The 120,418-nt window shown below is 50.3% G+C and overlaps 4 protein-coding genes across 16 annotated transcripts; 2 read left to right on the top strand and 2 right to left on the bottom strand.

The window, feature by feature from the left end:
* Positions 1–8,039: 8,039 nt before the first annotated feature.
* Positions 8,040–29,157, bottom strand: LOC144732542 (interleukin-5 receptor subunit alpha-like). Its single transcript, XM_078613966.1, has 11 exons — positions 28,890–29,157; positions 20,509–20,594; positions 19,358–19,521; positions 18,449–18,638; positions 17,736–17,859; positions 16,891–17,087; positions 16,486–16,631; positions 15,587–15,734; positions 13,248–13,362; positions 11,278–11,362; positions 8,040–10,523 (listed from the first exon to the last, which is right to left on the bottom strand). Exons 2-11 carry the CDS (start codon positions 20,582–20,584, stop codon positions 10,419–10,421), a joined length of 1,350 nt encoding a protein of 449 aa, XP_078470092.1. The 5' UTR covers positions 20,585–20,594; positions 28,890–29,157; the 3' UTR covers positions 8,040–10,418.
* A 21,182-nt stretch (positions 29,158–50,339) lies between these two features.
* Positions 50,340–77,138, bottom strand: KPNA3 (karyopherin subunit alpha 3). Of its 7 annotated transcripts, none has more exons than XM_078613960.1 (18): positions 76,769–77,117; positions 71,683–71,727; positions 69,026–69,115; positions 67,998–68,027; positions 66,802–66,854; positions 66,247–66,264; positions 65,387–65,482; positions 63,726–63,823; positions 63,211–63,297; positions 60,861–61,030; positions 59,217–59,261; positions 58,263–58,394; positions 57,013–57,141; positions 56,018–56,122; positions 55,605–55,676; positions 53,630–53,792; positions 52,105–52,199; positions 50,340–51,994 (listed from the first exon to the last, which is right to left on the bottom strand). In XM_078613960.1, the coding sequence occupies exons 1-18, from the start codon at positions 76,838–76,840 to the stop codon at positions 51,896–51,898; spliced, it is 1,599 nt and encodes a 532-aa protein (XP_078470086.1). In that variant the 5' UTR covers positions 76,841–77,117; the 3' UTR covers positions 50,340–51,895. The 7 variants fall into 7 exon arrangements, with proteins under 7 accessions (XP_078470086.1, XP_078470088.1, XP_078470091.1 ...); XM_078613962.1 differs by having other exon boundaries at positions 63,726–63,811; XM_078613959.1 differs by having other exon boundaries at positions 51,459–51,994; positions 53,630–53,796; positions 55,606–55,676.
* Positions 77,139–85,837: 8,699 nt separating this feature from the next.
* On the top strand, positions 85,838–112,080 carry ZC3H13 (zinc finger CCCH-type containing 13). 7 transcript variants are annotated; one of them, XM_078613955.1, is made up of 25 exons: positions 85,838–85,923; positions 87,638–87,904; positions 88,344–88,444; positions 89,171–89,282; positions 89,599–89,716; positions 90,651–90,793; positions 92,020–92,186; positions 92,844–93,089; positions 93,748–94,912; positions 95,402–95,663; positions 96,285–96,438; positions 96,910–97,161; positions 97,793–97,965; positions 98,903–99,304; positions 99,633–99,821; positions 100,239–100,863; positions 101,202–101,311; positions 102,370–103,444; positions 104,893–105,084; positions 105,605–106,086; positions 106,623–106,997; positions 107,430–107,555; positions 107,816–108,025; positions 109,120–109,280; positions 110,567–112,080. In XM_078613955.1, the coding sequence occupies exons 1-25, from the start codon at positions 85,921–85,923 to the stop codon at positions 110,768–110,770; spliced, it is 7,314 nt and encodes a 2,437-aa protein (XP_078470081.1). In that variant the 5' UTR covers positions 85,838–85,920; the 3' UTR covers positions 110,771–112,080. The 7 variants fall into 7 exon arrangements, with proteins under 7 accessions (XP_078470081.1, XP_078470079.1, XP_078470080.1 ...); XM_078613953.1 differs by having other exon boundaries at positions 89,599–89,740; positions 98,903–99,301; XM_078613954.1 differs by having other exon boundaries at positions 89,599–89,740; positions 99,633–99,803.
* A 1,656-nt stretch (positions 112,081–113,736) lies between these two features.
* On the top strand, positions 113,737–119,475 carry TPT1 (tumor protein, translationally-controlled 1). The gene is made up of 6 exons (XM_078613950.1): positions 113,737–113,986; positions 114,209–114,282; positions 116,840–117,030; positions 118,167–118,272; positions 118,628–118,744; positions 119,188–119,475. The coding sequence occupies exons 1-6, from the start codon at positions 113,959–113,961 to the stop codon at positions 119,188–119,190; spliced, it is 519 nt and encodes a 172-aa protein (XP_078470076.1). The 5' UTR covers positions 113,737–113,958; the 3' UTR covers positions 119,191–119,475.
* Positions 119,476–120,418: the final 943 nt, after the last annotated feature.

The raw sequence follows: 120,418 nt of genomic DNA, 5'->3' as shown, positions 1-120,418 counted from the left end.
CAGGATGGATGTCTCGTTTGTTTGTTTTCAGAGGAAACTTCGCTTGTATCTTTGAGCTTCTGTTTGTTCATCACATCAGGGAGAAAGTAATGCAGTTTTTGTAAAAATAAAATGATTTTTTGTGCCTGGAAATCGAGACCGTTTTGGGACAAACTGGTTTATTGTTTTGTTACTTTGCGCCTTTTAGATTTTCTTTCCCCCGAATGTCTTGCCAATGGTGCCATGTGCGTCACGTTACGAGTCGAATAATCCATTCAGATCACTCGAAGAGCAGATGTATCAATAACCTCGTGTTCAAGAACGTCCCGCGGAAGTGTATATCACAGAGCTCTATCGGTACTTCTGAAATCCCTGAAAGCCACCCCCTTGTCCACACTGGGGGGCGGTGGGAGCAGCACCCTCCCACACACCCAGCTGTCGACTGACAATCAACCGCAAGGGTTGTGTTCGTGCACCACCTACTTTAATCTTGTGTAGTTGATAGTAATGGGACTGAGACCACCTGCGCTCGGGAACCCGGTTTAGCCGCGAGCAGCTCCACAGCTGCAATGGCAGGAGCTGAGTTGGTGGCAGCGCAGCGCGACCTGCCCACTCCTAGGACGATTACGATGGTCGTGGATCTCACGTCTACTCCCATTTATACATCGTGCAACGGTTATACACGTCGCAGTGTCGTGGCATCACGGCAACTTCAGTAGGCCGTGAGCAAAGGTGGTGTCTCGAAATCTCACCGATGCCCTCACGCGCATCGAGGCTCTCTCCACCCCCTGGAGGCGGCGGGTGTGCGAGCCCTCGTCGTGAGGTGAAGGACGCGGCGTCAAAGCTTCGTGCAGCGATGCATGGACACGTGCCGGGCGCACGTGCTGCGGCGTGGATACCGTGCAGGATGAACGTGTTGAATGCGCTGGGGGGGGGGCGTCAGAGCCGCGATGTGGCGACAAAACCTCCGAACGCGCAGCATTTAGACATTTAAACACTTACACATTTACACATTTAGACATTTAGTCATTTAAACACTTAGACATTTACACATTTAGACATTTACACATTTAAACATTTAGACATTTAGACATTTAAACACTTAGACATTTAGACATTTAAACACTTAGACATTTATACACTTAGACATTTAGACATATACACATTTAAACATTTAGACATTTAGACATTTAAACACTTAGACATTTAGACATTTAAACACTTAGACATTTATACACTTAGACATTTAGACATATACACATTTAGACATTTAAACACTTAGACATTTAGACACACATGCTTTACTTGCACGGCGTTAGACGCCTTCCTGTCTCTCTGTGGATTGTAGCCTCAGTAGCCTGGGGGTGGGCAGGAGGGCAGGGAACAGTGGCTCATAGATAACCACTCGCTTCGTGCCAAGGGGTGTGAAGAGGTCGCTTGTAGTACCACGTGTACCCACCAGAGTGAGACACTGACCATGGGTGACGAGAGTCATCGTCACGCAGGCGTTCGACACATTCACATTTTGCCCTTCTGCACTTTATCGCATCGAACACCAAGTCACACGTTGCAAACATTCATCATTGTGGACGTCTGAGATGATATCACGGTGCGAACACCACTTCGCCACCGTTCTCCACACAGTGCACAACCATCTGTATTCATCCGTAGTAGAGGGTTTAGATATATCAATGTTGTGTAGTTAAACCCGCCACCACCCGACACAGCCAACTAGTAAGGGTTGTCACGTAAACAGAACGTGGCCAATTCGTGAATAGTACAGCACTAGTGTGTAGTGTAGTGTATAGTGTAATGTATAGTGTAGTGTATAGTGTAGTGTATAGTGTAGTGTATAGTACAGCACACCGGTTGTGTGTTGGAGAGAAAACCCACAACATTTACAATCTGAGTACGACGTTTCGCCAGTAATTACCACAAGCTTCATCAGGCGACATCCAGACTTGTGGAGAGCTCCGATTAAATTGCAAGCCGGAGGTGACTAATCTGACCCCTATTTTTCGAAGGCATTCCTCTGCTACGCATGCGCAGTGGCTCCATCGCCGGAGTGGCTGTTTGCGAGAGGCATGAGGGAGCCGTCCCAGGACATCTGCGTTCCCATCGTCACTTTCCCCACTCGAGTCGGTTTGTTCGGAAACCTTCACACCGACCCCCCCCCCCCCCCCCCCCAACGAAAGTAAGAACGCGCCGCTTTTAAAGACGTGCGTCAGGATATTTTGCAGCTACACTTCTGTAAATTCCCGCTGGTTTGGCATTTCCCTTCACCAGCAACAACAAAAATAAAAAATCCCTTCGCGCGCGATCAATCCAACGCAAGCAAAATTCCGCCACATCGAACAAAAATTTTGTTTAATGGAATTTTTTTGGAGGTGTCAAAGGAACCCACCTTGAAACGTTTTCAACATTTTTCACAGAATGTCAGTGGACAATATGCGGCGGTTATATTTAATTTGACACCACCTACCACGATGTTTTTTTATTATAATTTTATAATTTCACCTCCCAACAATCCCTCAAGATGGAATATCTCGTTTGCAAGGGTGCCCAGGCCGTTGATTAACACGTGCTTAGCAAAAGACAAAGATCCCCATAGAGCCTTTAATAAACTCTTATTAGCGAGCACCTATGAAGACCGGCACAGCACACAATGCGGTGGGTGCCCAGCCCGGCTGCCTGTGTCTCCCCAGCGCTGATATTTTACACACCGCACCGGTTACTCACATAAGGCTGAGTCGACCTTGGGGAGGCCCATGACCGGTTTAGACATTCTTTACAAATGAACCGTGAGCGGGACTCGAGGCCGGGTGGCTGGCTTCGTAGCGCAGGGCGCTCACCACTACGCTACCGATCCCCACGATAAGAAACGCGTGATGGCACGCACACCGTTTACATGATATCTTTGCACAGGGTGTAATACGCAGTGATGGACTTCACCTCGTTATCCAACTGCTGCACACTCAACGTGAGCCTGCTGACAGGTTGCTGACCGCTGTAGCGTTACAGTCTGTCACGCTCATAACCCAAACGCTGTCAATCTCAGGTGATTCATTGTATGATTACGACGATGGCACAAGCCCACGGTGAAAATTAAATTTCAGTAACTCGGGAAGACATTTCAGTAAGCGACAATTTATTGGGCGACACCTTTTTTGTAAAAAAAATAACATCAAATGATTGTAATGAATTTCAATCAGTGCTATTTTGTACAACTTTTCTCACGAAATTAAATATGTAACAAATAAATAAACAACGATTCTCGTGGATCCTGGATCTTAAAACCATCGTAGCATCGCCACATAGAATGGCCACGACTACCATAGGCACGCACAGTTTCCCCTCCAAAGGCTTTTCGCACAGAAATCTGCAGTAGATATTGTCATTATTCCACCACGTAATATTTCAGTTAATGCCCTTTATACAGTATTGCCGTTGGTTATCGAAGTGTAGAGGTGCAGCCCTGCAATTTCCTGCTCATGCCACTGCTGGCAGAAGAGGGAGCCCGGCCACCACGCCCCAGAACGCAGTGGTGGGAACGAACATTGTAACCCCACTGCGATATGGAAGAAATCAATGAATCATCTAATTATAATTTGACTCGCAGATAGACCCCTAGGCTAACAGAGAGACCCACAGACACGCATAGAGACCCACAGACACGCATAGAGACCCACAGACACGCATAGAGACCCACAGACACGAATAGAGACCTCACAGACACGCATAGAGACCCACAGACACACATAGAGACCCACAGACACGAATAGAGACCCCACAGACACGCATAGAGACCCACAGACACACATAGAGACCCACAGACACACATAGAGACCCACAGACACGAATAGAGACCCACAGACACGCATAGAGACCCACAGACACGAATAGAGACCTCACAGACACGCATAGAGACCCACAGACACACATAGAGACCCACAGACACGAATAGAGACCCCACAGACACGCATAGAGACCCACAGACACACATAGAGACCCACAGACACGCATAGAGACCCACAGACACGCATAGAGACCCCACACGATGAAGCAACGCTCCTCCTCCCGCTCCTCCCCGGGTCTTATGGGGCAAGAGAGGAAATCATTTATGAGCCCCCCCCGCCCCCAGTAATTTATTCTCATTTTCAGCCCTGAGGTGAGCTCTAAACACAAATGGTCGTTGTGAATAGAGATGGCGTGACGGTCTATAACCCGCTCCTTCATCGCGTTCTCCCGCCTCTACGCGCGCTCCCCTCGCTCAGCGAGATAGCGACCACATCGCGGTTGGGGCCGTGCGCTGGTTACAAAGTGAGATGAGGACCACTCTTGGGTCTAATACACACACAACGCCATCGTTGTGTCTAATAAACACACAACGCCATTGTTGTGTCTAATACACACACAACGCCATTGTTGTGTCTAATACACACACAACGCCATTGTTGTGTCTAATACACACACAACGCCATTGTTGTGTCTAATACACACACAACGCCATCGTTGTGTCTAGTAAACACACAACGCCATTGTTGTGTCTAATACACACACAACGCCATTGTTGTGTCTAGTAAACACACACCGCCATTGTTGTGTCTAATACACACACAACGCCATCGTTGTGTCTAGTAAACACACACCGCCATTGTTGTGTCTAATACACACACAACGCCATTGTTGTGTCTAGTAAACACACACCGCCATTGTTGTGTCTAATACACACACAACGCCATTGTTGTGTCTAATACACACACAACTCCATTGTTGTGTCTAATACACACACAACGCCATTGTTGTGTCTAATACACACACAACGCCATTGTTGTGTCTAATACACACACAACTCCATTGTTGTGTCTAATACACACACAACTCCATTGTTGTGTCTAATACACACACAACTCCATTGTTGTGTCTAATACACACACAACTCCATTGTTGTGTCTAATACACACACAACGCCATCGTTGTGTCTAATAAACACACAACGCCATTGTTGTGTCTAATACACACACAACGCCATTGTTGTGTCTAATACACACACAACGCCATTGTTGTGTCTAATACACACACAACGCCATTGTTGTGTCTAATACACACACAACGCCATCGTTGTGTCTAGTAAACACACAACGCCATTGTTGTGTCTAATACACACACAACGCCATTGTTGTGTCTAGTAAACACACACCGCCATTGTTGTGTCTAATACACACACAACGCCATCGTTGTGTCTAGTAAACACACACCGCCATTGTTGTGTCTAATACACACACAACGCCATTGTTGTGTCTAGTAAACACACAACGCCATTGTTGTGTCTAATACACACACAACGCCATTGTTGTGTCTAATACACACACAACTCCATTGTTGTGTCTAATACACACACAACGCCATTGTTGTGTCTAATACACACACAACGCCATTGTTGTGTCTAATACACACACAACTCCATTGTTGTGTCTAATACACACACAACTCCATTGTTGTGTCTAATACACACACAACTCCATTGTTGTGTCTAATACACACACAACTCCATTGTTGTGTCTAATACACACACAACTCCATTGTTGTGTCTAATACACACACAACGCCATCGTTGTGTCTAATACACACACAACGCCATCGTTGTGTCTAATACACACACAACTCCATTGTTGTGTCTAATACACACACAACGCCATTGTTGTGTCTAATACAAACACAACTCCATTGTTGTGTCTAATACACACACAACTCCATTGTTGTGTCTAATACACACACACCGCCATTGTTGTGTCTAATACACACACAACGCCATTGTTGTGTCTAATACACACACAACTCCATTGTTGTGTCTAATACACACACAACGCCATTGTTGTGTCTAATACACACACAACTCCATTGTTGTGTCTAATACACACACAACTCCATTGTTGTGTCTAATACACACACACCGCCATTGTTGTGTCTAATACACACACAACGCCATCGTTGTGTCTAATACACACACAACTCCATTGTTGTGTCTAATACACACACAACGCCATTGTTGTGTCTAATACACACACAACTCCATTGTTGTGTCTAATACACACACAACTCCATTGTTGTGTCTAATACACACACACCGCCATTGTTGTGTCTAATACACACACAACTCCATTGTTGTGTCTAATACACACACAACTCCATTGTTGTGTCTAATACACACACAACGCCATTGTTGTGTCTAATACACACACAACTCCATTGTTGTGTCTAATACACACACACCGCCATTGTTGTGTCTAATACACACACAATTCCATTGTTGTGTCTAATACACACACAACGCCATTGTTGTGTCTAATACACACACAACGCCATCGTTGTGTCTAATACACACACAACTCCATTGTTGTGTCTAATACACACACAACGCCATTGTTGTGTCTAATACACACACAACGCCATCGTTGTGTCTAATACACACACAACTCCATTGTTGTGTCTAATACACACACAACGCCATTGTTGTGTCTAGTAAACACACAACGCCATTGTTGTGTCTAGTAAACACACAACGCCATTGTTGTGTCTAATACACACACAACGCCATTGTTGTGTCTAATACACACACAACGCCATCGTTGTGTCTAATACACACACAACGCCATTGTTGTGTCTAATACACACACAACTCCATTGTTGTGTCTAATACACACACAACGCCATTGTTGTGTCTAGTAAACACACAACGCCATTGTTGTGTCTAGTAAACACACAACGCCATTGTTGTGTCTAATACACACACAACGCCATTGTTGTGTATAATACACACACAACGCCATTGTTGTGTCTAATACACACACAACGCCATTGTTGTGTCTAATACACACACAACGCCATTGTTGTGTCTAATACGCACACAACGCCATTGTTGTGTCTAATACACACACAACGCCATTGTTGTGTCTAATACACACACAACGCCATTGTTGTGTCTAATACACACACAACGCCATTGCTAGAAGCCTTCTTGCAAGCGCTGCTCAAAAGCTACTAATAAATAAATAAACATCTGAGTGAAATGTAATCGGTTTCCAAACAATTACTTGGCACTTCGGAAGTACAGTAATGTACTAAAGGACGTACTGTGTTTCATATTATCAGTGTAAACAATCGGATTCCTTGGTTACCCCTATGATTACTTTCCTCGAACTAACATTAATTCGGTCGTTTAAACCTCCGACATGGCGGTGCAAGTGGTCCACGCGCCGCACAATGCACCCAGCGGCCGCAGTTCGAGTCCTAGCAACGGCCAACATCAGTGGCGAGTCAAGTCTGACTCAGTGCCGCATCCCACCTCACGGCGACCCCGCACATACGAGTGCGGTGATGTATGGTCAAGCAACTCCCATGATTGACAGGTTTATGGGCAAGGCCTTCATCAAGCAGTAGACTGATTGACAAGATGCTGTAAAGTGACACAAATATAACGACAATTGAAGCAGCACCACAACTCAGCGCGTACATCAATAGCACCGCCCTTACAAGTGCATCATGCTACAATGGAGCAAGCGTGAGTTAGTCTTCGCTTCATACAGTTGTATGATTCATCATCATCATCATTATTACTCCGCCCGGATTTTTTTCAAGCCCATTTTTTTTAGCGCAGAACATTCGTGAAATATTAATTTTCAATTAAGCACAGTATATTTAAAATGTGAGTATAAAACAATTTTATTTAACCTTTGGAAAACATTACATCCTATTTACGACAGCCCGATTTGCGACGCGCATTAACGCCGATATCAGGGCATCGCGACTGGATTTAGTCGTCTATGCAATGCCGCCGTGACGCCATTCACGAGATCTGTGCAAGGCCACCGCGGCTCGATTCACGACGTTTGTTGAAGACCGAGCACGGCTCGATTTACGACGCAGAATTTTCATTTGCGACCCAATTCCCAACGCGACTGAACACATTTGAACAGTCGACGTTTGAACCGTGCAACGTCGTCGTAGAAAGTTCCTGAGTTTCACTTAAGCAGAGGAAGGACGAAGAAAAGGTAAGAAGATAATTGTAAACATTTATATTTATTAACAAAAAACACTTTGCGTCAATTTTGGTAAAATTGTCATCTCCAGTACTGTGCACGTTACACGCTTGGTCTATCAATTTAATAGTACACGGGGACTGTTTTGCCGCATATTCTAACATTAAGAATGTTATAATTGTTTTTTTACCCTTCTATCTGGCAACAAAACTGACACCTTTTTTACAAGGAGTCATGTTTACATAGACCACAATACCTGCAGTCATAATGCAAACAAAAAACATAACTCTGATAATGTGCACTGTCCTTGAAGTTGATTGGTCCACACACGAGACAGCTTTCCTTAGAGCCTAGTCTCACATGGGTTGGACCAGATGACGCCAGACAGAAGGGTAAAAAAACAATTATCATATTTTTACTGGCAAATGAGGTTCCAATGGTGTATTAAGAATGTTTTAACGTTGTTTTTGAGAGAGAGAAAAAATGTATTCCTTAATGTTTATTAATTTGATGCTTAGCTTTGACGAATTCTAACCTATGAAGCCTCCTCACCTTACGTTCGGCTTCGCTGGTTACAATTGTAGCCCGCAGGCCCACAAAGCCCTCAGCAGAAACTAGGAGATGAACCCTTCCGGTTGATTTATAATAGGCGACGTTTCAGGCAACGACCCTTCAGCACACAGCACGTGAAGGGCCGTTGTCCGCCACGTCACCTATCGTTGAAGCGGTGCTGGTGACGGATTGTTGTTGTTGTGATTGTGTACATCACTGCGAGCCCCAGCAGCATCCAAAACTCATCATCATCTAATCATGGTTACTGTTGAAGTAACAGCCCCTGTGCGTCCCCATGATCGGTGTGCTTCCCTTACTTGAACCCACGTTGCTGAAACCATGTCCCCATTTTAAGAATACATATTTAAAGTTATATATTATTTTCAAAATGTAAGTGCTGTGATGATAACAAACATTCTCTTATGAGGATACACGGAGCAGGCATATAAACAGTGACTATTCAGGCTGTACAATAGATGGTATTAACGCGTCTTCGCTTTTGACATCTCGTTTGCATTGTTTAAGCCTTTCAAGTCTAAGTTGTAGTCTGCGTGCATGCAGCAGTTCGCGTTGTGCAGTTCTTGGTATCTCTTGACGTAAATTCCAGGAAAAAAGTGGAGGAACCTGACTACAGGAATAGATCCCAAAAATGGGGATACGTTATTTTTCAAGTGAAAACAGGAAAGTCATTGTTGCACATTGCTTCATGTTACTACGCTCTATAACCTGCTGCATGGTATGCAAATGATTTCCGAGCATGCCTGGCTGGCCTGATAGCCAGGGGAGGTGCATTTGTAATCTGTGATCGCCATGACGCCAGCTATTGTGGCACATTTCCGACACGTGGTCAGCAAAAATTGTAAAAAATAAAACGTCAAGAGCCCTTCTGAGTCTTCGCTGCGGAACTTTTTGTGTTTTTTTTAAACTGGTGGCGGGGTGGCACAGTGGTTAACACTCACGGCAAGATGCCCCTCGGTTCTATTCCCGACTCGGGCACCTTCCTGCGTGTAGTTTGTCTGCTCACCACCTGTTCGTTTGTCGTGGGCGTTCCTCCAGGTTCACAGTGTCCACACCACCCATCGCAGTGCTTCACGTGACCCGTGTAGGGGTCACGACTGCCACAACTTGGCAGGACCCTCCCAAAAAGAAGATCCTTGTGACTCGGCGAGGCTGTTCCTGGGTAAAACAGGCGTCGTCTAAATATTGACAGGACACTGAACCCAGTCAGCTTGGACTAACCCCTCTATGGCCACCGTGTGCGTGTCGCTGTCGGTGACGATGTGTGGGGCCTGTCGTTGTGTTTCGCTGCCCGCCTTACAAGGCCTTTCTTCGATGCACGACACGTACGCTGTACCGCGCGTTGAACTTTTTTCGCACCGTACGTAGCCAAACGTTGCTAGATGCGGGGGACGGACAGCTGACCCCACACAGACACACGAGCTTCTGCGGTGCGGCGCATACCCCGTCGCCAAACTACGAAGACAACATCAAATACACGCAGGGCTCACGGCAAACATCAGTGGCAAGTGGCATCTGAACCGTCTCCTTGCCCCGCCCACATTCACCAAACCGCACTGAACCAGCGTGGAGAAGTATGGTCTCAAAGTCCCCACGACCGGCGCAGCACGGGGAGGCCTTCATCCAGCGGTGGATTAACGAATGCTGTGCACGTGTATCAGTTATATCACTACGGGACGCGTTTTCAAGGTGGTATTGTGTGAAAGTCATTGCTGCCAACAACTCAATGTCACGTGCCTCGGCACACCTGTGCGTGGGAAGCAAATGCAATCTCACTTTACGTTTCGTATATACACTTCGAAATAATATTTGTATGTTGCGCTCATTGGTCTATTGAGGGTGGGGGGCTCGTGGCTGCGGCAGTTGGGGCGAGTCGAGCTCCTCCACCAGGCTGTAGGGGTCCTGCGCCTCCAGGCGGGGCGCGCAGGCGGCTGCCTGCAGCACCAGCGGCGGCACACGGGGGGAGAGCCGCGTCAGCACGGACATCGCCTCTTTCACGACTGGGACATCAGAGACGCGAGCCACGGTGTTGGCATTGTGGCCACGCAACCCAAACTTGGACCATAGAGTCAACCATGAAGTCAACCATATAGTCCACCATATAGTCCACCATAGAGTCAACCATATAGTCAACCATATAGTGCACCATATAGTCCACCATATAGTCAACCATATAGTCCACCATATAGTCCACCATATAGTCAATCATATAGTCAACCATAAAGTCAACCATATAGTCCACCGTCTAGTCCACCATATAGTCAACCGTGAAGTCAACCTTATAGTCAACCATATAGTCAACCATATAGTCAACCCCACTGCCGTCTGCGCTCCTTCAAAGGAAGAGGAGGAGCAGGCAAACGACACAAACTCTCTCCTGAAGCCCTCTCGTCGTGGCCGGCAACGCCAAACCTCGACATTGGCATTCAGCTGCGGAACAAAGTGCCCTTAAGCAAGAATCAAAATGATTGGCCAATAACAGCTTAATGTATATAGGACCGCAGAAGTTGGGCAATTGTTGGTACTGGCTCCACCGCGTGGTTGCCTTCCCGCTCGTCTGTGATGCCTCTGAGTCGTCCTTTCTATGCGAGCGAGCGAGTGAGCGGGCGATCTCGGTGCAGCGGTGGCGACGCGTTGCAAGTTTATATTATGATTATAAAGGGCACGTGAAGGGAATTGCATCGCGCACCTTAACGGGATCAATGTTTCTCTTGAGAAAAGCATCCAATGGCCCAGCAGGATCGGGAATATCCGGCCACACTCGAACCTTCATGCTGCAAGACACGCACACACGCGTACACATGCAACATGCAGCACAACGGCCAGTCGTGACTGACTGTGCCAGGCCAATTGATAGCAGATGTATTCATCTGTCGTCAATTACAAACACACACACACATACACGTGTGTGTGTGTGTGGACAATTGGGCATGTGACGACGCATCAATTCACATGGACGATCCCCATCGTTGTGCCGGCGTCACGGTCCAAACTTCCCTCGTTTAAAATAACAAAAAATCCACACCACAAATTACGAGATGGGAAACTTATCAACCCCCCCCCACCACTGTCAAAACTTGACAGGACCTTCCTGAAAGATAACCTTGAGACTCAGGCTTTCCTTAGTGAACAAGTGTAATCATCATCACCATAACAATATAATAATCACCATAACTAAATAATAATAATAATAAAACACCACTGCTACAGAGTTCAATCTGGAGGCCCGATGGGATAGGCAAAAGTGGGCGGTGGGAGGTGACGTCACAGGGAGGTGACGTCACAGGGAGGAGACGTCACAGGGAGGTGACGTCACAGGGAGGTGACGTCACCGGGAGGTGACGTCACAGGGTTGTACCGAGACTCGCGCTGCGTCGCTTGTGGCGTCCGCTTCCTTTGCGCTTGGCGCGATGTAAATTTACTTTAACACAAACACAAGAAATGGCTTTTATAATAAAAGGAAGTTCATTTCCTGCCACAGAGCTACAAGTTTGTTTCCTTTTACAGATATGCGGCTTTTTATAAAATGCGGTTAAATGTGAACTATCGAATTTTTAAAATCGAGATTATTCCGTCGTAATTTCCTCTCCCACTGCTCTCTCCCGTCTGCGCTGCTGCTGCTGCTGCTGGTGCTGCTGGTCACGTGAGGAGTGTCCATTCGGCTCTCTGTCGCGGTGCCACCGCTCATGCTGCTCGAGGATGGGCCGCAGGGACGGGCATGGCAGAACTAGTTCTGAGACCCCTTCAAGTGAGCGCTGCCCGACAGAGTAAGAATCAGAATTCCCCCACTCGCCATGCCACCAACAAGCATGTCGGTCGCATGAGGCAAACTCATTGATCTTTTAAATTCTCAGATCTAAAATGATGCCAAACTAAGCACATTGCCATTTTTACCGTGATTATTTTTGTCTGTGCTGAGAACATCAACTCACTGCACACAAGTAGCCAGTTTACTCAGAGGCGGGTGCCCGGATTCAAACCCAGGTCTTCAGAGATCTTAGATCACACCTTTGAAGGTCAATCTTACAATGTAACATTTTCACACCGTGATGCACGCATCTTTTTTACTCAAACATAAGCAAAGATGAGCCAAGGGTAAAGAAGATGGTGACGCTGAAGGGAATGGTGGTGGCCTGTGACCCATCGCTTTTAAAGTGGGATTAATGGATCATGCAGGATCACTGTGTGCTGTGGAACACCTACATCCACGAGATTGCAAGGTGGATCAGAGACAGCAGTACAGCAAGTGGGTTCCTGACCGATCTGTGCCGACCTTTTGAGTTTTACCCCCATGTGTGCGTGGCGGATTTTCTCCAGCTACTTCCAGTTTCCTCCCACAATTGAAAAACAAACTCGAGACCAAAACAATTGGACAAACATCCCAATGCAGAACCCGCATGGGAAACCATCTGGAGACTCGGCGAGGCTTTGCTGGATAAAGGACATTATTCTTATTATAAATTGATCATCCTCGATCTCTGTGTGCACTGGCGCTTTCTGGAATGCCTCAGCAACTGACAGCGGCTTCTTGCATCCCATCTCATCCATTCCATTGCCGTGCGGCAGTCCATCCACGGGGACCCCCAGCGGCAGCGGTAATCATGCTGATGGCAGAGAAGGTGTCGGTGACGGTGACAATTATGCCGGTGGTTTTGTTACCGGGGCCAGCGCCACACGAGGAAGGAGATGGCGGTGATGACGGCGAGAACCGCGCCGAACGCGATGACGAGCGGAGCCACGGGTGGGGGTCCTGAGTACGGGGACTTCTCCTTGGCTACACACAATAAAGACAAAGACACAGGTCACCCATACAGCCTCAACAGACCGTTGGGACAAGTGCTGCCAGTGAGCACAAATGACGGCCCAACACGTGACACGAGGGGATCGCGTGGCCAGCACCACTCGCCTATGGAAATAAAGACAAAGAACCCCACCCCCGCATATCCTTCAGCAGACTCTTGGGGCAATTGCTGTTAGCGAGCACCTATTAAGGCCAGAACGACAACACAACGTCAGGCCACCTTTGTACAGGTGTGCGAGTGTACAGGTGTGCGAGTGTACAGGTGTGTGAGTGTACAGGTGTGTGGACACACACATACATAGACAGGTGTGTGAGTGTACAGGTGTGTGGACGCACACACAGACAGGTGTGTAAATGTATAGGTGTGTGAGTGTACAGGTGTGTGGACACACACACACACAGGTGTGTGAGTGTACAGGTGTGTGGACACACACACAGACAGGTGTGTGAGTGTACAGGTGTGTGGACACACATAGTAACAATCTCCAAGAAGGGGTCTTGCTGTGGAGACGACAGGGGGATCTCCCTCTGGTCCATAGCAGGAACGATGCTGGCCCGCATCCGGCTCAATTGTCTGAGCCCTGTCGCTGAGCAGGTCCTGTCGGAGACGCAGTGCGGGTTCCCACCATCCCGGGGCACTGCAAATGTGGCCTTGGCTACCCGACAGATTCAAGAAAAGTGTCGAGAGCGGCATCAAGAACTGTTCTTGACATTCTTCGACCTACTAACCAAGGCATTTGACTCCCTCAACCGGGGAGCCCTTTGGAGTGTCCTCCAACGTCTTGGATGTCCAGAGGAGTGTGTCGCCGTCCTGCGGCTCCTGCACGGCGACGCGACTGCCACTGTGCTGAGTGGGGGATCTGAAACCGATGCCTTTCAGGTCCGAATGGGTGTCCGACAGGGTTGCATGATCGCCCCTCTCCCCCACCACCTGATTCACCATCTATAGGGTCGTGGTCACCCTCCTCGTCCACGGTCGCCTTCCATCTGGCATCAGCATCCAGTTCCGCCTGGACGGGAAGCTCCTCAACCTCGGACGTTTTCGGGCAAAGAAGACGAAGAAGGAGCTGACCGCAAAGGGCATCCACGACCTGCAGATTGCGCGGTGGTCGCTCTGCGCATGACGTCCAGGTGACCCTCGGCGTGTTGCACTCTGCGTACTAGAGACTTGGCTTAGCCTTGAACACCAACAAAACCAAGGTCCTCCACCAGCCCAACGTCCCCTGACTATCTACGTCGATGGAGAGGCCCTTGATCACGTGGTGTATTTCACCTGATCACGTGGTGTATTTCGCTTGAACACGTGGAGTGTTTCTCTTTCCTCGGGAGTCATCTCTCCCAAACGGCCACTGTCGATGAGGAGATTCAACACCGAGTCCAGAGCGCCAGCGCCGCCTTCCACAGACTGCGCCAGCGCCGTCTTCGACAACAAAGATCTCCGCTTGACGACAAAGCTCCCACTTTACCGGGCAGTTGTCATCGCGATGCTCCTCTTGTGCAGCGGAGCGTGGACTGCCGACCGGCGCCACGTCACTGCGCTCGAGCGCTTCCATCGGCGCCGCCTCCGTCAAATCCCGGGGACCGAGTGGGAAGGCGCTGCACCGCTGCGAGTGTCCTCCTGCAGGCTGACACCACCAGCACTGCAGCGATACTTTGAAGAAAAACAACTCCGACGGACCGGCCACTGCATCCGCATGCCTGAGAACCGCCTTCGCCGCCAGATCATTTTCTCCGAGCTGCCCAGTGGAGGGACGAAGGAAGCGGTTCAAGAATACCCTCGAGTCCTCCCTGATGCGCGCAAAAATCATCCTCCAACACCGGGAGGAGGAGGAGCAGCAGCAGCAGGCTGCCGACCGCCTGGCGGTGGCGGCGCCGCATCCCGCGGGCCACGGCCCGCTTGGAGACGCGGCGTCTCGATGCCGAAGCGGATCACCGCCACCAATCAGAGAGGGAAAGGAAAGCAACCCGGCACTGCGGATTCCACTTCCATCTGGGGCCGCGTGGCACCCCCAGTGCCCAAGATCTGCGGATCCACAGTTGGACTCCTCAGCCGCCTCGAGAGCCATCGCTAAATCTGGTGGACGTCATCCTCGGACCCCGAAGGACTGCCGACGCCGACAATGGACACGCAGGTAAACAGGTGTGCGACTCTGCAGGTGTACGGACACACAGGTGCCCGCGTGTACGAGTGCCTCACGCGAGTAATCCAAGTGCGACCAGGGACTGCTCAAGTTCTCGGAGTAGATGGGGATGGCTCGGACGGACACGCGGTAGGGAAGCCCTGGGTCCACGACCAGGTCCAGCGCGGTCCTCTTCTCTATCAAGGTGTCAGCCAGCACCTGGGGCTGTGAGCGGCACACGTGAACAGCAGCAGCAGCGGCGGCAGCAGCGGCGGTGTTATCATCCAGCGACGGTGGGGCGGTGACGAACACGCAGGGATAGCGCCGCACCCGTTTGATCGGTCCTACGCCGGCTGAGAAACATGTCCCGGTTTGTTCTGTGGACAATGTGGCGACCGTAACCGATGGATGACAAACATTGTTACTGTTTCTGTTGCTTACAAATAAAAATGTCACAGTCTCAAGGCTCTTTCAAGAAGGGTCCTGCCGAGTGTTTGCAGTGTGGGGGTGGCAATGTTGCTGCTACGTGTAATGCAAATTGGGTTATGCGCAGTGATTACTTTTTCAGCACTGGAATGTTCTGGCTCATTCCAGTTACATTTAATGTTTTGCTTGCTATGAGAGCAAACTGGAGAACCGCGGAGAAACCCTATGCAGATCAGGGGGAGGACATTTCCACCCCACTCACTCACATTCTCACATGCTCACCTGGGAGAACATTTACACTCCACTCACATGCTCACATGCTCGCGGGGAACACCGAGAGAACATTGTCACTCTGCACTCGCTCACACACTCACACGATAGAACAGGGGACACACACACACCACCTGCACTCACTCACTCGCTCACTCACTCACACACTGCACAGCGGGGCAGAGGACATGCACAGGAAGGGCGCCCAAGTCGGGCATCGGAACCAGCCCCTGCTGTGCCACGAGACGCGATCGTCTGGACTCGTGACGGCACCTCGCACCTCTCGTCCCGCGCGGGGGGTGACGAGGCGCGCACGGTACTTGACGAAGCTGAGCAGCCGCGTGCTGCTGGGAGGGTCCCAGACGAACACGAGGCTCGACGGGCTGAGCACGGAGGCGCGGAGACCCCGCGGAGCACTCGGCGAGACTACGGGGGAGGGGGCGGGGGGAGGGGACGGGACGGGAGGGAGGGGACGGGGGAGGGGGCGGGGGGACGGGGGGGACGGGGGGAGGGGGGGGGGACGGAGGGAGGGGACGGGGGGGAGGGGACGGGGGGGGCACAGATGGTCGCTCGGGGTCACGTGGCTCTGTTGGAGGTCGCACGCAGCGCGGGGTCATCCAGCAGTGGACTGATCATGGCTGACTGGTGATGCTGGTGATGATGAAGCGTGGCGCTGCGATCGTACTTTTCTCCAAGGGGGTGATGAGGAGCAGGCTGGGCCGAGCCGCCTCTCCGCCGGGCAGGGTGCCGTTGACGAGGATCGCGAAGCTGTTGGCGTCTCTGTCCCACTCCACGATGCTGCTGCTGACGCAACGCGGCGTGCCCGGGGGCATCCCCTCGTCGTCCCCACACCTCGTCCAGAGGAGGGGCTCGTCCAAGTACCTGCAATGACATCGCAGTCGTTACGTCTTGGGAGCTATTGCGTCATCGTCATCGTCGCGTCTTCACCACCATCCAAGGGCACGGAGACCCCACGGCACGAGCTGCAGCCGTGCAGATTGCTAACGCCACTCCCGGCGGAATGACCTCCACCAGAGGGCACTCGCCCACCTCCTCCACGCCGGCCCGGGCGTCTTGGAGGAGGTGGGCGATACCCCCAACGCACGCAGCCCCTGGGTCGGCCGCGCTGCGCCCATTCGCGCTGCTGGGTGGGTAGAGGCAGCGGAGGGTGGACCTCTCTGGCCACCGGCGCCGGGATCTGGGATCGACCCGCGCCCTCTGGATTGCGAGTCCGACGCGCTCGGCATTCAGTGGCGGAGGCAAGAGGGTGGATGGTGGCAGCATTAACTGCCCCCATCACCACCACCAGCACCACCCTTCCCCTCGAAGGCCCATAAATGTGTGTCTCTATTCAGATTCACCGCGGGGGAAATACGTTGATTCTGTTTTTCAAGAAACGTCAGGGGCTATTGATGAAAAACTGGCATTTTGTGACTGCCTCTCCCACCCCACCTCCCACTTGGGAAGTTCCTAAATCCGCTTCTGGTAACCATGAGGCCACGAGCCGTCGTCAGCGTGCGGGAAACTCACACGGCGTAGTAGAGGGAGTAGCTGGTGCCCGGGGGAGCTTTCTCCCCGGTTCTCCAGCGGCACTCCAACGCCTCCATGTCTCGGTAGACGCACGAGACGTCACGGGCCGCCGTGCCGGGCTCGCCTGCACGCACACACGCAGATACCCCGTGTCGCTTCAAACAGACTGTTGCGGAAAGTTTAACACGTGGTAGGCTTTTGCAACCAATATTCATAAGACAAGTTTTTTTGGGTTATATCGCGTAAATATAAATGTGCCGTGAACCCACCGCCAACTTATTTTTGTGTTTAGTTTCTTGTCCTCCCCCCGCACCCCCGACGAGCAGGTCGGCTACGTCCAGTGCGAAAGATGTCCAACATACACACTTAGGCACATCGTGAATTTACAACAACACACACATCGAGCGGCTATCCGTACCACTTGGCACAGGTCACGGCAACAGACTCACGGCACGAGACGCAGGAAGCCTTCGCCGAGCTGCAGATTTGGCGGGGGATTGGAGTACTACACGGGCCTGCATCACGACCTCGTTAAGCGTCCATTTGATTCGCGCTCACTTCCCCAGGAACGTATCTTGAGCGCTAAGCGAGATCTGTCTGTTTGAGGTTTAATGTGTTACCACCGGCGGACCGCACCTTCACGGACACACCGGTGTGACTTCAAGCCGAGCCAATTCCCGAGTGAGATTTGCGTTTGCGCCGGTGGGTCCTACCGACTGGAGGCTTGGTGATGGGCTCTGTCCACGCGCTGGCGTTGCCCGCGGTGTCCAGCGAGGGGCAAGGGCACGCGCCGTCGTCGGCGTCGTCGGCGTAGGCCACGGAACGCACGGACACGGTCACCTCCCGATCCGGCCAGCCCAACACTTTGCTCCCCTTCTGCTTCTGCTGGCAGACGCAAGATCCCTGCGGAGCGTCGCGCGCGCACAGACGACGGTCAGACGCGCAAGATCCTCGTCGGCATCTATCCGCTGCTAGCTTGAGGCTTCCCCAAGCGGTCGGTGTCTCTCACGCTCTCGCAAACACAGGAACAGTCCATCTCGCTCCTGCACACGAGTTGAAGTCATAATAATAAAATACAAATATATATCGGCGACAATCGTGCAAATTGTAACGCACGCAGTTTTTTTAACAGAGACGCGGGAAACCACAGACAAGCGGGGAAGGCAGCCAGAATCGGCACCAACAAGCTCTGTGGCCCTATATTGAGATGTTTCGCGAGCTCCATGACTGAACGTTGACACGCGTAGTTTGTTTAGAGGTATCACTTGATCTCAGAAATAGTTACGTGATATCAGCTTCGTTCGAACTCTATTTAGAAAAAAGAGACGACGTACGAATGTGCTTCGACTTGGAAGATCGGCACAAGAAGAAGCTGGCAAAGAGCGCTGTAAGTTACACCAGGAGCAATTCGAACACTTGGATGCAACTGGGAAGATAATCTAAAGCAAAGTTCTTGAGTAAGTCTCATGCACAGCGCTAAATTGAAGAAAGGCCCCGATCGCTGATATCGTTGACAAAGTAACACGGCCCGTAGAGACGGAGAGAGGGAGAGATTGGGCCCATGGGAATGACAGGGCCCCCAACCCATGCTGTCGATTTCCCCGGTTCTCAGGCCGACCAACCTCACACTGAGGCCTCGCGTCCTTCTCGACATGCGAGCACAGGCGGAGCTGGTAGAGCAGACTGCGGGCGGGGTTCTCCTGCCGAGGCGCGGGGTTCCATCGCACGGGCAGCCGGATGCCCTCCACGTAGGCCTTGAGACGAACCTGGGACGGTGGCTTCAGGTCTGAGCGATAACAACGAGAGGATCAGCCAGTCACTAGAACTAGTCATCTCAGTCACTCTCACCCAGCCAGTCACTAGAACTAGTCATCTCAGTCACTCTCACCCAGCCAGTCACTAGAACTAGTCATCTCAGTCACTCTCACCCAGCCAGTCACTAGAACTAGTCATCTCAGTCACTCTCACCCAGCCAGTCACTAGAACTAGTCATCTCAATGATGCTAACCCTCACCAGGCCAGCTACCTTCCCACGTTGTACTGCCTCTCCTACGTGTTTGTTTCCCCCCTTGCTCTCTGTAACCGCACACTGCGTTCTCAAATTGGACGTCAAGATATTGACGTCTCTAAAACAATGAGTAAGATTAGCGCTGACAGCGCTGATCGTCGTGGTGGTGGCGGCGGTGGCGATGAAACGAGGGCGCCGTGATGCGGCTGGCGTCGCTAATGTGGTCGCTGCTAGACGGAGGTCGACAACGATAGATGATGGTGGGGGATGTAAGACGATGGCGACGGTGATGGTGACGATGATGATGGTGGAGGATGTAAGACGACGACCACAGTGATGGTGACGATGATGATGATGATGGTGGGGGATGTAAGACGATGACCACAGTGATGGTGACGATGATGATGGTGGAGGATGTAAGACGATGGCGACGGTGATTGTGACGATGATGATTGTGTAGCCAGACGTGTGGGAGCAATGATGAGGTTGATGAGTATGGGACAAGTAGCTAAGGCAGGAGGCGGTCAGCAACCTGCGGCTCCCAAGCCACAAGCAGATAATTAAAACCCTGTCTCGTGACGTCACGTATTAATGACCACCGTTTCGAATTCAAACGCATTGCGGCTTATCAATTTGTTTTGTCCAGAATTTGAAGAAAAATGCTCTTCTTGGTGTTCTCGTTTTCTGACCCGCGAGCTCAGAGGACGCGCGTGGTGTTGACGACGACGATGGCGATGGTGACGATGACAGTGAAGCTCCTCTTACCGGGCTCGGGTCGGCAAGGGCTCACGGCGCCCAGGAGCAGGAGGGCCACGCACAGGCGGCAGGAAGGCGGCTTCATCCCGGCAGCGCTGAGACGACACAGACGTCCAGGGGACGACGCCGGTCACAAATGAAGTCCATGTCCAGGCGAACACGCGCTCCCAGTACGGTTGGCTTTTTAGTTTTTATTTACCAAATTTTCTTTATCTGAACATTGTTTTTATTCTGCGTCTGGCTCGCACGTGGTACTAACTTCGTGGGTGGGCTGCACCCCCACAGCGTGACTCATTCCACAGTGACATTCTACCTGCGTTGCCACACTGCTTCCGCTCTTAGTCACACACGCACACACGCAACTACCTGCCTCCCACTCACACGAATTACACTCTCCCCTATTACCCACAACACTCTGCCCTATTATCCACAACACTTTCCCCTATTACCCACAACTCTCTCCCATATTACCCACAATTCTCTCCCCTATTACCCACAACTCTCTCCCCTATTATCCACAACACTTTCCCCTATTATCCCTAAATCTCCCCTATTATCCACAACACTCTCCCCTATTACCCACAACACTCCCCTATTACCCACAACACTCTCCCCTATTACCCACAACACTCTCCCCTATTATCCACAAATCTCCCCTATTATCCACAACTCTCTCCCCTATTATCCACAACTCTCTCCCCTATTATCCACAATACTCTCCCCTATTATCCACAATACTCTCCCCTATTACCCACAACACTCTCCCCTATTACCCACAACACTCTCCCCTATTACCCACAATACTCTCCCCTATTATCCACAACTCTCTCCCCTATTATCCACAACACTCTCCCCTATTATCCACAACACTCTCCCCTATTATCCACCCCTCCACCGCGCCCAACTCCACCTTGCTCGTCGGTGACACGAGTTTGCAAAGTGGCAGAAGGGATTGGTTTTTTTTATTCTCTCACATCCTCTTACACAGCAGATATCATCATCATCGGCATCATCAGCCATGAATAATTGACTGCTGGGAGGCTTTCCCGTGCCATTGCCATCTGTCAAGGTCCCGCGGTCGATAAAGACTGCCCGTCAAACATCTGCGCCCCGAAGCTGATCTCATCGTCGTCCTTAGAGCTGTATTTTATTCACGATACAATCACTCGGTGTTCTCTTTCCGCCGATGGCTCTAGAGACTTCAGGATGTCTGTCACTTTCTTTGCCATTATTTATCCACCCAGGCCACATAGACGTCACCAAAGCAGCCGGAGCCGCTGGAGAAACAGAATTAGTGCAGCTATTCACTGTTTGCGCATAAATAAAATAACCGAATCGTAAAAAACGGAGCAAAAATGTTATTTAAGAATCACAGATCCATAGCTGTCAACCCCTTGTCAGCGCCCTGCCTCATCACAGACCAAGTCAGACCTTGTTGGTCACCCCGTGCCCCTTGCAAATCCCAACGTTCATCCTACAAAGTCCCATCGCGAGCGAGAAACACAAACAGACGGAAGCGTGTTTTTGTTTTGTTGCCCGAATTGAAACGGCTGTGCGCCTTATGGGCCTGCAAACTAAATTTCCCTGCACACGCATATGGCTCAACCGTATGGGTTGACAGGCATTCATATCCGTGAAAAAGGAATAGATCACAGATATCTCGGCAAAAATATATATAATCAGTGCACTAAATGAAAATGTCTGTCCAAAATGTCAACCTGAAATATTTCCCGTGTCCACGAAGAAGTTGGCGATTGTGCGAGCCGGGCAGGAGGGGGGGGGGAGGCACGAGGGGGGGGGGGCACGAGGGGGGTGCCACGAGGGGGGTGCCGGGCTATTTGCATCTCACGCGGCTCGCTCCTCCAGGGGTCACGTCCGCGCTATTTTGAATATTTCTCGGATTTTGTTGTTCCACGAAACCGCGGGCCACGCGCCCGTGATATCACCCCCGCCCCCCCACCAGAGCACAGATCATCGGAATGAAATCACAGACTGTGACGAATGAACAATGTGAAAGTGGTGGTGCAGTGATTATCTGGCGACCCGAGCTCGATTCCCGGCCACGGCGAGCGATTCCTAAATCGGCGCTGAGTTCCAAGCACGTGTCAGGCTTGGGATATGAATCCCCTTGTACGAATACTCGTCTCTTTCTCGTGTAACATTTAAAACAATGACAGATGCTTTACAATCGACTCGTGGGTGTAGGCCTCTCCATGCCACGTTGATCGCAAAGGTTGTTTGACCATACTTCACCACAATGGCCATTGTGGATTGGTGCATGTGTGTGTGCAACTTTGATTGTTACACTCTCATAAGTGTGGGTTTTCTCTGGGCACTTCGGTTTCCTCGCGTTTGCAACATCCCCAATGCATGAACCCTTCCGGATCTGTGTCTTTTAGACTCTGCGAGTCTCTTTCCGGGTAAATACAATTCTCGCATTATCGCATTTGCCAATACACTCTGACCCACGTGGAGTCGAGAACAACTCGTTCAGCTTGAAGTGTTGAATTTCCACGACGTATCCACTACTGGCGTGCTGTTCACCCGCCTGTATGAGCGCGGCGAGCTTTGTGTTGAAATCGCAGTGGACATTGCCAGCGCAGCTCCATGCACCTGCATCTCACGACGCCGCACAGACACGACGGCCACATTCATGTAATCGCGACAAAGAGGCAGTCGCCCTCAGCCATGGACAGAGGAGAAGGGCCAGGCCCTTCAGCCTCGACAGCACGGGTGGCTGTGGGGGCAGCGGAGGAGAATGAGCGACCTCCCACTGGACGCGGTTCACTTGGGGCTTCAGCACAACGGATCGCTGGAGGGTGAGTTGAGATGCAGGCACACGGGCAAGTCCACGGAGAAGGAATGTATAGTTTGTTGAACTTCTTTCGCACCGTACGTAGTCAACCGTGGCAATTGGAGGTGCGGGGAAAGGACAACAAACTAAACACAAGAAACAATATTGAAGACGGCGAGTGCGATCTTGAAATGGATATGGGATTGGATTAGGGAGGCAGTGGGGAGATTGAAAAATGTGTGTGATGAGCGCAGGTTGAAATTCATTCAATGAATGGTTTGGGCTTTGGCACGGTAATGATCTTGTCAAAGTAGATGTCGTGATGACCCTCCACCACCCGACATCGCCAAACATATTAAATGGGCGCTTGGTGTGCAAGCATCGCAGTGCGCCAGTTGTCATTGTTTGAACTCGGCGGTAATGTTGAGGACAAATGTCACAACCAGAATTAGCAGCAAATTAAAATTACGAAACTGTGCCAAGGATCTTCAGGTCCTGCTCCAGGAAGTCAGAATGAGCAGGTTTCACCAGACAAAGCGCGCAGGTCATCACGTGGCCTAAGAATAAACTCAATTCTGAATCATAACATAGGCTGTGAAGACCCACGTGTTAAGAAGTTTTAATTGTTTAAATTGCACGATCTTGCGGATGCCATTTGAATGCATCACATTATGATGTTGTTATTGCTCCGCTTGCTTACCCGCGGGAAGCCTCAGCCGAGTCTCAAGACTGCTTTCCAGGGGGGTCCTGCCACGCTCTTCGCAGTAGGGGGGCGGTGATGCTGCTGCTGCTGCTTCTGATGCTGCTGCTACTGCTGCTGCTGCTGTGTAATCCTAATTGAGTAATTTGCAGGTAGTTCTTCAACGTTAAGATCTTTCACCAGTACCAGTTACATTGTACGTGTGATTTTTTGTTACACCTAGGGAAGGAAACTTGAAAACCCGGAGAAATCAACCCACGCAAAACAGGGGGAGAACATACACACCCCCATCTAGAACGGTGCCTGAGTTGTGAATCGGACCCAGGTCTCCTTCTTGGTGCGCGGCGCGAGTGCTACCACCACCACCAGCACGCTGCCACCCCGTGCCGCTTGCAACAACGCGGGCATAGAAAGCCTCCCGTCGGGTCGCTGCGCCCCGTTCCGCAGTTCTCGATCCAGTGAAAGCGACTCGCACCCGATCTCGTCACAGGTCACCGGGCAGCGAGGCGTGGCACGCGGTGCTACAGCCCCTCAAACTCTGAGAAGGAGCAACAGCAGCAGCACCGGCACATCCGTGGCGGCGACCTGCAGCACCTTCAGCTGCCCGATTGTGTTTGTTGCTTCCAGCATCAGGCGACAGCGTGCGCGGTGCGGCAGATCTTGGACCTGTCCGGCCAGAGAGCGCGTGGGTTGATGATATCCCAAGGCTGGTTGGATGCAGCACGCGCGCCCACGCAGCCCACAGCCACAAGTTTAGCGACAGCGACGCAGAACAAGCCGAGTCACGTCAGTTTCACTGGGAAGTGATTCCTGCACGCGCTTAGATCATCATCATCATTGACGTTCGTCAGGCGCATTTCACCCGCAAGGGACCAGCTGCCCCTGCGGGTCTCCCTGCCCCTGCGGGTCTCCCTGCCCCTGCGGGTCTCCCTGCCCCTGCGGGTCTCCCTGCAACGCCGCGAGACTCGAGGTCGCACGCGACGGGCGCGGCCTCGACGCAACCCCCCGGGTATTGAGAGTGCAACAGAGACGTGAAGGAGAGGGGGGGGGGGGCTTGCTTAGTCCACAGAGGTCAAGTTGATGGATACATCGTTAGCAGGCTAACATCTTCATGGCATCATTGGCCACGATCTATCCGCCGCTGGATGAAGGCCTCTCCCCAAGCTGCCGCCATCCCCACGGTGGCCCAACTCCCCGGCGACTCCCGCCGCCTTTGGCTCCCACTCCGGCGTCAGCCTCGGCCATCGCTCCCTTCCCACGGCGGCACAACGCCGCTCCAGGCCACGCTCACTTCTCTTCCCAGGCCACGCTGACAACTCCGGGCCTCAACAGGCCAACAGCCCCAACCCTCCAATCCAGCCACGGGCGCCAGCACTGCGGGAGGGACCGAGACTCGCGCGTCGGCCTTCACGGCCAGAAGTGGCTCGCCAAGACGGCGCCACCATCAACAGCGGCGCCGTCTCCAACCACAAAGGACAATGGCAGCAGCAGCAACAACAATAACAACAACAATAACAACAATATCAATAACAACAACAATAGCGCCGTCTCACAGGTCCTCCTCCCTCTTGCTCGGAGTCGTTACAAAGTGTGGCCACCAACTCGCTCGCTTTGCTCCCCGCGTCTGCCAGGACCACCATGCTGCCGTTACCAGCACGTGGCAGACGCCAGAGACCGATAATGCCATGGCAAGGTCAGGTGTGGAGACCCCCCCTCCCCACCGCCTTTGTCTCCCCGCCACTGATGTCACAGCCCCCCCTCCCCATTGCCTTTGTCTCCCCGCCTCTGATCAGCGCTGTCGGCTGTTGGCTACGTACGGCGCGAAAGAAGTTCCACAAACACACGAACATTGCGGCTTGACGTCAAGTGTCGCCAGGTTGGCTTCCCAGATGCGCCGCTTGCCAGAGGCGCTCTCGTGTCGGGATGCCGGGAATTGCCGTGGCTGGGTGTTTTAGCTTGTGGGAGGAAATCGAAGAACCCCAAAGTAAAAACCCACACACGTGCAAGTGGGTATTACAAATAACAATGATGATGATGATGATAAAAACACTCAACAGGTGGATTCAACCATAATAGAGGGTTGTTTGGGGGGTTGGATCGCGTAAATATATAAATGTGTCGTTAAACCCGCCACCACCCGACACAGCCAACTAGTAAGGGTTGTCACGTAAACAGAACGTACCAATTCGTCACTCATACAGCACTAGTGTGTAGTGTAGTGTATAGTGTAGTGTATAGTAGTGTATAGTGTAGTGTACTAGTACAGCACTAGTGTGTAGTGTAGTGTATAGTAGTGTATAGTGTAGTGTACTAGTACAGCACTAGTGTGTAGTGTAGTGTATAGTGTAGTGTAGTGTACTAGTACAGCACTAGTGTGTAGTGTATAGTGTAGTGTATAGTATAGTGTAGTGTATAGTGTAGTGTATAGTATAGTGTATAGTGTAGTGTATAGTGTAGTGTACTAGTACAGCACTAGTGTGTAGTGTAGTGTATAGTGTAGTGTAGTGTACTAGTACAGCACTAGTGTGTAGTGTATAGTAGTGTAGAGTGTAGTGTATAGTGTAGTGTACTAGTACAGCACTAGTGTGTAGTGTAGTGTATAGTGTAGTGTACTAGTACAGCACTAGTGTGTAGTGTAGTGTATAGTGTAGTGTACTAGTACAGCACTAGTGTGTAGTGTAGTGTATAGTGTAGTGTAGTGTACTAGTACAGCACTAGTGTGTAGTGTAGTGTATAGTGTAGTGTAGTGTACTAGTACAGCACTAGTGTGTAGTGTACTAGTACAGCACACCGTTGTGTGTTGGAGAGCCAAGCCACAACATTTACAATCTGAGCACGACGTTTCGCCAGTAATTACAAATCGCTTCATCAGGCGACAGCCAGATTTGTGGAGAAATCCTCTCGTTTCGTTCCTTATAAATATATATTTTTATTTTATTAAAATGCGCGCTCAAATATAACGGTGTACGTGGGCTGCGATGCGGGCACGTCATAGTTTATCGGAGCTGTGACTCAATGTTAACGTACACTATTTGACAGTCCATTCGGGCTATCGGCGCGAAGAATCGAGCCGTTGAGCGTGTTCCTGTGCGGATAGAAACCGCAAACCCCACGAGGTTGCACTGTACATGTCAGCATGGTACAGCGATACACTCCGTGTTAGTGCAGATAACGCGCTTAGCGATATTTAGGCTATTGGCGAGCACCTATTATGGCTCAAAGGGTTTACACCAATGCCCTGGTTTCTCATTTTGATAACCTAAGAGAAAACTTCATAACCTCCGGCCAAACGTTCGAGACTCAAACATTGCGCACCGCCTGGCTTTGACATCCAACCTCACAGACACCGGTGGGAAGATCAGCGGGGAGACGGCGCTGCACCGCATCTCCTTCGCGAATGGACAATTCAAGATCCAAGTCACAGGAGCGCGAGTGTGGCCATGCGACCCAAACTATGCAGCGTGCAGTCAACCCGTAGGGACACGGAGACGCATCGAGAGCCACGGAGAGACATCGAGAAACATTCGACGAGCCACGCCGGTGCAACTATGGACCACATAGTAACTCGATATAAACACACAAACACAGAGAGACTCACAGAGAGACTCACGAAGTGACCCACGGAGATGCGTTAAAGCGAGCCACTATGCGATCGCTACCGTGCCACCAGAGCTATGGACCATTCAGTAAAGCACAGCGGTCTGCTCTCATTCCGCCGACGAGGAAGAGCGACACGACGCGAACTCTCTCCCTCTCCTGAGGCCCTCTCCTCGTGGCCAGCAGCAGACATCGAGCCCCTGAACGCTCGCGGTGACCGAGGCGGCGAGGTCCACAACGCCGCCAATCAGTGGACGTCCTCCTGGAACGCGTTCCGAGGGGAGATGGAGCGATGACATCGGCTGGCACGCAGGGAGAAAGCTCGCGGTGAATGGCTACATCGCAGAGGCTTGGGGGAAGACCTTCAGCAGTGGATGGCGAGGCGCAGTTCGTCATGGGTCAGGAATTGAACTCGGTTCTCGGGGGGCAATAACGCCTTGCGGCGATCAGTCACTTCCAGCACGGCTACCCACAAGACTGCGCACGTAGCACACAGGGGCAGGTTACAGCGTATCTTCGTATTAGCGGTAACCGTATTGGAAGAAAATAACGGTTACCGGTTTGATGCACATACAGAAATATCTAGCGAAAAACACAACATGTGAATCTGAGCAACTGGCGGAGCTGCGACAGTGGTGTCATGGTCGGCACGGTGGACCTGCAACCCAGAGTGCGCAGGTTCGATTCCATCTCCAGACCAGGCACTTTAAACAACGCGGTGCGTTAAAAACTCGCACTCTGGCTTTGTGCAAAACATAAACCTCCAGCAGCTCCTGAAGAGAGGCATTGTCCATTACACACCAACTCAGACCGTATTTGTCACCCAGCGCCCCTATGCATCTCGACGTTCATCCTGCATAGTCCCATCACACGGGAGACACGCAAATAGACGCACAAATATGCGGCCGTATTGCAACGGCTGCACGCCGTATGGACTTGAAAACTCAAATTTCATCTTCGTGGTTCTTTCGGTAAAGTTACGTAGATGGGAAATAATAAAATAATAAAAATAAAACATAATAAAATACAATTCTCACGACGTTTCGGTCACAACGCAAGCAGTCGTCCTCAGGTGAAGAACAGGGCTGTCGGAAAGACAGCGTCCGTCAAATTTCACTCTACAAGAACACCGAGTGGACCGTGTGGGTTGTGCGCAGAGACACGACTGAGACCTCCACCTTACGGGCTTGGACCATGAACACGGCCCTCGTACAATTATAACAAAACACCGGCACGTGCGTGCATGCGAATACGCGTCATGGAACGCAGAGGCAACGCACGCGCTTGAGATCCACCTACCTCGCGAGACGCGCTTGCGGACAGGGCGCACGTCGTCCACGCACAGGCGGCGTGTGGGATTCCAACTCAGGTGCTCGGCAGACTCGTCCCGATCAGCACGGAGGGATTTGAGGCGACGGCGGTCGGGTTACTGAACTGACAAGCGCCAGTCCACGCGTTTCCTACATTACACTCATGCCGCTGAGCAGCAGTGAATCATCATCATCATCATCTCTCGTGCAATCTTGATGGACACAGCCATCGCTACAGGTGCTGCTGTTCGCCGATAACGCCGCCTACTCTATATATACACGGGGAGGAAAACCCAACAATAAATAATTATATGTATACTTATTTAATTATATATGTGTTTTGTCGGTTTGATGAAAATACTGTGAACCCCCCCCCCCCCTGACGTGCAACGTGTTAACAACTACGGCCGTTCTCCGGACAATAAGACGCTGCGGACAGACAATTGAATCATCATCATCATCATCTCTTGACAATAAGACACTCCAGACAATTGAATCATCATCATCATCATCTCTTGACAATAGGACGCTGCGGACAGACAATTGAATCATCATCATCATCTCTTGACAATAAGACACTCCAGACAATTGAATCATCATCATCATCATCTCTTGACAATAAGACACTCCAGACAATTGAATCATCATCATCATCATCTCTTGACAATAAGGCACTCCAGACAATTGAATCATAATCATCATCATCTCTTGACAATAGGACGCTGCGGACAGACAATTGAATCATCATCATCATCATCTCTTGACAATAAGACACTCCAGACAATTGAATCATCATCATCATCATCTCTTGACAATAAGGCGCCGCGAACTTCGTTAAAATTTGCTCACACGACAAAGATGCCCCGGGATAGCCGGACAACGGTTTTGGAGCAAGTGCTGTGAGCGAGCACACACGCACACACGTGCACACACACGCACACACACGCACACACGTGCACACACGTGCACACACGTGCACACACGTGCACACACACGCACACACACGCACACACACGCACACACGTGCACACACGTGCACACACACACTTGCACACACACGCACACACACGCACACACACGCACACACACGTGCACACATACGCGCGCACACTCGCGCACATACACCTATGCGTACACACACGCCCACACAGGTACACACACGTGCACACACGTACATACACACGTGCACACACGTACACACGTGCACACACGTACACACACACACGTACACACACCACACACACACGTGCACACACGTACACACACACGTACACACACACGCACACACGCGCGCACGCACTCGCGCACTTACCGGCATCGTGATGAATGTGCGGGGACGTGACGGCCCCCTGCCGCCTCGGGGACTTCTTCTCAGAACAATTTCCCCGCACGACGTTTCCGCAGAGAGAAAGTGCAGCGTGTGCGATAGTGTGTGCGTGTGAGGTGTGTGTGTGTGTGAGGTGTGTGTGTGAAGGTGCGTGTGAGGTGTGTGTGTGAGAGAGGGTTCGTGTGTGTGTGAGGTTGCACGTGTGTGTGTGTGTGTGTGAGGTGTGTGTGTGAGGTTGCACGTGTGTGTGAGAGAGGGTGTGTGAGAGAGGGTGTGCGTGGGAGGGTGTGTGTGGGTGTGCGTACGATTGTGTGTGGGGGTGAGTGTCAAAGCGTGTGAGTGTGAGGGTGGACAGGAAAGAGTTTGAGTGTTAAGGGCACATGTGCCGGCTAGCTAGAATTTTAAACGGAACAAAAATACATTTACAGTAGATAATCGATTAAATACAGTACAGTAGATAGTCGATTGTATCCAATATAGTGTGTCATATATGATGTACAATGCAATATAATCAATTCCATACAGTACAGTTTTGATTATATATACTACAGTATGTCATCGATTATATACAATACAGTAGATAATAGATTATATACAGTACATCGGAGACTCGATTATATGCAATGCAGTGGAGAATCGATTACATACAGTATATTAGATAATCGATTATATGCTGTACAGTAGATAATCGATTATCCGGCGGCTTCGGATGGGAAGGGTGCGCCGGATTTTCACAAACGCCGGATAATCGCCACATCGTCACCATTTAAAACAACATACTCTTGCAAGACATGGTATACATTTAAAAAATATATGTTACTTCATGAAATTGGTGTAAATAAACATACAAATAAGACAAAATAAATAACCTGCGGTTACAAGTTACCGTATTTGCTTTACCGTCCGTACCACTCCCAATCTCGAAGACATCACGTGATAGTGTAGGAACCTTGGCACGAACTGCTCTGCTCTTTGTGTCAACACGACCACGAGTGTGTCACGATGGCCGGACTGGTGACATCCTTTGTAGCGGTTTTGCTGGATCGACCCGGGACCGTCAGGTCATTTTGGAAGCAGCCCGGATGGAGAATTTCATCTATGATCTGCTGTGTGTAGATCCTTTAAAATATATTAAATAGAGGCGGACATATAGCATCGGAGTGCTGTTGTACAATCGTCCCTTGCGATGACCTCCGCACAGCCCCCACAGCAACCCGCTGTGCAGGATGATCGCGCGCTCATGCAGTCTCCAAAGTCAATCTCGCTTTAGTGTCCCAGGATCTGGAGCCATCGGGCGGATTCTGGGTGATTCACATGAATTTCTTGTTGTTACTTTAATAGTAGTATCATCATCATTCATCATCAATAGTTATTCACTTCTCAAAAGTGATTGCCGAACGTAGAGACTGCCCCTCCCCCACCCCCACCATGGGAATGTGGAATTTCCGCCCGTGACGCAGGGCCACCAATAAAGATCAGCGACTGTCTCATTACATATTTGATATTTGAGCAGTGAGAGATTTGATTTCTTGGGCAGTCTAATCGACTTTATCCTGGGCGCTCAACGCGACGATACAACGGGACATTGAGTTAACGTATCATTCACGCTACGAGAGACACGTCCTGTAGTCAATTCGTTGAGCTCACATTGGTAACGCTTGCAGAATGTAACAATTATTTATTGTTTAATTTGCAGACTGTCAATTTCATTCGGGGGGGTGGAGCCGTGGCCCAGTGATTGCCACCCGCGTTCGATTCCCGGCCACGGTCCGTTGGTGGATTGAGGAATGTGCGGGATTAATGTCCTCCGAGTGAACACATTTACACTCAGTTTTACGCGTTATGGGGGAAGTACATATTCTCTTGGCGTGTAAATTTATAAAAAATAAATGTCGGGTTTTTTGTTTCTGTTGATTACGTCGCTCCTAAAGTCCCCAACGGCGACGCATCGCTCGACATGAACCCACATTTTTTGTGGTGGTTTTTTTGGCTTGTGATTTACATGTTTCTTCTTGCTGACGCACGGCGATGATTGCAGCGCGCGTGGGAACCCGGCTGGGGTGCAACGGTGGCTTCTCATCAGCATGCCACGTACCTGTCCATTGTGTGATTTTGAAGCGGAGCTCCACGACATTACACCTCGCTTTTGTAAATCGTAGACCGGATGAGCAGCACCGTCACTACGCAAATATTTTACTGTCGCTTCGTGAGAAGGGTCGTATTGCGGCAAGCCTCATTGAAAACCTATATGCAGCACGTAGTTTAAAGTCTACTTATCTAAATAACTCATGTGAATAGTTCGTAAGGTCATGGCCAAAATAGAACACATTGGGTCACTCCCTGAGTGTGATCGGAGACCGACTGAATGCGCCCTGGGCTGCTGCTCTCCTCGTGGCAGCGAAGCCACCAACCCAACTGCGGACACAACCCGGACGCATCGCTCCGTCAGCGCGGGCTCGAGCTTCGACTCGGTGCAGTTTGCCGGAACGAAGTTCAACACAGCAACGCGGGCACCAGACCTCGGTACAAATCAATGCCCGCTGCCAGCGGAACACAGACGCCACATCCACGTCCGTGCCGGGTCAAACCCAGACGGCAGTGGTGCTCGTATTGATGGTGGTTATGGTAGCGGCAGCTTCAATGATGATGTTGGTTACAATGGTGATGATAGTGTTGATGATGATGATTTTGTTAATGACATCGATGAAGACATTGATAGACTAATTCACCCCATCCCATGGTAAGAATTAATCACCACGATCGTCACATTCAACGGAGCACAGACCGTTTTTATTGCACGCCACTGGCAGCCACAGGTGAGACAGATTTGCGACACAGGAGGCCACTCACACATCGACACGGAACCGACTGGGCAGCTGGGGCAGAGATACAGCACAGCAAGTAGGTTACCGACATTTATTTATATTTCAGGAGGTGCGGAGTCTCAAATGCAGGCGTTAGCTCTCGACACTCTCCAGTTTAATATTCGTAATGACGACGTTGATAATATTACAGAGAGCAAAGTCATAAATTAGTCTCATCAGCAAGCCGCTGCCTCTTAACCCGATGCCATTGGGTGCCCTGATTTTATGGGCAGAAGGCTGCAAGCGTTTAGGACTTACGAGGGCTAAAGGAAGAGTCCGTGGTCCGATACGGAGAGCAGTGAGTGACCTGGACGAAGCTGCGTTATTCCTCTACGGGGGTCCCTTCATGTGCAGTGCACTTGGTTCATCGATCGACCAGTACTATATCATCGCTCGATTGATAAGTACTGTACCATTATCGATCGATCAGTGTTGTACCATCAGCGCAGTCCAGGGCTTTAACCCCCACACCGCCACTCGCTGGCGCGCTCTGCTCCAGTTGCTTCACCACCACGACGCCTGACCCCGTGACGACTCTCCGGCTGGGGGGAGAAGCGCAGACGCCACGGGGTCTGATCTGGGCGTCGCACCGACGCACCTGTGAGGTGTCTCCAGATTTCTCTTGGATTTGATTCACCGCCCAGCGAGACTTCTCTCCGACGTTTCCCCACCTGTTCCTCAATCTAGTGAATGACCACAAAAACTATTTTTATTTCACTACGGTGCTAATCTGTTGCCGTACAATTGTGTGACCCCATCCTCTTACTTATTCCTGCGGTTCACCCCCACAATTCCACGCGCCGCCTGCTTCACAGCGGACGTTAAACATCCCGTGACGTCATTCGAAAATTTGAAAGTTCCACCGCTCGAGTGGGATCGCGTGCGCGGACACAGCGGCGATCGAGAGCCCCGACTGGCAAGACGAACACCCCGAGTCACCCTTGCGAACGCGACTCCCTCCTGGCCTCCTGACTTCTCAGCTCCTGGTCGCACAGCATCAACTCGAACTTGCTTCTAAGCGCACTGCTCGCCGTTTGCGAGTAGCTCCAACGTTTCCAGGCAGGCCCCACGGTAAATGTCCCTTCGCCCCTCGTACCGAGGTTGAAAACGGCCTCCTGGTGCACAGCTCTGCGATCCGCATCGAGTCGATGACCTCGAGTCTCGGCCACCGAGTTCAACGGCGAGCCACGTCCGTTTGATTCACGGCTGCCAAAGAAGACTGAGTGGTGAATCGCAGACCGATGCCGTCGCTGTTGTCTTTCTCTCCCAGAATTGACACACATCTCCAACTACAATACACCTAATGAGGGTGGATATACTGGTCCCCGTCGCAAGAATGTGGAATTTACAACGGTGACTCGGGACCACCGGGAGAAATGAATACCGCCCAATGTTAAGGATCAAGCTGCTCCGACTTCCCTTTGAATGATGAGAGCAATTTTACTTTGACAAGACATGCATTCATCTATACTCACAGACTGTTGTATATCATGGTAGTATATCACACACACGGAGAGAATAAATAAGAAAATATGCAATGCAAGGCTTCAAAATAAGCCCAAAGTTGGGTCACGTCACCTTTTGTTGAGCAAATCGTTTCCCAACCATTTCGACCACGTGTCTGTGTGTCGTGGTTCACACGGCGCCATGAGGCCGGCAGGGGGGGGGGGCATCAGTCCTAGTGATGACGCACAGTGCCAGTCGGAATGCGGACCAAGGCTTGCGAATCCACTAGGTTAACTCAGCCTTAAACGAGTGCCCGGTTCGCTGGTAACGTGGCAAGTGAACGGCGGCCACTGGGAGTAGGGGCACGTAAGGAATGCGTCACTCCGTTGATTAATCTCGACGAATTGAGCTTTGCGATGACACGTGCATTGATGACACGTGCACCGCACCGGCAAGGGAACGTTTTGCAAAAACCCGGCACGAAGTCGCATTGGATTACACGCATGGAAGCCATCGTACGTGCGTACGTGTGTATCAGATCAGTAGCCGAATATAAGGATGGGGACTGAATCACCGTTGGTGAGGCCCGACCTCGTGCTCGCGTGGATGACCACGAAGGCTTGCCAGGTGTTGTGGGCGAGGGGCTGTGTGTGGGCCAGGTGCTGGCTTGTCTCCAGTTGCTCCACTCTCCTCCCCTACGCGAGGAAGCCAAGCATGCTCATCATTCATGGCGTTGGCCAAGCATCCCACAGTAAGACCCTCCTGGATAAAGAGTCTTGAGACTCAATTGAGGCTTTTCTGGATAATTGGCAGTATTATTACTGTGGTAATACTGCACTGCGCCTCGACCGCTGATACCCAGGTCTGATTCCTTTTTCTGACCATCAACTACTGCAAATGTAGCCTGTGCCCCCCCCACGCCTAGGTTGACTCAGACATAAATTAAAACTAGTAGCTACAATATCTAACCCCAATCGTTGTGTAGTTTTAACAATGTAATGCGTGTCTTGTATGAATGGCAACTTGAACGCTTGAGAACTCGCTGGGAATAATGATGGTCACGATGATGGTGGTGGTGGTGGCGTCGTTTTGATCTCAACTCTACCCTCCCCCACCTATCCCGCGTGACAATCGGGTAGCCAGACGCCTCCTGCTCAAAATGTACAAATCCATTCACTGCGTGGGAGGTCAACTCTCCTCTGCCGCCGGCCCTGGGGTGGTGTGACGCGCGCCCTCCCGGGCACCGCCTCACTGCCGGAGACGCTTCTCCAGGTCCCTCGCCCGTCCCCTCTCGCCGTGGCTCACCGACTGCCGCTTGCAATCCGAGGCCCCAATTAGCAGCGACGCTGCTAATTGGGGCCTCATCGCGAGATGCGGGCGCGCGTTCAGAGTCTTCATGAGTGATGCGGATCGTGCCGTGTGACGGCGGTGACGTTTCGCTTCAGTGTCGCTTAGAGCGCCAGGAGTGCTGCCCACAATGGCGATACGCCCCCTCTCCGGGTCGCGGTTACATTGGAGTGAGTAGTAGCCACAGCCACAGCGACGAGAGGTATACTGGATGTGGTGTGCCGGGTGCAGAAATATTTTGCGGGTGGTCGACCCGGTTCGACCCGGCTGACAATTCGGCCACCCATAATAGAGGTTTGTTTGGGTTAGATCGCGTGAATATATAAATGTTGTGTCGTTAAACCCGCCACCACCCGACACAGTCAACCAGTAAGGGTTGTCACGTGAAGAGAACGTGCCAGTTCGTCACTAGTACAGCACACCGGTGTGTTGGAGAGCCAAGCCACAACATTTACAATCCGAGTATGACGTTTCGGCAGTAATAACAACCAGCTTCATCAGGCGACAGCCACCCCTACGCTGGAGGTGTCGATGGTGCCGCGTGGCGCTACGAACCCTGTACACCCGGCCGGGCATGCACGCCGAACGGCTAAACGGCGACGCGACCGTCTGGCATCGGCGATAGCACCAATCACGCGCCACTATGGAGCACCAATCACGCGCCACTATGGAGCAGACAGCAATTCGGAATGTGCCAGCGGCAGAAATCCAAATCCCCACTTCTAATAAGAAGCAATCAGCCTGCATCGACAAGCGATAGCGGTAACGTGTTTGCGGAATGACAAACGACACTTCAATCGATTACCAATTCCCCTTTTAACGAGCGTAATAACACGAGTAATGACGACTACAGGTAAGGCGGCGACGATGGCGATGATGATGATGACGACGATGGCGATGATGACGACGACGATGGCGATGATGATGACGACGATGATTCGCGCACGCAAACACACTCGACGCGACGCCCGCGCCAACGTTGCACGAGGGGCACGTGGCCGCATTTGCCCAATCATCGACACGTGACGTCACAGCGGCGGCACGCGTTCGCGGCCCCGATCGAGGAATGGGCGAGCAAGCGAGCGAAGCTCGCGGCGACTCTTTAAGGCCAGAGAACTCATATCAACAACAATTTGTCTTTGTTGTTGTTGTCTAAAGCTAAAGTTAAGCCCAGACCTTGTCCAATACACAATCAAGCTTCGTGTGCCATCCACCTATATAAGTGCTGTGTGTAAGTGCTATCGATAAACGGTTCCATTTGGCAAATGGGCACCGGATTTTTACAGGCGGTTGCGTTTCTGCAACGCGCTCCTCCATCGCTGTGCGATGGCCACGACCGAACAAACCACTTTATATCGCCCGACGTTTAAACAACGTTCGTGGCATTTGTACGAGTGGCCTGCGCACACGCAGAAGAGTCCCAGTGAAGGTGGAGGCGGCCCACAGGCACTCTCACTGCGCCCACATTTCTCGTGAAGGCCGATCTGGCTCGTTGACCTTTGAGAAAATTTATGGCAAAAGAGGCCCAGCAGCCCTGCAATTGCCTGCTCACGGAAGGTATGTTTGCCTACTCTGTCACGCTGACCAGACGTCTTGGACGGGGTGGGACTACCCACAATTCACCCCACCACACGTAGCCTGCCGATCGGCTATGGTGAATTCATCGTGCTGCCGGGTGGACACAGGCTGCGGGAGTTGGGGGGGGGAGGGGGGTTAAGGAACGTGCATCCACTGTTACTATTGCCGCTCCCGGAGGTCGAATCGAACCAGCAACGTCTGGATTGCAAGGCCAGAACATCGCTCACCGTGACCCCGCTGCGGCAGCGTTCCTCGAAAATTAGCCGCGTCTAAATTGACGGACTCGTCTATTTGCGACGCCCAGATCATTTCGGACGGAGGCATCTTCATCATGTGTGGACAGCCGCCCACCTCCGTGGCGGCATCGAGATGCCTACGTGAGGCAGTGCAGCAAGTAGGTTCACATTTCGTACAAATGAGCATTCCCCTGGCACTTATTTGAAGAAGAAAATAAAATAAAACTCCCGTGGCACGCACGGGTTCTAGAACGCCCGCCAACTAAAAGGCTCGAGAGCGTTTCAGTTGGCGGGACCGACGTCACTTCCGGGCCGCCAGAACGAGGCCCAGCCAGGGCCCAGCCAGGGGCGTGCCCTGTGACGTCATTGCCTAGGCCGGAGGGCTTATTCTATCTTGATTTGAAGCTTATTTTACGTTTAGTGCTGGCCTTTAGTGTTTTTATTGCCACGATTCGGGGAAACCCTACAATAAAGTTGCCCAGAAGGTAAATCCCTCGTAGCAACGCGACTCTACGCGAAAGTTTCGCTTCTATTGGATCTTCTTTATGGGAGTTATCGACCCCCCCCCCCCCCACTACAGATGAACAGACGGAGCTGTGCATTAAGGTTTTCAACCATTCGCTGGAAAGCGTTAATATAAGAAGAGCTTGGTTATACATCCCAAGCAGGACCCTCATGAACACGAGTCTTGAGACTCAGAGAAGGAGACATTCATGGGCAAAGCAAGCAATCATTACCGTATTACGATTCTATCAAATGACAACTGTGTATGCACTTTACTGCGTCCCTGCAGCGCTACCCTGCCTTCTTGGGCTCTGCCTGGTTAATGTCTCCCTTCTCATCCCCTACACCCAAGAAATCCGCTCCGTTCAACTTCGTCAAAACCACTGCAGCCTCATCGCAAACGCCGGTGACTCCAGGCCCTGCCGTGACCCCGACGAACCCACCGGCCTTGCCCTCCAGAATGCCGCCTGCCCCAGCACCGATCATGCTCCCCATCAAGCAACCACCTCCACCGCCAGCCAAGCCCCCTGGTCCACTCACCGCCGTACCGGTGGTGACGGGACATTGCACAGACCCCGACATGCCCCCCACTCCGCTCCCAGACATGCCCCCCACTCTGCTCCCAGACATGCCCCCCACTCCGCTCCCAGACATGCCCCCCACTCCGCTCCCAGACATGCCCCCCACTCCGCTCCCAGACATGCCCCCCACTCCGCTCCCAGACATGCCCCCCACTCCGCCTGATGCGGCACCGCCGGTTAGGGGACCTTGCCCGGGCCCTCCAACTGCCACGCCCCCTACTCCACTCACACCTCGACCGCCCGCCGCACTGCCTTGCCCAGACCCCGCTCCAGCCGCGTTGGCCGCTCCACCCACCGCCGCCCCCCCTGGCAAATCACCGGGTCCAGACCCTGGCCCCGCCACGCCGGTCGTCGCCCCGGTGTCCGTCTCCCGCGTGGGCGCCTCCCCATCGTTCCGCTTCTGCCGCCGCTCGCTCGTCCCGGCCCCCCGCGCCCCCCTCGCCGCCGCCTCCTCCTCGGCCGCCCTCTCCCCAAAGGTGACGCTCTTGGCGGCGCCGGCCCCTCCTCGTGCCACCGGCCGTCCGCACGGAATCTCGATCGCTCGGCGCGGGGCCGCCACCGCCGCCGCCTCACCCGGACCCGGACCCGGCCCGCTCCCCGATCCGGAGCCCAACCCGGACTCGAACCCGGGGCCCGCCGCGCGGGGCGGGCGGCGGACGGGTCGGGGGCTCTCGCTGCCGGCCCTCGTCGTGGCCGTCCCCCCGGCCGCCGGCCCCGCGGCGTCGTTCTCCTGGGATCCACTCTGCTCAGGGTGGGGGGGGGGGGGAGTGCAGAGGGAGGAAAACGCGGTGCTCACCATCGCCAGTCAACTCGCGAGCCACGTGACCGACCTCTCCAAGCCGGACGCGGGGAGAGAGCGCAGCCCCCCCCCCCCCCCCTGCTCACGCACCATCCGAGCCGGGCGACGTTGCCCGAGGTCGTTTCGATCGATGCCAAAGCTGCCTCGCGTGACCTCGACCCTCAAGCGACACCCAACCTCGACCGCCCGCTCGGCCAAAGCCGGCACCGCCCGTCATCCCAGGGCGGCGATCGTCTTGCGGCGAGGTGCGGCAGCGTCAACGCTGTTGTCTGCGGTGACCCCTCGCCTTGACCTCGCGACCACAAAGGCGAAACTTCTCCACAATTAAATGAGCGTGGTTGCTCTGAGGCAGCTATCGACGTTTCAAATTGCTATGACAGCCAGCACTATGGCTTAACCGCTGTGTCTCTGACACGGCCAAAATGAGCTCCTGAGAGAAAGCGACTCCCGCGTGGCATCTCATCAGCCCTGGCACGGCGCCTCCCACACGGCCATTGTGAGCCACCCACGTGTTGAGGAGATCTCAATCAACGCCACCGTTATGTCTACCGATTATCTCTCCCATTGCCTGCAGTTAACTCACGGAGCTTCCTTTCTACATTCGTCTCTCCACGTGAATATAAACATCTTTTATTACTTCATTTAAAGCTTTCGTGACTGCAGGATTTCATACTCTTTGGGTCTTCCGGTAAAGTCACGTAGATAGAAAAATAACAGATCACGACGTTTCGATCGCAACACAAGCAATCGTGTTGCGATCGAAACGTCGTGATCTATTCTTTTTCTATCTCCGTTACTTTACCAAAAGACCCAAAGAGTATCTTTTATTACATTCCATCGGTCACGCAGCCTCACGTTTGCCGTTGTAGCTTCCAGACCCGCCCGTACCGGCCATCGGTGAGCTTCATAGCTCATCGGATTCCTCCGGCCTAAGTAATAATTCCGATTGTGACGCGACCGCCCGTAGCCGTCACGACGCTCACCTTCCGGCCGCGCCTCGACGATCCCCTCCGTCCGCGCCCCCCTCCGGGTGCTCCCGCGCCGTCGCCCCCCCCCTTCTCCACCACGGCGGCGGCGGCGGCGGCGGGGGGCGGCCCCGGTGAGCGGCTGTGCCTGGCGGGCGGGGGGCCCGCACGGGAGGAGAGGTCACGACGCGGGGCCGTCGCCGTGGCCGTGGGGGTTCGCGGGCGGCGTGACTCCGGGGAGGAGGAGGACGCTGGGGCCACGCGCTTCCTGCGAGGCGACGTCTCCTGCCGCCGGGCGTCCGGCCTGCGCGCAACCACGCGGGTTAGCGGCATCCCCTCTCGGCCCTTCCAACGGCCGGCCTTCTTTCACGCACGTATATAAGTACGTATGTTGGACTTCTTTCGCACCCTACGTAGTCAACCGTGATAATCGGAGGTGCGGGGGAAGAACGACAAACTAAACGCGAAAAGCAGCTCTAAAAATATTATTTTTCAATCTAGTTCATTTAGAGGTGCATTACTCCGGTGGTGAGCTAGTATCGGAAGGAAGAGCGTTCCAGACGGGTGCATAAGCGTATCTGAAAGTGCGTGATGCGGTGACCGTCTTTGTTTAATTGCCGGCCAAAAGCCGCTGCTGTGGAGATGACCGGAGTTCACGTGATGATGGTTTATACTCCTCGACGAGATCAGCGAGTTATTGTGGTTCATTTGTGGCAAGCACTTTGTGTGCAATGAGCGCGACCTTATCACGTGTTCGTTTCAGATCAGCGCAGGCAACCCCCCGGGTGGGAGCTGTCCCCTGTGCGGCACAAAGGTGGCCGCAGGGCGCTTTGAGCGCCTCGGCAACTCAAAGCGTGTCACGTCACGGACAATGCTCCCCGTGGCCGGGTGGGGAGGGGAAGTGCTGCCCCCTGTTTGCGTGGATCAGAGGTTCGCTTGATGGGATCTCAGTGGTAGCTCTGCGGTAGCCGCTTACGTGGGTCAGTCTCTTGATACGGAGGGTTACAAGTCCTCTTCTTCTCATCATGAAATGATACCAATTGCCCAATCGGGATGAATTTGGGAGGAAAAGATTAATAGAGACGTGACGTAAAAAAACGAGCTGACAAGCCAATCCATTAGGTGAGCCTCCGTTCCTTCGCGTCTCGCTTGCTGGGGCATTCGACCAGCTCAGCCAGGGGTCGGCAACCGAACTATCAAGAAGAGCCACATTTTTTTAGTTTGTTTTCGAATTCAGTAACAAATTCAATATTTCAAGAGCCGCAATGCAATGCATGTGAACAGGAGGCGGTGGTGGGACCTTGATCAATAACTGTCACGGAGCGAGGTCCTTAAAGAGCCGCACGCGGCTCAGGAGCCGCCCGGTTGCCGAGGGCCAGAGCCAAGCGAGCACCACGCACTCGAACGCAGGGCCTCTCCCCAGCCCTCGTGAGCCTCACAGCACACTGCACGCACCTGCTGATTGGTAATCACGGACTGTTCGGCACTGGAACAGAGGGAGGTTTGCTCTGGCCCGCTTCTGGTCGTTTGACGATAACCGGTAAAAAAAAAACCGCTAACCGTTTTCAGAAGCAGTTACCAGGTCTGGGAAAAAAAAGTCCGGAACAGGGACGGGGGGGGGGAGAAGGGGGAATCAATCGATTCGAGTGGAATTTGTGTCACGAATTCACGGCGAAATCGTCCACGTGGCGTGGCTCATCACCACGCGTTCTCAGTTCGAGTGTAAAGGCGCGGCCTGCAACAGCTCGCTCGCGTCACTGCCGGGCAGCAGGGCTCCTCTAAAGGAAGCTCTGGAGGGGTAATTGGTCTACTCTTCCACGCCGGAGTGCAAGGTTTTTCAGTTCAAAAGGTGAATCTATGATGTGTATTGCTCGAGACACACTACGATTTGTGCAGGGCACTGGTGAACCGGTTTTAACCGTTTTTGTAATGCAGTTGCTGGGAATGCAAAAAAAACAGGTTTAACAGCCCTGATCCGGAGGAGAGCAGCAGCACGGCTCTAACGCACCTGCGCTAATTGCCGTAGCGTGCAGCATGAACACAAATCATGAACACCGTCGTAATTAAAATATACACACAGTATTTAATTGCCAATTCCACCCAAGAAGCACACCGGATCTAAGTGGTGCGATTGGTAACCCCATGCGGTAAGTAACACGGCGATCGGTTTAGGGGTTGTCCGGCTTTCATGACAACATCTGAAACGCCCTTGAAGGGACAGACGGACGGGAAAAGATTGATGGATGGATCGTAGAGACGGAAGGGATGGATGGGACATGCGGCTGGGTCTCCTATTCGGACAAAAAGGACAGATTATGTCTCGGGTGCACAGAAAGATGGGATAGACAGATTAATTAATGGATGGGTTCAATGGATGGATCATAAATAAGCACATAGGCCAGAGGCAGAGGGATGGATGGGCCAGAGACAGAGGGGTGGATGGATCAGAGGGACAGAGGGACGAGGAGGAGAGGCTGAGTGACCAGGGCGTTCGTTTTCGGTCAAAGCAAAGCGCAGCCTCGCGGCGCCCGTGCAATGAACGGGGCCAAATCAAAGATTTGCACCGACGACACAGCGGGTGCCGCTCTGTGAGCATCGGGGCGACTGCCGCCATCTCCGCCACCCGACGCGTTCATCCGACGCGTTCACGCGGCCACTCCGACACAGCGGGTGCCGCTCTGTGAGCATCGGGGCGACTACCGCCGTCTCCGCCACCCGACGCGTTCATCCGACGCGTTCACGCGGCCACTCCGACACCCGCCGGGTTCACGCGACGTTCACGCGGCCACTCCGACACCCGCCGCGTTCATCCGACGCGTTCACGCGGCCACTCCGACACCCGCCGGGTTCACGCGATGTTCACGCGGCCACTCCGACACCCGCCGGGACACCCACGCGGCCGGCCGCACTTCACGGGCACAGAGCGCCGCCTGCTGTTCTAAGCTCTGCACGTTTCACGGATATTTTTTTAAAATGCTAATTAGGCATTAAGCTATCGGTATTTGGTGCGTATATTGTCCGGTGAAAATAATGTACGTAACTGAACATGTGAATATACACGTTTGCGAATGTGTTCCATTGTGAATGGATAAATATGTGAATATATAAATTTGTGAACGGTTGAATGTGTGTGTTAGACACATTGTTATTCGTGGTCAGACACATGATGACATTATTTATATCTGGTGATGCCGCTGCGACGTTGGCACGACTCGCAACGCGTACGTCCACGCGAAAAACATAAAATTTAAACTTTCATTCATATATATTGTACAGTGACGTTTTAGGAGTATGCTTTGAAGAAGGCCCATTGCCTGAAACGTTATCGATTACTGTATAAAAATATATATTTAATGTTACAGTGTTGTTGAAGAGCGTGCTGGTTTTTGGACGATATTAAAATGATCGTGCGATGTTTTTATCAGCCAACACAGCAGCATTTAGTCTAAGCTGGCAAAACTCTGGAGAGGTCTCCACTTCTTTACGCATCAGTGGGCATGTTTACACACCGCGCCAGGTACTCATTTAGGGCTGAGTCGACCTAGGGAAGGTCCAGGACTGGTTCAGATACGCGTTACTGGTGTTGGCCGTGAGTGTGAATCGAGAGACACACACAGAGACAAAGATCCCCCGTATAGCCTGCACAGACTGTAGGGGCAAGTGCTGTCAGCGAGCACCTACGAAGGCCGGCACGGCACACGACGAGGGGGTGGGTGGCCAGCACCACGCCTGGCCGCCAGAGAGACGCGGAGAGAGACGCGGAGAGAGAGACAGAGAGACGCACCTGGTGGTGCCCTGCACGGGCATGATGCAGACCTCGCGAGCCATGGCCAGCAGGGCTGTCGACTCCGCGCCGTGCTTCTTGACAAGGGGCTCCCCCTCCCCGTCGCCAGCCGGCCCCATCATCCCTCCACCGTCTCGCCCCGTGCCGTCTTCACCCAGCAGCCTCGTGTACACAGAGTCCTGCTGCTGCTGCTGCTGACCGTGGTGCTGTTGGTGGGGTAGCAGCTGCTGCTGCTGCTGAAGTTGGTCGTGGTGGTGATGACCCCACTGCGGCTTCTCGCGTCTGTGTAGAGGCCATACCCTGAAGTCCGCCTTGTACTGAGTGTCGTTCGAGAAGGGGTCTTCCGGCGGCAGGTACTCCCGGCGCGGCTTGCAGCTCGGCTCGCGCGGCACCCTCCTCCACGCCTTGTAGTCGCTGCGGGTCACCGAGCGAGACGCCCCGCGGCTCGACGGCTTCTCAGGCGTCTCGCGGGCAGCTGCAGCAGCAGCAGCATCCCCACCACCGCCACCAGCGCTCACCCCCAGCCCTTGCTGCTGATGATGATGCTGATGAGGATGTGGATGCCCGGGTCCCGGATGGCCACCGCCGGAATTGGCGGCGGCGGCGGCGGCGGCAGCTTCGTTTGCTGGTGGCAGTAAAGATTCCTCGGCGAATGTGGCGTGAGTGAGAGGGATGGAGATGTCGTCCACGTCCAGCTGGTTCCAGCAGCGAGCCAGACAGCAAGCCCGGTTGACGCACGGCCACGCCATTGTGGCGACGGTGTGTGTGGTGTGTAGGTGGGTGTGTAGGTGGGTGTGTTGTGTAGGTGTGTGTGTGGTGTGTAGGTGTGTGTGTGGTGTAGGTGTGTGTGTGGTGTAGGTGTGTGTGTGGTGTAGGTGTGTGTGTGGTGTGTGTGTGGTGTGTGGTCTAGGTGTGTGGTGTAGGTGTGGTGTGTGGTGTAGGTGTGTGTGTGGTGTGTGTGTGTGGTGTGGTGTGTGGTGTAGGTGTGGTGTGTGGTGTAGGTGTGGTGTGTGGTGTAGGTGTGTGTGTGGTGTGTATGTGTGGTGTAGGTGTGTGGTGTAGGTGTGTGGTGTAGGTGTGTGGTGTAGGTGTGTGTGTGTGGTGTAGGTGTGGTGTGTAGGTGTGTGTGTGAGGGGGGGTGTGTGGTGTGTGTGTGCGGTGTGTGTGTGAGGGGGGGGGGGGTGTGTGCGGTGTGTGTGTGGTGTAGGTGTGGTGTGTAGGTGTGTGGTGTGTGTGGGGTGTGTGGTGGTGTGTGTGGGGTGTGTGTGTGCGGTGTGTGTGTGAGGGGGGTGTGTGTGTGTGTGTGTGGGGTAGAGAATGCAATATCCTCTGTTCTTCACGGTGGATTAATTATCTGCTAGACACACGGAGAGACATCCACTTATATATACTTATACTGAATAATATAATTGTAGTGTATCTGTGCATGAATGTCTGTCTCCCTGCCCGCTGTAGATCCCCTGTGAATGCGTTGCAGGTCCGTGCAAGCCTGGCGACGGTGTGCAAGAGGCTTCAGCCAGCAGTGGATAGACAATGGCCGCTGCTGATGCTGCGAATGCCTAGAATGTGGTTGATGATCCTACAACTGCCATTAAGTCTGCCACTTATGATGATGATGATGATACGGCTGCTGCTTCGAGTGCTGATGCTGCTGCTACTGCCGCCGAATACATTGCGTCTGCTGGTGATTGATGCGGCTGCTGCCGATAGCGATAACGACGTCGATCTGCGACGTCGCCTTCTCGAGCAGAGTGCGGTGGATGTTGCGGTGGGGAAACGTCGCGTGCGCAAACCGAGCTGCCGGCACAAAGACGCATCGGCCGAGAGAGGCAGGCACAATGGGTCTCTGCGCGTACAGAGGCGAGATATTTACCCGTGAGAGGCGAGCTAAAGGTTGACTACGCCCAGCGGCGATGCATGATGCTGCAGAAACGATGTTGTCGCGCCCGTGATGTCCGCTGATGATCCACACGCGTGCAGCGTGCCGACGCCTGCACCGTCTTTTGTCTTTGCGTCCTGGTGGGTCGAGGGGCTCGCTGACAGCACTTGCCCCCAACAGCCCGATGTAGGAGGCTATGCGGGGGATCTTTGCCTGTGTCCCGGTGTCTCCGTCCTCTCTCTCTCTGTCCTTGCACGCAATTCGGAAGAACATTCGCAATTGGCGGAGCTTTGCGCTGCTGCTGCTGCTGCCGCCGCCTGCCCAGCACTGCAATGCGAACGTCACGAGTAGGCGTTCGGGCTCATGTTCCAAGCCAGCATTCTGTTGCGACAGTATATGGATACTGTATTAAGGTTGGAGCGGTGGTGCAGTGGTTAGCGCGCTGCGCTACGAACCCAGCGACGCGAATGCGATTCCCGCTCACGGCCAATACCTGTGACGATTAATGAACCGGTCCTGGGCTTCCCTGCAGTCGACTCCGCCATAACATGAGTGTCTGGTGCGGTGTGTGAGCATCACCACTCGGGAGACAAAGGCGGCCGGGCGTGGTGCTGTCCACCCCCCCCCCCTCGTGTGTCGTTCTGGCCTACATGGGTGCTCGCTAACAGCACTTACCCCAAGTCTGTTAAGGCTAGACGGGAGATCTTTGTCTTTGTACAAACCACGAGTCCTGAAGCAATGTAGACCTTCCGGCCGATCCTTCTCTTTGTAAGCGAAACCAACCTAAAGGTGAGTTTAACACGTCGTCGGCTTTCGCGACAAATATTATTTATAAAAGGTTTTTGGGTTAGATCGCGTAAACATAAATGTGTCGTAATCCTCCACCACCCGACAGTCAATTAGTAAGGGATTTGCCACCGGTTTGTTGAAGAGTAAATCCACAACTTTTACAATTTTAGTTCTGGCAAATCGCCCGATGATGCTGGATGCAATTACCAGCGAAACGTCGTACTACTCAAATTGTAAATGTTGAGGATTTACTCTCCAACACACTGGTGGCCTGAAGTAGTACCGTGACAAATCCCTTACTAATTGGCTGTGTGGGGTGGGAGGGTTACGACACATTTATACATACCACGCTCGAACCCAAAAACCTTTATTACGAACCTTAAGCCCGTCAGTTTTGGGGCCAACATAGAACAAAAATTAGATTGTTGTTGTTGTTGTTGTCGGTGGGTGGGGGTGATTTTGATAATTATACGCCGAGACTCGACTAGAAGTGTAAACATTCAGCTTCCTAGCACTGCCAGATCATCATCCTTATCAAAGTGGCCCGTTAAACGCCCTTCGACATGACAATTTATTTGGCTGCCGGGTGCTTGAGGGTCTTTCGGCAGATTTGGCCAGATCACTTCGTGGCCTAACCACCAAAAAAGTATGGATCACATTAGCTGGCAAAACCTCCTGCAGCCGTCTGGAACGCTCTTCCTTCTATTAGGAAGCCAATGGAACGATGCCTTTTAAATTTTGACTGGAAACGCATTTCTTTAGAAGTGCTGTGTTTAGCCTGTTGCCCCCCCCCCCACACCTCTGATTAACAAGGTTGGCTACGTACGGTGCGAAAGAAGCTCAACATAAACATATCTCGAGTTATCGTCGGCTGATTGTACAAGTCAAATCGGAGCGATCGACAGCTTCACCCACTCTTCGGAATCTCCATGAACGCGAACCCGAGTCCTTGAGTTTCCCGGCCACATAGACCTGGTGGTAGTCAGCTGTCACTCTTGCACAGGACTCCTGCTGGGCATGAGGTCCCACCGGGTTCAACAAAACCAACTCGAAATTGGTCGACTCGTGGCACCAGCAGACAATTCCGTGTCGCAGGCTCTACAACTTTTTCAACACTGCCGCACCATAATGAGAGCTTCTCCACATGCCTTGCGTTTTTGAAAATGTATCAAATACTACTATTGATGACAGCCCTTTTTATCAATCCACTGCTAGACGAAGGCTTCCTGTTAGCAGTCAGTCGTGGGAGTTGTTCGACTTAACGTCACACTGGTCAGTGCAGGCTGGTAAAGGAGGGCCCCCCCATCACCGGCTCAAATATAACGAGCCACGGATGTTCAACTCGGCCGAGAAATGAACTCGGGTCCATCAGGTTCAGAGCAGTGCTACATCGGCCTTGCCAGGCATTGACATAGCTGCTGCATTGATATTGCTGCTGCATTGACATCGCTGCTGCATTGATATTGCTGCTGCATTGACATCGCTGCTGCATTGACATTGCTGCTGCATTGACATTGCTGCTGCATTGACATTGCTGCTGCATTGACATCGCTGCTGCATTGACATTGCTGTTACATTGACATCGCTGCTGCATTGATATTGCTGCTGCATTGATATTGCTGCTGCATTGACATCTCTGCTGCATTGATATTGCTGCTGTATTGATATCGCTGCCCCGCCCATGCTGCTGCCGATACACTTGGGCAACGCTCATCTCCAAACCTTTATAATCAATTTGCCTTGACAGGCTAACCCCTTTTCCTGATGACGACCGCTTGTGTTGCCATCGAAACGTCGTGACATTTGTATTCACTTTATTTTTTTAATTGTGCCTATCTACTTGACTTTACCTAAAGAACCAGAGTAAGACCCTTATTTTAAACCGGTCTTGAGACTCGGCAAGACATTCACGTGTATATTGACATGTGCATGATAGTATTTATTGTAATATGTGAAGTATTTATTTATATACCACACGACCCTCAAAAATTACTTATGGCTGTTTTTATTAACAGACAATTACTGTATGTTACATGAACATTAACAAAAAAAAAGCTACACATTCCTTCCAAAATATTATCATGGTTGATTTTTCAAAGCAATGTAACAGTATATTCTGCTCTATAATCGGCCATATTAAAAACAAAAAAATAAACTCATTACGGTCAAAAAGGCACAAAATAAATCAAATTGCCTGCTCCAATACTAACACATGAGCCACCTTAAGGGCATTATACCATTAACTACTCCACCATACGCTTAGCCAAAATGTCCACTTTAAAAATTTCCTGTTAAATAATAACAATAAAGTGTAAATTCGCATAATTCGGCGCAAGTAAAATCTTGCAAAGTTTTTAAAAAATCTTGTATCGCAAGCGATACAAGGACGAGAAGTCCCTTAAAGTGGCTCAAAGAAGGGCGGGTTTGCGGGGAGGAAACAGAAATACAACAAAACTGAAAGATGTTGACATAAAACGTGTTAAGTTGTCGTTTTGTTTTTTATATAAACGTGTTATCGGCTCGTTCAAGAGCGAAGCTTGCCCTCTGGTGTGGGAACGTCAGCGAGGGCGCGGCAGCCGGCGTGTTGTGTGATGCCAAAGTCATCGACGACGGCCATTCACAGCAGCGAAAGAAACAAAGCGCGAAGACAAACTTGCCCCGTGACCCGCAGCGCTCACGAGGTGCTGAGAGGTAACCCCACCTAAAATTCCGATGCGCTAAACAAAAACCCCAAAATGCTCCAATCGACAAAAATTACTGTTCTTTTTCTGTTTTTTAAATTTCTCGATAGACAAAAGTAGAGAAAACATGTTCACGATTCTAAGCTAAACAACCAATGCCAAGTCCTCTTTGCTTCTAAAACTGCATAGTAACGGTTGGTTCTAACTTCAATTGTAATCATGATCACACGTTATTGGTTTCTTTGATAATTTCATTTTAAAATATTCGTCAAAATGTGCATGTTGATGTTCAGATGTACGTGTTTTTTTATTGTCCGTGCACCATGATACACACAAGCAGAAAACTATTTTCCATAAGTGAAAATGTTTACTTGGTGGGCAAAAACTGCTGCACGCGCCCATGCGCATGAGGGAGGTCAGTCTACAACCCAAGTAAATCTGTAAAAAATTTAAATGCATCAACGAAAACAAACAAGCAAGAAGAAATGTTTGCACACTGTAATATATATATTTTTCGCGTTCCTATAAATGTTTGGGCATGCCGCCATTTCATCTGCCCGGTTCTACATCAACACGACAGCCTGATAAGACTGGAAAACAAAAATAAAGAATTTTAAATTAATTTAGTCAATTTACAACCGAAACGACAGCAAGTCTTATTTACTTTCGTTCTTTTTTTAATATTTTACGTTTTGTACAAATGCGGCATTTGCCAATGTTCCTTTGTGTGCACAATGTTCATTTACACTGGAGAGGAATCCCAGGGCAGAGCCCAAAGAGAACGTGCAATGGAACAGCAGTCAGCCTTTAACAAACCCACCCCCCCCCTCTCCGTAAAAACAATAAAGCGGAAACAAATTAGAACTGCTGCAGAAATGTAAATGCTAGGTTTGTTGCAGTTTAAATTTTTAACAAAAATATTGTAAGCAGAATTTAAAGCCTACAATTACTCCATAACACAAATGTGTAACATGGTGATGCCAGAACAGCAATGCCCATATCCCTGGTTACAAATTACAAGTTGGCAATTATGAAGCAAATACCACGCGTCTGACTTAAGTGCCGAGCAGTGATTAAACGGATGCGTAAAAAAAACCCCAACTGATTACAATTTTGCACAAGAACCCGCAGAGAAAGATGACATTGACGTCAAACAGTGACCGATGGTTGTAGCAAAATTTAGAAATGGAGAGCAAATCAAGAAAAGGATGCGATTTTTTATAATTTTGTAGGTTTTCGTGTCTGTTTATTTAATATATACTACAATAACATCCGTGAAACAAAATTTGCAAAGCAATGTTGAAAACGATATCAGCTCTGCTCAACAAGGGGGTTTTGCTAACGTCATTCAATACTGTTCTCCCAACGAATCGTAGGGTAGCTTTAATTTAGAAAAAAGTAACAGCCCATCTTTCTCCCCCCTATCACACAGTTTATGCCCTCAGTACAGCAATTACCTATTTGCAAAATGAAAGTTCATTAAAAAAACAAGTGTATAATTTAACGCTCTAATTTTATTCACTTTCGAGCCCACCCTTATCCTTACGAAGCAAAATTCACCCCAAGGTGGTGGGCAAAGTGAAACATTTTTACAATGTGGCTCAGAGGGCTGCGGCGACTGCTACGACATCTAAATGCTCACCCACGCGCGTTTACCAATGACACCGGCACGGCAAATGCTGAATGAAGCGCACGCTAACAACCCCATCGCTACGGAATTTAACCCCAACTTGTTTTGACGCCCCTCCACAGCACTCATCTGTAAATTTCATTGTTGCTGTTGTTGTTTCATAAGTTTCCAAACAAATTCACAAATGCGTAGAGTTTTTTTTTTGCTTTTCATTAGTAAATCCACCACCCTAAAAATTGACTGAACAGTTTTGTTTGTGTTACGGTATTTTGTCTCTTTTACGGCCATCGTCGTTTCGCGTTGCCTTCAAACCCGACGGCGGCGTGGGGCGGACCGAGCCGCCGGGTGGGTGGTACGCGCAGCTGGGGCTAGTTGGGGAACGGCGGCGGACAGAGTGGGCGTGGCGGAATAAAGGAGCGTGAAAGGAGGCGTGGGCAGGGAGAAGAAAAATAAAAGAACAAAACTAAGAAGCCGCCCCTGCAGGACACCACGGTGTGACCCCCTTGGCCAAACCATCAACCCACAGCGCCCCGCCCCCCGACAACACCGCAACGGCCGCCACGCGCAGCCCCGTGAAACGGCAGCTTAAAACTTGAACCCCTCGGTGGGGATGTTGGAAGAGGGGTCGAAGGAGAAGGTTCCAGCTTGGTTGGTCTCCGGCAGGAGGCCTGGCTCCTCGTCAATCTGGGGTGGAGAAACGAGAGAGAGGAGGCGGACCCCCCATCATTTAGCCTTAAACAACGCCACCTGGGAAAGTTTGTGTCAGCGAGCGCCGAGTGAGGGCTTGAGCTTACGTCATCAGCTGAAAAGTATTGGTCGATGATCTCGTAGGCCAGCTTGTAGATGTCCTCATTCTCGTGCTGCTGAAGAGCTTCAATCTTCTCCAGGCCTGTGCGGGGGGACAAGTGGAATGTTACTTAAAGACGACGTTGCTTCCCAAAAGAAAGAGCTCTTATCTTTTTGATATGTATTAGAATATGCGGATCGCTGGCTTCTTATAGGAAGTCCGAAGTTGAATTTATTAAAAAAAACATGAAACGCAATGCACAAAAGAAGTCCCATTGGCCAATAAACGTCATTTTGTTTTTAAACGATTAAATAAATCCACTTGTTATTTAATGTTAGGATTGATTGGCTGATTTATTAACAAAGGTTTCAGCTCATGTTGAACACCCAACACGGACAAAGCTTTGGTATGCATCTGTGAGCAAAAGTCTCTTGGGGTGGGGTGTTATTTTAAAGGAACACGGTGTCCAATTGTGGCCCTGAGCCAGGCGGTTATTCGACATTCCCATGGCAGGGTGGCATTCTCCCGACATCACACACACACAGTCACTCACACACACACACGCCGTCACACACACCACCATCAACACACACTACACACCATCACACCTTCCCACAGAGTGGGACTCGTTTTATATACACAAGCCAGGACTTTTGGGTTGTGACTTTGTGGCAGATAATTGAAACTCAACCACTTTCACTGTAACAATATGGTTTTTCCCCTTTTTTCTGGCAACAAAACTGAAATTTTTTTACGCGAAATCACGTCAGCATTAACCACAATACTTGTGGTCAGATTGCAAACAAAAACACTGATAATATATGCATTGTCTTTGAAACTGATTGGTCCACACCAGAGGCGGCTTTCTTTTGAGCCTCGTCTCAATTGGTGCGAGACCAGAGGGCGCCAAAAGGTCATCACTGCCCACACCGTCAATGCCGCAAGCCTAGCCATAGCTTCCTTCTATCAGATTCTACAACGAGCAGCAGCAAAATCAGATTAATAACAAAGGTTTTGGGGTTAGATTGCGTTATTTAGAAATGTGTGGCAACCCTCCACCACCCAACACAGCCAATCAGTAAAAAAAGTGTCACGTTGACAAAAGACAAAATGGTTCACTACTTTAGCCCACGGTGTGTTGAAGAGTGAATCCACAGATTACTACAATTATGAGAACAACTTTTATTTATTTTACCAGGTCAGGCCCACTGACCTATCTAGCTCTTTTTCAGAAGCAACCTGGCCACAAATGATAGCTCAATGAAGTGGCTTATCAACTGGAAAATTATAGCAGCCAAATACTGAAAAAGCACGGTTCTAAATGTGGAGGGAAAAACCGGAGGACCCAGAGAGAAAAGTCCATGCGGACCACGGGGAGAACACGCAAGCTCCAAATATACAAGCGTCAGGGGATCAGGATCTCCTGTATACCAGGCAGTTAACATCGCTTATTTAGCGTCAACAAGGGTGTGCTTAAACCGTGGCATCTCCTGGCCACAGGATAAAAAGCCAAGAGTTGGGTTCCGGCCCACCTCCGCACTCCTCGATCACGCTGGCAATCGTCTCCACCTCCTCGCCCGCCATCTTCAGGATGTTGTTGAGGCCATCGAGCACCACCTGCACCACCTGCGGGTCCTTGACGGCGAGCAGTGCGCAGAACGGCGGGATCACGTTCTCCCGCACCAGGTACTCCACCTGCCACGCGCACACACGCGCACACGCGCAGCCCGCGGGTGGAAAAGTGTAGCCGGGTGGCGACGGCGTAGGGATGGGGTCGGGGGGCAAGGGCGGTTGAGCAACGACGGCGTGGACCCAATCACGGAATGCTCTCGAAAAACACAAAGCAGGGACACTTTTTGGGCCAAATTTCCTTCACAGCTGCACACTGTCGTGTCAGAATTTTGGCACGATTGCAAAATAATGAACAAAAATTACATGCAGCCAATCGGTAATCCCTCACTCCTACTCGTAACCTCAATCCACCCACACATGGTTGTTATGCGCATTAAGATTTACATACTCGTGAGCCCAAGAAAATCTTTTGACGGCAGCAATATTTTTTTTACGGAAGCCACGAGCTCCAAGGTAACACGACCACTACTCGAGAAAAAGGTAAAAAAAAACCCTAAATGATCCGGAAGATATTGCAAGGGGGCCAGGAGATGGCAGTACAACTATGAATTATTGAGCTTGTACGGAGCTTTGACATGTCTCCCTTGATGAGCAAGAGTTGTGTGTACTCAGAGATTCCTCTCACATGCCAGACACTCACAGATTGAATTAGCCAAATTTCTCAATACAAGGCCTTTCTTAAGAATCGACAAGGACATTTGAACGAAATAACAAAATTAGAAATTTTTCAAAATTTTTACTACACCGGCAAGTAACGTCATGAGGTTAATTATAACCAGATGTCGTTTTAAGGATGTTAATCCTGCCAGCGATACAGATGGCACGAGCGTAAAGCAACAATGATGGCCACAGGAGTCTTGGAACGAGCCGGCTTCTGCTGGCCCATGTCTGTCCATTCGTTTTACCTTCCCTGCAGACGGCAGGACATTCTGCAAGGAATACGCTTTTGGTTGCAAATATCACAGCCACTGACGATGACCAATAATAACAACAAAGTCGCTTACATAGGAAAGCCTCAACCAAGTCCCAAAACCCATTTTTAACAAGGTACTGCATGTAGAAGTGTATAGACAATTCCATGTTAAGGAGCGCTTTACACGTGGGGGTAAGAATAGCACAGGAGAAACCCCGTACAAAGAACCAGGCGAGTTCACAAACCTACCTGCTTGTCTTCCATGTACTGGCCAGTGCACACATCTGGGAGGTTTGGAAGTCTCACAAATCTACGTGACCTATCAAAAGCCGAGCCGCCAAGATGCTTAAACAGAGGCATGCGTAAACCTTGCCACCTCTTGGTGGCATTGGTGGTCGAGGCTACAGCGTACCACGCACCTGCAACCCAGTCGGGAGGCCGAACCGATGGTGATTTTATGCAAGGCGACGAGGCGCTTCCCACTAGTGGGCAGCACAGCAAGTAGGTTGGGGACCTCTGTGCAGATTGCCAAGTGCTATTCATTCACATTCATGGGCTCTCTCAGGGCACTTTGGTTATTCAACGTGTAAAACAATACTCAGAAAAGCAACCAATCAAAACATTGCAAAAGCAGGGCGCTCCTAAAACTGTGCCTCGAGACGCATGCACACATGGAGGCGGCCATCGTGTTGCCAAATACCCTTAAACTTACGGCACTTTTTGGAAAGAGCAATAAGAAAACAAAGATTATTTAGTTTGATTAGGGAGCAAGGAGTGCAGGGGGGCTAAGGAATGCTCGTTGAGGAAAGTTCACTGACACAATTGTCAAATTTCAGACAAGATCTAGGAGACATTGCATTAGAGCAAATTTTTGTAACCAAAATTAAGGAACTCAATATCAAGAGCCTCAAACTCTGTGCCAGATCAGCGAGGGGGGAAGGAGAAGGAGGTGTGTGTGATACCTGGTCCTTTCTGCCACTGATGGTGAGGTTGCTGATGGCCCACGCTGCCTCTTTCTGCGTGCCAAAATCTCCCTGCCATGCGAATAAGACAGACATCACGATGTCAATGACAGCCCTTCTTTCCACTGTCCGAAAAATCATGGTAAAACGCATGGACGTGTATCTGCAAGCATGCTTCATGTGTGTGCATGTGAAACGTGGATCCTCTTTACAGAAACACCGGCTTGAAATATTTGGGATGGTCTGCAAACAATCCATCCTGGGCTTGCCCACATTGCAACGTGCGAGGCGTTGTGTTTATGTGCGCCTGTTTTTTTAATGTACATACATGTTATCTGGAAATATCCACTTGTCATTACGTGCGTTTATATGTGGGTATAGGTCTGTGTGTGCCCATGCTGGATGCTAGGCACCTTGGCCAGGTGGTGGATGATCATGGGAATGAGGCCGGCATCAATGACAGCCTGCACCTGCTGCTGGTTCCCAGCCGTGATGTTTGACAGGAACCACACGGCCTCCTGCAACAGGCCACAGCACGAGCAGCACGAACATACAATCGACATCGTCAGCATATATCAATCGACAACACACATAAATTAACTGCCCAAGGTATACGTCATCACAATCACATTCAGTTCAATGCAAACCTTCTGTTGGAAACCTACATCACGTCTGTATTATATATCTACAGCGCTTGTCAATCCACTGGTCAAGGGGTTAATTTGACCACCCAGCTTGTGAGTTTGTTTTGAGGTGGGAGCTTAAGTGAAGCACAGCGATGGATTTCACTGCACTGCCATCATCTATGACACCAGTTTGATGCGTGGCCATCACCCATCCAAGCACTATCCAGGCTCAACCTTGCTTCGTTTCCGAGACCTGACGAAACCAGATGAATTCCTGACGTTGTAACAGACTGAGGCTCAAAAGAAAGCCGTCTCTGGTGTGGGCCAATCAGTTTCAAAGGCAATGCATATATTATCAGAGTATATATTTTTTTGCATTCTGACCACAAGTTTTGTGGTTAATGCAGACATGATTCCTTGTAAGGTTTAAGTTTGGTGTTTTAACATCTTAACACCTGTTATGTTGCCAGAAAAAGGGGGAAAACCTATTATTGTACTGAGCCTCTTTAGTAATAACTTGTAGCAAGAACTGGAGTAATATGTTTATTTATGGAAACACTTTTAGTTGCACTTCTAGGCTCAACTGAAAGGAATCCTCGACAGTATGTGTCCGGACACCCTGGGGGGGACACCGCTGCTTTGGCACGCCAACTCATCTGCAACGAGAGAGTCGTTTTCTGGGCCGAGTCTCCCTTTCAGTGGGTGGCAATCGACAGCGGACGTTCGATTGCTAAGGAAGGCGGCACCTCAGCAGCGGCAATCCACGCGGTGCGTGAGCGCACCTTGTTGATCTTCTCCTTGGCGTGCGTGAGCAGCGCGGGGAAGTGGGAGAGAGCGTCGCAGTTGAGCACCACCTGCGTCTGCTCGTCCGTGCCCGTCACGATGTTGCCCACGGCACGCAGGGCCGCGGTCTAAACCGGCACCACGACACCGGAGTGCACGCGCACACACACACAAAATACTCGATTCAAGAAACGTATCGACTCTCATCTATTATGTGCTCAATATATATATGCATGTAGTACTTCTTTCGCACCGTGTGGTCAACCATGCTCATCGAAAGTGCTGTTTATTGCGGGTGACTTGGCTTGTTGGGCTTTTGAGCATGTGACTCAGGAACCATGATACAAAAAATATGCAGGCAGATGCCTTATTCTTGACGAGCAGATTGATGAAATATATAAATGTGTGGAGACATGTTTCAATCCACTGCTGGGTCAAAGGTTTCCCATGCCCTGAAACAGTAAACATTTTATTAAATGTATTTAATAAGAACACCTGCATTGCCTTTACAATGGAAATCTAACAAGTGTGATTCATTAGTTTTTCATTGTGACTTGCTACATTAAAGCAGCAGTAACAAGCCACACACAATTGCCATTGTGGCTAGATGTTAACTACCTCGCCTGGTATACAGGAGGTCGTGGGTTCAATCCCGACCCTTACGCCTGTTAATTTGGAGTTTGCATGTTCTCCCTGTGCTCGCGTGGATTTTTCTCGAGGTTCTCCAGTTTTTCCCACATTTATGAACGAGCATTTAAAGTATTTCTCTGCTATAAATTTCAACATAATCCACTTCGTTGAGCTATCATTTGTGGCCAAGTTGCTTCTGAAAAAGCGCTATATAGTTCAGTGTGCCTTACCTAGTAAAACAAAAATAGTTTAATAATTTGAGTTTTTAAACAGACGTAAAATACTGATCGCACAATAACTTCTATTTTACCTATTATTTTACATCTAAGTTCACTGCAGCGACAACTCGAAGCCATTTCAATATAGCGCAAACCAAACATCACACAGGCATTTCCACCACTGTATACACGTAAACTACCAACACTTCTGTAATATTAAACATCACGCACCTAACATACAGAGTATAGTACACTCACACGAGCAAAAAGTGCACTCAAAACCACAAACAAAACTTACAAGAACACAAGTATCACGCATATGTAACCCAAACAAAACACGCAACATAAACCACACGACACTCGCACACATCACAAGGACTGACACTGCAAATTATACAGACCTGAACTTTGACCTCCTGGTGGCTGAGCAGCGGCACCAGGTAAGGAACGACCCCGGAATCGATGACCATCTGAATCTGCTCATTACCGCCGTCCGTTAAGTAGGAAAGGGCCCACACAGTGTCCACCAGGATCTATCCACCAGCGCACACACACACACATCGGGGGGGCTTTGTTAACGCCACACTCCTGAGACGATGCGTTTAATATTCAGCAGTGGTGATAGCTCCCATCTCACGATGAAAACGCATTCGCTATTTCACATCACCGTATGGGATTAAATTTGCCCCTCATCCCCGACTTGGGTCTAGAAAATAAGCACCGCTTTGTGGAAAAGTAATTTCTGAAGCGCAGATCGGCCAGTGCCATATGAACAAGGAATTTCCTCCACTGACTAGCAACACTAACACACTAAGCCTGATTATAACATGGTGGCGAAGATTCGTTTCATCCCATTTTTGACAAAAACAGCCAATTTCTTCCATCAGCAGTAAAGGGGCAACTTCACTGTGATGTTTTGGTTGTTCTGTCATAATGTGAATGTGGTTTCTGACTTTCATATCCCAATTTGTTAAATTAAGTCAAGAAACAGTGAAGACGCTTCCATTTATGTGGCTCTTTATAATCAAGTAACCATACCGCAATAACCTCTAAATGAGCACACATTCTGGCACTATAGACCCTTTAAATGGCTGCACACAATGCTTTCATTTTCCCCTCACTACAATACACAAAACTTGCAAAGTTGGAGTCAAATAAACACTTGCACGTGATATTTAGGCGGCATATTTTTTTCTCCTAAACTTTGGTTCTGCCGCAATTATTTTTTGTTTTGATCGGCTGGCAGTAAATTGAGAATGTATTTGTTTCTGTGAAAATTACTAATGTCGTCATCTTTGGACAGAAATTGTGGTGTGGGGGTTCTCGGCAGCAAATGCATCCCAACAAAAACTCACGTTAATGTCTGTGTGATGGATAAGAACGCAGAGCGCTGGAAGAATCTGAAAAAGAAAACGAAAAATTAATGTCACGATAAAACTCGTTGTCATTAGCACTGACAAAAAGGGGCAAAGAGTAACCACTTGTAGTTGAGATACCACTTTAGACATATATTCCTTACAAACTTTGAAGTTGACATGTTAAGGTAAAAAGTAATATCAAAGGAAATTTGGTCAAAGCACACTCTCCGCTTCCATATTAGTGTGCTTGCCAACAGGTTATTACGATACATTATTCACACGACATTTATAAATATCCTGGAAGTGTGGTATTTTAAACTTATTGTGGACTGAGCCACCCTAACATTGAAGTGGAGCCTTAGCCACTTGGCAAAGTTTGGTCAAAGCACACACAATATGCCACTTGGCAAGACTAATTGCAACATGGACCGAGACATTTCTCAAGGTCACATACTTCAGGAGACTGCAGTGATTTTTTTTTACATTTAAACATTTTTATCAAAGGTCCCTACGGGATAAGAAAGTGTTCTTTTCTAAGAATTGCTAATCACAAAAGGCAGCTTAGCCGAAATATTCATTGGAGACTTAGATAACTAAATTGACTATCCACAGCCACTTTTGGTGGCATGATTAAAACATGTTTTCATAGTGAAATTGAGTGAGATACCCATGCAACTTTCATTCTTGTTGGATTGTGCATAATAATCAGTAAAAGATGCATCAAATTATTCAAAACTGGTACAGGGTTTGTCTGCTTACATGAAGGTTAATGTTTGTTAATATGGCGATTACCAAAGATCCTAACGTTGACCAGTTAGGTGAGGCATATGATGGATCTCATTGACCTTGGTCTGAGAGTTAAATAAACCTCTATCCAAAAATAATAGCATTTCTCATATATACAGCTTAATATGAGTTGCATGAGTTACTGATGCAAATTATAATGATGTTCTAGAAGGACTAAGCTTGGCACAAATATAAGTGTGTCAATGCTTACAACGATATCCAACAGGCAAGTCGAAATGACATCAGATTTTAAAAAGGAGATAAAACTCAATCGTCGATTTTGGGCCCCTCCATAATTTGGGAGCATCATTTTTGTTTAAGAACATAGCAAAATTAAAGTGTCTCAGGAGGTGTTAAAGGGTATCAAACACAAACATGACATCCTAAGTATTCTGTAAAACATGTGATATTAAGACATGATAGAAACCTGGCAAAGATACTATTAGTTGCAAAATCCACACCGCGTTTTTCTAGGCTGTCCTAGGAGTTTGAAGCGTCGTTAATGAGAACATATTTAAAGGCATGGTCAAGAGCACGAGTGATAAATACAACTGCAGCCTAACTATCCAATTGTTTCCTATAAGGCTGCTTAAGTAGCACAGTTTACATATACAGAAATCACACCAGTAAGCACAATCGTTTCAGTAACAGACTTTAAATGATTATTTTCTCAGTATGAACACTTTAAACTCGTATTGGACAGCCAGGGGGACAAGTATCTCCAAGCTAAGAGTTATGTATTTCTTGAGTTGCGTCTTTCTCTAAGTGGCCAACAAACACTCCATGATAGTTAAGTGGTCGACAACATAATCCAAGTTTTAGGTGGTCAACTTGGCATCTAAGGTGGGCACGCACCTCCTGAATGGTTTCCATTGGTGGGGGCGGGTCCTTGTTGCGGCAGAGATTGACGATGACCCAGGTGACATTGCGCAGGAAGGTGATGGGGATGGCAGGGTTGATGAAGGCCAGAAGCGGCTTCACCACGCCCAGACTTATTACATAGTCCCTGCACTGCGGCCCATCCCCTGCAGCAGCGACAAAGAATTCCATTCAGCGCCAACATATTGATCACACGGTGGATATTGTACCCATTTATTGCTTCCGTGGGAGTCTGGCAATGTTGAGTTTAGCCAGGTCTGTTAAGATAACAATATCTTGGTTATGTATATTTGCCCAGCTTTGCAATTCAAAGGTATGGAACACGCTTCTAATGTTGATCTGAACATGTTTTTGTCAAGTCCAGTGAGTGACACTCAAGTCCTTTAGGGTTTCTCCAAATATTGCTTGCAGCAGTCTTTTTTTATTATAAGCAGAGGGAGCAAGGGTTTAATTGCAATGTTACCAGATAGCAAAAGGTAAAAAACTATTAAACAGTGGGACAACTGGTATTTTGCGTGTTGTTTTTTAATTATTTGTTGTTCTGGAATATGTATGAATATTAAATAATTGCAACCAACCTTCGATACAGAGCAAAATTATTATTTAATAAAGCAAAGAGAATATTGCTCCAATGGTCCTCGGTTGGAGTAATAATTAGGTGGTGTACAACAGACTCGTAGTTGAATCAAATGTTTGTGATAATATCACATCTGGCTTTGCAGTCCAAGAGGGATCCATAACAGATTAGGCTTCACTTAGTCCACAGCAGTGCAGCCTTATATTACTTATCGGTCATCAAAGTTTAAAAAGTTACACTTAAATGACATCCTCAGCCAACCGCAGATGAATGAGAAGTTTCTCCCCTTCTCCTCTGCTGCCGGAACGGTCTCCCTCTGTGGTCATCCACACAGCTGCCAACTCCATGCTCAAGACTGCACTCGTTCGTGCCTCCAGTTGGTGGCGGCTCCTTTCATAACGTCCCCTCAGCTACGATCACTGGATAATGTGCATATCCCTAACTGCGCTGACCATTTGAGATGTGCGCAACACACAGAAGCTCTAGAAACCACTACTATATTGGTTTGCTTTTAATAATTTTTCTATTCAAGGACAGACAAAATTCCACCACTTTTTAAACCCCAGCACCGAGTTCCAGAGTGAAGGACGCACTCAACAGATGCGCACACGTATCCGGCAAAAGTCATTCAAATTAGCACAGGCACGCGCAACCTGTCAACAAGCAACATCAAACAGATAAGTGGAGTTGTGGCGAATACACCAAGGCAAGCTTCAGTGGGAGCTCCGAGGAGATTATTTTTGAAGGCCTACACACGAATGTCTGAAATGTTACACTGCTGTTTATTTCTGGGTGAGGCGGAGGGGGAGGGTGGCTACTGAGAACAGAAAAAGAGACGGCGATGTTAAGAATAGCACGGGCAAACTCCTAAGCGTTTGCGAGGGGTTATTAATAATGCGACGGATTTAGTTGCCGCGTGATTCCACACTCGCAGTTAGGATATGCAGGGGGCAACATTTATGCCAAAACACTGCTTCGGGAATGCCTTGATTTTCATATCGACTTACAGAGAAACTACATTCAATATTACACAACGTTCACGAACACCAACCCTAAAAACGTCGTGCCAGGTGTGTGTGGCCCACGCTCGGCGGTGGATCAGTCTTCATCGCGTGGGCTAAACCTCTCAACCTGCCGGGCTCCGTGACGTGGCAAGTGCATTGCAAGCACAAGTGGGTTGCTGACAACATAATTGAATTTAAAACCATTTGCCAATGCACTGCTGGATGAAGACCTTTGCACAGAATGTCAGTTAAGGGAGATGTTTCATCATACTTTACCACGCTGGTTAGTGAAGACTAGTAAAGGTGGGGGGGGGACCCAGGACAGCTTCAGATACCACGCGCCAGTAATGTTAGACATGGCCAGGAACTGAACTCGGGTGGCCATGCTCATAGCTCAGCAAGTTAACCACTGCATTACCACTCAACCCCGCTGACTATATAGATCTTGAATGTTATCTTCACGCGCGCCCATGGGTTTTCTCCAGGTACACTTGTGTCCCGTGAATTGCAAAACTCAACAGTTGGACCCGACTTTTGTAAACGATTATCATGGAATACAATTGTTTGTTCAATTCAAGCAAAGCGTTAAAATAAATTACCCTAGTAGCTTTAGGAATCAGTTAATCATTAAAAAAAATAACGGAAAAATATCTGCGATGTCGCAACGAAAGTGAACCTTGACCGATTCATCCCATTTAACAGACATTTGTGTTACGGCGACACAAGCGGACAAAAGCTGACTTACCGATGATATTTCCGAGGGCCCACACTGCCTGCTCGCACACGTTCTGATGAGGCGAATGCAGCAGCTTCAGGAAGAGGGGAACAGCATCTGTAGGGAAACAAGCAGGTTTTACCAAGAGGCAGTGTTTACTGATGACAATGGCAAGGCATTTGACAGCTTGTATCTGTACCCCTTGGCCAACAGTGACTGACGGTTTGTCGTCAATTATGAACGTTTGGCTGGCAATCGCTATGGCAGAGTGCTTAACTCATAATTGGCTTGCATCACTCCAGATTCGATAAAACTATAACTACTTCGTGCAAAGTAAAGATGAGTTGTCCTATGGAGGGAATGGTTAAGATACCAAAGGAAAGTGAAATAATCACGAACATTTCAGATTCACCAATCAACACAAGCACCACCCAATCAATGCTGGTTTGAACAGATACGCTTTTACTTGGCTTCGAGCAAGTGAACCAATTTGTCAAAGTGTGAAAAACAGTCAACACAGCCAAGATGCAATGAGTGTCACTCACTGGACTTGACAACGGCTTGCGTTTGCGCCGACGTTCCTGACGCGATGTTGGTCAACGCCCAGGCCGCCTCGAACTGCAGTGACGGACTACAGTCAAACCAACACACATACACACAAGTAAACATGACACATTCACAAAGGATGCCGCTCTTACGCAGCACTCCGTGTTTGCATGCCGCTTATTCTCCATCCACTGTGAACCAACATTTGACATCCCCTGGTATTTTAACAATTTATTTATAATATAAAGCTGGATAGTGGATGTGTTATAATACCTGAACAGTGCAAAGCGTGGAGAGGTGCATGCTTGGATTTACACCGTGAGAACTCGAAGGAGAACAAACAGCTTCGGGAGCATAGGCAAGTTAAAGACATCATTAGCTGTGAAGACAACGCGCTTGGACAGGACGTGTCGCTGGTCGGGACGATGGCTGGTGGTTGACTCATGACAGAGGAGGCCAACGGAGGGGGAACATTCCCTAGAGGATGTCCATCAGGGACGAGTGAGGAAATTGGCTCATGTGCAAGACTAGATGGATAGTTGCATCGAGAGTGAGAGGTTTTCAGAGCACTGAATGGATCATGACTGCTGCTGATGAAACAAGAGGTGCAATATTTACATGTACTATTACATGTCATTACTTCTATTTCAGACTTTCTTATCCAAAACTATTATTGGCTCATTTTATATTCAATGCAATGCTGCTGTGCTCTAACAGCAGCCACGGCTAAATTAAAGATGATAAAAATTAGTTTAGTGCAAATGTTGCAAGTAAAGCTCACTGAAAAACTACTTTTCATCCAAGACAGTTGTCATGATGGCAGTAAAAAAAAATTCATGAAGTGGGTTATAATTCATAACTTTTATGATATAAAACCAATTGCATGAATCTGGTTTTAAATCAACAGTTTGGCACCAAATCGGTCTCTTTCCATCTATCAAACAAGGGCATACTGCCATCAATAACAAGCCCTACCATGTTAAAATGTACAGTACATGATCATAATTAATTCAGTTTAATGAAGGCCTCTCCAATCTGTCACACAATATCTCAATCCTTCATAACAGGTTTTTTTGGTTAGATCGCAGTTAGTAAGGTTTGTCACGTAAACAGAACGTGCCAATTCGTTACTAGTACAGCACTCCGGTGTGTGTTGGAGAGCAAATCCACAACATTTACAATCTGAGTACGACATTTCACCAGTAGTTACGACTAGATTCATCAGGCGACAGCCAGATTTGTGGTCACGAAAGCCTACGTCAAACTGATCTCAATCCTCGTTATGCAACAATCCATCCAGCGACAGCATGAGCTGATTTAATCGTTCCATCTGCAAGATAGACGCGCGCTTGGGTGTGTTCCTTCCATTGGCTGCCACTCCGTTAAATCTCAAACACCGGCCATCAAACCTTCTAGCAATCTGTCCTGCCCAAGCACCCTTACTTTTCTTAACAGGCAATGAGGTCTCTAACTTTCCGTATGCGATTTAGTGCACGTTTTCCTCTAGCATTCTCAAACATGCTTCTTTTAGCTTTTGTTACAATTTTTTTTACAAATTCTGATTTGACTATGCAGGAAACTTTCCTTACTGAACGATGTAGTAAATTCAGTGGGAGCCAACTAAGGTGTGTGCATGTGCCACTGGTGATCAGATACTCACTTATCCTCTCGCTCCAGACACTGCACGAGAATGGGAAGGATCCCAGAGTTGATGAGGTCGTCAATAGGGGGGTTCCGATCGCTGGAGAGCAGCTTCCTGCAATAATTAAATACCATCACGAATATCGTACATAACAGCTTGTTAATACAGGCATGTACGCGAGCCTAGCCCTCGGTGCGTATCCCATACTGTGTGCAAGCATTTGGTAGACAATGTCAGCTTGGGTGTACTTCATTCCAGCCAGCTTTGTGCCGTGCCAACCTTACCAAGTGTTCACTCACAGCCAGGGGAGTGAAAATGCATCTATTAATATCAATTCTTAAGCACATTATATATGCGAATAAAATCCATGCATATGTAAAAATCTGTATTTTTAGATGTATGTTGCACATAATATTATCATGTGACCCCTACAACCATGAGAGCACCTGCAACATTCACCACAAAATTACATGAACAAAACAGTTAGATATAATTCTTAGCCTGAATTTTGAGGGCAGGGGGGGGGGGCAATTGTTACACCCATACTAAGTGCTGGCTGCAAGACTGAACAGTGATCCGTGTGTGTGCATGTGCACGCTTTTACGCCTATGAAACGGAGCAAACATTGGAAAACTTCATTAATGGAACCAATATGATCATCAGAAGATAACATGGCAAAACCAGTTGAACTACACTTGAACTTCAGGCAATTCAAATGTTTGTATGAGAATCCATGGAGGTAACCAACTTTCCAAAGCTTACAACCATGCTCTTTACATTCATTATACAATTTTAATTTAAATACAATTACATACATTTTTGGCATTCAGTGGATTAACAAATATTTAACAATTTTGTTTATATTTCAGCTGACTTACCCATTATAGGACAGGCATCTAACGAGTGAAATGTAAAACAGAAATTACATCATCGTTTCTTTTCCTTAGAAACTAAATCCCCATCGTTCATTCCAAGGTCACTTTTCTATGCAAGGTACTATCGTAAGTACATTTTAAAGGATTAAATAATATTGGCATGACTTCTATTTGTCAGTCTGTAACAGTGGCTGTAACGTTATTGTGATTATTGTATAAGTTAACTCTAACACATCGAACAAAAATGATTTCATATCCATAAAAACTAAAATTCTGACTACACAAAAAACAGCTGATAAAATATACACTTATAAATAAACACAATGCTTGAGATAGACCTCACATGTTACATTTCAGTTTTGCCCCACAGAAGACAACCCCATTTTTGGCAATACTATTTAATCTCCCATGCTGCTTCAACGGCCATTTATTTCCTATGACCCAAGCAGCTGCAGGAAAACACCCAGCGAAACAACGGATTTATTTCACCAAACAATGTTGGGAGAGGCTCTATTTGGCAGAGGTGTTTCGTTGTGTGTGCAAATTTGTCAATCTCACCGTGCAGCCTGAACAGCGCTGAGCTGCACATTTGGGTTGTCGCTGGCTGCATTCTGCACACCAAGGCAACAAGATTAACAGTTAGAATCACGACCATCTAAGAAACAAGCTGCAAAACACAAGTACTGCAGCCCGGGGGTTGCGTTCAAAGGTCCGTGTCAGCAATCAAGCGCAAGGAATTTTCACCGTTTTGCTGCATCCACCACACGCCTTGTGAATTCCATTTAGAACAGATCATAGGTCAATCGTTTGCATCACTAATTACAACTAACATCATGCTAGTTGTAATTACTAGCATCATGATGCGAGTTGTAATAATTGGCGAAACATCGTACTCGAAATATAAATGTTGTGGGTTTACTCTCCAACACACCGGTGTGCTGTACCCGTAACAAATTGCCATGTTTTGTTTATGTGACAAATCTTACTAATTGGCTGTGTCGGGTGGTGGCGGGTTTAAATGACACATTTATATTTACGCAATCTAACCCTAAAAACATATATTATGGATAACATTGGTCGTGAAAGCCCTACATGTTAAAAACACTAAACCCCAAATAAGCCCAAGTTAAATTCACAATTAAGCTCTCTTGCATTATGTTAAGCAGCAATGCAGGCCAATCCGATTAAAGCTTTCTTAAGGGAGAGCCAAGTGTTGGGCAAAAATATTTTTTTTTAATTGAGCCCTATAAACCACATTAATGTAAAATGCAATTTCTCATGTTGTGAAAATATATATTTAATATGAATTGTGCAGCTATTTGGAAGGGTTGATGGTTCACACCATGATCATGAGAGACTCCCTTTACCACCCCCCCCCCCCCCCCCATTATACAGGGATGGGTGCGCATATGATGACTACGACAGAAAGGAGGTTGCTTAACCTATTAATGCAAGCTGAGAAGCGTTCACGAGTATGCATGAGTTTTTCAACCACACTCTGGGTCCTTACCAACCACGCTCAGAAAATAATAAAAAACAAACATACAAATCATGCAAAGTAAGGCCTTTCTGAAAAGAATCGTCCAATAGCAGCTTTCCTGGGTATGTGCATTCATAACTTTAATATTACTGCTCCAAAACAGCCACGTAGCTAATCATTGTCTACACACTGCTGGCTTTACGATTCATCAGCTCTTGGCCAAAAGTCAAAGAGATTTTTGGTGCAACAATCAGAAGGAACTTTGTTCACTCACCTGCACGATGGCTTCCAACGATGCATTTTGCTGCAGGGAACAGATACGAACGAGGGCGACAACACATGGTTAGACAAGGATACGCAATGCACATGTTAAGCACACAAATATATACACCACAGAACTTGGATTTATAAAGTTACTAAACGCAACTGCATCTCACAACGATGTAAAAAGCAATGGGCATATTTTATAGTGAGAGGTGGTCAGTCATAGGCAAAGTAAAAAACGAAAATCTTGTCTGGATGTGAACAGGGAGTCAAGAGCACCGATGGTAGGGGGGGGAAGAGAGTTTCAGACGATAGGGCCAACAGAGAATAAGTGACCTCCCGCTGAACAGCTGACTCGGGGCTTCAACAGAAAGCCTTGGCTGCCCGAGTCGGGAGTGAGTGGGGGGCGGGAGTAGAGTGAGATCAGAGGGGGCAGGTAGACAGGCGTGAGTTCAGTGGACTCATAATTTTAACTCTGATCGACACATTGGCTAAGTCATAATCTAAAATCCTCCATTTAGGAGTGTGGACTGTGGGGGGAAGTGATGCAAGCATGCACACCTAATTAAGGCTGGCATGACCACACAAGGGCGAGTGACAACCCATGCCCAGTTGCTATCTTTGTCTCACCAGTGGTTATGTTCACACGTGACACCAGGTACGACTCGGCAAAGGCTGAGTCAACTTTTAGGGAGTCCGAAAATAAAGTCAGCTACCCATGTGCATGCAAATGGAACCCAGGCTACTGGGATGATAATGCACTCCCCACCATCACAACAAGTAATATGTAACGTTTCACGGCCCTTGTATAAATATGATTACCATTTCGGGTGGCAATTCTTTCATTTCTCATACTTCTAGGGATAATTGTTATCTCCATTCGCCTACATCTAACATTCTTAACCTATTGGACACAAAAAATTCAAGAAAATATTTTAACCAACAAAACAATGTATCATGAAACAAAACCCCCACCATATCGGCGTTAGATGTGCGTGGCCATCTGGCACACTTCACACGTGACCCACGCAGCCCTACCAGCCGGAAGTCGCCATCAAAGTCGAGCTCATCAAGGATCTCCTCGTGCGGGACGTTTCTTCTCTTCAGGAGGTGCTCGTCCCGTTTGTTCTGTGGCGCAGGAGGTGGGAGTTGGAGAGGCAGCAGCACGGGGTAGTAGGTGAGCATTGAGATTTCCCGCAATCCAATGTCTTATCCGAATGATTTCCCGTGTGCTCTTCCATTAACGAGCACGGATTTCTAACGTAATTATAATATAACAATTACAGACAGCTCGCTGACAAAGTTGTTCTCTTGATAGGCACACGTTGAATAAAATCTGCCAACTTGGCTCACCATTCCTCAGGATGAGCACCAGTGTGAAACTGCACCGTGCCATAGGAGTGTGGAATTTCCATCACTTGTGTAGGGATTTAAAATCGAGATAAACTACCGCACAAACACATGCTTATAGATAGAGGGCTTGATACATGCGGTGATAAAAAAAAACATTGGTCTCCACCAATTTTAAAGAGATAACAGCCAATAAAGAATTCCACCAAATATCAGTGAGCACCACCTTGTGTCCACAACACACATGAGAATAGAAATGGTATTGTTTTGCATGTGAGATTCCGGTTTATGGGTAATTAAAACTTATTTTTTAAGAACAAAGTAAGCTCATTGATATACAATCTTAGCGAGTTGACATACTAATCCAAGACATAATTCCAACATTAATCTTGGACCTGCAGCGAACTAAAGGGCACTCACAAGAATCTCTGCTTGATGTTCATTCGAATTAAACTAATCTCACGTGCTGCTGCAGCTTCAAACGATTACAAGTTTGAAAAAATAAAAACACCTGTGGCTTGACACCACTAAATTTCTACATGCATTACAGTATATGTAATCACTTTTGACATTATCCTCATCGGTGTGATGGTGCAGCGAGAACATCACTCCGCTTTGTAAACGGCGACGAGGCACGAGTGGGAACATGCTGGTGACAGCCATCAGTGGATGATGGCGACGGTGACACCACCCTAGGGGTGCCTCACCGAGCCACGGGCAGGTTGACACGTGTAGCAGGTGGAGGAAGAACGTAACCGTGTTTATAAAAAAAACGAGCCGCGTTCACAATTAACACTACTCTGATATAACAGATCAGGAAATCACCTTCCACCCCCAACCCCCCCGAGGAGAGATGAAGTAGAATTGACCAACTTAAGACTGGGTTCACGTAGCATTTCAGAGTCATTATTGTAATACCAAGAGTTCAATGGATTAAACATTTCACTCAATCCCAAATTATGACGTCAAGGCCTCTCCTCCTCCCCCAAACAACAATCCTATGAACTGAGGATTGCACGAATAACAACCCAAGAACTGTCTTTTTACTTGCGTCCTTGAAGTCAGGTGTGGAGCCACACCCATGGAAATGCCCTAAGTTGTACTCTTTATTCTCTTGTTGCCTTCCACGAGTGATAGTTTAATGGCAACTGATCAAAACTTAAGTCCCTGGCTCTGCCCCAAGCATAATTCTGATTGGCTGCCACTGAGCCGATTCGTAATGTTTACTATTGCAAACTGTAAGCCTGTTAATCACACACCGACATCACTTACACAATGCTTAAGGAGTTGTATTTGTCTTCTTGGTTTTTTCGGTAAAGTCACGTAGAAGGGAAGTAATAAAATAATAAAAATAAAACATAATAAAATGTTACATGCTGTTGGTAACCACGTGTGGCCCCACCTTAAAATCTGAGATTGTACTTTACACTGGTTCACGACATTATAAAAAATATATTTATATATGAAGAGTTTTAAATTGACATTGAACAATTTCCTGGTGCAATTACTACACGGGTAAACGGTGTTATTGTCCAACAGACTTCACATTGTGACTAACACATTAATGCATATTTCTAAAACCTTAAAAAATGTGCAGGGTGGCAAGCATGTGAAACTCATTCCATTATTTTGACTTCCCATCACGTGCCTCAGTGCGAGTGTGACACAATTACATTACAAACAAATGTGCTGTTGTCACTGATGGGGATATTGAAGCTCATCATTTTACCATCCGTATCCTTGAGAACTGAAAAACCTGGCCCTCTATTACCAGTTAAAGCCCTCGCACAGAAAGGTGAATGGGGCCGCACGGTGTTAATCTTCCCTAACGAACCACACAGTAAGACTAATAAAATATACATTATGGCACTAAAGCTCTTAGATTTGGCGTCTGACCTAATGCAGGGAAGTGTGATTCCCAGTGGTCATGCAAGCACAGTTCTAAAATATTAATTATAACCAAACTCAAGACACCGACACTTCCGGAGCAAACATTGTCATTAATAAGCATCAGCAATACACAGTTCTCAGAACTCAAGTAGTTATGGTTCGCTGACATTTGGAATAGTCTACAAACGACAATGCTTTTAAGCAAAACAAATTTCTCAGTCATAAAAGTACATAAAGATACTTGCATTTCTATTGACAACCTTCTCGAAACAAAGGGGTGGTAGTAGTAGTGCGTCAACAGATACCACGCACAGTGAATTTGAGAATGCTCATTTGTGAATTAAAGATGACAATCAGCCCTTATGAATGATTAAGGCCCAACAACCTCACAATTTCTACGCAGTGGGCGTGACAACGAAGATTTATGCGTCAACCGCAGATGAAAATCGCTTTACCTTTCGCAGCTCGATGGTGACCTCGTTTCTCTGCCTCCGCATCGTCTGCAAAAGAAAAACACGCAACAAGATGATCGGTGGAGCCACGAACGAAAACGCATCTGTACAAAGCGGGGATGACCGACGCGGCTTTACCATGTAAATGTTTGTGTTGTTTGTGCTCTGCTTGTTATCCCAGGCACATGTTTATTGAGTGGTTATCACAAAAACGCTTTGATCAGCGAATACTGAAAGGCATTATGCTCTGCACAGCCCTCCACACGAATCAAGTGAAACTGACCAGCGTACGAAATTCTGAAATGCCACTCAGCACATTACGATGATGTGAATCATGGCCCACTCACACCCATGATTCTAACATGGTATTTCCATACAGTATTTCTGTAATCGAGTTCACAGCTCCGCTGGATCCACATAATTCGTTAACTGATCAACATGTGACTTTACGTCAAAAACAATGCTCTGACCGACAATACGAAAAATCAACATTCTGCTTTAGCTGAGTCAACGCCGGGTACTAACCGCTAGTTCCACACAAAACAGAGTTTGACTCGGCTAAAGCAGAATGAACCAAACTGGTTCCCAACTGGTCAAATCTGATAAGCAGGTCAACAGCAATAAGTTTATAAACCCCGCAGACAATAACAGTCAGCAAACGTGTAAACACATTATTGGAATTGCACACATTCATTGGCTACATATGAAATGGTAACAGGGGGAGCTGCATTTTTGTGCAAGCCTGATAAAACGCCACATTCACTTCATCACACTTGAAATCATTTACACTGCCACCTCATTCGGATTAAACGAAAATACGGATTAGCAAGGAGGTTATATACTTGCAATCAAAGCCATTAAGCCAATTAATCAAATGCATTCATCCTGGCGCTTATGCCGTGCGGAAAGATCTTGGGCGAGAGAGTCGGGTGAAGTACGGCATTTGGGTTGTTGTCTCTACAGAAACCTGTTCGAGGTAATAAACCAACAGCGAATGTTTCCGTGTCACGCAAGCACATGGCGGCTCACGTCATGCGAGCGGCAAATGAGTGGAATTCATTCACTCATTCGGGAAAAGCAACACCGATTTAAATAAAACTTTATCAAACAGCAAAGTCCCGAGTAAAGTAAAATAAAAATGTCATTTATCAGAACCCTCACCCCTTAATTGGATGTTCCATCACCAGGTTTTGCCAAACACTGGTACCGAAGCTAAATACATTTAACGTGTTTGCATTCATGTAACCAAAAAGTGTTTGCATCACTACAAGTCCCTTGCATCTTTACGCTGCTCCCATTTACCCCGTTTCACGAGACCGTCGCCAATCAATGACTTTGGAACGTAGCTCGATTGAAAATGAATGTATTCACTCCAACGTTGTTTTGAAAATGTTAAAATAAAAGCTGCAGGTTGGGGCAGCGTACTTGAGGGAGCAGCACGCCTCCTAGCGGACACTCACGCCTCGGTGTTGACAGCATCGCCACACTGTACGCACTTTTAAATCTAAATTGAAAACGCATTTTTTTAAAACCGTTTATCGTGCGTTTAGTTTGCTGTCATTCCCCCCGCACCTTCGATTAGCACGGCTGGCCACGTACGATGCGAAACAAGTCCAACATACACACAGTACTACTTTCTCTAAATGCAATCTCTGCCGCCACCTGTTTATATTAATTTTTATGAAGCAATTTGAAATTGTTATGCAACATCTTTTTGGATACATTTCAAACTTCACGTTTTCCAGGGACGCATCCCAACATAAATAGAAAGACTAACAGTACACTACTGACCTTTTATATTCCGCACACTCATTGTTTATACACACAAAATGCATGCTCATTTAAATAGAGTATTTTCACTTCCTTGTCTTGAACGTACAAGTTTGCTAACGAACACATTTCTGAGATCTGCATGGGCATCAGAGTAGTAACCAGTTTGTTCTCCCCCCCCACCCACATCCGATGAGCACGGTTGGCTAACGTACGGTGCGAAAGAAGTTCACACAACCAACGAATGCGCCTAACACCCAAGACAACATGGTGTGAGCGCGTCGTTAATGATTTATTCGTGTTCACAATTGCGGTGTAAGCAGAGGGGCATGACAATGCCAGCGTTTGTTGGCACTTGTTACTGTCTTGAGTGGCGCCAATTATAACAGCAGCCCCATTACAATTGGGGTTCAATTTTGAATGGGAATTGGTTTGTTATTCATGTCGACTGTATTCGGCAACGTTGTATTTTTACGGTTTATTTAGCGAAATAAGTTGAACTACCTTGTTTTTTTATTGGACTTGTTTTTTTTACGTATTCAAATATTATACCTTGAAAACTGTTCATGGGGCTGCGGAAGGTTTAAGCATGGGAACTTTGAACGACAAGTAATTACGTAAATTTCCTTTAAAGTAATGCTCGGCCTTAGTATTTCAACAAACTCGTTGAGTCACCTACTCCAAAAATACTGAGTGTCTAAAATTAACATGAGATGGGAAGGGAGCCTCCGGTTCAAAGCCGTTTTCTTGATTTCATTACGAATAAACAAACTTCAGAGACCTCCTGCAAAATATCAGGTCTGTCGCTCAAATAATCTCCTTCATAAAATAATCATCAGTGCGAAGACATAGAATGATTTATTGTTGGTCATGTTCAATATGTTATGACTGTTGTCACGAAAGGGTTATTGGAGTTAACGTATAGAGGGAGGCATCCCCACAAACATATGTAAAACTACTAAAGTGTACAGACAATAAATATGTCAAAGTGAATATGCATGGGAATGTTTGGCATAATGAATCATGTGCAAGTGAGAAGGGAACACGGACGGGCCTTTAATCTGGATTTAAATGGCAGGACAGAAGACCAAATAGGCATCAACGTTTTTTTCCCCTACATCATAGCTTCAAGACATTGATCCCATCTCCCTTATGAACATTATTTATTTTGGCTCCTTACTGCAGCTCGTTTGTCGCTTCCAGATCCTTATTTGATCAGGAAATGGAACTTATATTGCTCAATACCAGGGTGCCACTTTTGTGAGGAGGGTTTGGGTTCATTGACTCCTGACTTCAATCCTCTTCATGAGATACGAGGTGTCAATGTGAATATACTTTAAGTGAAAGCGGGTTAGGGCTATGCCTATGTTTGCCTATAGATAGGAATGTTCATACGAAAGACCCACGTTTCTCACCAGAATATGGCTCTTAAGGCAGCTGTATCCTGAACCGGAAACAGTAGTTAAGTGAATTACGTTTAGGTCTAAAGATAGCTTTAACAATAACCCACTAATCTACTCATTTAAGAACCTGGAAGCGACAATATATTTAATATTTAGGATGTAGATAGGCATAAACGTGACGGAATTATAATACTGTATTGGGTTAAGGGTTGTAACTCGCCTTGACCGTGACACGAATGCATGTGTTCTGTCCAGTTGTGTGGCTTTGGCTACCCATGAGTCATTACTATGAGGTAATAGGTTGGCATTTTGGCGATCCTAAATATGAAATACTGTATTCAGATGCGTAGATTAGTGGGTTATGGTTAAAGCTAGCTTTAGCCCTAAAACGTTATTCACTAAAAACAATTGCCTTAATAAGAGCCATATTCCAGTCAGAAACGTGGGACTTTGTATGACCATTCCCAACTATTTAATTTAACTACCAAATTGGATTAGTCTCAACAGACTCTAGAATCATGACTAAACTTGATTAGGTTGTGGTATGTTTCCTTACTCTTTGGTTCTTTCAAAAAACTCACGTAGGTGAGAAAAAAAACATAGCTATACAAGTGAAAATATGATCGGGCTTATCCAAACTACTGAACATTTATGGAAATTACTATACTTGGCTAAGGTTTTAGCTTGCCTTAATCGTATTCGAATGACAGCATTGTGTATGTTATAGGTACGACCAGTTACAACTATATCCTGTATGTAATTTATGAAACTACAGCTTGGGTCAGAGAAATAACCCACATCATTAACATATTGCAATGACCGGCTTGAGCGTGTTAGATATGACCAGCCCTAAACTTACTCATAAAAAATTGTATAGCCTCGGCATAATTACATTTTAAGGAAAGCTCGAGCTAGGTTTATATATATTATTACCACCACCAACTCTAAATTTAATCCTTTGATAAACTAGTTTAAGGTCAGCAGCGCAGCTATCCTTAAGCATACCGATATTCACATGACAGGCTTTAAATGTGTTTAATACATGTCCAGCTCTAAATAAAAACTATTTATACATCTGTAGTTTTAGATTGGTAGCCGTGTATTGCGATTCTTAACACCAACCATTCCCCAATGTGCAATCACCGGGCTGGGCTCGTGACTAATTCGCCCGAACCCCAGCCTCATGCAAAAACAAGGCGACACAAGGGTAAGCGTGAACGAAAAATAAAAGGCTACCACAACTGTTCACAATTAGTCTTACCAATACAATCGCCGTCATACACACACACATATACACATAAATGTTTATTTCGCGAGCGAAGAAATGGCCCGGAAACGCCTCCCTCAGCCCGGCGGCCCCCATCGTGAAAAAACCTCGGAGCACGCCGGCATCCAGCCCACTAAAGACGCCGATAAACACCACCAGCACGCAAACATCGGCACGGCCACCGCCAACAGACGATTGTCGCCGTTAAAGCCACCAAAAAATGGTTTCATTAACGAGTTTTTCGAGCGCCACGGGCTTCGGTAAAAGTGTGCGCAGCAGTCGCAGTCAAGGAGAGGCGCCTCCTCCTCCTCGGCTTTGCCTGACGCCTCGCCCGGCCCAGCAGCCGGCCCGGCACGGGGGGTCCCACAGCCACCCCGCCCGAGAACCCCGCGGCAAATGAAACGCCACACGAGCCGCACACGAGGCACAGCTCACAAGAGCGGCGCTTGATGCCAAATCGAGGCGTTAAAATGTAATCGACGGAGGCGGTGGCGGCTGTGACGAAGCCTTATTAATGCGAGGGCGTAGGCCGCAGGCTTCAGGAGGCCGGGGTTTTATTTCTCCAACGCAATTCCAACTATAAGATGTACATTGACACAACGATTATAAATAGTGAAAATCGGGTGTTAAATATTCACGGGAGGCTCACCTCGGCATCGCGACCTTTGTTTTTAAAGCTCTTGATGCGGTGGTTCTCAGCCAGCTTGTCGCTGTCCGCCATGTCGCTCTCGCAGCGGCGCTAACGTAGCCGAATATAAATAATAAAACCACACGCGACGGCGAACGAGGAGCCTTCACAAATAAATTAAAAATACTGCAGAGCCTTATTAAATTCAGAAAAAAACACCAACCGATAGCGTCAACGACGAGAAAAACGACTGCGTCGTCGCAACCCGAGAAATCTAAGTTCTAATAAATATACAAATTACGAACAAGCGCGACTCTTTATCGCCCTCTCGGACAAAAGCGGCCCCAGGCTTGCCTCGCTCTGCGCGCAAAATGCCGGGATTACATTTCCCACTGCGCATACGCAAGCCCCTCCCCCTGGAGCCCCCCATGCCCCCCTTCCCGAGCCCCCCCCCCCACTTCTCCACAAGCCCCACCTCCGCGAGCCCCTCCCCCTACACCCCCCACAACCCCGCCGCACTCGCACCATGTGACCGCTGTTGCCTTGCCTACCGTTGGCCGGTGCCGGGGCGACACGTGACCGCGACTCCCCAGCGCGGCACTCCGATCCGGTCTATGAAATACATTGGCTGCTTTGGTCGAGGGGCCGGGGGTTCCACGGTGGGGGGGGGGGGTAATTAAGCGAGGGGCGGGGCGGGGATTTTGGTGGGTGAGGGGAGGGGCCGCCTCGCTTTGGATGCCGCAGGGGTGACGTCATAAGGGAGGAGGGGGAGGGAACTCGGGCGGGTGACGTCACCCGTTAGGATTCTTCGGGTCATGCTTGAGGGCTTATTGAGAAACGCAGCCGTGAGATGTCCTGGCTGGTTGGAGGCCATGCACAGGCGTTTCATGCAGTGGGAACGGTAAAATGAAACAGTTTACCAAAACCCTCAGGCTTCAATAAGAAAACGCTGTAAAAAATATTTTCAAAAACATTTTTAAAATATGGCACTAAAGTAGTTCCAATGACCTTGCGTGAAGAAAGTCGCACAAATTCGAATGAAAACAGGAGTCGGGGCAAGAAAATAATTGAGCTTTCTCTCACCAAGCCGATTCACAGGAACATTTGAAGACAAAACATTGGATTGGAGAGATCAAGGCATGAACACAAATAATTTCATGAGCTGACAACGGGTTATAATAGCAAGCGATGGAGAGATTTGAACAACTTTCTGCATTCAAAACAACGGTTAAAGGATAACAAGTTGCTGAGCGAAAAACTAATCATTGGAGAGTCACAACTGGAAAACAGCAAACGAGTTACATGTATGGTAATTATTGTAGGCGGCACATGATTGCAATGATACACAGGTGAGCAAGAGCAGGTTAGAGTGATTCTGAATAATGAAAAACAGCATCCCAATGAGCCTGCAGAAGTTCCCAATCACTTCAGCTGATTTACCTGCTGTCGTCAAAGTGAGCCTTGAAGTGGTCCTCATCAATCTACAGCCCTGAACCAGTGCTCCACATTCCCATGGCGGTGGCGCGTCTATCCACAGAATAAACTACTGGATTTGAAGCTTTCGTGACTGCAAGGATTCATACTCTTAGGTTTTTTCGGTAAAGTCACGTAGGTAAAAAAATAAAATTAATAAAAGTAATAATAAAAATAAAATAATAAAACATCACGACGTTTCGGAGGCAACACAAGTCTCCGTCATCAGGTGGGACCGTCACAGCCAGATTTGCTGTATCAAGTGAGGCAGAGATTCCGAGATACAAGTTCTTAAATACAAGTTAAGGGGGAGGAGGGGGGGGGAGCTTATTAATTTTAATTTTATTTTTTATCTACGTGACTTTACGGAAAAAACCTAAGAGAATAAACTACTGGTTAATTCTTCCCTACTAAAGCGGCCTCGTTTTTATCAAGGGGCCGTCCATAAATTACGTCACGCACCTAAAGGGGGGGGGGGGGGTCAGACATTTGTGACGATATGTGACGAGGGGGGGGTTGAGAAATATGACGTCACATCAAAATGCGCAACTCTAAATAAATATAGACACGTAATTAAATAGACGTTTTAATAAATGTTTTCTCCTACAACATCAGAGTGCAGCGCCACATTGAATACGCACTACAATGGCAATAGTTTAAAGCGATTTGAAGCATGTTTCTTGGGGGGGAGGCAGAGCTTTGTGACGACGGGGGGGGTCAAAAATCGTCCAAAATCGTGTGACGTCATTTATGGACGGCCCCCAATCCCAGTGAGGTGATAGGCTCATTAACTCCCACGCAGGAAGACAGCTCGCAACCTTCTCATTGCGAGCCCCTTGTGGTGCCACGGACGCGGAGCGACACCCCCCTGTCCCCCACACAGCGCACACTGACACACAACAACCGCCATTCGCCACTAAGTGGCGGTGACGTCACCACGACGCTTGTGCCAGGCCATGTGCACCCAGAGGCCACGTGAAGTGTCGAACGCCCGCTGGCAGGAGGTCACGGGGCAGACCCAGGTGCCACGGGTCGACTGACTGAGATGACCGAGATGACTGGCTGATGCACCACCTGTGCCCCCTACTGTGCCAACTTGCTGTGATTTAGCCACCCGGCGCTCCGCTCGTTGTTGTGAGCGTCGCTCCTCCGCCCTCCGTTGTTGTTGGAGGGTGACTGCCTCCAACTGCCCAGTAGCGTCCATCACGAGCCTCCTCCACTGAGGCCGATCTTGACACCGCTGGTACCAGTCATCGGCAAGTCCACTCAGCTCCACGTCCTCCTGTACCACATCACTCCATCTCTTCTCTAGCCCGTGCCGCGCCCGTTTAGCCCCCTCGATCCGGCCGAACAAAAGCTGTTTAGGCATGCGGTGGCTGGGCATGCGGGCTACATGACCCAGCCAACGCAGCCTTGCCTGCCGGAGGAGCTCACTGATGGGACTTTGCCCAGATCTTTCAAGGACTTGTGAGCTCCTCACACAATCCAGCCTGGTTAAACCCAGGATGGATCGTAGGCAGGCCAGCCTAAATGTTTCCAACCGGCGAAGATGCTCCACTAGGGGGGTCCACGTTTCGCAAGCGTAGAGAAGGGAGGGAATGACCGTGGCCGAGAAGACCTGAAGCTTCGTGCGGAGCGACAGACCAGGTAGCTTCCACACAGCGTTACGCAACCGATGAAAAGATATTGCCGCTCGACTGATTCGGAGTGAGACCTCTGCTGATAAACTGGAGCCGGTCATAAGCACACTGCCCAGGTATGGGAAACTCTCCACTCTCTCCACAACTGCCCCATCACCGATTGGGAGTTGTGGGGGTGGAGTGCCCGATGGTACAAAATACCCAGGCAGGTGCTTAGTTTTGGTGGGGCTGATGGTAAGGCCCCACCTCTTAGTGGCACGCTCCAGTCTCAGCAGCAGCGTCTCCAACTCCTCTTCTGAATGAGCAGCTATTACCAAATCATCGGCATACATAACGTGGTTGACCAATAGGGAGCCATCCCTTGATCGCACCCGGGCGTCGATCAGCCTCCCATTATATCTGTACCAAATGGTAATTCCCCCAGTACAGCTATTGAAGGCTTCACGAACTACGCAGTCGAAATAGATGTTAAATAATGTGGGAGCCAGAGGACATCCCTGTCGCACCCCAAGGTGTACAGGGAAAGGCTCCGACTCCCGGCCACGTAGTTTTACCCGGGCCCGCTCACCATCATGAAGGTCCTTAATGATCGTGAGCAGAGGGTCAGGGACTCCGAAAGCACGAAGAACAACCCAGAGCCCAGTCCTACTGATGGTATCATAGGCCTTGACCAGGTCAATAAAGCAGAGATGTAGGTCTTTTTGGAATTCCCTACACCTCTGCTGTAGCAGACGGACAGAAAATATGGCATCTGTGCAGGACCGCCCTTTCCTGAAACCGCATCGGGGCTCCGCAAGCCACTCCTCAGCGTGCCTAGCAAGGCGATGTTGAATAATCCTTGCCAGGACCTTACCCGGCACACTGAGGAGTGAGATGCCCCTGTAGTTGTTACAGTCGGTACGGTCCCCCTTCTTAAAGAGGGGGACCACCAGGGCATCCTTCCAGTCCTGCGGAACCCGTCCAGTGGTCCAGACTGTTGTTATGATGTCATATAGGGCAGTCTGTGCACAAACGCCACCCTCCCTCAGCATTTCGCTTGGGAGATCATCTCTGCCCGGTGCCTTCCCTGGTCTCAGACTCCGGATCGCCCTCAGTACTTCCTCAACAGCTGGTACCTCAGCCAGCCACTCACAGGGGGTGACCTCTTCCAATATTTGAGGCACCGCAGCCTCAGCAGGGTTATCCCCACTTTGTGCCATGATGTTTTCCTGGCTGAGAGATTTTCCCTCCCCCAGGACCTCACAGAAATGCTCAGCAAATCTGCAAACCTGTTCCTGGGGGTCGGAGATTGGATCACCGTTTTTTCCTCTAATGATGGTAATAGGTGTGGCGCTGCACTGACACACTGACACACACACGCAGCACACACTGAGCACACACACGCAGCGCACACACGCAGCACACACACGCAGCGCACACTGAGCACACTGACACACACACGCAGCTCACACACTGAGCACACACACTGACACACACACTGACACACACGCAGCACACACACTGCCACACACTGAGCATATAAGGAAGATGCGCGGGAGACTCGGGGCTGTTGCAGTGGGGTCTCCGCCTGTCCAAGTCTGAGCACGTGGCCTCTGATTAAAGAAACCATCTCAAGACAAGTGCGTCCAAGTCATCATTACACATGTATTGAAATGAACAAGGATGTAACAGCTTGGGAAAAGAGATGATGGAAGGGAATTCCAAAGTCGTACAGTGCGAGGGAAGAAGCAGAGAGGGGTACAGTACTGTACTGCGAGCTGTACTGTGGTAGTTGAACACAACAGTACTATTGAGGCTAAACAGTCAGTCTGGTTGACCGAGTCCTCAAATGGGTAGAAAGAATCAAAACCTACCTACCTACCTACACACACTCTCACTCACCTGTTTAACACATAGGATTTCGCGACCAATATAATCCATAATATAAGGGTTTTTTGGGTTAAATCGTGTAAATATAAATGTGTCGTTAAACCCGCCACCACCCGACACAGCAACTTCTTAAGGTTTGTCACGTAAAGAAAGCATGCCAATTCGTTACTAGTACAGCACACCAGTGTGTTAGAGAATAAATCCACAACATTTACCATCTGAGTACGACTCACACATCTACTTACCGATTCACACACTCACTCACCGGTGTTGGCCGTGACCGGGATTCGAACTCGGGTCGCCGGGTTTCGTAGCGCAGCGCTAACCGCTACACTACCGCCCCCCACACACTCACTCACTCACCTGCTTACATATGTAGTGACATGGAATGGGTCACTATGGAGCATAGCGTGGGTTGCTGGCAGAGAAAGGGATCTTCTGTTGCAGCAGCCCTGTCTGTCAGCAGGTCACGTGATAATCAGAGAGGGGGATGTAGGGCAAAGGTGATAGAGGGGGTACGTGAGGTAAGCCCGGAACTCACTCGTAGTGACGATTATTTGAACCAGAAGGGGGGCGTGGCCGGGGGCGGAACGAGGCCACGCCGGGAGGATAAAAGAGGACCCCGAGCGAAGGTTCGGGGCTGTTGTTTGGAGTGGAATCACATCGGGCTGCTGGAGTCTTCCTCACCATCTTCACCTTCTCGGCGTTGTCAGTCAGGCAGTCTGTTAGCTGTCTTGACTGAAGTGGAGTTACTCCTTGAACCCTGTGAAGGCTATACTAAATAGAGTGCCTCCTATTCCTAGTGTCTCTGAGTATATCACTACACATACACACTCACTCACTTACTACCTACTTACATACCCACTCACTCACCTACTTACATACACACTCACTCACTTACCTACTTACACACTCACTCACCTACATACACACTCTCTCACCTACCGACAACACACTCACTTACCTACTTACAAAGACACTCTCACCTACTCACATACACACTCAGTCACCCACCTCCACACACTCACTAACCTGCCTATGCTCTTGGCACAGGGTAGAGAGCAAGCTTTATAAAGTGGGCGTGCTGATTGCAATCCCAATTGCTCAATAAAATTCTGCCGTGTTGTGAATTTGGGGCACAATAGGGCTTGTGTTGGCATCCGAAGGAGCAGCAAGAGCAAAATAATAATGAGCGCCATTCATGCAGCCACCTTTACAGAACTTGCTCTCGGACCATGGCCAATCCACTGCTGGATGAAGGTCGTCCCAAGACGTCGCATCTTCTTATGAATCCGCCATGCGACAATGCGCCTGGCACCTGCTCACGAACTTGTTTCATTGCACAGATCTGCACGGCGGATGTCCTCTCAGAGGCCATTCATTCATCGGCTGTCCTTCTCTACGGATGTCCCCTAATCCGGCCACTTCACAAGCTGTACAACAATGTAACATTAATCTTGTGTAGATTCACTTATGTCTATTTCCCCATGTTTTGAGCAGTTTGTCCACAGTCGCTTTTCTCATGTCTGACATTTTCACATATCTGTACTATCCATCAGTCCCCAGCAAATTGAATGTGACGTTGTACTGCGCAGTACTGTAACCACATGTAAGCCTCCTGCGGTTGTACTTTTACAGTAACGTGGATTCGTTTTCTCATTAAACCCTTCATGCGCATTAAGTGTGACCCATGCTCATTTGAGGCAGGGCATTTTACTATCGGGACATGATCATTTGCTACAAAATAACATAAAACAATGATTTTTTATTCAGCATTTTCTGTAAATTATGACAAAAAACATACAACAGAACAAAGTGTACAAGCTGTAAACAAGTAGATGTAGTCACACAAACGTTGTGTGGCTCACAGGGCAGAATGCTGAAACCAGCACTGCTGAAATCCTGGGTTCGAACACAGGAATCTTCCTGTGATTAAACTGGGTTCTCAAGTGTAGCCAGATGATGGTCTCAGCCTGGTCACCGTCGAATTTTGTTTTGCACTTCGTTTGGCTATGCAGTATAGTCATGCAGCTCTGTAACTCTCGTATCCACAGCGAGTGGGAAAGTGCTGCCCTCGATTGGGCGCTAGGACCAGAGGGTCACACTGCTATGCAAGACTCCCGAATAGATTACACTACGTCACACAATGTTTGTTCCTGGGTACTGTTGTTTTTTAATTGCTCATGCCTTAAAAGTATAGAAAATGGCGATTACTTCCCACACTTAGCTTTTGTGACCAGTACTTTATGTGAACGAAAGACACAAATGCACACCGCGTTTTCTCATTGAAAATAGGTACATTTCCGAATGTAACTGTCGTGGTCACAAAAGCAAAGTTTGTGGGGAATAATAGCCATTTTCTGTACTTTTGAGGCAGAAGCAATTAGGAAATAACATTTACTACCCAGGAACAACAATTGTTTTGTTCCACAGTGTTATTCGTGAAGCCACATGACACCGATAGCGCAATCGGAATGACATTGTTGAAAAAATGGCAAAATAATATATTCTACAATACTGTACACAAGGGTGTGATCACAAACAGCAGAAAAACACACATCTTGCATGCACGCCATGTGCCCACCACATTGCATGTACAATGCACTTAGCAGTACAGCAAGTGTGGACTAATGTTTCATCTGTATGGGATAGAGCAGTGCTTCGCAACCGGTATGCCCCAGGTGTATTTTCGGGATAATAGCGGATAACCTAACCGTTCGTAAACTGGGATAGACTAACTCTCCATGCCGTTCAGTGGCTGATTCAGCCCCCCAGCAACGAACAGTCGTCAACTCACCCCCAGGCCCTCTCACCTCTCTCGGTCGCACATGCGCAGCTGCTGGGCGACTCCATGAAATGCTGGACATCTGCGAAAAAATAGCTTTATAGCTCATCGGATTCCCCGAGTGCAAGTACATATTCCGATTCTGAGCAAATAAGCCGCGACAACGCGTCCCCACCCGCACACCCGTCGGGTTCACGCGGTGAGCTTTTAGCTCGGTGTGCCGCGAAGATCGAGCGAGCTCGGAAGAAAGTGTGGTGTGTGTGTGGTGTGTGTGTGGGTGGTATGGGTGTGAGTGTGTGGTGTGTGGGTGGTGTGTGTGTGGTGTGTGTGGGTGGTGTGTGTGGTGTGTGGGTGGTATGTGTGTGGTGTGTGGGTGGTGTGTGTGGTGATGTGTGTGTGTGTGGGTGGTGTGGTGTGTGTGTCGGTGGAGTGTGTGTGGGGGTGTGTGTGGTCTGTGGGTGGTGTGTGTGTGGGTGGTGTGTGTGTGGGTGGTGTGTGTGTGAGTGGTGTGTGTGTGGTGTGTGTGTGGTGTGCGTGTGGGTGGTGTGAGTGGTGTGTGTGGTCTGTGGGTGGTGTGTGGGTGGTGTGTGTGTGTGTGGTGTGTGTGTGGGTGGTATGTGTGTGTGTGGGTGGTGTGTGTGTGAGTGGTGTGTGGGTGGTGTGTGCCAACCAAACGCCACCACGTGCCAGCCAAACTCCACCACGTGCAAGTCGCGGCGTGCCATCGTCCGTTACCACCACGCTCCCATGGAGGGAGCACGCAAAGACCGCTTCTCATTCAACTCTCGCTACTTGTTCACGTTCGATGTGGGGTTTTGTTGTTGTTTACAAAGTAGATGAGACTGCTTCCAACGTCATCATGATCAACCATGAGATCAATTCGCTGCTCGACGATCGAAACTTGCGGGATTGTTTTAATTGCCGCGCCGGGAAGTGGGACTGAACCGGCGGCCTCTGTTCTACAAGTCCACTGCGCTAACGATTACTCATCACACCACGTTGGGTAAATCGGAAATCGTTTTTTTTCTAGATTTGAAGCTTTCGTGACTGCAAGGATTCATACTCTTAGGTTGTTTCGGTAAAGTCACGTAGGTAGAAATAAATAAAAAATAATAAAATGATAGAAATAATATTATAAAATAATAAATCACGACGTTTCCGGCGCAACACAAGCGTCCGTCATCAGGTGGGACAACCACAGCACGAAACCACCGTTTTATTTCAAGCTCTGCGGTTACCGGTAACGCAAAGCGAACCCGATTTCAAACAGACTGGCATTTGACGCGATGACGTCACCGTCTGACGCCACCGTGATGACGTCACCGCGCAGTCTGCTCCACCGCCGGAAGTGGGCGGTCCCCGCAATGATGGCGCCAGGCGCAGGGTAGAGGAGGCGACCCCCGTCGATGGTTCGTGACCTCGTCTCGGCCGCATCAGCTTCGCTTCACGCGGACGCGGCCGGTACCGCGTGGCGCGACGGGCCCGCGCGTCGGGACGCAGCGCGGCCGCTCCCCGAACGGATGCACGGCGCTCGCGACGAGTGCACGACCTAGGCCGCACAGCCTGCGGTGTTGCCTTGAGGCGTGGGCCGCAACACGGGCCGTGGACGCGGGGGACGCTAGGTGCCCAAGCTCCGGGCTCGGCCACGCATTGCCACGCCGCTCAGCTCGTGTCCTCCCGCTCCTCCTCCTCAGCCTTCCCTGCGCGGGTCCCGTGTAAGCGAAGGGGAGGCCCTGCTGTGAGAGCCCGGCTTCCGGTGGGCACGTGTTCCTTTGGAGTCCCTGGTGTCCCCAGCCCCGTGCGCCTCCCGGGTCTCCCTGGTGCTCCTGGGGCGCCCCGCGTATCCCCCCCCCCACCCGGGAGTCTGCCCCCCCCCTGGCATCTTCGCTCCCCTGATTGCTTTGCTCCCATTAGCACGTCCGGTCGCTCCAACTCCGGTCTGCCTTCGGGTTTTTCTCTCCCCCTGATCTCGCCTCTCCTTCCCTCGCTTGCCATCTCATCTCTCCAGCTCCCTCGCTCCCGGAGTTGCCTCTGCATAAAACACGCGAAGTTATCTTTGTCCCCCCCCCCCCCCCACGTATCTTCTACTGTTTTATATGAATTGGGCGAATTGCACTTGAGGAGTTTTGTGCCACTGCCCACTCGTATCTCGCTTACCCCCTCTCCATTAGCTCCCTGGTCACGGTCACCCTCACGCACTACTATACAAGGTTTCCCCCCCCGTCAACTCCCTCGCTGGTGCGCAAAACAATGTCTGTGATAACTGTTCGCTATTGTTTGTGCAAACCATGTCATTAATGTAAATATAAAGAACATTTTGAACCGGCAGTTGGCCAAATATAAAATATATTTAGTTTTAACAAAGAATACGAAAACCAGCATTTTCAAATTCGTCGGGCATGGCCAGCTGTAGTTCAAAATCGATGTAAGTCTTTGCCTAAACGCTCGCAAATATACAATCCCGAGCATCAGAAGACCACGTAATTTTTTTACCATGGAATGTTACGTTATAGCCGATAGAACGTGGGCAAGCCTGATTCTGGTTGATAGTAGGAAACGATCATGGTATGAATGCCAATAAAGGACAACTTCATATGTTTATCTGGGAGTTCTCACTGGCAATGCATTTACTATGAGCCATTCTGGCAGGATAGTAGGAGTTCTTTTTAGTCTATGAAATTGTTTAAAGGTGTTTGATGAGCAATGATTGGTCTACAGACCATACAACCTCCAGTTGTCATGTGATCTGATTTGAAGTTGCCATGTCGGTTGCCCAAAATGAAGGGTAACAATTATATTTTTACATATTTTAGGCATTTAAAATGTTTTTTTTGCAGGAGACAACGGCCTGCAAACCAACTATTGATAATTCATATACACACAAAGATGCAACTTCAGTTTCGTGATTTAGCCATTCATTTACTTTGAGAGTTGGTTAAATGCAGATATACCACTATCAAATTTATATAATGAGCAGTGCGAAGTTTTACGGTTCAACTTTTCTGACTATCACCGGCAACAATTGCCATACATTTCTAAAGTGTATCATTGCACTAAGGAAGACGCCAATGTTGACTTGGACCGCTTTCGCTGCTTCCGCTTCCGCGTGGTCTGCACTGCCAGAAGCCGAGGGGCAAGGCGCGTGGTTCCCGCGTGGGGCGCGAGGTTCGCGCCGCCGCCACCGCTTGCGGGACGGCCATGTCGAAGGTTCGGCGCACGGTGACGGTGGAGAGCTCCAAGACTGTGTCGGAAAACGCGCTGCGCCGGCCCAGCGTCTTTGAGCGGCTGGGCCCTGGTGGGGGCGGAGGAGGAGGAGGAGGCGGCGGCGCCGGCACTGGCGGAGGCACTGCCAGCACTACGGTCACCCCCGTGCAGTCCAAGACAACTGAGGTGCGAGTCTCCAGAAGTTCTCACCATGAACAACTCTTAACACGGCTCAATTCGCCCGATGAACCTGGTTGTAATTATCAGCGAAATGTCGTACTCAAATTGTGAATGTTGTTGGTTTACTCTCCAACATAGCGGTGTGCTGAAATAATAACTAATTGCCACATTTTATTTACGTGACAAACCTTACTGATTGGCCGTGTCGGGTGGTGGTGGGTTAACGACATTTATATTTACGCGAACTTACTCAAATTCACTTTTATTATGAATGAACAACTCTGGCAACTTGGTACGGCAGTGGCAAAGAGTGACTGAGTTCTGCTGACCCTGCCACGCAAAACCCTCTGCCGCCTCAATGCACCGTGCATTTCCTCACCTGGTTTCACTGCTGTAAGATTTTAATTGTTTTGCGCGCTGATGATTGTTGTATCCCCTTGTGCAGATTTGCCGCAACTGGATGAAGGGGCGCTGCAACTATGGCAACAGCTGCAGATTCAGCCACCCGCTCCCACGAAGCAAGAACTACCGCGGAAGCAATCGCAGGTGCCACACGCCATGGGGGGGCATGATGTATTATAAAGTTTGGTTGATTAATAAGAATTTATCTGGAGATCACAAGGCACTGTACGAAACACACACATACAGGCTCGCATCAATAAAATCTAACCCCAAAACAAATTTGATTAATTAGCATGTGATGATTCCCCAGTGATTTAGTAAATTGTTACAATTACAGATCACAATGCAATTGAAGAGTCATTGCTCATATTGTCTCATTTTTGCTTTTTCATTGGGATTATTTCTCTTTTCTATTTAGTTTATAAAGGTGTGTCCGCTCAAATATTCTCGACATAAATTTATCCAAGAATTTGCATAAGTCACAAATAATCTGTTCTTTCATGCTTGATTAGATGCATGTATCATGAAAGTAATAATACATTTTAAGCAATCAGTGCCCTGCTACGTGCCTATTTATTAACCAACTGTTCCGCCTCTTTATTTCCACTCGTGAACGCACAAGACACCAACAAAATAAAATCAAGTCGATGCTTATGAATTAATTATGCATGTCTATTGAGGTACCCTATGTCTTGTGAGGGCTAAGTTTTTGTACATTTGGAACAACAGCAACTGTGGTGTCTCTTGACTTGCAGAGGCTACTTTTCTCTCATGTTTCAGACAGGAAAGTTGTTTCCACAAGGTCTGAGACAACTTTTACAAAAAATGAGGTCCTGACTTGAGGGATGCCTCCTCGCGTTGTCCCCGCAGGTCCCCCGACCGCGTGACCACCGATCTGCGTGAGCGCATGAAGAACAAGCGGCAGGACTTGGAGGCAGAGCCGACGTCTCGCAGGCAGGAAGCTTCACCCTCCCCTGGCAGGGTGAGCGCTCGCCATGCGGTTCGATCCTGCCACGCCTCGTCCGCCGCCTGTCGGTGCCGGATATGCGCGGAGAATTAGGGGGGCCGTCCCCTCTGAGGCTGGCACAGAGGCCGTCTCCATCAAACTGAACTCCCACGGCGCGTGATCTCTTACCCGCTGCTGCGTCCTGTGGACAGCAGTTTTGCGCAGGGCGCGGCCAGACACGCGGAAGGGGGGTTTTTGTCCGAAGAGTTGGTTCCGGACAATGCTGCGTGAAAGAGCGGCAGCGAGAGACGGCCTCGCAGAACGAGCGTGGTGCCATGGCTGTCGCCCGCAGAGGGACTCCACAAAGGTGAAGCGCCGGAGCAAGGAGGAGGCCAACATCAAGATCATCAAGGCACGCACGCCCCCTGAGAGTGACGGAGAACCTCCCGCCTGGGACCATGCCCGTGAGGGTAAGAAAGGCTGCTCTTTGACAGGTACCCGCCTTCGTACATGCTTTGGGACTACTTGCAGCCGCCCAATGTTCTTATCATCATAGTCATCAAAGTCATTCTACTGGTGATTTATTGAAATACTTTTGTTCGTCCATTATTCTGCTTCAAACCTGAGTCGTACAAGGATCATTGACACCCAAATTATTATTATTTTTATTATAAAATTCACCCTTAACAACGTGCAAGTTTGTTTTTTGAGAAGGCGTGACGTGGACTGGAGAGCGGGCAGAAGCATTTAATGGAGAGAACCTCTCGGTGTCAACTGCCTCACTACCATCTGCGAGTCGTAACCAATGGGCATTGAGAAAATACTTGAGAGTGCGTAACAGTGCACGTTTGGACAAGGCGAAGAGAGAGTGGGGATTGCACACCATCATCCATTGTGGCGAAAGGACAACACCAGCGGACGGAGGCGTGGTAACGATATAGCACCCAAGGTGCAGCCAAAACAATTTGTAAAAAAAAAATAGCGACAATGCTTGCAGGCAGCACGGTGTCTTTTTGCATTCATGAAAGAAATTATTCAGGTGCCTGTATGAGGAATACAAATTTTAAACAAAACTTTTGCAAACGCCATCTGACAAAGCAATTGTGTGGTGGTACATTCACAACAGAAATAAGTGCGCATTGTGATGCCACGGTGTTTGGCTCATGGAAGTGAGACGATTATCCAGAGAAAGCCAACCATGCATACAAGCGGATAGCACTTACAGCGCAGCACAGATAGATTCAAGAATCAATTGCTGCACTGCCATCTGGCCACCTCACAACCGAAGCCCTAGACACCCACCTGGGATCGATTCCAAGTACTAACCAGGATCAAGCCCGCGTAGTCTCTGGGTCGTGGTGGAGCCACGATGGGCCTGCAGGGGAGCTTTGTTTGTCTGCACAGACTCGGACAACGGTGACGCCGCCTACGACTTTGGACAGGCGCTGTCGCTGGAGCTGCAGCGCCAGAAGCTGCAGCTAGAGCTGATAAAGCTGGAACAGGAGCGCGAGCTGGAGGAGCGTGAGGAGCTCGTCATCCAGAAGCAGGTGACACTGGCGCCATCCCCACCCCCGCCCCCACCTCTTCCCGTGGTGACAAACCACGCCGGCCAGTCCTACACAAATACAGTCATTCTTACGCTGCCCGTGTGCGTGCACATGGCTTTCGTTAATTCGCTTCCTGGACGTGCGCCTCAGCACGCTGTGTGAGCCGTGGGAATTAGTTGACCTTGCTTCAATAACTCTGGTCATTGCGGGTTGGTGAAAGCGGGCAGAATAGACGACATCATTTTCCGTACTTCCCTCTGCTTACAACGTAGCCCCGCAGCAGCCTACGACACCTGTTTTGTGCGTGATGGTTGCCCATCCAAACACTGTGCAGGCTCATACAATCTAGATTTGGAGTTTTCGTGACTGCAGGGATCCATACTCTTTGTTTCTTTCGGTAAAGTCACAAAGGTATAAAATAAAATAAATCACGACGTTTCGATTACAACACAAGCAATCATCATCAGGTGGGAAAACCACAGCAAGAAAATTTGTTTCTTTTCGAAACGTGATTTCTTTTATTTTATACCTACGTGACTTTACCGAAAGGCTCATACATGCTTAGCTTCCGAGATCTCACGAGATTGGGTCCATTCCGGGTGATTTGGTCGTGGCACACTCCTCATACTTGTGTCTAGCGTAGCGTGTGATTGTAGATTGTTCACGACGCAAATTCAACACGTGAATTGTACAAATGACCATGACTATACAAATGAGATGGCAAAAACAAGAAAAACAAACTGATTCTTGAATGGAATCATGGCCCAGAGCTGTGTGGGGGTGAATATTACATATCTAGAGCGTACCTCACTCTGTCCCTGTTGCTTGAGTAAGAACTGCATGCGAGCTTGTGTTGTACTGGACATTCTAGATTTGAAGCTTTCGTGACTGCAAGGATTCATATTCTTAGGTTTTTTCGGTAAAATCACGTAGGTAAAAATTTTAAATTAATAAAAGTTTAATAAAAATAAAATAAAAATCACGACAATTCAGGAGGCAACACAAGCTTCCGTCTTCAGGTGCTGTGACGGTTCCACCTGAAGACGGAAGCTTGCGTCGCCTCCAAAACGTCGTGATTTTTATTTTACTTTTATTAATTAATTTTTTTTACCTACGTGACTTTACCGAAAAAACCTAAGAATATTGTACCGGACATTTGTCCCAATAAGTCAATCGGCCGATTAGTAGCACGTCGCGGTTGTGTTCTCGCTTTTCCGTCGTGCTAGGTGTCTCCGGAACCGGCCGTTAGCAAGCGGTCACCATCCCCCAAGAGGAAGGGCAAGTCCCCGAAGAGGAGGATCCTTTCTCCGTGCTCCCCCTCGGCCCCACAGCCTCCCCACAAGAAGAACAAGAAAGGGCCAAGGACGCCGTCTCCACCCGGCGACGCTGAGCGGTCGGTTTTCAGTGCAGATGTCGCAGTATAGTTAGGTGCCCCTTTGAATAATGTAAGAATGACTTATTTTAGTAATTTAGTACATTTGTTGTTCGTGCCATTGTTATAGCACAAGGCTATCGTGAAGACCCTATATTTTACAGACAGTCGGCAGTAGTTTCACAATAGGCGGGCGATGTTGCAATGTGTAATTCCAATTGGGTAAGTTGCGAGTAATTTTTCAAGTGTGACAAGTTTGGATCATGACGCCAGCGTACATGGCCCGACTCTTTCCAAATGACGCAGGGATATAAGACAGTGGCCCGGTAACATTAGGCGTTGAAGATGTAATAATAGAGGAATGCCACATCGGAGGAAATGATTATAATTAATCTGGAAGCACCGTGGTGGAGACCGAGAGGCAGGTGATGAACTAGGATGTGAAGGACTGTGGATTGGGCTCGGAGATGATGGCCCAGGACAGGAATGAGTGTAGAAAGAGGAGCAGGAAGGCAGAGCCCAGAAATAAGGTGATGATATAAGACGTAGGCATGTAATGCATGGGAATGTAACATTTACGCTGTTAGACAGTCGCATTTGGGCTGTTCGTGTGAGTCTTCGCCAAACATGTTGCGCTCAACAGCTGCCGTTTCGCACTCACTGCCCCACCGCTCACAGGAAATACCCCAAGCTGCTGGGCAAGAAGAAAGGGCCGCGCACGCCCAGCCCTTCGCCGCTCCCGCCCAGCAACGAGGCCCGGCTGCTGAAGAAACACAAGGACAAGCTGAAGGAGGCGGAGGGCAAGAACAAGGAGCGCAAGGAGATGCGGGACGGCAAGGCGGCGCGCGGTGACGCCAAGGAACCCAAGCACAAGGCCAAGGACGTGGAGCGCGGCCGTGACAAGGACCGAAAGGACCGCGTGAGGTGTGCCGTGCGGGGTCCGAGATCGCGTTGGGCACAGAGTGAGCTGGGCCGTGCCACTGCTGCCCGTCCTGTGTCGGTGTCGATGCCACCGCTGCCGCCACAACTGTAGTTGCTGTTTGAGTAACGTAACGGAAATGCTCCTGCGCGTTGACGCTTGTAAGGAAGCTAGTGATGCTCTGTCGTGATTGCAAATTAGGTGAAGTGCATTGGTTAGCGAAACTGGCGAGTTCAATTCCTGGCCAATGATAACATCAGTGGCGAATTACATTTGAACTGCTCCGGGGTCCCACCCTACACCAACCCAGTTTGGTCAAGCAGCCCCCATGATGGTGATGGCGTGTGGCCTTCATCAGTGGGATGACAATGGGCTGTCCAAAGGATTTGTCATAACTGTACCAATTTGCACAGATTTTACCCCGTTACGCAATATGGATCGAAGAAGCGCATGTGCCTGAATCCGGGAACTCATTTATAGACTCTGAGAGGTGTTTACCTGTCCATCCCACAGCTGCGCAATTACATTCTGTAGCCGCTTGCTGAAAGTGCGAAACATTTGTCTCCAGCTTTGACCAATACAAGTTGACACTAATTTTGAGCGCTGACGCGAGTGATCGTACGCAGCAACATCTCACGCTGGTGATGCGGCCTGTCTGTGCAGAGACAAGGGGAGGCACCACTCGGACTCCTCCACCACCAGCCCCCAGCACTCCCCGTCCCCACCGGCCAACCGCGCATCCCGACGGTCCCCGTCGCCGGTGCACAGGAAGAGCGGCTTGGCCCGGGCGGTCAAGCCCCTGGGCCGCAACCGCGAGCAGCAGCAGCAGCAGCGGGAGATGTCGTCACGCTCGCCCGAGCGGGGCAAAGAGCGCAGGCGCCCGTCGCCAGACACCGGCAAGGAGCGCACCAGGCGGCGCTCCTTGTCCTCCGAAAGCAGCAGGGACCGGCGCTCACACTCCCCGCTGGCGCCGAGCAAAGACCGAGGCCGCCGGCGATCCCTGACGCCCGGCGCCGGCAAGAACCGGGCAAAGCAGCGCAGACTGTCGGCCAGCGGGCGGGAGCGTGGCGGCCGGGCGTCGCCCTCGCCCGGTAAGGAGCGTGCGCAGGATTGGTCGCCGGGGACGGGTAGAAAGCGGCGCTCGTTGAGCTCTGGGAAGCGGGCGCCACGCAGACAGTCGCACTCTCCGCCCGCCGTGGCGGAGCGCGCCTCGCGCTGGTCCCAGTCGCCGGCGGCCACGCGCAGGGACAAGCACGGCAAGCATCGCGGCAAGTCGCCCGACGGGGCCAAGGAGCGGGCCAAGCGGAGGTCGCTGTCTCCGCCGGTTGGCAAAGAGCGCGTGCGCCGGCAGTCGAGCTCTCCCGAAACGAACAAGAGCCGGTGCAAGCGACGGACACAGTCCCCGGCCGCGGTTGCCGCGCGAGGGCGGTCGCGCACGCGATCTCGGACGCCCGGCGCCGGCAAGGAGCAGGTGCGACGACCCTCCCACTCGCCACCTGCCCGAAAGGACAAGGGCAAGCGTCGATCGGCCTCCCCGCCTCTCTCGGGCAAAAAGCAACGGTCCAAGTCACCGGTGGGCGTTAGACGGCGCTCCCGAACTCCCCCCAAGCCCAAGCAGCCCCTGGTGAGGTCCCCGGTTGTCGGCAAAGAGCGTGGACGCAAGCGATCGCCGCCGGTGCCCTCCCCCCCGCCGGCCACCACCCTCGCTGTCCCCACCAAGCAGCTTGGCAACAAGCGCAAGTCTCGCTCGCCCGTTCCCGCGCCAGCAGAGAGGAGCCGCGAGCCGAAGCTCCTGACCCTGTCTCTCCCAGCAAAGGAGCTCCCCAAGGTAACCAGGGTTTTCTAGCTCTGTGGAGTGAAAATTACAGGTTAACTACCATGTGTCAAACATCTTATTGCAAGGTGTGTTGGATCTCAGAAGTAGTTCTGCAATATCCTTCCATGGGCAATCTTTTATATGGTATTTGAAAAGCAATGGATGAGTGTATAACAGTGTGTTAAGTTTGGCAAAGCATTCGATGGCACATGAAGCCACCAGATGGATTCCATTTACAAAGGCGGTGACTGCATCGCGCACTTTCAGATGCGCTTCTGCGGCCGTCTGGAACGCTCTTCCAATATTAGGAAGCCACTGCAGCTATGCACTTTTAAATCATCTAGATTGGAATCTAACTTCTTTACAACTGCTTTTTGTGTATAGTTGTCCCTCCCCCCCGGACCTCAGATTAGCACGATTGGCTACGTAGTGTATCTCCTGTGGCACCGTGTCACCACCCTTGCCTTGTGAAATACGACCTTCTGTATTGTTTGGCTCCAGCGGGAGAGAGAGGCACTGGTACTGCCGCCCAAACCACCGTCCCCTCCTCCGCGAAAGGGGCAATACCGCGGCTGGTCCGAGTCTCCGCCCATCGGAGCCGACCAAGGCCGGGCCTGGTCGCAGTCGCCGCCCTCCTGCAAGGACCCGTCCAAGCGCTGGTCCGAGTCGCCTGTGCTGGTGCCCCTCCCACAGCACCACCGGCGAGCCGCGCCACCAACCCTACTGCCGGCGCCGGAGCCCAAGCGACCCTCGCCTGCGCCAGGTAGCGTCTTGCCCCGCACCTCCGATTAACACGGTTGGATATATACGCTGCGAAGAAAGTTCAAAGTATATTTTACATAGGTCGCCTGTAGTGAGTGACGCCCCACAGAGCAGAAATTCCATGTTCAGAACTGATGTAGACCGGAGCTACTTTGCCAAATCTCACCGCCGCCAACTTCTTGTTGCACGTCGCTGTGTGTGATGTCAGAGTGCTGGACTCTTGAAACTGATTTGTTTGAAACTTTTGTTGTCTTTCTTTATTGCACATATTTATGACGCTTTATTGATTTTGTTGAGAAACCATGTTGTCTCGTTTTATTTGCGTATTTCCCCACGTTGGAACATTGTTTACTACAAGCTTTTTTATGCACAGTGGGTCTCTCTTCTAGTTTTGTAGTTTTCTCAGTGCTCCCTTTCCTGGCTATAAATACAATTCACGTGTTATGTATCTATGTACGCGTGCATGTAATTGAGAGCAAGCAGCTGTTTGATTTGGGAGACGGGCACACAGCCGTAACAGCGTTGTTTGCGGAGCGAGTCGGCGAGGCCTAATGCAGCGCATTCAAAAGCACGCGCGGAGTTGTGTGCGTGCGGAGTTCTAACGGGACTCTCTCCGCTGCAGGGAAGCCGCAGGCGAACCGTCAACGCGCCCAGTCTCCGGCGTCCAGCCCTGGCAGCTCGCCGGAGCGGTCGCGCAAAAAGTCGCCCCCTTCCCAACCGGTGTCCACCTCTTCCACCGTCTCCAAGAAGCACCTGCACTCTTCCCCCCCGCGCAGGTTCGCCCGCACCTCCCCCCCATTCTTCTCTCTGGGCAGGGCACCCCCCTGACCCTACTCGGGGTACCTTCATCTCGGGGTCAGGGCACCCTCGTCTCAGGGTAGCCGCACCCCTGTCGTGCCGAGGAGTGCAGTTGCCCTGCCCCTGTGGTTCGGTGATGCCGAAGGCTCTCGCATCTCCTGTACCTTAGATTATAATTGTGCAACATTTGCATTCATTGTCAATAACCTATTCTCGCCCACGCAATTTGTTGCGTGTATCATAAGCATTTGAATATACCCGAATCGACGAATTATTAAATGCTGAGCGCTGGCTTAAATTAATAGAAGGGATGGTTGGCCTGTTTCAAAGCGGTGTTGAGTGAATTATTTATTTGACCGTGACGCCGGGTGGGTGTGCGGGCTCTGGCCGGGTTTGTGCTGGCTGGGTGGTCGTAGTGTTGACGATGTTGTCCGGTGCCGGCGCTGCAGGGTGGCGCGACCACGTAGCCCCGAGTCGCCGCAGCAAGTCCGGCGGCGGAGCGGAATCGGCGGGGGCAGCGGCGTTAGCGGGATCGTCTCTCCGCGGCAGCGCAAGCAGCCGCCGGCTCCCCAACCCCAGCATCTGGAGCAGCGCGCCGCCTCGCCGGCCCCCGCCATCACCGTGACCGCTCCCGAGGGCGCGCGCCGGGCTTCCCGCTCGCCTGCGCGCAAACCTGCCAACGACCCGTCGCCCCCCTCCAGGTGGGCCCCGCGTCCCCCATGCGGCACTCTGGAGTTAATTAAAATGCTCCTCGCTGTGCAGATTTTCAGCACGCGTTGCCGTGGTGTTAAGGACTCGTCCCAGCCACAGTGTTAAGAAGTCGTTTTCATTAAATCACGACTCTGATTTGTGACAATTTTTTCAATTGCAAGTGGCTGAATTTTTACACCCCAAATATTCATGGAGAACCAATCTTCTGTATGCAAGGGCCTAGATTTGAAGCTTTCGTGACTACAAGGATTCATACTCTTAGGTTTTTTCGGTAAAGTCACGTAGGTAAAAAATATAAAATAATAATAGAAATAAAATAATAATAATAATAATAAATGAAAATAAATCGATTAAATCACGACGTTTCGGAGGCAACACATGTCTCCGTCTTCAGGTGGGACCATCACAGCTAAATTACTGTATTTTATTTCTATTTTAATTTTTTACCTACGTGACTTTACCGAAAAAACCTAAGAGTATGCAAGGGCCTCTCGCATTGACAAAAGTGTCTGAGGTGTGTGTATGTTAAGGCCACCCGCCAAAGGTATGTGTGAATGTCCTCGTTGGCCCTCGGTGTGAAAGGCCCCTGGCTTCATCGGTTGCGCCCGCCGTATGCCACAGGGCGAGGCGCACAGCGCCGCTGCACGGCCGCCGCTCGGAGAGCCCCCAGATTCGGCGCCGTCGCCCCCCCTCACCGGTGCCGCCGCCGCCGCCACCGCCGACGTCCTGGGACCGCCCCAAGAGGGACGCGTCCAAGCGGCGAGAGCCGGACAAGTCTCCGGACAGAGTCGACGGTACGGCCGGGGAAGAGAGAGAGAGAGGCAGGGTGACCGCAGTCGCCTGGTTTCCATGTTCACACGTGCACACACACGTACTGCGCTTTTGTCCGTCTGCAACTGGATGAGGGTGTCCACGCACCGTATAGATCGTCGGGGTGCTTTGCCTATGCTTCTGCACGCTGCTCAGTGCGGGTTGGTGACCATAGACGCGGAAGCGTAGAAGTACAGAGCAACAGTGGATTTAGCTTCACTGCCCTCGGCTACCCGCCACAGCTGGCTGCTTGTGCGTAGTTGTCGGCCATTTCTAAACCTTGCTAAGCTTCCAAGATGTGATGAGATTTGGGTACATTCTGGGTAATTTCATTATAGGGCACCTGGTTATCTTTAAGAGGTATTTTTAATGAAGAGAACTACATTAGTCTAGACTTGGTTTTACATGAACGATTCAGCGTATCTGGTTTCTTTGTCAAGGCATTGCCTAATGTACACAGTTGTATGTCAACATATATGGGCTGATTCGCGCAGGTATTTTCCTCCTGGACAAAGAGCGTTATAAGAGGCAGCGCTATGAGTGGTTTGCCTGTAATTGGAATGAGGATTTTCCAAATTCGAGTGCTTTGTATAAGTTGAGTAACTAGTGAATTTTCTTATAGATTTATTCTCCTTCCCTGCCCTTTGGTGTTAATATTATAATTTGTTCATTGTTTCCACAGTAGTGCCCTATTAAATTGAATATGTATGTCTAGTTAAATTTATCCTATATACGCAAAGAAAATATCAAGGACGTGCTTGTTTTCCACTCGTGAGTGTTATGATTTGTTTAGGAAAAGACATCCTGACGGTTTTTCTAAGCAAACCTTCGTCGAATAAATGGCGCAATGAGCGTGCGTGATGAATCGCGTGGAGGGGTGCCGGAGAGCTGACGCAAAAATCCGCACGGCTGTGACCACAGACGCGCGCGCGAGGACGGACAAACGGGAGGGCAAAGACTGCGGCGAGGCGGAGCGTGCCGCCGCTCGAGATCGCGAGCGCAGGGAAGAGCGCGACGCCGCCCGGCAGCCGCCGCCGCCGCCGCCGCCACCCGAAAAAGTGCCGGAAAAGGAGAAGGCCCGGTCGGAGCGGGATGGCAAGGTCGAGGGCCGCTCCGACGGCTGGAGGGACAGCAGGGGGGCCGCAAGGGAAGGCCGGGAGCCGCGCCGGAGGGACGAGGCTTCGGCGGGAACGACCGGCGCCGCGGCCGCTGACGACAGGGCGTTTGGGCGCACGGGGCGCAAGCGGGAGGAGGGGATGCGCAAGGAGGATCGGAGCGGCGAGCGGGGCGGGCGCAGCAACGAGCGTGCGCAGGACAGAGGTGGTGGGTCCCTCGCCGAGGGAGAGCAATCTCTCATTTTCATGATGCTGTTGCTCTGTGTAACAATTAATCTACGATTAAAATCAATTCTTACCTGAATTGGCTTTCAAGTTGCATATATATCACGACTTCACAGTTGCGATATATAAGCAACGTGAGAGTGATTTTTTTTTGCATGGTCTTGCATCGTTATTATCGCTCAACCCCTTGGCTATTTGTCACACGAATGAAGGCCCACATCTCACGGTTGAAGTGCTGAGAGCCCTTGCTTGCCGCTGTCGCGTGTGAGATTGCTGCGTGTGACCGCAATGCTGTTCGCTGTGTGCCGCAGGCCGTGGCGGCGGCGGTGGTGGCGGCGTCGGCAGCACCAGGGTTGGGCTTGCCACGTGGGACAGCAGAGCAGCGGCGGCGGCACCCGACAAGGCCGCACGGGAAAACCGCGATTCCAGCCGCGACGCCTCGTTCGACAGACGTGAAGAGCGCCGGGAAAACCGCGAGCGAGGTGCTCACGTGGCATGGGGTAGGGGTGATCATGATGATGAAGTGGGTCATCATCAGCTGCACTCCTGCTCACCTGGCATTGTCACTTCATGTCATTCATTTATGAAGGAAAGCCTCTCATCTCACTCCCTCCACACACGACCTCTGCTCCAGCATCCAAGGCTCTCTGTCAAATCCCCCAAGTCAAACTTTGCTCATTGGAGATTGCTCATCCGCTTTTGCTTCCCCTTATGTCTGGCAATCTCGTGCTCCTTGCCCATCTTCAATTCGAAGCTGAAGACCTTCCTGTTTTCCTCTGCCTGTGCACTTGCTTTCCCTACAACGACTTTGGGAATGTGGTTGCATTTAGGGGCTGTAACAGTCTACGTTTTGTTGCGTTGCAAACCGCCGTGGGTCTCGCTTGATTGAAAGCGCCGCTTCCCGTCGGCATCCGCAGACGGCGCCGCGGCCCCCGGGAGTCGCCCGGCGTCCCCACCGGCGCGACCCTCCCAGCGCGGAGGTGCCTCGAGGGATCTGCCGTCTCTGCCTCCGGCCGGCGATCGCGACGCGGCGCGGCGGGAGGCGGAAAGGAGAGAGCGCGACCGCACCGACGGCGGCGGCGGCGCCGGGGACCACAGGGACCGCGACAAAGAGAGGGAGCGTTCCGGCGCCGAGCACCGCGAGCACCGCGACAGGGAGCGCGCCGACGGGGAGCGGAGGGAACGCGAGAGAGCCGACGCCGAACACCGCGAGCGCGAGCGCTCGGACGCCGAACACCGCGAGCGCGAGAGGGAGCGCGAGCGCTCGGCCGCCGAGCTGCGGGAGCGCGAGCGGGCGCGCCCCGCGGACGCGGAGAAGAAGGCCGAGCGAGCGAGGGAGCACAGGGAGCAACGCGAGAGAGAGCGGGCTGAAGGGCCGGACGCCGGCGAGAGGGAGCGAGGCAAGGAGAGGGAGCGCGAGGCGGAGAGGGGGGGCGGCGGCGGAGTGCGGGGGCGCGGCGGGCGCGGCCGCAGGAGGGAGGAGCGAGAGCGGCGGAGGGAGGAGCCGAAGGAGGAGCGGCGCGAGGACGGAGACAAGAAGAGGTGAGGAGGTTGGCTCGGCGCGTCTCCGCACGTCGCTGGGTCGCCGCGCCCTCTGAGAGACGCGTGCCGCCATTGTGCCATCTCAACCGTCATTTGATTCCAAACTGTCAATTCTGTCCAATTACTTCATATACTCACCCTGCATCTATTCTGATGTTTCTGTAATTTAATAGAATTTCCGAGCTAACTTTTACGAGGGGAATTTTATTTTGTGTTGTACTTGATGTCTGCTTTTGTCACGTTGGTGGCCCAGGTCACTTGCAAATGAGACTCACCCTGGTCACTGTGAGTTCTCTCGCCTGGCTTAACAAAGTAAACAACGTGAAACTTGTGCCCAGGAAGCGGACGCGAGACGTCAGCAGCCCGACTTCCCCGCGGCCGTCTGCAAAGAAACTACGACTCAAGTCACCCGAGAGCGCCGACTCCTCCAACAGCGGCGATGACCGAAGTGTGTGACTCCTGCTCGCTCGCTCGCCCGCCCGCCCACCACCACCACTGGCAAAACCGAGACTTCCCGAGTACACGTGGCCCAGCTGTAGCGCCGAGGATCGTGGATTCGAATCCGGCAGGCCACCCCCGGTCGTTACTGAAGGCGCATCGTCCGTAAAAATACCACGCGCCCGTCCGCTTCGCGTTGGCCGTTCACGATCCCCGTGACGTCATTCGAAAAGAGTAGGCCCTTGTGTGCTGACGTCACGGTCTAAATTTGTTAAAATTGTAAAAATTACCTTCAAATTACTCAATTGGAAATACAAAAAAGCAACATCGCTGCCTATTGTGCAACCACTGCAGGCTATGCCTGTAAAGCTGAATCTTAGCACCATTGTGGTGTGATAGCCTTGCGCTGGTAGAATGGTGCGAAGAACAAATGTTACTAAATTTTTACAAACAACACTTTACCCTTCCACATGGGGCAAATGAAAACCGTTGTTTCAGAAAACGTGTTCGTGGCCAGCTCTTTTATCGATCCACTGCTGGATGAAGGTCTCCACACGCCCTGCGGCTCGTGGGGGTCGTCGGGGATATTTGTCCATGTGTCACCACCCCCGTCGGTGCGAGTTATTGGTCGCCCATCAAAGCACTGTCTAGGCTCAACCCCACTTAGTTTTGAGATCTCACGCTTCGGTTATATTCAAGTAATTGATTTCCTGCTCGAATGAGCCGGTGATGGAGCTTCCACATTCCTATTTCATAGCACAACCACTTCACTTCCCTACATCCTGATGCTGCGCTGAGTCAGCCCCCAACAAGGATTTGAGCGACTGCGAGCTGCGTCCTGTACCAGTGAGCTACCTGGCTGGATTTGTCTATTGGGAAATCAAATAATGATTTAAAATAAATGGGGTGTTTTTCCAATTCCAATTTTTACTAAACTGACACATCCTTGGTTGCATCGCACTCCGACCCGTCTTGTTCGAACACTTGGGCGCAGCCCCCCGGGAGCCGCCGTCCGATTTCGTCGACTGTGACGACGACCCCCCTTGCCGTGTTGGTGTGGCCGTGCAGGGCAGCGCCGGGGCAGGGAGACGCGCCTGTCCAGCCAGGTGGTGCTGCCAGCGGAGTCGACGCTCGCCGGCGGCAGTCCGGCGCGCCGGGCCGAGCAGACGCCGGAGCGGCGGCGCGAGGCCGACCGGGCCCACGGCGTGACGCCCGACCGCAACACCAGCCTCATCCAGGAGCGCCTCAAGTCGGTGGCGGCGGGCGAGGCGCTGCCCACGCGCGAGATCGACGTGCGCGAGCAGTTCGTCGACCGCCCGCGCATGCCCCAGTTCCGCAAGCGCAAGCCGAGCCGGCCGCAGCGCCGCAAGCACAGCAAGTCGGGCTTCGGCGACAGGGCCGCGGGGTCGCGCGGCGGGAGCAGCACCGGGGAGCGCGAGGCGCCGCACACGCCGCCTCGGCCGTCGGAGCGGTCGGACGACTCTGCCCCGGAGAGCGGGCGAAGGAAGAGGGCGCGCGAGGAGGCGGAGTCTTCCGACGACGATTCGGTGACGCACGTCAAGAAACGCAAGGGGCCCAGCACCCCGCCCGTGCCCGCGCCCACCCCGCCCTCTTCCTCGCAAACCGAAGTGTCGCGGGACGACGTCGTCGTCGCGAAGAAGGAGCCGCCCGCGGAGCGACCCGAGAGTCCCAAGGAGGTGGACGAGAAGCCGGCGAGCATCACGGCCGGCGAGGTGTTCAGCGATTGGTCGGACGAGGAGGTGCCGTGCCGCCCCGAGGGCGAGCCGAGGGGAGACGACGAGGCGAGGAAGGGCGAGCGCGGCGGAGAGGCCCGCGGCGTCGGACTCCGCGACGAGAGGCCGCGGCCGCTCGGCGGAGAGGCCTTCGAGAAGGGGCCGGAGTTTGAGCGGTGGGAGCACGGGGGAGCGGAGGAGCGGCGCGGCAGCACGGCCGTCGTCCCCTGGGAGCGCGACGCCGAGCTCGAGCGGGAGCAGGGCGAGAGCTTCCGCAGGCAGGCGCCGGTGCGTGACGAGCGCTGCTTCTCGCCCGTGGGCTTTCTGCCGCCCGCCGAGCCCCACCGGCTGGAGTGGTTCCACGCGCGGCGCGACCCCGCCCTGGAGCAGCGGGACTTTGAGGACGGGAGGCGAGTCACTCCTCTCTCCGTTACATTCTCCTCTGTCCACTCTTCCCTCTACTTTACCCGCTATCTGAATTCTTCTCTAATCGGGGTTTTTTGGGTTAGGTTTCATAAATATTTAAATGTGTCGTTAAAACCTGCCACAGCCAACTCGTAAGGGCTGTCACGTAAACAGAACGTCGCCAATTCGTCACTAGTACAGCACCTGGTGTGTTGGAGAGCCAAGCCGCAACATTTACAAACTGAGTACGACGTTTCGCCAGTAATTACAACCGGCTTCATCAGGCGACAGCCAGATTTGTGGAGAAGTCCACCGGTTCCGTTTCTTATATAGAGGCATAGATGTGGTGACCACATTTCTGCGCTCTTGCGCAAAGTGGGGGGGGGGATTAATGAGTCAACGTTAATTTTGGATGCGCATCATGCGAGCCCTTTGATCTTGTTCTTCCTGTCCACTGTGTGTATTAAAATAGCGTACCAACGGTGATCCCTATTGAAGTATGGTGGCCTGTATAGGCATTCATTTAAACAATGTACTATTTGATGATTCGCTTCCACGCAGCACTAAGTTGGTAGCTATCCAAACGGTAAAAATTATTTTGACTTCTTTCAACATTATCAAAATTAATTGAGTGTCCTTGTTGGCACGCGCGTGGTCACCACATCTATGCCTCTATATAAGGAACGAAACAGGTGGACTTCTCCACAAATCTGGCTGTCGCCTGATGAAGCTAGTTGTGATTACTGGCGAAACGCCGTAGTCAGATTGTAAATGTTGTGGCTAGGCTCTCCAACACACTGGTGTGCTGTACTAGTGACGAATTGGCATTTTCTGTTTACGTGACAACCCTTGCTAGTTGGCTGTGTCGGGTGGTGGCGGGTTTTAACGACACATTTATATATTTACGCGATTTAACCCAAAAAACCTCTATTACGGGTGATATTGGTTGCGAAAGCCTACTTGTTAAACTGAATTCCTCTGTCGAAATATTCACCTCTTCCTCAATACATAAGCCACGTGGATATCGTGGCAAACAACATGTGAAAATGTTAATTATCCTGATAATAAAAACTAATTCGTGATAGTCTTGGTGTAGAACAAGCAGTAAGTAGTCATGGTGTGAAACGGTTCTATGTCTTGAGTGAAAGGCAACGTGCTCCGGGTATCATGACTTCTCTCTCATTACTCCGGGATGTCTCTGACCCACATTGCTGCACCACCAAGCGTTCTGCATTGCCAGATGATGATTAAGGAGTTTCAATTGGACTGTTCCCTTAAATGCTGTACCATTCAGTCTGTCGCTTTCCCTATTAGCGACTGTGTTGTGGGCGTCTCTGAGGATTGGTGGTTGTGGGAGAGCCACGACGAGCATTGTTGCCATGCGCCTGCCCACAGTCTTAGCCGTGGGCGGTGAAGTAAGCGGCGCGACCGTCGTGGGTTTTGTGGACGGCAGATTCCGGTGCGATGTGCCCCTGGTGCCCCTGGCGCCCCTCACGCCTCTGGCGCCGCTGCCGCCCCTGGCGCCGCTCCCGCCCCTGGCGCCCCTGGCTCGCGAGGGCGATCGGCCCGGCTGGGTGGACAGCTTGCTGGTGGAGCGCGGCTTCGAGGACCTGCGCAGGGACAGCCGCGGCAGGGAAGACGCACGGTGCGTGCGTGGGCAGTTGATTATCAGCGAGATGCTTACCCTGTAAATTTCGGTGCTGCTTTTTTCTGTCTTTAAGTATTTAGCCGATTGTTGTAAGTGCTTGATACCAACCCTTGCTCTCTCCGAGTCTCGACAGTAACGCTCATTTGAATGCAGCCGCAAGGCCTGTGGCCTACCCCTCGGCCTCCTCGTCCATCTATGAGGTCCTGTAGCTCAGAGAACCTGGTCGGCAGAGTCAACCAAGGGGAAGCAAGCCACATTCCCAAGTGCCGTCATGTCATGCACTCAGCAGTTAGCCTACGGTTAAATGCAGTCATCCCATCGTTACCTCAAGAGTCCGAAAAGAGACCTGGTAACAAAGGAGTTTCGTCGTTTTTCCTGTATGGAGCTGAGACATGGCCACTCAGCCCCAAAGAGCGCAAGACAAGAAGCACAAGAACCTCAAAAAGAGGCTTTTGCAATACCATGAATGACGGGGTGCAAATAAAGAAACCGTGCACCGCGCTCCGTGTGACCCCAGGCCGATGCGTGACCACGCCAGCCTGCTGTGCGAGCACCACGGCCGCAGTAGCAGCATCGGCAGCAACCAGAGCCGCACGTCAAGCCGGCACCGCCGCTCCACCTCCACCGAGTCCCCGCAGCGTGCCGCCCGCACCGCCGAGGAAGACCGCGCCGCCGCCGCCGCCATCGCGCTGCATAAGCCCATCCTGCTCCCCTTGGGCCTCCCCGCGGGCCTCCCCGCGGGCCTCTCCGCGGGCCTCCCCACGGTCCTGCCCATTGGCCTGCCGATGGGCCTCCCGCCCATGGGCATGGGGGTGGTGCCGCCGCCGTCCGCGTTGCTACCGGGCACGGAGGAGATAGCTGCGGCGACGCCGCCGCTCCTGCTTGCCGGATCGCGCGAGGCCGACCGTGACCGGCGGAGGAACCGCAGTGCCGAGCGGTCATTGGACCGGCGCTCGTCCCGCCTGGAGCAGCTTCGCCGGGAAGAGTCGGGCTCGTCCGGTGAGACACTACTCACCTTTCACCTTGAGAGTCAATGGCTCTGATAGCTCCCCCTTGCACACATGCCTTGGGTACAGTTGTATTCCATTCTCAAAAGCCCTATAATGCACCAACTGTGGTTCAGGAAATTAATTAATGAGTCCGGGTACTGAAACTGCCATCCTGCAAACCCGAGGCTCTGGGAGTGGCCGCTGAGACACACAGCTTGCCGAGACGCAAAGAGATACAGATTAGTCAAGGCGAAATATATGGGAGAGAGATGAGAGACCTGGTTAGGAGGGCCTGATTACCTGATTACCACTCACATTTTCAGATGACGTCACAATGTCGTGTTGACATCACAATGTCTGAACACGCTAATTTTACCCCGTATTGTTTTTATATAAGACCTGTGTCGTTGGTTTTATATATCGCTCCTCCTGGTGCATCTGTGGTTCTTGGCACCGACAAGAAAACGGTCGTCGTCGTTGGGAGTTTGCCGCCCTGTGTTAATCGCGGCTCTGAGCGGGCGCCGGTAACGCCGTCGTGTCCGCCAGCAGAACGCCATGACGTGGACCGACACGGCCGCGGCTCGCGACACAGCTCGCCAGAGTCGGGTCGCTGGGGCCACGCCCGCGCCGGCTCTTACGACGGCCGGGAGCGTGTGGCGGCACCTCCGCGCAACTGGGACCGCAGACGCGGGGACCGCGAGCGAGAGCGCGACGGCGACAGGCCGCAGGCGCCGTTCGACCACCAGCACCACCACCATCACCACCACCACCACGGACCGCCGGTGCCAGGCCTGGCGGGCACGCCCCGCGGGGATTTGCCCGCCGAACTCGGAGCCGCGCGGCAGTCGGAGGACGGCATCGCCGTTCGAGCGGCGCAGGAGCACGGCAGCCACGATGGGCGAGCGGTCGACACTGCCGACGGTGAGAGCTTCCGCAGGCCGCCAACAGTGGCGACTCGCTCGACACCACGTTTTATGGTGACAAGTAGCAATGCATCGATTGATAATTTTTGCGCTCGCAATGCATTTATTGAATTATAGAAGAATGGAGTATTTCAACTGTGCAAATAGATTGCAAATTTAACATTTTGTTATTCAAGCAAACAACTGCAAATGAGACAAAAAAATGCAAACGAGATAGTAAAATCTTTTGAAAAGAAAGGGATTGGACTCTTGAGTCAAATCAGGGCTTGGAATCGTTATAATTTATCAGATCACCAGAGGATAAGGGGGGAAGGGTGGGTGAATCGGTACAGGCCTACTTCTAACGTCTCGTGTTCTCCTCTGGTGTATAACGGGGGTTGGGTCACCTCGTGCCTTCCCGGCTCCGCCATGCTGCCGGCACCCCGCGCAGGAAGGGACGCGGAGATGGGACCGCCAGGAGCCTCGTACGAGGAGTACGAGCCCATCAGCGACGACGAACTGGACGAGATGCTGGCCGACGGCGCAGACGGGTCACGTGACCCCAACAAGCAGACAGGTGCCGCATCCCCAATCCAACTTGCACGGGCAGCTTCGTCTGACAACGCGGGGATCGCTCGGCTATTCGGCGTCGTCCACTCCGCGTGACAAATGCCGACAGTGCTCCTGCTCGTACAATTGTAATTGTACCGCACGGTGGACATGCCACGCAGCCAACCCAGTATGCTCCATCTAGTCTAATGGTGTCCGCTGGCATTAGGTCATTGCCGGGCAACAGCATAGGTCGAGCCAAGCCTCACGTCTGTTTCTCGTGCCCAGACCCCGCAGACGTAGCTGCGGTGGACTGGTCGAGTCTGGCGAACGAGTCGAAGGAGGTGGACGGAGAGCAGCGCGATGCCGGCATGGCACTGCTGCGCTTCACGCCGGGTGCCGTGCTCCTGCGACTCGGCGTGTCGGCGCGCCTGGCCGGGCCACGCCTGCTGCAGCGAATCCGCGACGCCTGCAAAGAGACGTCTGCCAGCGTCCCGGGTAGCTCTCCGTTACGCCCGCGCTGTTACGCACCACAACTGAACGCGTGGCGAATCGTGCACATCAGAATCGGTTATTTTCAACATGTGATTTTAAATAGTAAATAGTTCTTGAGATAGCGAGCCTCACCGTGTTGCACGTCACGATACACTTACATCTCATTTCAAACATTGAAAGGGGCACCCCCAGTGCCAGCTTGTCCCTGTATGGCACCAGGTGACCTCAGCATCTGGCATATGAGCAGGCATTACTCTTGTCAGCAGGGGGTGATGATTGTGATGTGTAATCCCAATTTAGTAATTTATGGGTAATTTTTAGAATTTGGAAACTGGCCGATGAGGTTGTTTTTGATGCTATACAAATCCAAATTGTCTGGTATTCATTCACTAGCGATGAGATGGTTATCACTGTATCTTGCATATGGCTGGATAAGCAGCCACAATATGGCTTAATTTGATGTGTAGTGGATTTATTGGAGTGAACAATGGTTTGGTTGGTGTTTCTGCCATCACATGTTGTACTTTTTTCATAATTTCCTTTCGTGAAGCTTATGCACAGATCTGCCGCAACATGTGTGGATTTGAGCAAACACGAAGCATTGCTTTTGAGGTCGAGATTGAATCTCCGGAGGATCTTTAGTGGGATTGGCGATTAGGGGTGCTACGGTGGCGAGATGTTATCTACCTCGCCAGGTATACAGGAGGTCGTGGGTTTGATCCCGACCCTGTTGTCTGTATATTTGGAGTTTACATTATTCTCCCTATGGTCAAGTGGATTTTTCTCCGGGTCCTCCGGTTTTTTAATCCACATTGTGATAATCAACATTGTGCGTTTAGATGATTTGGCTGCTTCACATTTGCATGTAATAAGCCATTTGTGGCCAGCTTGCTTCTGCTATATAGCTCAGTGGGCCTTTCTGATGAAATAAAAATAGTTTGTTAATAGTTACGGTGGATGCACGTTTAGCAGCGGTTATCAGTGAGAGGACGCTGCCCGTGAGTGAGCACGCGCACCGTGCCGACAGCGTCACTCGTTTCTCACCGCCCCCCCCCACCACCACCACAACCCCCCCCCCCCCTGCCATCGCACCACAGACGTGGAGGCGATGCTAGAGCAGGAGCTGGGGGCGCTGGGACGGGCCGTGCTGGGGCGCCGGCATGAGCAGGCGGCCGTGCTGCACGTGGCGGCACCATGCCACCGCGCCCTCTGCTACCGCCGGGACCTCGCCATTCGCAGGCAGATGCTGAGCGGCAAGGTAAGAACGGGGGGCGCCCAAAAGCCATCTCGCTCGGCTTGATCCGCGAAGCGAGCGTGGCATCTAGCGTGGGCCTTAATCCGTCTTGGCGGGTTCACTTCAGGTTTTCACAGATGTGGGGTTTTAGGTCTTTGACCGTATTTTTTCACCCGTCATGTGACCGATCTTGTCAGACCTCAGATGCTCGGCAGGGTTGGTCTGGCGTCGCGCTTTGGTGGGTGACCTCCGTGCACAAACAATGTGCAGCAGGTTGACAGCAGAGGGCAGTGCATGGCATTCAGTTGTACTGTACTTATACGCTCCCATTCCTGCTGCTCACGTTCTACCCACTAATCAGCGTGGTGAAGTATGGTCAAATACGTAAAAAATAAATTAAATTAAAATGAAAACAACGCAATTAAATCACGACGTTTTGGAAGCAACACAAGCCTCCGTCTGCAGGTGGAACCGCCACTGCAAAATTGCTGTGGCGGCCAACTGAAGACGGAGGCTTGTGTTGCTGCCGAAACGTCGTGATTTAATTGAGTTGTTTTCATTTTAATTTATTTTATTTTTTACTTATTTGACTTTACCGAAAAAAACATAACGTATGGATCCTTGCAGTCACGAAAACTTCTAATCTAGAATTATGGTCAAATAACCCTCACGACCTGCACGGCGTGGAGAGGCTCTTCCATCAGGAGATTGGGAAATGTGCAGGGCTATTCTGTTACGTGTACATTTCTTATGAAAATTATCTACTTTATAATCCCAACGCATTCGTTGATAACACTGACCTTAAAAGAAAAATAAATAATCGGTGACGTTTCGGGCAGTGATTCTTTCTCAGAGCACATAAATTACATTTCAAGACAATATTAATGGAAAACGAGTTTTTGTCGTGCTTGGGCACTACTGCCAATGCAGCAGCATCGCCAAATAATGAATTTTATCATCTGTATTTTTTAAAATTCATTTTCATAAGAACATCTTGTGATGTTGTTGAGAGCCTATTGAGATAGAACATGTTTGAAAAACATGGTTGCGTTGCCAAACAAAGAAATTGTTAAAATGATGTATATAAATATGAAGTTTAAATGAAAGTTTAATTATACCCGAATGTTATACTTGCCTAACCAGACAACTGCTTGAAATTTTTATGATTTGCTTCTAAACTAAAGAGACATCGTAGGAGGTGTGTGGATAAACATATTCATGATATAAATAACGCTGGGCACCAGCAGGTGCGGAGGTGGCGGCGGCGGCATTGACGGTACCAGAGTTGCTGCCCCCTCCTTCTCGTGCAGATCGCAGGCCAGCAGCCCTACGCGAACGCACCGAGCCTGGACCCCGAGCTGCTGAGAGCCAGCCTCAGGCTGTTCAAGCGGCGGCGTGCGGGAGGGCCTCCCCTGTCGCCCAGCGATGACGTGTGCTTGGGCGTCCCAGACGTCCTGCACAAGATGCCGGCGGACCGATCGCTGTCCTCCTCACCCTGCTTTGTCGTCCCGTAGGGTTTGCGGGGAACTGTTCATTAAAAAAAACTGTTTTGCTAGGACATGCCGCGAACTGGAGGAATTTTGTCTGCTGTTTGTTTGACAGTGAATTTTTTTCGTGACTTCCATTGCCTCGGACCGAAATTGGAATTTTCAAGCAAGATTCTTTTGAGATGTGCTGTATTTTTTAAGAATCTGGTCAGCAATGCTCGAGCTGAAATTCCTTTCCAGAGTTTTTTCTGGTCTCAATGTGATTCTGATGGACAGACTTTGGGAAACTCACCTGCAATGCTGTCATATAAAGAACATTTGTGGCATTCGTTTTCACTGGAACTGCACAGAAACTAATTACTGCCTGCCCAGATTGCATCAGATTTTAAATCTCAATGTTGTTTTCCCCAGGACTGGCTTTGTATGTTGAACTTCTTTCGCACCATACGGAGCCAACTGTACTAATCGGTGGTGCCAACTTCTGTCGAAATCTTGCAGTTGAATGTTACATTGTGTCGACAACACATGTTAGCACTGCATTCATTTTACAACAGGCGGTCCGATACTTTGATTCACGCTAACGTGTTTTGTGTTTTCACAGTAAGTTGCTATTTTCCTTTTTCAGTAAAAGAAATACCTAGAAAATGGGGCGTTTAATGTGTGATGTTTTTTTTGTTCACTGGAGGCTTTGCTTAGGATGTTTTAATTGCCACAGTGTGTCTTACATTTTCATTTGTATGACGGGGCTGTGACTGCTCTTGCCATTGATGGAGACCGGGACTCCGTACGGACGGTTTTGCCACTCGGCCGATCACGCCCATCATGGTGCGAGCACACGAGTGCAGCCTTCATATTCACCGATGCGGAGAACTTGAGCAGACCGCGGCTCGGGGTGTGGTTTAACCAAACTCTTGACGGACAAGCAGAGTTGCGTGATGCTGAAGAGCGTATTTTTTAACCGGTGCAAAATGACTGAGCGACGTGGAGCTAGTTGCGATGGGACCTGCATCCTTTTTGCAGTGGCGATATCGGCCGTCGTTTCATTGTTGACATTAAATGAACTCGTGAACACATGCCTCGTGCAACTGTGAAGAGCGCAAACTTGCTCCGAAGTACCCACATGACTGCTGCAGCAAGACAGCAGATGACAGCTGCTGCTGCTGTGGAGCATCCATCCCTTGCGTCTGGAATGTGGCCTCGACTCGTGAACTGTGGCGCGTGTATGGGACTCTTCCGCCGAGTTCTCTGTACACCGAGCTGCTGATCTATTCCATCGATTGTAAGTTCTGCTGGGCTGTTGGGACGCTTGATAATAAAGCCAGCCGGTATTGTTTTTTTACCGCGTCCTACCAATGAACCCTGCCACCCACCCACCCAACCATCTACATCACTGTAGCTTTTGAAGTCTGTGAAATGATAAAGTTCGTTTGAAGGCTGTCTGGTGGAATAGATGTCGAGTTTTACCGATGGTGCAACTGCATCAGGACACGTGGACCAGGGCAGCCCGGTCTACAAAGACGGGGAATATTCGACGGGGGGGGGGGGCCTCTTTAATTCCTTAGACCAAGAACTGCCAGCGACGCCCCTCCGCCTCCGTGGGTGTCTCGCGTGTGGAAAACAACTCGCTAGGCAGGGTCCGTGGTGCATGCGGGTGCGGGTGAGTTTCACATTTGAGTACGCGCCGTGCAGTGTTGTTTCACGAAGTACATCGTGTCTTCCAAACAGTTGCATATACATTCGCTTGCGTGTGTGTTAACGAGGGAGGAGTTTGACCACAACAAGAACAACACGGGGCTGTTTGAACCACAACGACACAACACGATTGGGCCTCGTAGCAAAGAATGGGAGCAGGAGAGCAGCCAATGGGAAGTTTATGATTGGCAGGTCATAAATGCCTGGACCTTGGGGAGAAAGATGGAACCGTTAGGATAGAGATCTAATATTTAAATTAGCGGAGGAATGCAGCTCTGCAGCTCTGCATTGCATAACAGATTCAATGTCCTGTGCAGCCCAATCGGACTAAGATGGAATTCTTGATGTCGCACGTAAAGTAAACTCAACTCTTCGCATTATGCAAAAAAGTAATGTAAGAAGGAAGCCCGCTAAGTTTGGCTCTGGGATAAACTAAATAATAATGGACAAAGTAAGTTACGTAACAACATACGATTCGCGTTTGGTGTTGACAGCACAGCGCTTTACATTGAGCACGGGCTGCAGGATCGATCTTGTGTCGAGGCATCACGAGCGTCACGGAGGATGCCGGCGGCAATCTCGCCAAGCGGCCAAAGACACCTGCCCTGATTTGTCGACGAAAATTGTCAACGAGTTTTTACTCGTCCCATCAGCCACATGGCCTTCGGGGAGGGCACAATTTTGGCGGCATTGGCCAGCAAAACTACCGGTTTTGACATTCAGCGTCTCATCAGCGGTCGGGCTTTGCTTGAAGCAATGCTCGCGACCTGCCAGATGTCACCCCCCAGAGGATGTGGTCACCCAGGGTCCCGTGATGTGCACGTCTGAGCGCTTGTGAGAGTCGAGACTGGACACGAATGTGCTTGGATTGGACCAATTGCTTGAAATGATGCATTCCCAGAAGGCCGTGTGGCTGACGGGATATGATATACATAAAACATGTTTGTATATGTCATATGGAAGGATATATGGGAAGGAGGGGTTATTACCGCAATGCAGATCAATGGGGGAGGGAGAATGACTCACACTCTGCGTGATTACGTCACAGCCATCGTGACGTCAACGCGTACCGCATTCGCTTCGGATAAAATCGAAGGGTGTCTGCGCGATGATGTCATGACGTCGCGGGACTGCCCGCAATGCAGTCGGGTGGAAAAGTGTGGACGAATGACGTCACCCGTAAGTACGTGATTACGTAGACCTGCAACGGGGATGAGGCGCGGTGACATCACCATCGTACAAGGGAACGTTCGCCAATGCGTAATGACGTCAGGTGGATGAAACGGCCGAGGGTGTGGCCCGAACATGAAAATGCAGTGACGTCACTACGTCGCTACGCCCCGCATTGCAGCTCCAGCGGGAGGGAGGCCGTTGTGGCTGCGCGGTGACGTCACGGGCAGGCGCGCTGACGTCACACCGCGGCCTCTTAGGCGCCCGCCCTCGGCCGCTCGGCCTCTTGTCTAATCCGCGCCACAGCAGCAGGGCCGCCCAGGCTGAGTGTGGGCATCTTAATCCGCCTCACCATGATCATCTACAAGGACATCCTCACCGGTGAGTGGGCCCCTCGCCGCCGCAAACATCCCCCGCGTCGCGCCCACTCGATATTTCCACGATATTGATCTGCCGAGGCTGATAAAATGTTTAAATTCCGAAACGAAGGCCCCGGCCGGCCAGCCGCCATAGCTACCGGCCGCCATGGCCGCCGCCGGTCGGTCTCGCCTCATCTCAATCGCGTCCACGCTTCGCTCACTCTCCCCGCCTTCCTGCCCGCAGGGGACGAGATGTTCTCGGACATCTACAAGATCAAGGAGACGGCGGACGGCGCCTGCTTCGAGGTGGAAGGCACGGTGAGTGCAGCCGGTTCCCTCCCCCGCCACTTTTACATTCCCTAGCCCGCTTGCGCGCCGCCGCCTCGCCCACCCCGCATTGGCCGCGCCGAGGCCCGCGGCCTCCACCAGCCGGCGGCTGGAGAGGCCGCGAGTCGCCCCGTGGGCGGTGGGGAATCGCAAGCGGCCGCGTAATGGCGCCGGCGGCCTGGGGGCTTCGCGGGCAAGAGGCGCGGGGACACTGGCGCGAGAACAAAGACGAAGCACGGACAGGGGAGCGGTTCTAGAGCGAAATACATGAACAGGTCCCAGGGTGGGTACAAAGGGGCCTCGTATGTGAGGGCCTTCCTCGGCAGGGCGTCGCTCCCCCCCCCCCAGCTTTTGTGCCGTGTGTCCTGGCCAATGGGCCCGGCCGCTTTGTTCGTGGCTGGCTCTGCTGCCCCCGCTCCCCTGGCTGGCGGCGTCTCGTCTCGCCGCCTCGTCCGTGAGCCCGTGACGACGTGTGGGGTGGGCTGCCACACACCGCCTTGGCCGGGACTCCCGCGCGCGTTCAACAAGGGGCGCTTATAGACGGTCACCCCAGACGGGAGTGGCCCGTGGGTTTAATGAGGGAAGGGGGGCCCGACACGATGATGAGTACGGCAGAGCCGCCACGTCAATTAGAAACGAGCACATGGAGCCCCCCCTCCCCCCCGTGGTAGGCCGCGTGCGTCACGGGGGGGGCCGAGTCCGATGTTGACGCCACCACCCTTTTGGCAGAAGGGACGCGCGCGGTGCGATTTGTCAATCCTCTTGCACATTGCGTAACTTTAGTAAGCCGCACAACGGCTAAACGTAATTGGTGTTGCCCATTTTGTTGATTGCTACTCGTTGGAGCGGGGCGCCCCCCTCCCCCCAAGGCGCGCGCAGTGTTGTTGGAAGGTGGTTGCCCAGAACGTCTGGCAAGTCAACACTCGGATGTGCACGTTGTTGATGAGACTCGAAACAAGTCCAGAGTTTTTTTTGTTTGCCAAATTTACGGGGCGCAGCAGCGACTTAAAATCTCATAAGTGACGATATTCGAATCGGTCCCTCCAAGTTCACCAACCGACACTAACGAGTGGCTAAGTATGGTTAAACTCCACGATGGATACAGCATGCAAAAGCATTCATTTAGAATATATATAGAATAAGTAATATTTAAAAATACGCTTTAATTAAATGTACCCTACTCGTAATGGCAGAACTCCACGACTCCAGGAAGTGGCCGCAAAGCTTGCCATAACGTAAGCGGCCGTGGTGATTTACAGCCAACGTCAGTTGAGTGTGGACAATTAGACCCAAGCCGAAACATGGCATATAAAAAATAATGTTTTAAAATACTTGTTTTTTTGATAGGATGTAGTATTGTCATCAATATGACATAAGTATACCAAGTTTGCAGTCGATACCACATTGGGAAGTGGGTTAAAATTGAGTTACAAGATTTGAGGATACGACAACAACAGAGTGAGTTAAATAAAAGCGTCTAAAATGGTATCTCGCTGTTCACTACAGACATACCTTAATTTCCGACTACTAATATGTGTGTTTACTGCATAGAGCTGTGACTCCTGCCACACACTTAAGCCAAGTTAATGTTTCCTGTGCCACTTAGTTTCCTCTGTACTTTGCCCACGGTGTCTGATGGCCACTAAAAGCACTGGCCAGAATGGGGGCCCCTTGGGCCAGTCTCGTGATAAGTAACTGTTAGGGTCTTGTCGAGGGCTTCTTTTGGTCACTCGGCGCATTGAGCAGGTATTTTTTATGATTGGGGAAAATTCATATTTTTAACAATCCCCTAACCAAATCCAGTGGAATGCAGCTGATATCGTCACAATGAAAAGCAGACGTCGTTATACTGTGGCGATAAGTAGAGGGCAGTGCAGCAGCATTCATTGCACTACTGTGCCCCTGCCTAAATGCGCCCGGCATTTTACCAACCTGCACTGACCAGGGTGCTGGAGTATGGAGAAGTAACCCGCATGACCTGCACAGAATGGAGACGCCCTCGAACAAAAGTGGATTGACAAAAATGTAAATTTAAACGTTGCAAGTATTTTTTGTTCAGGACACCGGTTGCACTTTTGTTTTAGTTGCACAATACACCGAGGGCCCTCATGGAACCTGTGCTTTATCTGATTGAGTATATATTCATCCCCCCACACATGGAGGTGAATAAAGCTCGTGTGGATTTTTAACTCGATATAAACACACCCGCTATAAGAATTATAGATGGTAACACTTGAAATGAGTCCTAAGACGTATTGCAGTTTTGTTTAGTGAACTGCAGTTGAACATTTATGTAATATTTGTTCCTACTTGAAGCACGGCATAAACTATATAAGAACGTGAAATGCAGTATTTCGTGAAAATATCGTGTAGTGGCAACACCCTATAGTTGCGGACACTTGTGTCTAGGTGCGCAGGGAGTAAACGCCCTTCTGTCCCCCCACGTCTGCTTGTGAGCTGTGGGTGGCCACGTTGAGGGGGTCGGTGTGAGATCCGCGTCCACTTCCCCGATGACCCCCCACTGACACCGCTGGGCTTGCGCGCGCAGATGGTGTCCCGGGTGGAAGGCGACATCGACGACGCGGTCTTTGGCGGAAACGCTTCGGCAGAAGGGGGAGAATTTGATTCGTCGGAGTCGTCCACAGTGTCCGGCGTGGACATCGTGCTCAACCACAAACTGCAGGAGACCAGCTTCAGCAAGGAGAAGTACATTGCCTACATCAAGGCCTACATGAAGACGTGAGTGTCGCATGCCGGTCCGGAGCATCCCAACTCTCCTTGCCCAAGTTACATTGGCGAGTGCTGGCAGAGCGGTGTCTGTATGCGAGTTCTCTTATTCTTTAGATCTTTCGGTAAAGTCACATAGGCTCAAAATTAGTATAAAAAAAACACGACCTTTCGATCGCAACACAAACGGCCGTCTTCACGTGGAAAAAATAGGGGAAAACTCGTAAAGGCAATCTATTTTTCAAGGTTTAAGATAGCCGTAGTTCAAGTGTCAGAGCAAGTGGGTGAGGCACAAGGGCCCTGGGGCCAGCAACGTCTTGGTTTTGTTTACTTTTATTCATTTTGAACCTATCTGTGACTTTACCGATAGACCCAAAGAATATGAATTCCTGCAGGCACAAAAGCTTTGAGTCAAGTTGTGACCTTTATATTTATAGAGCACCTTTAGATATTTACTACTGCTGCAGTGACTGTCTGCGGACAGCGGGGTTGTGCGCAGGCAGTCGCTGCAGCGGAATTGGGATTTAAGTGTGCTCCCCACAGTCACCAGCCTGCACTCAACAGCTTGGTGGAGTGCGGTCAAACGACCCCAATGGCTTGTGGCGAGGCCCTCGTCCATCAATGTATTGACACGGCCGTTACATGTACACACGTGTGTCTTGCAAGACTACATCTCGCCGTTTCCCCCTCCCAAGATGTAGTCCCAACAACAGTCTTGTGCGTCACACACTGAGGATGTATGCCCTCCCGCGGCGATGTAACAATCGCCCCACTTAAAATACAGACTGGTGTGGACATGCAGGGCACGCCTATTGCCGTGCAACTGTTGCAATGTATCTGAATTCTCCATTGAGAGGCTGTTACAGGTGATATTTGAAACCTTGAGCAAAATGCATTCTTATTTCAAAGTTGTCAAGTGCCTTCATTTGGTTTTATATTTTTCCCATTAAATATTCCAGCCTTCGGTGACTTGTGCGCGTGACCCTGTGGCGTGACACGGCTCGCGCTTGTACACCGTGATTACAAACGTTGGGTCGTCGTGGCCTGGGTGAGCCCGGCGCAGGCGGTGGGAGTCGGGTGAGGTGAAGCACCCACCACCCTTTGTTCATTGCTCACCCCTCGCGTCCACCTGTGCCTATCTCCTGCAGGATTAAGGAGAACCTGATGGAGAAACACCCGGAGAAGGTGGAACCCTTCATGACTGCTGCTGCCAAGAAGGTTAAAGATGTCTTAAAGCAATTCAAGGATTTCCAGGCAAGCTTCGTAGCTCGCGTGACCACACTGTTACCGCACTGTGCCCAGTGTAAGATCAGATGGGCATGGGCAATATTAGGACGTTAGTCTCCTTCAGATATTTCTGCACCATTTTGTATTGTAAACGAGTTAGTTTTCCTGGCACTGACGGAGGCGAATCACTCTTATGCCATTGCCATAATGAGTTGTAAGGGTTGCCCTCGGTGAATAATGCATTGCTGGTGACTGTTGCCGGCAAAAACTGGCGTGACATCAGGCAATCGCAGCACTCGACTCATGTGCGCGTGTACATCAAGTGTGCCGTCTCTTTCCTGTGTGGAGTCCGCGTCCTCATTCGCTGTGTCTCCGTGTGTAGTTTTTCACAGGTGAGAGCATGAACCCCGACGGCATGGTCGCTCTTCTTAACTTCCGCGAGGACGGAATCACGCCCTACATGCTTTTCTTCAAGGATGGCCTGGAAATTGAGAAATGCGTAAGTGCCTTTTATGCGTGCTTGGTCGTAGCCAGAGGTTGTTTTGGTCACAGCGGATGCACACGAGTGTGCAAGCATCCCGAGTGGTGGGTGGCTATGTCCTGTTGTGGGTGTTGTTGCCTGTGGTTGTTGTAATGTTCGTGCGGCGCCCAGCTCTCTTTGAGTGCCATGGCGGTGATTTAAGCACGGGTTTCTGCATCACGGCACGCGCGTCGTTCAAGGGAAAGCGTGCCCTGCACCATGTTAACGATCCGTCTACGCGTGCTGCCAGGCTTGTACAACCCGTACCACGCACACGCGTGTTTTAATGAACGTCTGCACCGGCAATGCTGACACGTGAACGATTGAGTGTTTACGTGGTCTGGTGTTTACCCGTGCAGTGACGGTGGTTTTTTTCCCCTTGAGTTTTAATCACTGTGCGTCTCTCTTCTTTTTTCCCCCAGTAACCTGGAATCTCCGCCTCTTCATCTTGAGATACGCCAACTTTTTGATTCGTCTTTGAACTGCAGCTGTTACAACTTGATGCCTGCGGATGGGAAGCACAGCACCCTCCTCCACCGGGCTGGGATCCTCCAGGCGCCCTGTGCTGTGGACTTGAAACCAGTCTTTGTGAGAACCATTGATAAAGAATGAACACGTCATCAACTCGGCTTGTATCTGAAATCTGTATAATGCAAATGAGTCTTGCCTTTAACCACGCTGGTTTATTCAATAAAGGGTCCTTCAGTAAACATCTTGCATGAGCGTGCACGATTTGCTTCTCAGGTGCGTTCAGCCGTTGTGATCTTTCTGCATATCTTACTGAACACAGCACGGTTGAGGAGAGAACATCTTTGCAATAAACTTTAACAGATTTTCAACCATTTTATATGTAGGACCGATTGGTCGATGTGTTTGCCCTTGCACATAACTTACCGCAAGCTATTTCGGTTGCGATACGCGCATCGAATGCCAAGTTAAATGTCGGTGCGTGTTTATCCAAGCAATGTGCTGCAAGTGGACTGGCGTTTGTACCAAGCCGCTGACTGGGAGCGAACACGTGAATTTCGCACAAACACGGGGCCATGCCTATCAAGAGTCGGGAGTCTCAAGTGAAAAATGTACAAACAAGACGATAAAAAACGTGCAAGATGGTCAAAACAAGATAAATTATTGTAATATGACCCCATCCCCCACACATTTTGAGAAAAGTGAGTGAAACTTGATAACCATTCGAAATTTCTTTACCCAGAAGAAACTTGCTGGAGCAACCTCCATTTAGCCCTTAATTAAATAAAGTAACAAGAGTAAAGAATCAACACGATAACCTTTAAAAAAAAAGTTTTTACATGCCGAGAGCAAGCGGTCGAATTGGCTATTGCGTGACTTGAGGGGGGAAGCAAAGCCCGACGAGGGCACAACGCATCTGAGATGCAGTCGGGACCTCGAGGTTGAGGTCTTGGTCTCGCAGACGTGTCGGGGGGGGGGGGGTACAGATCCTGCCTGCTGCGTTGACCCTACCGTGTAGCTACTGCCCTGACAAACGTGACCCGGTGTTTTGTGTAAAATGCTCTTGCGCACTCGCTGCGCTTGACGTCGGGTCACGGGAGAGCGTGGCGTGGTGAATTGTGGCCGTGTTTCGTGTAAATGGCCACGACAACTAAAAAATTACTTTCTGCAGCTTGAGCTTTTGAA

Source organism: Lampetra planeri, chromosome 43, assembly GCF_965212315.1.
Source record: "Lampetra planeri chromosome 43, kcLamPlan1.2.h2, whole genome shotgun sequence".
Lineage (NCBI taxonomy): Eukaryota > Metazoa > Chordata > Hyperoartia > Petromyzontiformes > Petromyzontidae > Lampetra > Lampetra planeri.
This window is presented reverse-complemented; position numbering and strand designations above follow the sequence as displayed.

Bases quoted from the DNA above. Each gene is read 5' to 3' on its own strand.
- LOC144732542 (XM_078613966.1), bottom strand. From the start codon at position 20,584: ATGAAGCCGCCTTCCTGCCGCCTGTGCGTGGCCCTCCTGCTCCTGGGC. The intron at 19,522-20,508 runs GTAAGAGGAGCT...GTTATCGCTCAG, and splicing joins CCCTTGCCGACCCGAGCCCG to ACCTGAAGCCACCGTCCCAG. The intron at 17,088-17,735 runs GTGAGTTTCCCG...ATGTCATTGCAG, and splicing joins TACTCCCTCTACTACGCCGT to GTACTTGGACGAGCCCCTCC.
- KPNA3 (XM_078613959.1), bottom strand. From the start codon at position 76,840: ATGGCGGACAGCGACAAGCTGGCTGAGAACCACCGCATCAAGAGCTTT. The intron at 71,728-76,768 runs GTGAGCCTCCCG...TTTCTTTTGCAG, and splicing joins ACAAAGGTCGCGATGCCGAG to ACGATGCGGAGGCAGAGAAA. The intron at 68,028-69,025 runs GTAGGGCTGCGT...TGTTCCCTGCAG, and splicing joins TTGATGGCGACTTCCGGCTG to CAAAATGCATCGTTGGAAGC.
- ZC3H13 (XM_078613951.1), top strand. The intron at 89,741-90,650 runs GTACCCGCCTTC...TTGTCTGCACAG, and splicing joins GAAAGGCTGCTCTTTGACAG to ACTCGGACAACGGTGACGCC. The intron at 96,439-96,909 runs GTTCGCCCGCAC...CCGGCGCTGCAG, and splicing joins CACTCTTCCCCCCCGCGCAG to GGTGGCGCGACCACGTAGCC.
- TPT1 (XM_078613950.1), top strand. From the start codon at position 113,959: ATGATCATCTACAAGGACATCCTCACCG. The intron at 117,031-118,166 runs GTGAGTGTCGCA...TATCTCCTGCAG, and splicing joins ATCAAGGCCTACATGAAGAC to GATTAAGGAGAACCTGATGG. The intron at 118,273-118,627 runs GCAAGCTTCGTA...CTCCGTGTGTAG, and splicing joins AGCAATTCAAGGATTTCCAG to TTTTTCACAGGTGAGAGCAT.